This window comes from Rhinolophus hipposideros (assembly GCF_964194185.1).
Source record: "Rhinolophus hipposideros genome assembly, chromosome: 6".
In the NCBI taxonomy this organism is placed as follows: domain Eukaryota; kingdom Metazoa; phylum Chordata; class Mammalia; order Chiroptera; family Rhinolophidae; genus Rhinolophus; species Rhinolophus hipposideros.
The window spans coordinates 96,717,921-96,860,990 of NC_138052.1; the positions used below are offsets into that span (position 1 = coordinate 96,717,921).

General features: G+C 49.6%; 1 protein-coding gene across 2 annotated transcripts; it reads left to right on the forward strand.

Moving 5' to 3' along the window:
* Window positions 1–7,679: 7,679 nt before the first annotated feature.
* SH3BP4 (SH3 domain binding protein 4) lies at window positions 7,680–87,895 on the forward strand. 2 transcript variants are annotated; one of them, XM_081051868.1, is made up of 6 exons: window positions 7,680–7,862; window positions 45,105–45,183; window positions 68,734–68,980; window positions 74,489–76,851; window positions 84,886–85,074; window positions 85,850–87,895. In XM_081051868.1, exons 3-6 carry the CDS (start codon window positions 68,863–68,865, stop codon window positions 86,072–86,074), a joined length of 2,895 nt encoding a protein of 964 aa, XP_080907994.1. In that variant the 5' UTR covers window positions 7,680–7,862; window positions 45,105–45,183; window positions 68,734–68,862; the 3' UTR covers window positions 86,075–87,895. The 2 variants fall into 2 exon arrangements, with proteins under 2 accessions (XP_080907994.1, XP_080907995.1); XM_081051869.1 differs by lacking the exons at window positions 7,680–7,862; window positions 45,105–45,183 and adding an exon at window positions 63,380–63,490.
* Window positions 87,896–143,070: the final 55,175 nt, after the last annotated feature.

The window sequence follows — 143,070 nt, forward strand, 5'->3', positions numbered from 1 at the left end:
TCACTGTGTCCCCACCTGGCCTTTCCTCTGTGAGCTGAAAGAGAGAAAGCTCTCTGGTATCTCTTCCTCATCTTATAAGGACGCCAATCCCACTGGAGGAGGGTCCCACCCTTATGACCTTGTTTAACCTTAATCACACCCCAAAAAGCATCCTCTCCAAATGCAGTCACATTAGAGGTTAGGGCTGCAACATAGGAACTGGGGGGAGGGGCACCATGCAGTCCATAACAGCTCTTACGTGTTTGTTAAATGAATAAATGAGTCTGGAATCGTGGGGCTTGAGGGGACTTCGGAGACGTGCATCTGCTTGTTTGACCCAGACTTGGAGAGGAAATGTGACCTGTCCAGGGCCACACGGGCAGAGGCGGACACACCTAGGACTGCACAAGCTTACTTGTTAGGAAGCAGCGACAGGGGGGAGATTGGCTGGGGAACAACACCTACTGTTGACGAGAGCCGGGTTCAAGGCTGATGTGTCCCTTTCAAGCTATGCATGACTTTCAGCAAATCCGTTTAATCAATGAGAATCCTTTTTTGTAGAAATGGAAATACAATGAGGTAAACGGCATAGCATAACGTCTGGGATTCCAGAAGCACTGAAGAGCTGTTAGTTAAACTGGACTCAATGTTTCTTCAGGAAGGTGCTGCCCTGGAAAGTCTGTGTGGGACCCAAAGATGACAGAGGTAGCCTGTGCCTTTGACTGACTCCTTCTAGACCCCAAGGCAAGGGGATCAGAGTCCCCCAGCTCATGCTGGGTGGGTCACCTGCAAGGTGCAGAGCAGAATAAATGTCAGGAAGGCTCCCAGTGGAAACAGCTGAGAAAGGCTTGGAATTCAGGCTGCATTTTGAGCAGAAGTGCCGACAGAGCACCAATCACCTGGGCCCGAGAGGTGCGGGTGACAAGGAGCTAGTCACCAGTCCTTGTGCCAACGAAACAAGTCAGGTTCACAAAGGACTAGAAAGCAGCCCAGAAACCAGCGTCCCACTGCTTACGTTTTGCACCACGGCCGCTAGGAGGAGGAAAGAACTGGAAAGTGGTATCAGATACCCCGATGTCTTTCAGTGTGCAGCATATTGTGATACACTTTTAACATAGCACAGTTCTTGATCAGTACTTCCAGGACAAGTGCTTTTGTTACTGTCTAAAAGAGGTTGTCACATACGAGACCACCGACAGATGATGCTTCGTACCCCTGTCTATGAAAGTTTAGCATCTGATGGTCAGAGGGGAAAACAAAGAAGCCCCCTCAACTCTCTTTCCAAGAATGTCTGGACAGAATCTACCTGCTTACCGCCCCATGGCCGCCCTCTCTGAACATGTCATTATCTGGCTAACTGCCACCTGGCCTCTGCCCTACCCGACTCTAATGTGACCTTGTCTGGGGAGAGTGGCTGCAGCACCTCAGGCTGGTACACTGACCAGCAGCTCAAGGGGAGCCACTGGAGCGGGATAGCCCCAAAGCTAAGCCATTGCAGCCACCTCTCAACACCGCCCCCTCCTCCCGTGTCATGGTTCCAGCGATGCTTTGCTGTCTGCTGACCAGAGCAGGTCTGCCTAACAGCTTCAGGATTCCTCCCCAGGACTGAGCTGTCCGCTTTTAGACAACCAATGAGGTCTGCTGGCAGCTGGGGAAGAATGAATGATGAGGTCGAGACTGAGACTGTCTCAGAGTCCCGACAACCACGACCTCTCCTTGACACCCAGTGTCAAGGACAAATGGGTCGCCATGCACCAATGGTGGCTGGAAGCTCCGATTTTGGAGTGGGGCAGACCTAGAGTCAGTCTCAGCTGAGTCGTTCACATTCTCTGGGCCTTGGTGTCTGTATTAACCATGTCTTTTATTTTCTGTGTTCTGAGGCTTTGGTATCCGGGATCATTTCCTAGAGATAGTAAACAAGCTGCCTGCAGGCATGAGAGCATGTGCTGTGCAGGACGCCCAGGATTGGAGCTCACCTGCCTGGTCTTCCTCGGCCCGCAGCACCTCATACAGCAAGCCACTCACTGCCTCCCCACAGCCCAATCAAGCTCCATGCACTTGTGGATTCCGCCTGGGACACCCCCCCCACCCCAAGCCAATGCAAATCATACTTTCACTTGATCCTCAGCCGGGAGGATACCTACTCTCACCTGATGGGTCTGGGTCAGGTGTGTACCCTGACACTTGTTTGACTACTTCTCACTCTCCAGAGTAATCGTTTGTCCCCATGACCACTATGCTTCTCAGATAGAAGGATCTAGAATGTACTTATCTTCCTATCCCCAGCTCCCAGCACACTGCCTGGCATACCATAAGCATCCTAGACATATTTGTTGAATGGATAACTGATTAAATGCGCAAGGACATGAATATTTATTTAGAAGTATTTCTAGAAGTTTCCTGAAAGCCACAGAACTCCTTTTAGCTGACTATTTTCTCTGCATCCCTTCTGGTTTCCACACTAGTGAATCCTGTGCTCCTGTGATACTCTAGCTACGCCCCTGTGTGTATGAATTAATTAAGGACAGCCAGCAGGACGGATGGCTCAGTGTCACAGCATTTTAGGGTTGGAAGGATAGAAGCTTCCCAGAATGGCAAACAGGTCACCCAATGTTGTCTGACAAAAACAGACTCTATTTCTGACAGCTGGTGTCTTACTGAATTCTTGGCCAAGCTGCTTGGGCAGCGGCAGAGGATGGAGCAACACCTCATGACCTGGCAATACTTCACACCCCTGCACAGTCACCGGGCTTGGGCGCCTGGCACCTGTGAATCTCCTCATTCTCGCCTCTCACTGTTCTCCGCCTCCCTCTTTTCACTCCAGCTGCACTGGTGTCATTGCCGTCCCATAGGGTGTGAAGCTTTATATAGCCTCCAGGTCTTCACACATGCTGTTCCCTCTGCCTGGCATATCCCACCCCACCTCCTTTCCCTTTGGGTCTGATGTCACCTCCCCTGAGGGCCGTGTCTAGCAGTCCTACCAGTGTTTCTTGATATCTCCTTTCTCAGCCAATGGCGGTCTCCTTTAGAGCACTTGACCCCTGCAGGCGTGTCCCTCTCTTTCGGTCTCATACCATCCCTGGAATCTCAGCACCAGGAGAGCCAGCTGACTCTGTCTTGCCCAGTCTCATATTCTCAGGGCTACGCCCAGGGCCTGGCACACCGTACATGTCCAAGAAATATTTCTCGAGTGTACCAATATCATTCTTCGGGCTTGTGAATCATGCAAGAAGCACCTTCTCCCTCAACTTCACCCACAGATCATGTTTATCCAAGTCAGGGTTTCCCAACAGCCCCCTCTTCACATTGAGTCAGAGACAATAAATTTGAAATTCCACTTGGCCATAATGATGATTTAATTTCTGTTGGTACAGATTCCATGGAAAATGACCGTATGCTTTCTGCTCTTTCTTTTCTCCCTTAGCTGTGTCTTGTATCTTTTCATTCTAATTTCCCCTTGACATGGCCATTTTGGCCATTCCTGTTTCACTTCACCAAAGGAACATTCTTCTTTTATTTCTGTGTCGAGCATGTCCTTGTGTGTGGAGAGATACTTTTATGAGGAGCGCACATGAGATTTCCGAGTAGTTACTTCCTAATGTGAAGTATATCTTATAGGCGAGTAGAATGCTATCACATATTAGCAGCTTTGGTAGAGTTCAGGATAATATATGTCCCTGGAGAGTTATTCCTGTTTGAGCTGCTATTTCTGGGAGTGTTATATCTATTTTTAAGAAGCCTCTAGAATGAATCGTTGGTGGTGGTGGCTGGTGTGGATTCATTTTAAACTATTGCCAATTTTTATAAGAGTTGCCATGTTAGCAGTCCAAACACATCCCACACCCATCCTCTGACTTCCCGTGCATTTTACTTTTCCATGCACAGGAGACTTCCCAAAATGTCCTTTTCCCTATGCAGTGAATAGAGGCCATTAGAGAGGAGCTCATGCTCATGGTGAAACTTGACAAGTGAAATCCTTTCGTGAAGTCTGAAGTTCACGTTCTTAGACTGTCTTGTCAACCCTTTTCCCTCAAGGCAATATGGTGAACCTCTTGATAACTACCGTGACTTAAAAAAAAGGACATTTCTATGTCTAACTGATACAAAAAATGGGGAGTATACTGTTGGTTTTTATGTGAACCAAAGAATAACTTATCAGTGTGTATACGTGTAAATAATAATGACAGTAGCTTATATTTGTAAATGACGTATGTCCTGTGTGCCCAGCACTACACTTCATCAACCTACATACATTACCTCATTTAATCCTTGCAAATAATACACCCATTTTAAGATGAGAAAACACCCAGCCGTTAAGTAGTGGAGCTGACAGTGAAACCCAGGCAGTCTGATTTCAGACCCCACCACACTCAGTCTTTATTTATTTGTGCATGTGTATGTATATGTGTGTGTGTGTGTGTGTGTGTGTGTTTATAGAGAGACACATTCACATCACACACATACATCATACATACATGCACACACATTTTAAGATGAGAAATGTATATCACATGTACATAAATGCCAAGAAAAAGTTTCTGGATGGACATGTAACCCACCACTAACCATGGAATCTTGCGAGAGGGTATGAAATTGGGGATCGATGCCTGTTTGTTATTCTACACACCTCTGTCATCATTTGAATCCTTTAAAACAAACATGTATTATTTTTGTACCAAAAAACCCAAGTTATTGATTTTGCTGTACATGTTCCCATTAGACATGCTTACCGAGTAATTGAATGTTATGAATAGCTCATGGTTTTTCCTTTTCTTTTGTCTTTGGAAAGGTAAGTAATAAAAACTGGTGCAACGAGAAAGCAGAAATTCAACAAGGGAGCAGCATCTTGAGGCCTCCTTGCCTTTCCCTGCATGAAAAACAAAACAGTCCACAAACAACATCCACCTCAATATGCAACACCATTTTCCCAGCTCTCAACAGCCTCAAGTGCGATTCAAGCTATCGGGTAAAAGCATAGGATAAGTGTTCATGCCTTGTTTTTGCTACTCTCTTTAAACATTCCGACCTCCATAAACTCCTCTTCTAGAATGTGGGCTGGTTTGAAGATGCTCATGGCACCAAGATAGCTAGTATTATTCACAACTATGCACACCATGAGTCACGCTGTCTGCCCCTACCCTCAGCCCCAGGGGAAATGAGCAAGTGCTTTGTTTATTCACACTGTATCCTGCATTTCCACAGCACTTTGTCCTTTGTGATTTTAAAGGCAGGTCTCCAAGACAGCTTTTCCCAGACTGGACTCTGGCTTTATTTGACTATTTTTTGTGTTTGGCCCTTACTCCCTGCAGCAATGTGGCTGCAGAGCTTTTCATGCTTTGGGCCATTCTGGGACTTCTGGGAAGTGCTTTTGCATACCTTTGTCCATTTTCTACCAGCTTGTCTTTTGCAATGCTTTGTAGGCATTTTTTACGCAGTGAGGATGTTAGTCATTTGCAAGAGCAGTAAGAATAGTAACTACAACTTATTGAATATTACTCTGTGCCAGGCACTCTGCTAAGTACTTTACAGGCCGCATTAATTTTTCATACCCATTTAGGAAACTGAGTCACAGGGAGGCAAAATAACTTGCCAGAGATTCCAGCCCAGGAGGCAAGTCTCCAGTGAATTTCCCTGTACCACTGAGGATGACCTGGGTCTCCAAGCGCCCTATACCCCCTCCTTCTCTCTGAGGCTTCTCTACCTGACCCTTCTGGGTGACTGCCTCCTTTTAAAATCTACAGCATACATTTTAGGGCTGTCAAAATAATATAAACAGAGCCATTTTAAAATGGAGCCGGACCTACCATCCCAGAGCAACTGCCTTGCGTGTTCTCATGCCTCAAATCTTTGGAATGTTAAAATAGGGTAAAATAACTTTTGGACTGGGCCTAAACCAGCACTGTATTTCAAATAACTGATTGCAAAGATAACAAGAAGCAGTTATTATGACTACCAGTCTGAAAATTAAAAACTTTTTTTAGAATTAACACCACTCTGTTACTTTATCTGTACCAATAGAAATGCCTGTCTTCTACTGATGGACTTGTTCCTCTTCCCTTTCTCATAAATACCCGCTGCCTTTGTCTCCTAATCAGAACACTATTTGGGCTTCTGCCTGAATCAGTGCTTCCTGAATAGCTACTCTTAATTGATCTCAAATAAATGCTTGTGGGTTCTCACTTTGAAAGGCCCCTTTTTTTGTAACAGGGCTAATTATATCCATTTTCAGGAATTCAATGGTCCACACATAGATGACACCAAAATCAGAACACCAGTTTCCACCCTTCTAGATCCATGTCTCTGTCTTCCTGTGTGTCCTTCTGAAAATTACTTGGACATCAATTTGAGAGGTTGGAAACCAGATTCCTTAGCTAAAGGGACGTCTCCAAGACTGAGGGAGCTTAAAAATATCCTAGGTTTTAATTTAGACTCACACACCTATGTGATCATGATGCAATACGTAGGGTCTAAAGTCATCTATAAATGTGAATAATCTTACCTGTCTCACGAGGTAACTGTGAGGAATGATGTCAAGGGTATCTAGCTCTGGACCTTCTCCCCGTGAACACCTTCCTCCTAGTTTCTGCATTATAGGGTGCCCCCAGCCCTGCAGGGGGTCCAGCATCAGAACCCAGCCTCTGGAATGGCCTCTGGTCAAATTCTGGTTGTACCATTTTCTTGCTGTCAAGTCAACTCTCCAAGCTTCAGTCTACTCGTGTGTGAAATGGACTAATGAGAGTAGCCAAGTGTGAGATTTTCTGAGGATTGAGTGTGTCAATCTACGGAAAGTGCTCACCACACAGTAAGTGGTGCGTTCATGTACCGGGCATTTCTTGAGCGCCTACTACGTGCCAGGAATGTTCCAGGCGCTGGGGACCCCGCGGTGTATTGGCCATACCACGTGTAAATGGTTGTGATGTTACATATTCCTTTTACATCCTGCTCAGCAGGAAAGTCTCCGTTTTTGTAATTTTCAATGTGGCTGCCTTTTTTCTTCTTACTTTTTCACTTTGCGCTTTTCCCTACATCTTCCCACCTGCCTTCCTCCCACGGCCCTCGATCAGCGTGTTGTAAGGGATCTTAGCACTGGGCGCTATCTTCCGCAGCCTGGACGACGCCCGCCCGCGGATTGGGACTTCACCCAGGACACCCCGCTAGGAGTCGCCCGAGAAGAGGTGAGAAGATGGGGACGCCGAGGGCGCAGGACGCGGCCAAAAGGTCGCGATGAAACAGCCGCGTCTCGATGCGCTCGGTACCAGGGACCACGACCCCGGGTTGCCCGGCGGCCAAGAGCCTGCTCCCAGGCCCGTGCCGGTAGGGAGCACGGCGAGCAGGAGGCACCTAGGTGGGATCCCCCAGCCCCCACCGCCCCCGCGGTGCGACCGTCTCGCCACCTGGTGACAAGCCCCGCCCCCGGCCTCCTAGCGGCGGCAGCCCAACCCCGCCCCCTAATAACCCCCTCCCGCCCCCGGCCTCCCGGCGGCCTCGGCTCGGCCCCGCCCTCTCCGCCCTCGCCCGCCCCACGCTGGGCTGTGCCCGCCCCCCGCCCCAGCCTCTGGGATGCCCCCGCTGGGTCCCGCCCTCCCCCCACCCCGTCCTCCCGAGTGGCCTCGGCTCAGGCTCCGCCCCCGCCCGAGGCCCCGCCCCGAGACCCCGCCCCCGCGCGGAGACCTCCCCCTGCCGCCGGCCCCGCGGGCCCCGCCCCGACGCGGGGACCACCCTCCACCGGCGGAGGCGGGCGGCGCGCTCCGGGCAGTCTGGGCGGTCTCGGCCCCTCGCCGCAGCCGCCGCGCGGTGGTTCCCGTGGAGCCGCGCGCCCCGGCCGTGCCAGCTCCCAGGCCGCGAGGGGAGCCGCGGGAGCCGCGGGACGCGGTGCGAGCCAGGTAGGCAGGCGGGGCGCCGGCCGTCCCCTGCGGGGCTCCAGCCCCACGATGGTCCCCCGCCGCCTGAGTGCGGGTCGCGGTGCCGGGCGGCGTTGGGAAGCCCCGTGCGCTCCTGGCCGCTCGTCCGGCGCCCTGGTCACCGCGTGCAGCGGGCGGGCCGGGATGCCGGGCTCCACGCCGCGCTCGAGCCCCCGCGTGGCCCTCTCTCCCGGCTCTGGCGCTTCCCGGGGCGTCCCCGCGGGGAGGTCCTCCTAGGCTACCCCGCAGGAATGTGCGGAGGGGAGCACTCGGCTCGCGCGGCCGTGGGCGCCCCGACGACTGGAGGGCCCGCGGCGCCCCCTCGCGCGAGTAGGGAAGGGCGCGCGGTCCCGGGTTAAACTTGGTGACAATGCATATTTCAACTTCGGAGATCCCTCTTACTAAGATGGAAATGAAAACCCGGGTTTCTGGCTTGGCCGTCCGGTGACCCAGCAGCCGCGAGGTGACAGCGCCGGCGGGCGGCGGGGGGGGACAGCTGGGAGAGGCGCGTTGCGCTCTAAGCGGTTTCCCGGGGAAGCCCGCTCCGCTCAGCGGACTGCTGGTCTGTGGGGTCCCAGTCTTGGAGTCCTGGCCCCGGGCACCCAGGCCTGCGCTGCCCCTTCCCACGGGTGCTGAGAGGCCGGGGAGGAGCTGCGGGAGGGCGGCCGGGCGCTCTACGTGCGGAGAGGGCTGGGGAGCCTCATGGATCGATGAAATTTTAAAAAGGGACGCTGAGCTGTAGTGTATTCGTACTTGTTCTTTTCAAGTTAGTGCAGCCGCTTGGTACTGTGTGCTTATCAGTAGTAATAAGTTAGCATAACTTTTGTCCTGCTCTCAGAAACTGTATGCTCTGGGTAGAAAACATGGAAATGAAGAGAAATATAAACAGTAAAACAGAAACCATCCCTGATCCCACAGTTCCTACTGGCCTTTAATAGTTATTAGTCTTACTTGGGATCACATCTTGCATCTTTAATCAATAAGTTACACTGGAGCTTCTCTAGCTTAAATCAGAAGTAATCCCTTCATGCACTTTCCCTCCCCACCCTTCAAAATGTGATTGTCTCTGAGCACCACCAAAGTTTGGGTTTATGGGCCTGGCTCCCTTCTCAGCAGGCCGACAGCCCCCTTCCCTGTGGGTGGTGTTCGCCATGCCTTCTGTATGTAGGCCTGAGATAGAGAGAGAGAAGAGTGGTCAGCTTGGAACACTGGCTCAGATAGGATTGGCCCTGTGCCTGTCCACCCTCCCCTGTGGTTTTGCTTCCTTGCCTTGTAAAAATGAAGGTAATGATTCTCAATCTGCTTCTCAGGCCACCATAAAAATTAATGGGTGGTTTGCAAAGTGTTTTGCCATCCTTGGATGGACAGCGGCTGTACTTTACCGGGCTTGGGAGTATTCTGCTGTTCTACGTTTCTGTGGCCATCAAATAAACTAGTCTAGCTCCTACCTGGCTATCCAGGTAGACAAACCTGGACCAGGAGACAAACTCCAGGAATGCCTGGTGTAGCCTGGGGAACCATCCTGGTCCCCTCTCAGGGCAGTTTCCAGGCCAAGCCCCTCTAAATGGGGCTTAGGAAGGAGACAACATGCCCAAATCCACCTCCCCCTCTGCTTGCTGCGTGTGGACGGATGGGGAGAGGGTCAGGGGGCACTGATATGAAGATGGGCCCCAAGTTGCACAGGCTGATGCTTGTCCATCTGTGGACTGCCAAGGCCACACTGATCCTAGAGGGAACAGTTAGTTCTGGGAGAATGACTCAGAAAGTGCACAAACCTGGCTTCCTAGGGGTTTGTTTTATGGCTCACTTGTTTATTAAATGAACAATGACCAGCTCAGATCTGCTGGGCCTGAGAAGCTTCTGTGAGCTTTAATTTTTTTTCCCCCCTAGTGGACCAAGACTCAGGCACCACACTTCAGTGTCCTTTTAAAAACAATTAGGAGGGACTCATACCATTAGTGAATTTCAGGTATGAAAAGCCTGGGTGGGGAGAGGTGTCGCACAGGTTGCCTTTTGTTCCCCTGGCACAGAAACCGTGATGGAAGATCCTCTTTCTGTAAACGGTCTCACGGGTTCCAGTTTGTCATTTGATAGTTTCATTTTTTTATTGTCGCTCCCACCAACGCTTTGATCTGCCCAAGGTCTAGTAGCTGATTGCAGCCGAGACTCGGGGGTTTCCGGAAGCACCCAGAAAGTGGACTGGACAGGTTGCTGATAAATTTCCTTAGCTAGGCCCATTGTCTGGTAATGTGCTTCCCCCTTATCTCGGGATAGGGAGGTAGGGGGAGTATGGCTGGATTTTCTGCTTTGTTGTTGTTTGTGAACTTGTGGCCCGGAATGGTTTTCCTGCAGGATGCTTGAACAGACTTCTTTCTTATTCTAATGCTGGTTTCTAGATAATAAGATATGCTAATGGAAGTGGGGTTTAAATCCTAGGATCCTGGCCAGGAAAGTGTGAGAGGAGTGTGTGCTCCCTCTTCTTCCTGGGGAGGAGACTACCTGGCTTTCACCAGCTTCTCAAGGGAGCCGCGGACCCAAACAAGGTTAGGAGCCATGGGGTTCAGCCCCTGCTGACCACCTCCTGGGCGCCGGGCAAGCCTCCCTGGCTCCTGGCTTGACGTTCCAACCTTGTTTTGACTGAGTAGCAGCTGCTATTGAGCCAGTGGGCCTCTGGCCAGCCATGTGGGTTCCTCTTAGCTTTGTTGTTTTCCAATTTGACACCCGAAATGGGTTGTGTTGCGATGTTTCTTCTGAGAATTGGAGTCAGGCCCCTGGGATATTTTATTTCCTAAGGCCCTGGAGATGGGTACTAGAACTTCTTTGTCCCAGGTCACTGCCTGACAACCAGGATTGGGAAAGGTCACCGAGCAGCTAAAGAGACTCCACAGAGAGCACACAGGCTAGCTTTGCTCCCTGTGTTTGCACTGGGATTCCAGAGCTGGGTCTTGGCTCCCCAGCTCTTTGCACAGTAGAAGCCCCACATCCTGCCATTACCCTCTGGAGGGAGTGACAGAAAAATAATTCACCAAGCCCCCACACAGCCAGGAAACCTGCCCCTGCTGCTCCATGGGCCCCAAGGGTGTCCCTGTGTTACATAAGAGCACCTGATACGGCAGGACCAGCGGCTGCTGGAGAGGGTGGCAGTGTTGAGCCTTTAGAAGAAGGCAGAGGCTGCAGAAGGTGTTTTGGAAATAAAAGGCAGGTGTGGTGTGTGTCAGGGAGGGAAGGGTGAAATCCCTACAGTGCACACAGCCTCCCTTCCATCGGCCAGGTGAACAAATACCCTCCCAAACCACCAGTCAGCGCCTGTGGAATTGAGGGAAAGGATGGCAAACCGAGTTTACCTAATTTAAATTGACATTTGGGGGCTTCAAGATGTACGAGGCCCCATGTGCACGCTTTAAAGGCTCACAAACACTGTGAGACTTTAAGTCACTCCTTCAATATTCATTCATTCAGTAAATGCTTGAGCTAGGACTCAAACCTGAATCTGCCTGGGCCCAGAGCTCTCTCATCTCCCATCTCCCAGTGTGCTGAAATTAAAGAAACAAATGGCTGTCAGTCATGCACTTTGGTAGCATTAAGACACAGGCATGAAAATAGCAGACTGCCTGCGTCCCTTACACAATGATAAAAAAAGCTCTTCCTCTGAAGGTAAGGCAATCTTTAAAACCTATGAAAGCTTTTCAGCCAGAAGGGAAGGTAGCCAGTTTGCACTTTTGTCCCCCAGGGTCACTGCCTTCCCCGTCTGCAGCTTAAAGGTTGATTTATTTGGAAGATTGCAGATTTTGAAGTTGGGATAACTCATCATCCGCTATGGAGTTTGTCCTTGCACCATGAAAAGAGGGTATTCTGGGCAGATGAGGTCACTAGAATAAGATTCAGATTATGGGGAGGCTGTTAAGTAAATGGAAGATAAGGGTTCCACCTTCCACTTTACCGCCTAAGAAATTACATACTAACGAGATTATTCTTATCTGCTCAATGAAAGCAAGTCTCTGGAGACTCGGCTGAAGCCTGTTAGCCCAACTCTTCTGAACAGATTGAAAAGAATACTTTGGTGAAAGGATTTTGTGGTTCCAAATTCTTACAAACCATCCTCTGCCCTCTCTCCGTGCAGGCAACTGAGGAAAACTCGACTCCATTCTTGATTTCAGGCCTTTAAAGTCTGCAGGCCTGAAAGGAAAACAAAGGTTTCCCGAGCCGGTAGTGTGCTGATAAACCTGCTTTCTGAGAGAAACACAACAAAGAGCTGAGGTTGTAGCGTCTGCCAATACCAAGGTGTAAATGCTCCCGCCATAACTGACTGCCAGCTACCAGGGTTGCGGCTGCAACATTATTATTACCGTGTTTCCCCGAAAATAAGACCTAGCCGGACCATCAGCTCTAATGTGTCTTTTGAAGCAAAAATTAATATAAGACCCGGTCTTATATTATATTACATAAGACCTGGTATTGTATTGTATATATTATATTATATTATATTATATTATATTATATTATATTATATTATATTATATTATATTATATTACATAAGACCCGGTCTTATATAAAATTAACACTACATCTTATATTAATTTTTGCTCAAAAAGATGCATTAGAGCTGATGGTCTGGCTAGGTCTTATTTTTGGGGAAACAGTAACAATCTGTGAGCCAATCAGAGCCAGCTCCAGCTCACCTTTCTTGCACTGAGCCCACCTGCCCAGACCCCTCATATGATGGATGAAATGGCTGTCTGGCTTCTGCTTGAACCATGTCTGCCTAGCTGTGCCGAGAGAATTTGGGTGTCATGGAGGAACCTAATTAGGGCAGCAAGAGGAGAGTGCTGCAAAACTCAGACCGCATCTTAAAATCATCTGGGAACTTTAAAAAACAATTTTTTTTTTCCTTTTTAATCCTTTGCAGAATGCTTCCCCAGTTGAATTACAATTTCTGAGGGTGGGGCCTAGACATGAATAGTTTTTAAAAGCTCCCAGAAGAGCCCCCTTTATAATGTCTATCCAGGGTTGAACCCCATTGATGCAGGGAATTTGTGGGGGAAAAAGTTAGTGAGTGTCGATGTTTCTAAGTTTCTTTGAGTCAAACTGATGGACATGCTGGGAAGCAAGATATCAAATGCTCCAGAGAATGACAGTTTTGCAGTTTCTTTTATACACTGGGAATTAGGAGGGAACGTAAAGAAGATGGCTTGAAGGTGGGAGACAGCAAGGTGGGGTGATCTCTATCATTGGATTACAGGATAGTAACGATTTTGTGCCTTCTTGAGAGTGGTTACACCTCAAGGGATCTGAAAAAGAGGTGTTTCACAGGAGAGTTAATCTACATGCACAGAAAACGGTGGACAGGGCTGGCTTACGGCAAAGATAACCTTTTCATAGGCCTGGGGTGTGACTACCCACCCTGACCTGTCCAGTTAGGAATGTGCGATCAGATCGCATTGGGGGGTTACTTTTGGGCGGATTTATTACAGAGCACTTTTTCATACACAAGAGGTAGTTTGGGGCCACGCATGGCAGACCCTGTATTTGAGGCCAATGAGGTGAAACTTTGCCTTGTGGGGCCAGCAAAAGTTTTCTAGCAGGAAGCTCTGAGTGTGAGGAAGAGGCCGGCAGAGGCCCACATCTTCCAGTTGCCCTCTGTTGGTCTTACTCCAGTGGCCCTTTCCCCCCGCCATGTGGTCCACATCCTCATTTTGCCTTGGTTGTGTCTGCTGGTTTAGAACAGAGGAGGGTCTTGGTGGAAGAAGGGGTCCAGATGAAGCGAGGAGATGGCTTCTTGGCTGGGCGTGGCAAGCTGACCTCGGATGTCAAAGCAGAGAGACGGAGTCTCCAGGAGCTTTCTGGGAACCCCACGTGAAGAAAAGAGACACTCGACAGCCCAGGACTTTGTAAGAGTCCCTGAGTTTGGTTGCACACATGATCTCATTATATTTTCACTATCATAATTAGCAGTAAGATTATTTTAAAACATGAGAACTTTTTTGGAGGCAGCAAGCACATGAGAAGTGAGTGTCACTGAACTTCTGAGCTAGTCTTGTTAGCAGATCTGGGGCTAGGAAGGGCAAACGATGGCCTTGAGGTGTGGAATTTAAGAAGGCATTCCTTGGTGTGGTACACACATCGGGGTCGCCCTGCTGATCGACCGATGGTGGAGAGAAGGCAGACTCAGGCCTCATTCCCTTGGACTGGAACCCATGAGCGTGGAGGAGCTCAGCGGGGCCTGGGAGCACGTCTTGGTCAGTCCGTGAAGGTGGGGCAGGAAGGCCAAGGGGCAGGACTGAAGCAGCTGGCCCTGGGAGAGCATGTCTTGCGTGTGTCCCTGAGGCCAAAGAGGAGAAGGCTGGGGATGTGGAGGAAGGGGGTTGGGAGCCCGACGCGACCGGACAGTTCTGGGTAAGGAATGGTCAGAGAAGTAGCAACTGGAAGTGGGGCTGCACTGGATTTGGCTTCTTTGAACCGTGTGATTGTGGTGTGGGAAGCTTCTAGAAAAAATAGAGAACACGGAGGATAGGCCACAGAGAAGAATGTTAGTGATGAAATCAATAAGATTGTCATTGGAGAGTGTCAAGACCGGAGGGACCCAGGGTTGGGTCACAGCAGCCGGGGTGATGGCAGCCGGGGAGGTCTGGTGGGCATGACATGGAGGGGTCCAGCAGGGAGCCATGGAGGGTCCAATGAGTGGGTGAGTGGCCAGAGATGGGCATGGATGGTTGTCATCAGGGGGAACTGGTTTAAAAGCCTTTTCAGGTTGTACCTCTGCTACTGGTTTTCACCAGCCTTTGTGACAGGCTAGCTGAGGGCCTCATTCGTCCCTAGCACCGAGGTGCCTCAGACTCTCTTCTCTGGGAAACCTACGCTGTCTCCCCAAGTCAGAAGCTGACCCCTGCTTGCTGACATGTCTGGTGGCCCCCTAGGCGCGGCACTGCTGGGTGTTGGGTTGCATTTTATTTATGTCCATGACCTCATTGCACAGACAGTGTGTCCCGTGAAGGAAGAGATTGACAGGTGAAGAGGGGCGGCCAGGCTGAAAACTTAGGGTGGAGACTTCCCATAGAACCATGTAGAACAACGCTAATATTTTCTTCTTAACGGTTTAAACAGACTCTTCTTACAGTATCTGACAGAGGTAATTTCTGGCCTATGAATAATAATCAGCTTGCTTAGTTAGATCTGCTGTGGCCATCCCATGGTTCTGTGCAATTTAATTTTTCATTCAATGAGGCTTACTACCCGCCTCTGTTTACCCATTTTACACTATTGCCCCTTTTGAAAGGATTGGAATTTTTAATAGCTTCAGGATACAAAGAAGTACATGGAATATTCTAAAAATGCACGTACTTTTAAACATTTAAATTACCCTTAGAATTGTAGCTTTGACCAGTGATATCAGGTATTTGTATGTGTCCAGTGCGTACACGGAAAGTAAAGGTACTGTGTTCAAATTGAACTGGAAGTAATTGCAGCTGATGTGATACATTATAGACAATTCAGGTAACGTGCTGGGCCCAGGGCCTGTGAGCAGAGCTTCTCTGAAGATGGTGTGGACGTGGTGGTGGGAGCAAAACACCGGGTCATTTCCTCCTACTCCACATGCCCCCTGGCAGAAATGGTGAGGTGTTTCTTCCCCTTGTGACTTCAGAAATCAGTGTTTGGGGTGTTTGCAGGAGGAGGGCTCTGTTCTGGTTACATACCGGTCAGCTGGCCACTGGCTAGCTCGCCTTCGTGGTGCTGTAGGACCATCACACCGACATTTCGAATTCTGGTCACATTTCAGGCCCATGTTGGAAGGTGCCAACTCTGGGTGACATCACAGCCCATCGGTCGCTGCCGGACATCCAAAATGAGTTCCCTGGAGTCTGCTTACTGCACATTTTTGGCTTATATTTTAGTAGAAGCACCTCTGCGTTCAGTGCTGTTCATTTAGAGGGACGTTCGTGTTCAGAGACAGATTGGGGATGTGTTGAGTGTGGAGCTTTCTCAGCTCCAGTCAGGGCTGTGTCATTCAGCCCTGGGGAGGGAAGGAGGAGGGCGGCTGCCAGGAACTCATTTTCTTCAGGTGGGGACCAGGGGCCTGTCAGTCTCCTTACTTCCATGTTATAGTCTCAAATATTTTAAGCATCTGAGTACTTCAGGTTTCAGGTAATTTGACGTTTAGATGCTAATCTCTCAAATATAGTTACTAGTTGGTCACACACACACACACACACACACACACACACACACACACGAAATACTCACATTCACCTTTGAACAGGGAATTTTCTGTGATTTCATGTGTTTACTGGGCTTTTCCTCTGTCAGGCACTGTGCCCAAATCTTCTGTAAATGGCTCTTTCTTTTCGGTCAATCAAATCTGAAACAGCCCGGTTTGCACAACTGAAAGCCATCCTATTTGAGTCAAGGAAAATCCTTATTAAGAATTAAGTGACTAACCATCCATCGTGTTCTTCTAACTTAAGTGTTTCGCATCCAAGCCCTTGTCGGGGAACAGAAATAGCTGAGATGAAGTTTTCGGGCCGGACTGCGGGAAGTTCCTTTTTTTGCAGTGGGCTCTCCAATGGCTCTTCTCTGGGACCTGTTTTATTTGTGGTGACATCCAAGGCTTCTCAGTGGCACACACCCATCTGTATTTGAATCTTTGGCTTCTGTGTACTTGCAGTTTTGACCTCGGGCATGTTTTTGGACTTCTTTGAGTCTCAGCTTTCTCCTCTGTAAAAAGGCGGTGGTGCTACTTACCTCCCGGGGCTGAGAGATGGGAATGTGGAGATGGTGGACCTCACTGCCTCACCTGAGGCTTCAGCCCCACACCTGTCAGGAGCCCTTGGTCACTGGTCTCTTCTGAGTCCCGTGTGCTCTGGAGCCCGTTCTTCAGTGTTGAGTAAATCGAGGTTTTGTTCTGTGATGTTTCAGCACCCGAGTTAAACAGGAACGCAGGACTGGGATATTTTTAGGGGTTCAGTCTGATCTTTACAAAGTGCACAGGTGTGGACTGGCTCCACGGTGCCGTGGTGCCTATCTAAGGATTAGGACCCCCAGTCCTTGCCCCATTCCTCGAATTCCTGGGAGCCAGAGGAAATGTGTGGGGTGGAGTCAGCAAGTTGCACCCACCGCACACCCAGGCTGGGATGGAGTGTGGCTCTGGCTGGTGGCATGGGCGACAGGCAGCTGCATGCTGAAGGGTTTGTAAGGAGGCCTGACCTACCCTGGGGGGCGGGAGAGGGTGGGGTGAAGAAGCACCTTGTGTTCAGTGTAAGTACTTCCTAGATGTATGAGTATGAATTGTTTGGGCATGAGTTTCTTATGATTTTCCCTTCTTTTCTTTAAAAATCCTTCTGCACTTTAAGGTTTGTTTTTTAATCACTCGAGTAATTACTTATTCGTATAGAAACATTAGAAAATGCAAAAGGAGAGAAAAGTTCACAACCGTGGAAGTCTGCCACCCACCCATAACCTCACTCTGGACCATTTCCTGTGAGTCTTTCACAGGTTTTCACATGTAAAGCTTCCAAACAAAATGGATGGTAGAGTGAGCGCTTGTTTTGTCTGCTTGGACCGGGCACATAGTAATTCTTCAATAAGCATTTGTGCATTGAATACTATGCTTTTTAAAAAGTGCTTTCTATCTAAAATTGTTGCTGACATTTTCAGGTGACTAAGGACAGTTTTGGGTCCTCAACTTTACTGTCAGGTTTGTACAGGGATGTACCTTACTTATTTAGCAAGTTTTTATTCATTATAAACAGCATAGCAGTGACTATCTGGACACACACGTCTTTCCGTGGTGCATGTTTCTCCTTTGGATGATTTTGTTTTCTCTTCCAGGGTGCTGAAAATCCATAAAGAACTCGTAGTTGTATTCATTGTGGGGTGAGTGTATACCCGCTACTCAGAAAGGCACCTCCAGAGGGAGTGACATGGGGGCAACCCCTGCATCTGTGGAATAAAACGCGGTGCACTTTAAGACCATCTTAGATTGTTTGCAGCCCTTTGGGAGACTTCATTGCCGGTTGTCCACGTCCTGCCGTGCTGCCCGATGCACTTTTGGGGTGGCGATGGGAAGTGCACCCCTCAGTTTTAGGAGGCACACATCCATGCCAGTTTCAGGAACATTAGCATGTGGGGGGAACCGTGTGTTTCAGGACAGAGGAGACATTTCTGTTGGGAGGTCTTCAGGGCCCACCCCCTCCTAGAAAGGGGTGAGTGATGACTTCCAAGTGTTCAGCTTCGGGAATGGTTATTGTAAGCTCCTCCAGGGTCCTGTCGTTGTAGCCATGCCAGGCATGATTTGGGGGGCCGTGTCCCTTGATTGGCTGCGCCAGGTGGATGGCATATTGACCTGGCACACAATAATGGCACAGGTGTGATTTTCAGAACCTCCAGGTTCATTAAGAGGAGAACGTGCGTGATACCTTCCACTGAGGATGAGGCCGTAATTCTTATTTCTAACTGCTGTCTGGTGTCACAGGACTTGTTCATTCTGGCAAGAGAAGCACTAAGTGATGGGCAGAATGTTTGTTCAATGTGCTGTGTCCTGAGCGTGGCTGCCTCCTCGGGTCTTGGCATCACGCAGTCTGTCTGAGGCATCAGGCATCTGCTGGGACATGACACGGCACTTTGGGTGCTGCTGGGAAGGCGGGAGGATGGCTCGCTCGCTCTGGTTATTTGTTCTGGTGCCAGGTCCACCTCAGGTGTTTGGGGGTCCGGAGGCCCTAGACCGGGCGTGAGAGCTGAGCCCTTCTGTAACCCTCTGGGACACTGCCCTGGCTCTTTCCACCTCCTTCTGGTTGGCTCTTGTGTGACTTGAACTTCAATCCCTCACCTGTGAGCCAGGTGGGTGATGGAGAGACCACCAGAGACGGCCTCTGTTTCGGGAGAACAGGTCAGGGTGCACGAGATGTGCCGGCAGATCAGGACAGGCTCCCCAAAGAAGCCCACTAAGTGGGGGTACTGGAAGGAATCTCACAGGTGCACGCAGGGGGCTTGGGGACGGTGGGTGGTTGGGTGAATGCAAGTCAAAAAGAGGTGACAGCTTTCTGGGAGCACCACAGAGGACGTGAGAGGCAGGTGGCTGGATGAGCAGGGCCTTCTGGGCTTCAGTCGGCTTTGAACTTTTGTCTCGGGGCACTGGGGAGACTTGGATAAATGTGCGAGCATGATTTGAAAGGGGACAGGGAAGGGACCTGACACAGCACACCCCTCATCCTGGATCCCTCCTCACAATCCCAACACCCCCTGCAGCCTGTGGGGCGCCCGGCACCCCACTGTGTGACCCACAGTAGTGCTTCTCCCTCACAGATTATTGTGAGAGGCTCCTGAAATCATCTGATTAAATGACCCCTCTGTACAGTTTTAATGAAGAGTTATCTTTATTTAAAAATGACACTTTGGAAACGAAGTTGACGGTCGGATTATCAAGAGCGCCGCAGCATTTTATATTTTAGAAAGTAAAGGTGTTGATGAAGGTGTGAAGATTTCCAGTTTAAACGACATCGGAGGTACTGTGAGATGGATCGGAGTACCTCCTGGTCACCCGAGCCCCTGACCAGCTTTAAATGTGGCTGTCCCCCCAGGCCACGGCACATGGGGCACCAGGCTGGATGGACGAGCCCTGGCGTGCCGTGTCAGCTTCTGAAACCCACCAGGATAGGCAGTGGTCCCCTCCTGACAGTCCCCTTCTCGGCCCCGTGAGCTGCTGGGAGGTTGTGGCTGGGCCGGCCAGCCAGCAGATTTCGTGTTTCACCCACGTGATCCTGGCCCATCCCGTTTCTGCTTCTGGGGAAACTGCGGTGGAGCCTTGTGCTCCAGTAGGACAACCTGCTGTCCTTGAGGTGCTCAGAATAGAAACCATTACTTCTTCCAGGTGAAAAGGATATGGCTAAGAGCTAGAAAATGATGTCATCAACACTGCTTTTTTGTCATCAGTGAAACTGACAAGTAATTGGCTGTTTGCTAAGTTGGGAGTACGATTATTCCGGAGAGAAGCGGGGTTATTTTGATGAGCACGAAAATGGAGAGAAGAGTAGTGATTCCCTGGGGATCAGGTGGGGGGCTGGTGCATGTGACAGGCGAGTAAGGCATTCAGGACGAAATGCCGATTTACGGCTTAGCCGATGATTGTAAATTAGGCGTTCTGGGGAAACTTGAGCGCGTGACTTTGAATCTGTTAGGTTGTTCGAGGTTGTCCTTTGTCCTTTGCTGGGAATTGCAGATAGGCCCCTCAGTGGAGCCTGTGAATAGGGCTGGAAGGGAGTACGCAGGCATAATGCTGTGGTTTGGGTGCGAGGGTACCTGGGCGAGTTTGGGGCAGTGGTCTCCTGTCATCTGTAACAAAATGAAGTCCACTGTACATTTAAAATGTTTGGGGAGAAATGAGAAGTGGTAGCTGATGTTCGTAAAGCGCCTACAGGCAGTCACTGTGCCAGAGCCTTTGACTTCTCCGACCCTGATGAAAACCCAGTGGGGTAAGTGGCATTGTTCACACCCTGCCGACGACAAAGCCGAGGCCAAGTGTCCATGGAAATGGCGACTTTTGAAAACACCGGGCAGCAAACGGTCTTACGTGCTGCTTGTGCCTGGATGCTATCTGAAGGCATGTTGACCCCAAACCGTGAGTGCCAGGCTTCCATGGGCAGCGGCCATTGCAGGCCCACGGACTGTGAGCATGGGAGGATTGGGGTCCCTGAAAAAGACACGCAACCAGACGTTTCACTGGTGGCCACCGTTCATTCTCAGATGGGCACTGCCCTGGAGTGACTTCCACTCCCCTGTCCGCGGTGTGTGTTTTACACGCCGGCATCTTGGATTCAGTTTCACACTGACTTCACCTCCTGCACTGGCGGCTGTCTGTGCCTTTGACTCCCTTATCTTCCTTGGAATTGTAAGGATGCTCAGAAACTCCGAAATAAAGTCGTGTTCATGGATGGCAGATGGTATTGGTGACAAACTAATGTGTGCTCCGCATGTCTGGCAGAGAAAGTGTAGCTCTCTGCTTAAGTGAGCTAACTGTGCGCTTGGTAACACAGGTACGAGAGAACACGGATTCCCCCTTTGCTAACAGGTCACATCCATGTCTTCTCTCTTTGTTGGGCGTTCTTGCACAGCACGGGTATATGGGGCTCATGACCATCACAGATGGGACGTCAGTAGTATTTGCTGTGTGCCAACCGATGTCTTCACACTTTGCCTATAACGTCCTCATTCTCACATCTCATGTGAGGCCAGGCATTCTTGGCGATGCCTCTGTAACAGATAGGGAAACTGAGGCACCAGTGCGGGGGCACTTGTCAGAGCTGTGAGTGCAGCAGTCAGGATTTGAGTCCAGACTGTCACTGGTAAGTCCCTCACCGGGTGCCTGTTCTCCCCAAGGGTAGGCAAGTCCCGGGGCAAACAGGGTGCTTTCCACCAGACCAGGGAGCAGCGTGGGGGAGGCAGGCAAGGTGAGGTCTCAGGTGAGATGAGCATGGGCAGGTGATAGCCAGGTGGGTAGTCCGAGGGGCTGATTGCCGTCCACCAGCAGCAGCCAAGGCTTGAGCACAGGGAGAGACCCTAATGCTGGGAGAGTGGGGAGTTGGGCAGGAGGGGGCTCCATCTTCTCGCCCACTTCACCTTCACGCTTGGCAAGCGCACACGGGCCCTGCTGTGGTGAGGTGTGGCGCTGTGTCCACATCCCCCCTTCATCCCCATCGAAGCTGTCATTTGTCAAGGTCTACACCTCGCAAGGCGCCCTGTGGGACACTTGGTGGAGAAAATCTAGACTCACTCAGGAGCCTCACCACCGAGTGGTAGATGTTTTAGAGATAAACCTTTATACCTGGGAAGCCTGCCCTCAAATATCTCTGTTTTCTGGTGCTTTTCTGATTAGCCATTGCCTGCAGGAATTAGTGCTGCATGGGAAGCCCAGGGTTGAGCCATCTCTGGTTGTCCTGCTGCCACCAGTGGGGAAGCCCCACAGGACTTTACCTTCACCAGGTGACAGTGGCCACACCCAGGGCCATCAGGTCCTCTCACCTGTCCATCAAAGCTGATGGAGTGGATGGTGAGCAGAACTGTCTGTGCCCTAGTCCCCAAGAGGTGTGGGACTCAGGATAGCTTGGTGATAATGGTGATGGACTGATGGAAAGTTCCAGAATTGCCTCTTTGGATGTGTGAACTCGGAGGGAGTATTTGGAAGTAGCAACATCGCTAGAACCATGGTGTGGGGGGTGAGGGGTGGTTTCATCTGTTTCCCTAACCAGGTGCTCCCGGGAGAGTCACCTGGTCAGTGCTTACAGCCAGGTGGACCCCAGGGGGTCCTTGTTCTTTTTAAGGGGTCTAGTTTTTATTTTAATATTTTCTTTTAACCGAAGAGTTGTTTTTTTAAGTACTTAATTTTTCTCTTCTCTATTTTTCCCTCTTTCTTCCATCTTATTTCTAGTTAACTCTGGCATCATTGCGTTGGGGCCAGGGAAGGTCCGTACAGATTTCTACTTTGGGGACCCTTACAGAGGTTCAAGAATGTTTCCAGTGTTGGCGAATGTCCTTGGGTGCGTACACGTCATTTTCTCTGTCACAGGTTTCGATATGGATCGATTAGACCAAGTTCATTGATTCCAATATGGTCTGTGTTGCGTCCCATCTGTTCAGTCTGTCGAGCTCTCAGATTTCGAGAGCTGGGCGCATGATTCCCGGCTGCGGTTTTGTCATTTTCTCCGGGTCAACACTCACGGTTTTTCTTCATGTATGTTCTTTCAGAATGGTAGTTGGATCTTTTTGTCACTTTACGTTTTGTCGGTGTGAAAATCCTCTCTTGTGTGGGTGTATTCCGCGTTCCTGGTCCTAAATTTTGCCTTTTCTGACACTCCTTTATTGCTGGGTCAGCTTGTCGTAGATTTATTTCACGCAGTGTATAAGCGGTTCTTTTCACGAGGTTCAAGTCCTCTTTCTAGATATTTCCTGTAACACACAGGATTGGTTTTATGATTTGGTGACCTAAGTACCCGGGCTCTCGTCTACCCAGCTGGTACCTTTAACACACGGAGAACATTTCGGCCAAAATGATTTGATGAGTGTCAAGAACGGGTGTGGTGGTGGAACTCCGGGAGGCTGTTCCCTGTGCAAAGTGAGTGCCTCACAGGGATGACCTCATCTCTCTCTTCCTAGTGTCCGTGGGCGTAGTTTTCACAAGAAATTTCAATTGTGTGTTGTTAAATCTGCCAATGCTATTACGAATTTCTTGTTGCGCAGTGTTTAATGAGTTGGAGTTTTTTGCAGTACTGTGTGATTTTGATTCTGTGTGTTTAATGCCTTGATCAGGGGGTGACCCAGGTCCGGGGGTGACCCAGGTCCATCCCCCCACCCAGGGCTCAGGGTCCCCCTCTCTGTGTTTGGGAGATTGTGTGTTATTATGTGTACTAGTGGGGTTCTGTGGGACTCCACAGTCACATGACGTCCCGTGTGTGCCGACTTCTGCTGCGAGTGACATGGCTTGTGACCCGGGCCTCTGCCTGAGTGGCAGACCTCTTTCCCCTTGTTCCTGCTTGTTCATTCATCGGTCCCGTCGCAAACACGCACAGATGCCATCAGCGTGCTGGGCACACTGCAGCTATGGTCTCCACCCTTCCCCGAGAACAGAAAACACCATCTGATTGTGTTTCTTCCCGGCCCGCAGACGCCGGCCCCTCGTGGTTTCACAGAGTCAGCCTAAGTTTTCAGCGTGGCCTGTGGGGTCTGGCAGGCTGGCCTGGAGCATTTTGTCTGTGGCCTGCCCCTCCCTGTAGCCTCCAGTCCTGTCCCTCAGATGCCATAGTGGTCTCCCATGACGTGTTTGCTTTCCTGGGCCATCCCCCTGTCACTTCCTGTCACCTCCTGCCTGTGAGACTTGCCTCCTCAGGCCTTAAGGCTCCATGTCAGACACACACACTCTCCGACCGCCACTCGCTCCCCCTCCTTCCTCACTTCTTGTTTAGTTCCAGCTACACGGGTCAGCACTCAGCAGTTGCAAGCATTGATCCTGGGGGCTGGCCCAGGTGGCCTTACCTTGCTCCTGAACTTAAGGGGGTCTCCTCAGGGCTCCTCATGCTTACAGATATTGCTCACCAAACCGCCCCCCCTTGGAGAGTCAGTTGGCCTGGGCCTGGGGCCCCGCCTCCCTAATTTTAAAAGCATCCCAGGTGACTATACTCAGCCAGACTGAAAATCACCCACTTACAGTGACGCCATTGGAATACGTGTGTTGCACGGTATCATTCCTGAGAGAATGGTTTTTGTGAACTTTTGGTGTGCTTAAATTTGTTTGCTATAAGCATAGTACGTGCTTTTGTAACAATTCCAAACATGACAGGCACCTGGCAAGTGAGAAGTGAGTCTCTCTTCCCCCCCTGGAACAGGCTGTGTCTCTGGGCTCTCCTGGGACTCCGGCCTTGACTTCTCAGCCTTGACTTTTGGGGCTAATTCTGCTGGGCTGTGGGGGAGTCTTCTGCTGACTGTCCTGTCACGCAGGTTTCCACGTCTGTGTTCCCAAGTGGCTGAGGCGTCGTTTGGGAATCAGGGTCACTCTGCCTCGAACAGCAATTGCCCAGGCCCGCGTTTGTGGTTCTAAACTGCCTTAGAGCTAACCTGTGCGGCACCAGGCCTGAAGTGAAGGGAGTTAGGCTGCAGGGTGTTGCCAGACACAAAACATTTCAGAAACTACATGAGGAAAATGAATCGACTCCTGTTTAGGACCTCCCTTTCTTTTTAAACATTTTTATTTATTGATTTTTAATTTTATTTGTTGGTTTTTAAACCCACATAATAGAAGATTTGCCATCTTAACAGTTTTTAAGTGGGCAGTGCGATAGTGAAAAGTGTATTCACGTTGCTGTGCAACAGATCTGCAGAACTTTTTCGTCTTGCAAAACTGAGTCGCCCATTAACTAGCATCTCCCCAGGCCCCGCAGCCCCCAGCGCCTGGCAACCACCAGTCTGCTTTCTGTGTCCATGAATTTGACTGTTAGGCAGCTGGTATCAGTGGACGCGTACAGTGTTTGTCTGTGACTGGTTTCTTTCTCTTAGCATAATGTCACCAGGGTTCATCTTTGTTGTAGCAGGTGTTAGAATGTCCCTCCTTAAAAGGCTGAATACTATTCCTTTGCATGGATGGACCACATTGTCCTTATCCATTCGTTCGTCCATGGACGTGTGGCTTGTGCCTTTTGGCTGTCGTGAATCCTGCTGCTGTGAACATTGCTGTGCAAATATCTCTTGGAGACCCTGCTTTCCGTTCTTTGGGGTTTATACCCCGAGGTGGGATTGCTTTGTCATATGAGAGTTCCGTGTTTAATTTTTGTTTGCCACCTCCGTACTGTTTTCCGCAGAGGCTGATCCTTTTACATTCCCACCAGCACTGGACATGGTTCCAGTTTCTCCGTCCTCACCCGCACTGGTGATTTTCTGGGTTTTATGGGCGTGTGGTGATAGCACCTGTGGTTTTGGCTTGCGTTCCCTGAGGACTAGTGACGTGGAGCGTCTTTCCATGTGCTTGTTGGCCGGCCTGCCCCTTTTAAACATCATTTATTTACTTAGATTTTCTGTCAAGTGTTTTTGACCAGCCGTTTTCTTTATAGGTACAGGAACTGCTTGTGGCAAGAATGAAAACTGAAGTGAGTTGTTCTAGATATTGTGGGTCTCTCATTTCACACGTGCTTGGGGACCTTGTTTCTAAACAGACCACTTAGAGGGAGGATTTCCTTCCATGAAATCGGGAACAAGCCTCCCCTGGCATTACTCCCAGAAAGCCGCCTTTCCCCCTGCAAATTGTTGAAAGAGTCGATAGGGTTAAAGTCCGTTGTGATGAGTAGCACATATAAAACGCGCTGGTCCCCCTGTAGACTTGAAACCTGAGGAGCCACCCGGTGACTCTGAAGTTTGGCCGTTGACTGTGTCTTGTGTTTGTCTCTGAGTAAACCACACTTACCCGAGATTTGGGAAATACGGCCTGTGGGCGGAATCAGCAGTTGTCTGACTACCTGTAACTATACTGCTGTGCGGCCAACATCCAAGCATCTTTTCACAAACGGCGCCATTCGCGTTTGCTCCCGCAACCTGCTGTTTCCCTCAGCAGTCATGGGGGACAGCACTTGCTGGCCACACTGATGTCACCTGTGTGCCATCCAGCTGCTTAGCCCTCCCTCCAAGGTGAGTGCCATCTTCCGGGCAGCGGTTTGTATCCCTTCTTCATGGCCCACGCAGGGATGGACACGGTCGTTCGCCCACTCCAGTGCACGCACCAACATTTCCCTCCCAGCTGCTCTCTGAGATGGGGTTTCAGCAAGCACCCCAGCACGGCAAGCAGCTTCCCTGGTAGGAGCGGTCCCAGTGCGCTGTCCTGAAGTCAAGCTGGCAAACATCACTGGCAGCCCTGTATGTGGCGGGCACCGGTCTTAAAGCCACTCTGACTTCTAGGGGACACAGGCATGTTACAGACCCCCCCCCGGAACAGACAGTAGATGCTTTCTCTCGCTTCCCTCAGCCACAGGCTGCCCAGAGGCCCTTCTCCCCTTTCTGAAGCCTGGCTTTTGGGGGAGCTGTGGGTGGCAGTGCCCACATGGGCTGCCCACCACCGACTGTTTTTCTGGGTCTAGTTTGATAGGTGTGGTTTGGAAAGTTCGCTTGAACTGTGGAGAAGGAATATGTTCACTTTCAGCTCCTCCCTTGCTGTGGGAAAACTGTCATTCAGGGATTTGGGAGAGTTGTGAACTTGGCCCCCTTTGCTACGTTGGGTGGAGTGGGGTGTGTCGCCCTCTGGACACTCAGTCCTCAGCTAAGAACGATGCCCTGAATCACAGCTCAGGGTGGCCTGGGCTCACCTGCAGCCCAGCAGCTTCTTGGTACTGGGCTGGCCCTGTGTGTCCCCAGTGACCCCTCAGCTGCAGGAAGCCTGAGGGCTCATTCTGCGCTGCGTGGACCAGGGACGAGCTGTCTCTCTCAGTGACAACAAGGGGTTCGCTGCTGGGCACAGCTCCTACTCGCCCCTCCCCGGGCACCACAGGCTGGTGTGGGGGTGCTCTTTAGCCAAAAGGTAGAAGGAGAGGAAGGAATCAGGTAACTCTGAGCCAGTCGCCGTGCCCACACTGCGGGGAGAGGGGTTGTGGCTCATCTTTAACCACAGCTGGGTTTCCGGGCCGCAGCACGTGGCGATTTGTGATGGAGATAATCATAAAACACGCTGGTGACAGATGGGGCGTGTGCCATCCACCCGGCACACGTCTGGGCCCTGCCCCTGGAGTAGGCTGAGCCAGGCCCAGCAGGCGTCTCTCTTCCTCGCACTCTGTGCAAAGGTAAGGGGTGAGGTGAACTGCTGTGGCGCAGGACTGGCCGCCGCTGCTGGAGTCCGCCATTTTGCACTGGACAGCTCCTCAGCAGGCAGCGAGCTCGGTTTCAGTTGAGTAGTTAGTTATCCCAAGACTGAATCCTTCCGGCCTCCGAAGGATGGGGGCAGTGGCAGCAGCTCCACAGCGGCTGCTCCGTGCTCAGTGGGCGTGAGGCAGTGCTGAGCGCTGCCCAGAGCTGCTGCCCTTGTCCAGGTGGAAAAACAGACCTCCCCAGGGAAGTTCTGTCACCTGCCGAGGTCACAGCGGTAGGACTCAAACCTGGACACACCCAGCACCTGAATTCCATCGTGTAACAGTTTTCCTCTGCCCTTCCTGGGGAACTCGTGTCATTCTGGCATCCTGCCTGTGAGGCGGGTCCTGTGACCATCTTCATTTAGCCTGTGGGTGAACTGAGGCACCAAACAGTTCCCCTAAGCTTTGAAGGTCAAAGATCAAACAAAAGTAGTGTGACCTAGAGCATTCCATGCTAACCCCCACTCCTGCCAGCTGCCTCCCTGCTTCTCTTCCCAAAAGGCACTTAAAAGAGGATGCGTTTCTTTTCCCATCTCATCCTCATCCTCAGGTGTCCTCCAGCCCAGTGTTTGCAAGTCCCACACAGACACTGATCTCTCCAAATTGAGCGATGGGCCCAGCTACGTTCAGTGACTGGGACGTTGTGTGTCCTCTATATGTGCCTGTGTCCCCGACGCTTAGAGGCTGTCATCCAATGACCCCTGGGCAGGACACCCACAGACCTGAGGGACCTCATCAGGTAACCCATCCATCCGTGCAGGGTGGCCACCTTCACCTCAGCACCAGCTCACCTGACCAGGTGTGCGTCAAAAGCCTGAGCAGGGCAAGCGGTATCGGGGCTCTTCTAGAAATTGCCTTTTTATAAACAGGCCAGGTTATCACCTTTGTTTATCCAGCTGCTCAGGTTTTAAACTCCTGTTGATCTTATAGACAGCTGACAGTTCTGTGTCACTAACTTAAATCCTTAGGAGGGAACAGGGAGTGTGTGTATGTGGTGAGGAGGTCGCTTTTTTTATGCAGAGCTGCCTGCACCTAAGCCAGGGCTCTGTCTTCTCGGCCTCGTGCTGGGTACTGTTCTTGGCTTGTTTTGTTATAAATAGAGGAACTTGTGTTTACACCCTCTGGCTGGCAGTGGATGTGGGGAAGTCTTTATGCAGAGAAGAACTGGGGGCCTGGAGAAGGGAGTTAATGCCAGGTGACCAAGGTCAACGTCAGCAGTGGTGAGTGGTGTTGACAGTACGCGCCCTTGATATGAAGAGATGATATGAAGGCCACCAGATCACCTCTATGGTCTTCCTCCCCAAAAATCCATCACCCCAGAGTAACCAGGAGAGAAACATCAGACACCTCCCAACCGATGGGCACTTACCAAATTCCTGGCTGGTCCTGCTCAAAACTGTGAAGGTCATCAAAAATAACGAGTGCCTGAGGAACTGTCACAGCCAAGACGAGCCTCAGGAGACCTGACTAAACGTCATGTGGTGTCCTGGATGGCATCCTGGGATGGAAAAAGGACACTGGGGAAAAACTAAGGCCAACTGAATGAAAGTGGCCTTTAGTGAATCCTAACGTATCCACCTTCGTGCCACCCTAATGTCAGGTGTTACTTGTAAGAGGAAACTGGTATTGGGAGGTACATGGGAACTCCCTGTGTTAGCTTCCCAACTTCTCTGATTTTTCTCCGTTTCCTCTGTTTTTGGTTTTGTGTCTCAGCTCTGGATTTTTGTCCTGCGGTTACCATGAGGTTTGTGTAAAATGTCTCATACATACCCTAGCCCTTTTTCACCACAACTGTTCTCTACATCTAAATCTATTCTAAAAGAAAGAGTTTGTTTAAAAGGAATGGCAGTGAGGCCAGTGGTGGCGGGGTTTTCAGGGCCTGGCTCTCGGGCCAGCGTGGCCCTCTGCACCTGTGTCTGCTTCATGCAGTGACCACAGCTGGTGTCTCCATCTGGGTGCCCTGCCAGTACGGCCAGCAGGAGCGGTGCCCCCTGCCAGGGAGAAGCCTGGGCCCCCACACCCTGCCAGTACCCGCTCAGTTCTAAAAGCCACGCGTGGTGGGCCCAGCCCCCTCTGGGTCAGGCCGGGGCCCTGTTTCCCCACAGTGCATGCTTTGTTCTCTCCTGGACCAGACATTTAGAGGTGAGCTGCTCTCCTGGCCAGCGAGGGAGCTGGTCTGCAAACACAAACACGCTCATCTCTCTGCCAGGTGAACTTGAGAAAGGGAGCCGAGCGGTGGGGACAATGGGCCTGTTTATAAACTGCTCTGAAATTCAGAGTCTGGAGCGTTAGGCTTTGGGGGGCGGTCAGGTGCTCAGGGCAGGGTCCCAGGGCCCCCACTAATCCTGCTGTGGGCTATATGTTGGGGGTAGACGCTCAGAAAACAGGATGAGGTTGTCTCCTCCAAAGATGGCTGAATGAAGTATGTACAGAGTGTACATGGCCGCATCGAGCCATCTGCTGCTTTAGCTGTTTTCTGCTCGTGCCGTGAGTTGGCACTGGGAATGAGCACTGTTGCACACCCAGTCCTGGGAAAGTCACTGAGTGCACACGCTCACACGCAGACACCTGGGCCCTGCACATGAGCTTGTACTCTTAGGTGAGAAGGCTTTCTTACAGGACCCATCTCCAGGAGAGCAGGGGCACAAATGCTGGTCTCCACTGGACCTGCCATGGTCCGGCTCAGCCCATCTCAGATCGCCTGGGGTCTTGTTAAAATGCAGACTCTGACCCAGCAGGTGGAGGATGGGGAGAGGCTGCTGGTCCAGGACCGCACGGAGTAGCCAGGGGCTCTGTGCTCAGCAGAGGTGTGGTCTGGGCGGGTGGTGGGGTGGCCTCTGGGAGGAGTGGGGCTTGTGCTTCACTCCTTGGAAGCTGGGACTGAAAGTTTGTCAGGTGGAGAAACTGGGAGATTTAAAATAAATAAAAAACGCCTGAATGTGAGTAAAGGGATGAGATTCAGCTGTAAAGAGACCAGGGGGTTGCAGGTGGGGGGAGCAGTAGAGTTGGGAGTGGTCCTAGGTGGCCCGTGGGTGACATGCGAGGTTCCACGCTCAGAGAAAACCAGCGGTGATCACGTTTGTTAGCGCCAGCGGTGGACCAGCAGCCGTTGTAAGTGCCTCACCCGTGTCCTTCACTCCCCACAGCAGCCCTGTGTGGAGACGAGGGCAGGTCTGCTGTGTGCTCAGGGCTCCGCTGGTAGGCGAGGGTGGGAGCGGGGCAGTCCAGACGCTGCTCATGGCACCGGCAGCTACTCAGTGGGACAGCTGGCATGTCCCAGGTGACGGGTTCACACCTCAGGCCAGAGTCCCCGTGCTGAGTGCACACCAGGGGCCTGTGAACTTCCCGTGTCGCCCTTTCACATGATGCGACAGAGCCAGAGGGCTGCTTCGGTGTCCCGACTGCGCCAGGGGCTACTCATTAGCCCCTTCCTGCTGTCTGGGGTTTCTAGCAGGTTCTTCTCCTCGCCACTCTTTGCTTCTCAAACCCGGGCAAGCAGATCTCGTCCCCCACTGAGACTGTCAGCCTGCTTCAGTTAAAAACCACACCATTCCCCATCCAGGTTTAACGCATGTTAGAGAAAACACACCTCTGGTCCCGCCCTCAGCCCTTCAGTAGGAGCAGGCTGTGCAGATTGTGGGGGAGTTTTCTAGAGGAGCCCTGGTTTTTTGGTGCTGGACTTCCAGGGCAGGCCTCACAAGAGGTGGCTTTCCTCCGCGAAGAGCAATTCCATGTCACTCACGATCCGTTTATGGTTTGCATTTCCTCACTCCATCCTGGGAGTGCTTTGTCAGTCATTTGTTCCGCAGTATTTGGGAGTCTGAGACGTTGGAGTGTAGAGGGGTGGGCAAAATGCAGGGCCCTGGGCACCGTCCCCGCTTTCATCCGTGGGCTGTAGGGACCAGACACTCTTTCCTTGCGCCCCACAAACCCTGAGGCTGAGCAGGCGTGTGCTTGGGCCGTCTGTGCCCCTGACCCACCCGTGGGCCCTGGTTGGACGCCTTCCCGCCACAGGCGTCCTGCCTCCTGTGAGCCTGTGTAGAAGGTTCTTTTGTCCAGCGGTCCTGGCATGATTGAGTCAGTGCCGAAGCCAAACAGGATGTGGTCTGGGTGGCTCCCAACATGCAGCCATCAGAGGCTCTTGTTCTCAGATGCCTCCAGAAGGACAAACCCTCCAGCCACAGGGTGTTTTCAGGCCTTGGAGGGGAGCCCTGGACTAATGAGGAGAAGAGGAGAGGCTGAGAGCTATAGAGTCCACAACCCGCCTTTAATTACAGGAACGGGAGGAACGGGAGTGGGCAAGGGGTGTGGCACATTCCAGGAGTCATCACCCAGCCTGGGAGGAGAAGGCTGCCAGGTAAAGCTGGAGGCCTTTGCATTTGGTTTGGCGTGGAGGAAGAGAAGTGTTTCCGGGGTGGAGGGCCTGCCTGCAGGTTGGAGCTGGTCTGTTCCTTTGCAGGGCTGGGCGCACGAGGAGACGGTGGGTTTCCACGGTCCTGCAGTGTGCAGGGCGCCTGTCCGGACTGTTCCATGGGGCCCCGGGGCCAAATCCTGTGGCCTCTAAATCTTGAGGTAGTAGTAGTGCTTGAAAATATTTGGGGTGAATAGAAAATCGCGAAACCAGTCACACTCCTGTGGATTGTACAGCCGCTCCCCAGGCCAAGCAGTGGAGTTTCACCCTTCACTTTGAGGTTACATCACCCATACACATTGTGTCCCCATGCAATGTCACTTGTGTTTCATGGTTTTAACTTCTGTGTAAACGGCCCCGTGCCCTGTTTGTGGCTGCCCTTCTCCACGGTGGCCCCCGGTGGTCCCCACCTCCCTGTAGTCACTCCCCTGACCTGGCTGGCCTGGCACCCTGCTTCTGACTGATAGAATTCATCAAAAGTGATGGATGGCACTTCCACGGTGAGGTTAGATAAGGTGATAGCTTCCTTCTGGATAACAGACCTTCTGTCTTGCTGGTTTTGGTGCAGCCAGCGGCCATAGAGAGGCCCACGTGGCAGGGAGCTGAGCCCTCAGCTGATCCTTCACGCTGGGGGGGTGGAGGGGGCCTGGTGGATATAAGAGGGCATCCGACCTTGTTTTAATTTATGCTTTCCGCATTATTAACTATAGACTGATGTTTATTGGCTATTCTGGTTCCTTCTGATGCAAAGATCCTTTTCATGGTTTTTGCTCATTTTTCTTATTGACTGGCAGGAGTTCTTTGAATTTTCTGGAAAGCGAGCCCTTCTTGGCTATGAGCATTGCAAATGTTGCCTCCCAGTTTGTCGCTTGCCCACGTGGGCTGTAAAAACCCAATGAATCCTGGCGGGGGCGGGGGGTAATCTGCAGGCTTGTTATTGAGGTGTTCCCAGTTCTGGCATCATGCCTGGGAAACGGCTCCTGCTTATTGTAATCTTCGGCGCTGCCTTTCTGAGGTGGAGTCAGCGCTCTGTCCCCCTCCAGTCTGGGCGTGCTTTCCTGTTCAAATAGCACGTTTTGGTCTCCCGGACATTTGGGAGAAAATCACTGAGTCCGCACTGCACCTTGGGCTCCATCCTTCCCCGCCAGCCGCTTTGAATCTGCGTTTTGTTGTGGACTCTGGAGGTGGCTGGTTTTACTGAAGGAATGTGGGGCCTGGGGAGACCGCCCCCGCCACTTAGAGGGAATGCATTCCTGGAGAAAGTTAAAATTAGAAAGAGCTGCTACATTTCCTGCCATTCAGTCGTTTGTGTTTGTTTTCACAAGGATTCTTCTGGTCAGTCTGCAGTCGGTTTCTGGTGGAATGGGAGGTGAGGTCCTGATTGTCAGCATGGAGGTGATCTGTTTCCATGGCAGTCTTTGTTGTTGAGCGCTGTTGCTTTGTTTAAATTCTTGCAGAACTATGCTGGAATGGAAAAATATTATTGAAACAACTCTTTTTTATAGCTAGCAAGAAATACTTTATTTTTTTCAAAAGTCCTTTAACGGGAAGTGAGCATCATGGAGAGGACATCTGTGTTACTGAGCTCTGGAAGGAGTAGGCCTTAGCCCCACCTGGACTTGGCTCCTGACCACCCCTCTCCCCCCGCCCCCAGGCCACTGCCCACCTCTCCCCTTGAGGCCGGAAATCTTGGGAAACCCTTCTGACTGGCACAGTCTGGGGGTCCCCCGTGCTTCCCCTCTGGGGTGCCAGGTTTAGCAAATAAAACTGCAGGACAGCCAGGTACATTTGACTGTTGGGGACACACTTACACTAGTAAAGTTGCTGTGTGTCTGAACTGAATCCCCCTTTTACTTCTGACCGTACTTTACCATCTGTGATCTTGTTTTCTTGGGGTGCCTGGACCTCTCCCAAGAGCTGGCTGGTGGCAGTTGTGTGCAGACCTGCAGCTTCCCTAGGTTTGCCCACTTCCGTGTTTGGACGTCTCCCGGCGCTGGCACTGGGCTGGCTGCTGTCCCTGCCGTGGTAAAGCCTGCAATCCCGGGTCAGGGAATGTACTGTGCCCGCCTGATGGAGAATGGAGTGTGTGCTCCAGGGCTCACAGCCTGTCCAGCTTCACGTAGCTCTCAGACTGCAGTCAGGGCTCGCAAGCCCTCCTGGTCTGTCGGGCGCAAAGCCCAGGAGCTAGAGGGCACTGGAAAAATGTACCCATCACCTTCCCCAGAGAGCATGAGTGCTCGTCAGGGACTCCTCCCTCGTGAGCTCACCTGCGCCGAGGCCGGAAGTGCTGTCCTTCAGTGGGAGAGGGAGAGTTGTTGCTGACACCTGGAGTCAGGCGGGTGGGAGCTGGGCCTTGGGAGGGTCCTGAGGTGGGATGTGTGTAGGGGTTTCGGGTGGGGCTGCTGAGCAGGCCAGATGGAAGGGAATTGGCAGTGGGTGCTAAGGAGGCTGGAGGTGGGATAGGCTTCCAGGTGGGCAGGTGGCAAGAGGAAGCAGGCACTTTGCATCTGTGAGCAGGGGCAGGCATGCACTGAAGGTGAGCCAGCGGGAAGGTGGAGAGATGCAGGTGGGACACAGTAAGTCAGTGGCTCGAAAACCAAGCTGCAGGTCACAGGTACCCGGGGGACTTCATGTTCAGGAACCAGGTCCTCCTAACGGAGCATCTTACTGGGTGCTGGGTGCAGGCCTGCAGACCGAGAGATAGCAGTGCGTGCGTGAGACACGTTGTGTCCTGCCCCCGGCCCGTACAGGTACGTTTGTTACTGAAACGGAGGCTGACTGCTTGAGGGGATTCCGTAGCAATTTCCTGAGTGCCTGCTGTATTCCAGCTGGTTCTGGGTGAACAGAACGACGTCCTTGCCTTCATGAGGCATTTATTCTGGTGGAAGAGAAAGGAAATGAACATGTGATAGACAAAGAATATCAGGAGTGACAGCTGAAGCCAGGTGAGGGAGTGGGCAGTGAAAGCGCGGCTGTTTTCCACAGGGGTGTGATAGATTGAACAATAGCCCCCCAAAGATATGCAGACCCTAATCTTCAGCACCTGTCACTGTTACTTTCTATGGCCAAAGGGATTTGGCAGAGGTTTTTAATTTAAGGAGCTTGAGATGGAGAGATTACCCTGCATTATCCCGAGGGGCCCTAAATATAATGTAACCAGAAGTGTCATTTCAAGAAGGAGACAAAAGGAGATCTGACTTACAGAGGAGAAGGCCATGTGATTAGAGAGCTGTGCTTTGAGGATGGAGGAAGGGCTGCAAGCCAGGAATCCGGGTGCCACCAGAACCTGAAAACGCCGCGGAAGTGGGTTCTCTCCTTAGACCCCCAGAAGGGACCACACCTGCCAGTGAGACCGTTTCAGATTTCTGGCCTCCAGGTTATAGGAGAATGAATTTGTGTTTTAAGCCATCAGGTCTGTGGCAATTTGTGACAGCAGGCCCAGGAAAAGAACACAGGGGCCTGGTGACATTTGAGCAGAGCCCCAAACGTCAGTGGCTCGAGGTCATAACTCGCGGCACTCTCTGAGGGTGGAGTGTGCTTCCTGCTGACGTGTGTGCTGGGACCCTGGGCCCTGAACCAGGATCCAGCCCAGCTGGGAGTCAGAATTCCTTGGGAACCGTGAGCGCGAGTGTCCTCTAGCCTGCATGGGAGCCACAGAATTTATATATTTTGAATGTAAAAATGTCAGTTGCAGTATAAATACCCTTTGCTTTTCTCCAGATTTAGCCAAGTATAAATGTATCTTATTGATGGAACAGAGTATTTCCTTGGCTTTCTAAATTGGGAATTTCTAACATTGTCCAATAGCCCATGGCTTTGCCCAGAGCTGACCCAAAGTACCCGTTGGTATCACCCAGTCGTGTGTGTGTCTTGTCCAAGGAGCCCAGTGTCTAGTGCCCATTTCACATTTGCCATCTGTTTGGGACCCCCAATGCCAAGCCTGGGGCCAGGACTCGGGGGGAGGGGGTGATATATTGGGAGCGGTGAGCTCCCGAAGCAGGAGGAGGGAACTGCGACTGGGAGAGTGAGCTGAGAAAGGGCGAAAGTAGCCGCGGGTGAGGTACTGAGCTCGTGGCACCAGGGCTGGGAGGCCCTCTGGGGACCTTCGTGAGGAACAATGAGCATGTTCCTTAGAATCGTCCCTCTGCAGGGCTGGAGGCTGGGGCACTGACGCCAGGGCTGCCATGGGGAGTGTGGTGTGTTCCTGCAGGCAGAGCGAGGGCTGGGGGCTGGGATGTGGGGGGCGGGGGCCAGCAGATTGCACCCACCCATATAGAGAGGCTCTTGACAGGAGTAGCTGGTTGTACGTGGATTCCATACGGCGTCTTTGTGAAGTCCAGGCTTGACTCTTCCCTGGGGGGCATGAGAAAGGCACGTATTTCAGCCCCATCCCACAAGAACGGAGGCATCTGGCATGGTCTGTGGTAATAACTGTCAGCCACCAGGGAGGCAGAAGGCACTCAGAACATCGGAGAAAGCTCAGATGTTTGGGGGTGGGCACGGGGGGGGGCACAGAGACCACGTGCCTCTCACCGCAGTGGGGCTTTGGACTCCTGTGTGGCATGCTCTCCTGGGACCTGTTTAGAGCCCCGTCAGCTGAGGGGGTCCCTTCGCCTTGTCCCAGGAGCCCCTTCTCCATCTTGTTCTGTTCTCCTCCGAGCAGCTTTATGTCTCGCTGTCTTCTGTTTTCAGCCTTGTGTAATATTAGGTACCTGTTTCCCCTTGCTTTCTAGAGTGCAGGACCCACGTGTTTTAGTTATCTTGTCAGCCCCTCTGTAGCTTAGAAGGAACAAAGCCCGAGTGAAGATTTGTGAGATGACAGTGATGGGTTGAATGAAGCCCTTGTCCCTCGAAGGCAGCTGAGCAGCAGCCCAGAAAGCTTGCATTGCACTTACCGTGGTGTGGGCCTTTCTTGCCAGCTGACGGTGGCTTGTGATGAAGGTAAGAATAAGTCCGCGTCTAGAGCAGAGAGACTAATCACATAGGTCTACAAGGCTCAGTGGGAAGCGAGTAGTGGCGGACAGACCTGCCTCTCATGTCCCTTCGTCACTACCTGGACTGCTGTGTTCTGGCCAGGACCCGATTTCACGCGCATTTCAACCTGCAGTTAGGAGCTTACTCATGAGGGAAATGACCCCCTTTGCAGCTGTGCCCTTTCGTGGTCACCCAGCCCATTCGTGTGACCACCAGTGGAAGGAAGTGTCTCCCCAAACGCATACCACTCCAGCGGACAGCGTCCACGGGGTTGGCTTCTTCAAGTTTGCATTTAAAAACACAAACAAAAACCTTTTTTTTTTTTTTTTTGAGATTGCGTTTTTAAAAATATCTCCTTTACAAAGTAGGATAGTCCCTGAGGTTGGAGAATGCTTTACATCTCTGGATAACACTGTGCTTATCTCGATGAAGAGATTAGAAACTGAGGATTCATTTGGGGGAAATATTTTAAAATACAGAATGGTCGTCTCACAACTTTCTTCAGGTCTTGGCTTCAGAAAAATGTTTGTTCCAGTGATTCTGTTTCTGACCCAGTTTCTTTGACAGTGTGGCTTGTTGTCTGAAGAGGGGGTGGGTAGTCTAATACATAGATTAATGAATTAGGAATCATTTGATGCTCTTATAAAATCAGCATACTGCCCTTTGCGCCGCTGCTTTGGCCAGGATTTCTGAACTGTGGGTGTTTTCACAGTCCGGACAGAAGGCAGGGGGAAGCCCCGCGCCCCTTTTGCGAAGCTGAATAGGGAAGGGGGCTCCTTCGGGCCTCAGTCTGGGACCAGTCAGGCGTGGAAGGGAGGTCGGATCCGTTGGCAGGAGGGCTGTCTTGGGTGGCTCCAGCCTGCGATTTTCCCACTCTCCTCTTTCCCTGCTGCTAGGGTGAGAGGTGGCTGGGGTGAAGATTTAACCTCCAGGAAAGAGATCCAAGAGGTTAGATGGGGACAGCTCTCCATTCGAGGACACACTCCGAGGAAGGGTGAGCTGTGGGGCTTCTGGAAGAAAGGAACCAGCACTTGAACCCCACGTGTACCATGGCGGCAGCGTTGTTTCACTATTACTCACGTGCCAAGCGGGGTAATTCCCCACCCCACCCAGCGCTGAGCACACGAGTGGCCAAGCATCAGGCACAGCCAGGATTCGAGTCCATGTTCAGATAGGGTCTGAGCCTTCACACACGAACTTGTCCTAAATGTTTCCAGCCTCCTCTACCTTTGTTGGGAGGCTGTTTATTCTGTGCCCTCTCCCGAGACTCACACAGAAACTCCCTTTATCTGGTGCAGGCAGGAGATTTCACTTCTTCCTTCTTTAAGAGCCCTGGGAGGTTTCATAACTTCTGTCATGGAAGAAGGAAGGAAGTGCGACATTGGGACCTCTTCCAGCATTTGTGCCCTCACTTGGAGATATCCTGTCTGACTGCGTGCAGCCTGCTTAGTCTTCCTCTGTTTTCTTTGTATCTGACCATGATTGTGTGTATCAAAGCGACTTTGCCACCACATTGGGTGTGATCCCAGCTTCCCACCTGATCTCCGTCAGTCCCTGAAACCGGCGAGCCTTAACGCTCTCCTCTGCGCAAAAGGGCACGATGAGACCTGTCTTGCCCTCACTGTTGTGAAAACCAGCGACAAATGGAAAAAAGCACATTATCGATTATCCTGCATTATGCCAGTGGTTTTCAAAGTGTGGTCTGGGGACCAGCAGCCTCAACCTCACCTGGGAGCCAGTTAGAAATGCCCATTGTCAGGCTGGCCCCCCAGGCCTCTGGGGTGGACACCTGCAGCCTGTGTTTTAGTCAGCTTTTCGGGGGCAAGTCTGATCGTGCTAATGTGGAGAACCACGGCCACATTCAAATGGAAGGAGCTAGGTTCTCAACCATTTACTCCACAAGCGTTTTTTCAGGTTTCTACTGTGTATTTGGCACCAAGTATCGGGTCCTTTCTGTTTCAAAGAAGAAAAGGGCACAGTCCCTGCCCCCAACGTGACCCACAGGCCAGGAGAAAGGACAGAACAAGAAAAAGCCACATTCGGTGGGGATACTCCCGCATGGTCTGGAGAGCACAGTATTATTATACCTGAGGAAACCGAGGCCCAGAGTCAAGTTGGGTGATTTAGCAAAGGTTATGGAGCTAGTAAAGGGAGGAGCTGAGATGGGACCCTACTGTGTGACTCGGGTCATCTCAGAAGTCCTCTGTTCACAGGCTGCCCCCCACCACCTGGACAGCACACAGGCAGGCGCCATCTCCCCATTTATTCACGGGAGAAGGTTACAGGGCCAGAACCAAAAGCCTCAGAACTTGCCTGGGCAGGTCTCCTTCGTCAGCCCATAAGCAGTGATTGTCATGATATTGGACTTGAACCTCCAGCCCCACTGAGCCCAGAATGGGACACGAGGGCAGACAGTGAACGTCCCGCAGTAACTGGCCAGTGAGCTGGAAAAGTTAGTCAAAGCCTAGAAGAAGAAATATAAAAAATAAAAATGAAAAAAGGCGGAGGGAGCCAAATGTGTGTTTATCTTCCAGTCCTTCTAACGTTGGGTGAAGGTCTACTCTGAGCGAGGTTTGTTTGACAGCAGAGCCTTGCACGAAACACCAGCGGGATCCGTCCTCCTGATTTCCAGTTTAAAATCAAGCAGTGACATAAAGACGCGGGTCAAGCAGTCCAATCCAGAGTTCTTCTAGAGTTCTTTTTTTTTTTATTAAAGTTATTGGGGTGACAATTGTTCGTAAAGTTACATAGATTTCAGGTGTACAATTTTGTATTACATCATCTATAAATCCCATTGTGCGTTCACCACCCAGAGTCAGTTCTCCTTCCATCACCATATATTTGATCCCCTTTATTAGAGTTTTATTACTTTTTCCTCCGGTGTTTAATGTGGTCTGGTTTGCCAGCCTGCTTTTAAGCGATGCACCTTTGTGGAGTCCTTCCGAATTACCCCACTTGGGTTGCTGTGGAAGCTGTTCTGGTGTCACGCATGGTCCTTCATTTATGTCATGATTAAATACATAAATGTTTTGTAATGGCCTACCAGCTCCAACCAGAGAGAGCAGGAGCCCAAAGCGGGGGAAGCGGCCTTCTGGCCACAGGTGTGTGAGTCCACGTACCCCAGAGAGAGAGTGGGCACAGTGGGCCGGGGCCTCCTGTCTTCACACACACAGACAAACAGGAGCCTCCACCCAGGGAGGAAGGACAGCCAGAAATGCTCCACACACAGTGAATTAAACCACCAACTTGATACCCTGTCAGGTACCAGGTAGGAACCACAGATGCGTACAGTGAATGGATGGACGTGTCACGAAGCCATTATGGGTGTCTGGCTGTTTCTCTCAATGAGCCCCTCCCTTTTGTGCATAATATTCAATCTAGCGGATTTAATACAGGAGAGAGGAAGGAATGTTCCTTACCACATACTCTATAGAGTTCGACGTGCTACGTAATTATAGGAAAGGTAAGTAAACCCGTTCTCTCTTCTGTGTAAGAAAATTCCACCACGTCAGTCAGGTGAGGTGTCCCCTACGCTGAGTTGGCCGTATCGTCCACCACATGCCAGAATGTTTTTTCTGGTTAACAGTTGTCATAGTGTTGATTTTCATAGTGTGAAATATAAAGGCCGTTGCCAGACTACCCAAGTGTTATTTTCTCAGTTTTGTAAATTGGTTGTCTTAGAATCTCCCATAAACAAGGAAAACCTTAGGGTGAGGTCCACGGCCAGGCCATGCGCTCCTGACTGTCCTGAGTGTCACTCGCACAAGAACTGATCCGTATCACATGGGGGTGGGGGGTCCCTGTGTTGCCAAAGGAGACCAGGAGCACCTCCCCTCTCAAGTTGGAGCCAGCTCCAGGTGACAGTTTTGAATGGATGAAGTTTCCCTTTTGGGCCGTGTCTGTCTCCATTTCTAGCCCCACCTTGCTGTTGTTTTTCTTTCTTTCCCTGTTGCCATCTCCTGTCCCACCTTCTACCTTGGCCAGTGCTTCTGGCGTCCAGCCCCACGCCTGTGGGTGATGCCCACTGTCCTGTGCTTCTTTCTGCCCACCGCAGCCTGACCTTTGCCCCACTGCATAAGTAGGTCTGGTAAAGAACTGGGGTCGGCAGATGTTTTCTGCAAAAGGCCAGACAGTAAATACTTTCAGCCTTGTGGGCCAAAAGGTCTCTGTCCTCCGCGCACAGAAGGAAGAACTGGACTAATACGTGAACAAACGTGTAGGGCTCAGTTCAGTACAGCTACTTACGGACACTGCGGTTTGCATTTCATATGATTTTCACATCACAAAATCGTATTCTTATTTTGATCTCCGCGCCTCCCCCGCAACTATTTAAAAATTTAAAAACATTCTTTGTTCATGGGCCATACCAAAACAGGTGACACACTGGATTTGGCACACGGGCCACAGTTTTGCCTTCGGTTTATGACAAGAATGTATTGGGTTCTACTTTGTCCTCTTGTCCTCCTACTTCGGCACTTTCAGGCATGGTAGGGGCCAGAAGGGGAGAGCCCATTCCTGTTACAGAGACCTCCAGTCTAGACATTCGCAGGCACAAGCGGTGAAGGATCCTTTGGCTGATGTGTCCACACACATCCAGCATGGTGGCCTGGAAACCTAAGGAATAGGCTTTGGAGTTTTCCAGTTTCCCCAGAGCCGCCCTGCGATTGCGTCATCTCCACCTTAAAGAACTGTGTGCTGGGCACGTGAGTGGGTCAAGCCATTTAGCCCAGACTGAGGCTGTTGGAACAAAGTGTGAGGTTGCAGGTGTCTGCCAGCATCAGGAAAACACGCAGGTCCTGCCCCGAGAGGCGTACCTGCAGCAAGGACCAGCCTTTGGTGGCTCGATGCTGGCTGGCTAGCCTATTGGTTGAAGTGGCTGAAGAGTTTGCAGAGCATTTTCAAATCTGCTGCTGGCACAGCAGCCCCTGGGGTGGGCGGTCATGGGCCTTCGTTTGCCCATTTTGTAGATACAGTGTGTTCGTGTGCTAGGGCTGCCATGGCAACGGACCTGTTGGGTGGGTGAAACAGCAGACACTGACGGTCTCACAGGTGTGGAGGCTGGAAGTCTAAGATCGAGTAACGGCAGGGTTGGTTCCTTCTGAAGCTGTGAGGTTGATTGTGCCAGGCCTCTCCTGCTGGTTTGCTTGGGACCCTTAGTGTCCCTTGGTTTAGAGATCCCGCCTTCCTATCCACATGGCACGCCCCCTGTGTGTCTGCCCCAGACTTCCCCCTTTGTAAAGATGCCAGTCATACCAGGCTGAGGCCTTGTTTTAACTTGATCACCTCTGTAAGGACCCTATGTCCAAAGAAGGTCACATTCTGGGGTACCATTCTGGGGTTAGGACTCCCACATATGAAGGGGGCGGGCAGTTCCATCCAAAGCAAAGGGAAGTGGAAGGAATGGGTGTGTGTCTTGTTGGTGACTGTCCTGGAAGGAGTATTTAGGACAGAGTTCATCTCTTTGTGTGACTGTAACTTTGCCTCTTAAGTTTCATGAGCCTCTAGTTGTTTGTTTATCCGCTGAGCTTTGCAGACCTCCTTGGGGAGGATAAACTCTCTGTGGTTATAGCATCAGCTGAGATGGTACGCTGTTGTTAGAACTGCTGTTAAGAGATGCGCAGAGAACGTGAACGCCTTTCTCACAGGAGAAGACGCCTGTGTTGGAGGCTCCCGCAGACGACGCACTCTTCTCAGCGTCGCTTCTTGACAGTTCTGTGGTTCTTGGAGGTTCCCCCCAAATTTGGTCTAGTGACAGCGTTGATGTTTCTTGAAACACACACACGATCAGGGAGTGAGGCATCTTGCAGACTTCGGGACTGTATTCTAACTTGATGAACCCACACTGCATCCTGTGATTTGGGGGCAGGGGTAATGGGGCCTGATGACAGCTCCCTCAGGAGAGGAGCTTGGCCAGGAGATGGTCTCTGCAATCCTCTCAGGAAAGCTGGTGTTTGGAAGAAAAAAGAAAAAAGAAAAGAAAGAAGGCTGATGTTTGCAGAAAGCTGAGGCTTTCAGAGCGGTAGAACATGGAGCTGGGAAGGTGGACAGGACCAGTCCACCTGTTGCCTTCACCCTGCTCTTCACGGGCGTCACTGTTCACAGCCAAACCCCCTCGCCGTCCCGATGCCAACACCAGAGAGCCTCATGTGTGCCTCTGTCCCTGCCCGGAGTCCAGCAGGACGTCTCTGGGCCAGCCTGGTTGGGCGGTTCTGCTTCCTCCCATATTGGGTATGACCTGTGTTTACCAGGCCACCCCCATCCGGGGCCCTGCCAGGGGTCCCTGTAAGGAAACACAGCTCGGCTTCAGGGCCTGAGGGTGGTAGAGCGAAAGCCCCCTGCCTTAAATAGTCCTCTGGAAGGAGTGAGTGAAAAGCCCCAGACCTAGCAAGATCCTTACCCCAAAATGCTAAGCGCCTCAGTGCTCAGCAGCTGTGAGGAAGGCTGGGGTAAATGAGCTGTGAAAGTGAACATGCCAGTCGCTCTATAAGGGAGGCAGCTTTCTGCAGGTAAGACCAGACTGCAGGTCTTAGTCTGCAGCTGCTCAGCCAGCACTCACGTTGTGCCTGGGAGATGGGCTCTGGGCAGCCTGGGGTGGGGTGCACACCCAGGAGCCTGCCTCGCCAGCCCCCTGCCCGCCTCTCGCCCTCTGTAAGGGGCCCACAGGTGGGCCAGTGCAGAGGGAAGAGGCCCAGAGTTTTGGGAATGCAGGTTAGAGACCCCCATCACCCAATCCTAGATTTGAGGGACTGGGGTAGAGAGAAAAGGAGACAGCCAAGTTCTTAGGCTGGTGTAGGAGCCACTTTGGAGGAGTGACTTTTAAAAATCAGGAAAAAAAAAACAAACAAATGCATACACACATAGAACAAATTGGAAAAGCCAGAGAAGTCTGAGGAAACAGAAAAACACCCATAAATCCACTTCTGAGAGGCCACTTCTGGTAATATTTTCACTTCCTCAGGTCCTTTTTCAGTTCCTTTCCCCCCTTTTACCTTGATGAGGTTCTCAGCGGCTCTGTCCCTACCAATCTGAATTCGCAAGCATTTTGGAGTTCTCAGAACAATCCGAGTCATCTCGGCCCTGGAGACGCGTCCAAGGTAAAGGGATGGATGGACAACGGCCTCTTGTTTCCTGTCCCCAGCCCCCGTTTTTCTGTCTCCTTCGGGGGTCTAACTTGGGTCGTGTTTGACCGTTTTCTCATGTCGCTGCCATCTTCAAGAGTTCATTGACTGTAATGGAGCCTAAGACCCGGTATAAGACCGGGTGTAATATAATATAATGTATATAATATAATTAATATAATGCAATTAGTATAATGTAGTACTGGGTCTTATATTAATTTTTGTTCCAAAAGATGCGTTAAAGCTGATTGTCCAGTTAGGTCTTATTTTCGGGGAAACAGGGTGGCTTGGCTCTCCTTCTGGTTGATCCCCTTCCCTTCCTCCCACCTTTCTGTACTTTTGGAATTCATTTTCCCTGTTGAAGCCCCGGGGACACAGTGTCCCCAAGACTAGCCAGCTGCCCCATCATCACAGGGAATAGTCCGTGTCCTCTTGCGATACTCATTTTAATTGTACGTGAAATATTTACATGGAAGAGGGTCAGTTCTGGGCTGTCAGTTCCAGCAGGGGAAACCAACGCAGTCCGAGTGTCGGGACGGTGTCTAGAATGGGATTCCCGCCTCCCCTTTACAGCCTGACCCTGTCCAGGGCTCCTCTAAAGTGCCAGAGCCCCTCTGTGACCCTGTCCAGAATGCCCGTCTGGCTGCAGGTGCCTAAGAGGGGAGTCAGGGTGACCCTTAGTCCCGCTTCTCGTCATTGTCAAGTTCAAGCTCCTTTGAGGCGTCCATCTGGCTCTGTACTTTTCATGTTAGTGCTGTGGGACTCAAACGCCCTCCTAGGGACCCGGCGGGGGGGGGGTGGGAGAAGCCCCACTTCTGGCAAGGTGACTGGAGTGCGTCTTCAGGGTTCAGCTGATAAAATTATTCTGTTGTAACAGCGGGTGAGGGAAGACACAGCATTGGGGGAAAAAATAACAAAAAAGCCCTTGTTGCAGGCTGGGCTCCCTGGGAAGCCAACTCTGACACACGTCGCCGTGAAAGATGTCTGTTGGGGAGCACTCTTGGGGTCAGCCCCCGTGGGAGGAGGGGCGGGCAGAGGGAAAGTGGGGCTGCAGTGCTGTCTGGGCAGAGCTCGGACCCTGGGAGGGAGCAGGGTGAGGGGCCGCTTCTCCCCTGCATGGCTGCCCAGGAAAGGCACTTCAGGAAAGGGTCCTGCAGGCCACTCTCCCAGCAGTTGGGTTGGAAGGGGCATCTGAGTGCCACATGGCACGTCCACCACTGTCCTCACCTTACCACGGAAACTCAGTGCAGAACACAGTCGACTCTAGATGTGGACGAGCCTTGGAAGGAAAGCGTAGAGATGAGTTTTTCAGCTGAACAAGACTGAATCTTAGTCATGTTTCCCGTTTTTGTCTTGCAGCACCTCCTTACTTTTCTGGATGGAAGGCTGTGTCCTGGGACCCTGCCTCTGACGTCAGGGAGCTGGTGGCCTGCTGTAGGTAAGCGATGCGGCCAGGGAGTTTGACGGAGTTGCCGTACCTGGGCTGTGTCACAGCCGAGAAGCACAGACCCGTGTAGGGAGATGGGTTCCATATGTGTGCACAGCAGCTCAGGAGGGCGAAGTAGCTTCCAGAAGCTGCCAATGGCCTACTTGGTCTTTTAGGGCGCTGCAAACATCTCCCTCATGGCTCTGTCTTCACATCCTGGTCAGCTCTCCATGACCTCCACACGAGCAGGTCAGATGTCACCGTCATGCCTGGCACAGGAGTGTTCCCAGAAGAGTCTCTCGTTTCTGTTTACTTTCTGTGACTTCCCCTTCTGTTGCTACCAATGGAACCTTCTCGCTCTACCCAGAAACCAGATGGGCAGCTCGTTCTCCACCCTGACTGACAACCACGGGACAGAGCCCAGACTGGCGGTCCTGTCGTGCCTGCACAAAGCAGTTACTCTTGTAACGTAAGAGGTTCTGAGTTCCCAGACAATGGGCAGCAATGCCAAGATGGGAGTTGGGGAGCTCCATTTGGCCCCCTGGTTCCGGGTCAGCCCCGCTGGGGCTCTGGGAAAGCGTTTGTCCTTGGAATACAATAGCAGAAAATGTTAAAAGGAAACACTAGGTGGTTCATGAGACATAACTGGAGGCTTTTGGAAATCCCAGCAGAAAGGAAAGAGTAAAGCGTATCCTGCTAGAATGTTCTTGGGTATTTTCTTGGCTGTTCTTTGCAATAGAAGGAAACCATCTTTTGTAAAGTCAGTTGGGTTAAGAGCTTCTCAGTCACATGGTGCTGCCTTCTTCTGTATAAAAACAACAGAGCCTTTCCTCCTCAGGTGAAAGGCCTGGACTGCCATGAAAATGGACATTTGCATAACCCTGGGTCATTGGGGGGACTTCAGAGGAAACAGCTCAGAGGCTGCGGTCTTTTCAGGGTCATGTTTGAATAATAAAAGCCATTCCAAATTGGGCAGCCACTGGAATGTTTTCAGATTTTTCTTTTATAAAAATCGTGTGTGTCTTCTGTCCTCATGGGGGGAAGGTGATTGGTTTTTGTCCCAACAGTTTCCTCTCCGCACTTTTCATATCTTGCAAGCAGGACCCGCCTGTGCTTTAGAGTGAAAGAATGCTTGGGACTCTTTGGGTTATGACCTGGGGGCTTTTAATAGTGAAGTGAGGAATTCGGGAATGTTTGGGTCCCAGGTCAATCCTCACCCACTGAGGTCTCAGAGACTTAAAATACCTCTGTCCAGGAAGCAGCCTCAGGCCGGCCTTGCCTTCTGAGAGCAACCCCCTCCCCTGGAGGCTGTGGTCTGTTTGGGTCGCCTCCAGATTCCTAAGATTCTTCTGGCTGGGCATTGGCTGGAATGCTGAGGTTCTCGGAATGAAACACAAGTATTCGGCTTGGTTCTTCTCTCTAGGTCAACTTGATACCAGCGGGTTGCTCATGGCTTCCTTTCTCCCACATGGTCACACCTTTGGATCTGCGGGGCACAGATTGCCCAGTGCAGGCCCCATCCTGAGCAGGGCAGGAGGAGGTTAATGCAGGGGCCCTGCCTGTGGCCCCTCCTTGGCTCAGGCAGTTCCCTGGGTGTCGTTTATGTGGTTTGCTTTTTCTGGCACTGAGTCAGAGTTGCCAGAACTGCTAAATGTCTGGGAAGAGGAAACAGGAGGGTGGGATGGGGCCTGGCCATCTGGAGATGAGCCAAAGCGGTGCCCTCTGTCTCCATCTCAGCATACAGGGCTCCTGGGAACATCGCGAGGGAGATTCACTTTTACCTGCCTTGGCAGAGTGGACGTGTGTCTCACAGCATTTAAAGAGACCATCCATTGGCTATGGAAAAAAAAAGGGGGTGGGGGGAATCTTGACACATTTGAGCAATTTTTATGTCTTTCCACCCTCCCCACCCCCAAAACATACATGCAGTGTTTTCTGTGTTTCTTAATATTCAAGGTCTGATTTGTCTCAACTTCATTGTGAGATGGAGCTCCCGGGGTTTCCATAGCTTGGTGCCTGGATTTGCATGTAATCCCTGCAACTCCGGGTAATGATCTTAACCTTTTCCTGACTCCGCTGTGAATCACCATCAGTAACAGTTTATTAGGCGCCCGTGGCTGCTGCTGTCAGGACGATGGACCGAGTGAGGGAGCAGGAATGGTGTTGACCCCAGTTCCCGTCGCTGTAAGACCAATGTGAAGACAGGTGTGCCCAGAGAGAACGGAACGTGGCCCGCCAGATCCTTGGGGAGCATGCCAGCCCAGGATGGCGCTCGGTGGGGAGACCCGGGCTGGGTGCCTCTGCAGGTGCCGGTCAAGGTGGGAGCACCAGCTCAGGACACTTCCACTAAGCATCTCCTCCATCCCCGGGGCACTGCGTCTTGTCCTTTTATAGTTGAGGCTCCGAGGACACCATCAGGGGAGTATCATTAACAAGTAGCAAAGCCCAGGCCTGGAGTCCGCGTCTGTGTGCCCCAGGCCACTCCGTCCTTGCTACCTCCCTTACCTGGCGCCCGGGAAGGTGCAGGAGCTAGGTGGGCAAGGGTCCCCGTGGCCAGCACCTGCCAACAGAAATGAATTTCCAGCCACAAGCGAGGGTAGTTTTGCTTCTGAGGGGTATGAAAAAGAGGCGTTGCAAAGGTGTGTGCACAGAAACAGTGGACAGGGCTTGCTTGAGGCAAAGAAACTTTTTTCTTGAAGGTATATGCCAGGCGTGTGACTACCCACCATGATCCACCCAGTTAGGAATTAATTTGTGGTCAGATCACCCTGTAGATAGAACCCCTTCTTGTCCACAGGTCTGACCTCACAGTTGTCAGCGCGTGACCCAGGAGCACAGAGAGGGGAACCCCGTAGCTATGTGTCAACCTGAGACATCTCTCAGCCTCTGTCAAGACCACTGCAGTACAGTACTTCATATGCTGCTGCTACTTAAGTAAAGGGCTGCCACTGAATACGCAAGAGGTCGTGAGCGCCGAAATGACAGAAACCTGAAGCTGCACCCTAGCCACACGTTAGACTAAAAATGGCATTTACGTGTTCTAAAAAGCCTTGTGTTTTGGCCTCCTAACTAGCCTGCCTTTTCACCCTCCTTAAAGCAGATATGTCATGAGGACAATGAGAAATTTTTGACATACTTGAGGCATTGGAGACTAAAGGTGTGAGTGAAGAAGGATTCCACCAGGGTTTGTTTCAAGAGCCTACCGATCTCTTGCTACAATCTGCTTAGACTTAGGTAGAAATTTCCAGTCTAATCACAAATCCCACCCCACATCTTCCTATCTCTCTGGCTGGACTTTCCCCTGCTTTGTTAGTTCGCGATTTAAAATTGACTGGGCGGGCTGCAAGTTAGGAAGGGCAGAGAGAATGAATGTATTTCACTCTTGAGTTAGAAACATGTCTCTGCAAAGAGCTTATAGCTTTGGTCTTGTTTTGTAAGTATAACCGAATTTCAGTTCTGAGCATATAAGCACTTTACATGAATTAATTTCCTTGGCCCTCAGTTTCCCCCTCTGTACAAATGGAGCCAGTGTCTCAGGAGGCTCTCAAAGATAAAAAAGAGTCAAATACACACTCAGACTTGCTCGACAAGAAAACGGGAGGATTGTCACAAAGATTCAGAGACGAAGCACAGATCTGGAAGGACGCAGGAATCGGAATTTGAGAAATAAGGCTGCTCTTCAAGAACTGCATGTTTTCCCCACCCGTGCTTCTCCCTTCAGCCTCTGCTGCTCGCCCAGCGCACACCTGGCCCAGGAATGGCCGCCAGCCAAGGCACAACTGTCCAGTGCAGGACCTGCCCTTGGACCACGTGTGCATTTCCTAGCTCGCAGATCTCAGAAGAAGAGGGGTGGGCTGCCTCGCTCTTTTGAGCCGGCAGACTGTGGATCGATGTCCACTGCTGATCCATTGGGAGGAGGCAGGGCCATGGGGGTGGCCAGGCTAGGGGCGTCCCTGGGCCAGGGAATGATGGCCATTGGTGCTCGCAGGAAAGTGAGGAGGTGGCATGCTTCATTCCCACCTGGGCTTATGTGCAAGCTCCCCACCCCTACTCCTTTCTTTCTTCCTCCCTCCCTCTCCTTCCATCTTCCCTCCCTCGTCCTCCCGCCCCGCTCCTCCCTCTGATTTTGCCACAACCCCATCACTTTGAGCAAGTCATTTAGCCTCTCTGGGCCTCCCTTTTCTCGTGTCTTTATTGAGGGGCCCTGAACATCAACCCTCTGCCTCCTCTGTGGACATGTAGTTGAGTGGCCGAGGGGCAGTCCTGCGCTGACGTTTCAGTTCGTGCCATTTCTCAGGCACACTGCCCTGACCGCAGGCCATCCCAGGGGTCCCAGAGGTCCACGCGGGATTAGCGTGACCTGCTGGCTAGTGAATTACTCAGGGCCCCTCCTTCCCAGCGGTGAGCAGGCGGCCTCAAGGAAGGCTGAGTAGAACTAACCGGGGTCTCCCTGGTGGACATGCTCCGATGGAGTTTGGAGGATGGCAAGCCGAGGTACTCCTGTCCCCATTCGATGGACACAGGTCCTGGCGTCCCACGTGTGATGCAGGAAGGGATCTAAAAGGCCAGTAGGCCAAGTTTTGGTTTGTCAGGGAAAGCAGACTTAAAAAGCCAGTGGCTGGCCAAGGTCACACAGTGTCTTCCCATTACAACGCGCCATCCGCTCCCCACCCGATGGGGCTCAGCCCCTGGTAGGGTCTGCCTCGCCGTGCCTGTCTGTGTTGGGTGGCTGCTGTCCTGGCTTCTTGTGGACAGGGGCGCTGTCCCTCTCCCACCCCCACCCATCCCCGTGCAGCCCTGGACTTCATGCTCAGTAAACACAGCGTGGTTCTTTTTCCTTGTTTGTCAGCGCCCACAAATCCTGTTGATACTTGCTGTGTCTACGTATGAGCTGGAATGTGTGGTTGCACCTCTGCCTTCAGGTTTTGATGATGAATTATAAAAAGCATTGATCGATGCTCTGGTTAGCCTGGGGTAGCCTCTGATAGAGAACAGTCGTCTGGGCCCAGTCCATTGAACCTAATTTTTATCAATAACAGAAGAGGTGTGTGCTTACCCTGATGGACTCCCTTCAGAGAGTCTGGGCAAAACCTTACAGGCCTGGGTGGTTTTCTCAAGACAGAGCCCATAGCCCTTATCGGATTCCTCAAAGGATTTGCTCAGGAAGGCCTGAGACCTGCTTGGAGATCAGGAGAACTGGAGATAAGCTGACCTGGGGCGGCTCCCACTGAGGGCCTGTCTCCCCTGCGCTGGGCTGCTCAGCGTAAACCAAGCCTAAGCTTGATGGAAACCCGTGAGCTCTGCATTCCCTTCATCTATTTGTTACTTCTTTTGCTTTTTTGTTAAGTCCAGATATTATTTGCTCATTTACAGAATGGGAAAGAGACCTGACTTACGAAAATTATCTTTGGATTTTTGTTGAACTTGGACTAACTCTGAACGAAACCTGAAAATCAAAAGTGCTCACCAGGTGGTTAATGGAAACCCAGGGTCCAGGTGAACAGGCAGCATCCACCAGGTGACTCGCGGGCTGTCCGTGCATAGGTGACTGGAAAAGGGGGTGTTCAGGCTACATGGTGTGCAGGTCTCACCATGGCATTTGAAGAGGAATTAATGAGCTGCCCCCTAGAGAGGAGGTGGGGGTTTTCAGTGAATGGCGCATGAGGTGCTGGGGCAGTGCATTTGGCAAAGAGGAAGCTTCCGGGAGAGAGATGTCACGTACAGCGTTGGCCAACCTCTTCTGTGGCTTTTCTTGTATTTACATTTCGCCCAGTGGTTTACAGTTTGCAGCGCTCTCGTAGGCTTGTTCCTGTTTTCTCAAGGAGATGTGGGTCGAGCCGGCTATTTGAGCCTCTTTTCAGATGAGAGCTTGTGCCTCAGAGAAGCCGAACATTGATTGACTGAGGTCAGACGGGACCTTCTGATACCCTCACACAGAGTCCCCAGAGCCCAAAGCCTGGGGTCGGATGATGGAGGGCTCAGCAGGGTTCTAGAACTGTCCTTTAGCGGAAGGAGTGGCCTGACAGTAGCAGAGGCCAAGAGGGGCCTGGGTGGACCTCTGACAGGAATGCTGCACGCCGGGTTCCGTCTGGCTTCGATCTCTTGATTTCAAAAGGACTTAATGTAACTTGAGAGTTGGTCTCCATGTGCCTGGGCATAAATATTTGTCAGGAGGCAGTTTGCCTGTAAGTCAGCAGGAAAGGGTGGCCACACTGGGACACTGTGTTTCTATGGAAAGTCTTCAGGGTCCCACGCGTGAGCGGGCCTCGGAGGGAACCTCAGTAGGTACGGTATGCCTGCGTGCGTCACCCATTGACAGGGTCTGGAGGACAGGGTGTGGCCTGGTGGCAGGGGCGTGGAGCCCTCCCCTTGCTGTCCTTCCCTGAGGCTGGTCCAGGAAGCACACGTCGGAGATGAACTCCCTCCTGGGCAGGGCCGGGGGCCCTAAAACCCTGGACTCGGGTGGCCTAGATCCGACAGACTCAGCCCATGGAGTTATCAATTTGACAGGAGGAAAGCAGATCCTCTGGTGATACAAATAGAGTAAGCTGGCTGGCAGATGGGCGGGTGGGCTGAGAGCAGAGCGAGGGTCCTCAGTTAGAGGGAGCAGCTGCGTGTGGTTTCCTGAGCTGAGAAGAAGACCCCCTTTTCTTGGGGACCCTTTTCCTCTCACTTCACTTGTGTGGTGCTGGCAGGGTGAGCCTGTCTGGGGGGGACTCTTAGTGACGAACAGCTCTGTGGCTTCGCTGACTGACCCTTGTGGTGCCTCAGTTTGCTCATCTGTGAAACGGGAAGGAGAAGCTTCACAGCTGTGCCACCATGCGATGGAGTGAATCTGGGCTGCAGGACGGCGACCAGGGCCTGGAGTGGACCTCTGGGCCGCGTTGACTCTGCATGCAGGTGGCTCTAGGGCCTGTCCCACCCCCGTCCTTTCTTCAGCGTGATTTTGGTGCCCAAATCAGTTCCATTTTTCCTTAGCAAGTTTGAGTTGGGTTTTTAGAGTCCTGAAAATCACCCAAGATGGCCCCACTGCTGTCCTTATGCGGGGTGCATTGCTCCAGTGGGACCGCAGGGTCTGAGGTCTCGTCCGCGCCTCTGACCAATCACTGCCTCCCTCCATTGCTGGGGTGCAGTCTGCTCACCTCTCCTGTTTACAGCTTCTTCCTAGCCTGACCAGGCCCCCTCCTGTCTACACATGGCTTTCTTTTTCGGTCCTTTAGTAGTTTATTCCTGATGGTAACAAAAATATGTCTCAGGGTATATAATCCTTTTTAACAAAGGTACCTTTTCAGACTGGCGTACAGGACATTTTAGCTCCAGGTGGGTTCTGCTAGACCCATTCCTAAGAGACACAGGCGTGTCACCATCGTCCTGTTCAGAGTGACCTGGCTTCTTTACAAGGATTCTTTTCTTAAACATTTTCCCTTGGACAGGTTTTGAAGTGTCACAATTCAGTAGTATGTAGCATGTTCACAGAGTTGTGCGACCACCCCCCTGCCGCGTTCCGAAACATTTCACCAACCCACAGGGGGGCCTGTGAGCAGTCCTTGGACGTTCCTCCCTGCCCCCAGCTGCTGGCTGCCGCTCGTCTGCTTTCTGTCTCTACGGATCTGCCTATTCTGGGCTTCCCTATACGTGGAATCAGACGGTATGTGGTGTTCTGGACCTGTCTTCTTCCGCTGTGCCGTTTCCAGGATTCCTCCAGGCTGCTGCATGTGTCATAATTCCCTTCCTTTTAGAGTGATATTCCAGTGTACGATAGACCGCGGTGCGATGGCCTGTTTATCCGTCAGTGGACACTGGGTGGTTTCTTCCTTTCGGCTCTTATGAATGGCGCAGCTAAGAGTCATGTTTTGCCATCCTAATTTGACTCTAAGAGCTTTCTTCTCTTCCAAGTTCTGGGAGCGAACCCTAGCTTTCATTCCTGCGCCCTCCACCTCCGATCTCCAGGAATTTATAAACCTCCAAGAGGCAGGGCTTGACCTGGTGTTGAGTTGGTGGACAAGCTGGGGCCATTGTCACACAGAGACCAGTTGGGGGCTGTCCCTGTGGATTCATTCACCTGTGTGTTGCCACAGCAATGCCAGGAAGGGTGTGTCACCGGCAGGAAGTGTCACTTACTGGGAAGGGGAGGCGGGGGCGTCAGCACAGACCCAGGCCAGGTGTTTCTCCAGGTGTGGTTCTTAGTCACCTGCATCAGGTTCAAAGGGGAGACCTGTCGGGAAGCAGCTTTCCAGTCCTCTGTGCCCCCCTGCCCCCAGCCTTTCCACACCTGCTGTGAGGCAGGTCTGAAGTAACTGCAGCAAAGGGGGCTCCTTGCTTCCTGATCTGATCGGCCAGCTGAAGGGACAGGCTGGAGAGAGCAGGGTGGCCTCCCCCTGCAGCACAGCTGGGAAGCTCTCTGGTTCCCCTGACCCAGGGTCCCCGTCTGCCCAGCTCCCTGGGTCACAGTCACCTAACTGCTCCCCCCACCCGCCCCTGCAGTCACAACCCCCAGGGCATTCCTCTACCCCACCTGCACCTCTGTAAGTGGTCCCTTCACTGAACTCACCCAAAATGATGCTAATCCCTGGTGCTTTCCTGTGGGGAGTCTGAGTGACAGCTCCGCCTGTCCCTACCCAGCGAAAATGGCCAGGCAGGGCCAGGAACCTGCGTTTCACAGACCCTGAGCTCCTTGGAGCTGGGGAACCACTGGCCCCGTAGGTCGCTGGCGTTGTCGGCTTCCTTGTGTCCAGACCCTGGGCTGACTGCCCGTGTTGTGCCTTTCAGAGCACCTCCCAGAGAAAGCAGACATTTACCGACCCTTCCTGACCTGCAGCTTTTGCAGGTTTAACACACGCCTTACAGACAAAACGTAGTACGGCCAGGAAAGGAGAAGCTGGGCAGAGCCTGTTGGCTTTGGGAAGAATGACTCCCCCACCCCCACCCCGCCCCACCCCCGAGGTCCCCTGTGCAGACTCTTAGCTTCCTTTCAGCGGCTCACTGCAGTGCCTTGGCTGTGCCCCTGGAGGTGGGGGTTCCCCCCACAGCCCGGAGGGTGAGGCCCTGACTGAGTCACTGCAGCTGTTCACACCCAGCCCTCCGGCTCCAGCCACTAATCCTGACCTGGACTGGCGCGCAGTGGCGGAAACCCGAGAAAGCCGCCCTCTCCAGTAGGGGCGGCTGGACAGCGGGACGGGTGGGGGGCAGCCTGGCCTCCTGTGTCTCTTCCCGCTTTGTTCTAACAGTTTTTCCTTCCTTCCTCCTTCCCTCTTTCTTTCCTTCCTTCCTTCCTTCCTTCCTCTGGGGAAGAGCTTGGTCAGAAAATCTCAAAAGGTCCACGTTGCTGCCTCGGGAGTATCGTACCCAAATTCATGGGTTTTGGTAAAAATGGATTAGTCAGAAAGCTGTGGAGTCGCCTGTATGTATAAGAAACATACTCCCTTTATTTGTAATATATTGTTAACTGTTGTTACAAAAACATTCCAGTAAGACGAGGGCAGCCAGGACGGCAGCACGCCCAGAGCTGCTGGTCTCTGGACTCGGGGCCCACTTGACTCTACCTTGTCACCTGGGCTGTTTGGCCTCCAGGTCCAGGCAGGGTGTGAACCTGCCACGGATGGGAAGGTGGGTCTGTGCTGTGTGGGCCTCAGGGTCACCCCTCCAGCCTGTGGCTCAAAGAGGACTGAGAAGGTCGTGGAGAAGGGACCCGGCGGGCCGCAGTGACGGCAGCGCCTGGCCCCTGTGGTATGGAGGTTGAGATGAAGGCTGGGTTACCACACAGCATCTGTAGGTCCTGGGGCAAGTTGGTTCTCCAAATCCGCTTCGTATGTCTGCTCATCGAACATGCTTTGGAGATTTCGGTTAGTGGGTAAAGCACTCAGCATGGCCTGGCCCATGGGACAGGGCGCTGGCCTCCTGGTGAGAATTGAAAGGACGGCTGTTCATCCAGGTTCAGGTGGACCCATACCTGGGAAATAGAGTAGGGAGGCAGTTTGGGAGGGGGAGTATCTGAAAGAAGGCAGTTGGGGGTGGAGGGTGACCTGGCCAGAGAGCAGGTAGAGTCTGGAATCTGGGTTGGGCCACGTCCTGCGTGCCGCCTGGTTTTGTAAATAAGGTTTATTGGAAGCCATGAGAGCTTTTTAAAAGTGAAATTATTGCTTAAAAGCTACCCCAGGAGTTTGTCCTCAGCACCCAGGGTTGAGAAACTGTTAAACCGGGCGCCCTTTGGGGAACAAGCATGTGGACATGGCTGGGAGGCCTGGCGGTCGCGGGAAATGGAAGGGAAAAGGGTGAGAGAGGCAGGGGCCTCCCAGCCAGTGGCTCAGGCTTACAGGGTAAGTGACAGCCACGTTGATAACAGCCCTCAGGGAGGACGGGGGTTCTCAGGAGGGGCGGTTTTGCCCCCCAGGAGACACTTGGCAATGGCCAGACAATCTGGGTTGCTGGGAGCAGAGATGCCTCTGGCTTCTAGTGGGCAGAGGCCAGGGATGCTGTTAAACTTCCTACTATGCTCAGGGCGGCCGCCCAACCCAAAGTGACCCCGTCTAAGCAGTTAATGTGCCAAGACTGGGAACCCCTGACCTGGGAGAGACAGATGAGGGTTGGGGATTCACCAAGCACGTGGCACGCGTTAGCAGATTGAAACCAACCCCCTGGGAAGAGACCGATGGTATGATTGTCCTCGTTTTATAGATGAAGACGTGCAGACACCAAGAAGTCAAGGAACTTGGCCATCGGAGGGGTTTCAAACTTGGAACAAAGTGACTCTGTTGATGAAAGGGGAGCTCACCGAAGGTGAGAAGGTGGTGACTGTGGTGTTGAGTAAATGGGGACGCCTCCAAGTAGAGATGCAGAGAATGTGTGGTTTGTAGGAGACTGAGTTTGTTTGAGTCCCTGGCACATGGCTCTTTGGGGACACCAGTGCTGTGCCCACACGTCCTCAGTCTCCAAGGAAGACAGTGAAGGGAAATGATCGTCACTGAGTACTCTGTGCTCTTCTAGCTGGGCAGATTTTACTGTCCTCCTGCTGCAGGTGATATAAACAGGCTCAGAGAGGTTAAGTAATTTGTCTGAGATCACACAGCAGGCCTTTGCGCTCAGATCTAACTCCAGAAACCCTGTGCTTCCTTCTTTGTGCCATGTCACCACCCACATTTAGTCCCCACTGCAGTCCCAGGAGGAAGAGGAAGACATTCATGGTATTGTAATAATTTATTAAAGGTCAGGTGAGGAAAGCAGGGACTAAGCCAGAACACCACACGAGAACTCGGGGAACAGATCTGGGCCCCGACTCCAGCTGTGGGGCTGGAGGCAGGGTGCTGAGCGTGCAGACAGACCCGCAGTGTCTTATCTGTAAGCGCAGGGACGAAACGACCCGCCTTTCGCAGGAGGAAGAAAGTCAGCCTACTGGGGAGAAGACAAGTACGTATGTACTCACAATTACAACACACGTTCCCCAAACAGCCTTTCCTTGCCTGGTCTTCTTCCAGAATTCTTATCTCTTGATGAATCAGGAAAGGTGAGATTCAGTTTGTGCCAAAAGACACATTAAAAGTCTAACTGCCGATTGACAGGGCTGTCTGGCCTCCGCCCTCTGACCTCCAGGCCTCAGCACTCTACCTGCGTGTCTGTGCTGCTGCCAGCCCTTTCTCCTTCCCTGGCAGAAGGTCCCATTGCACCTTCGCAGCCATCAGGCGGAAACCTTGTACCTGGAGCTGTGTTCTGTCTCCCTGCCTTTCTGGAGCCCCAGTGCGTCCCACAGCCTTCTCTCGCGCACTCAGCTTCTGCCAGCTGCTGGAAATTTCTATTCTGGGTTTTGCCTCTGTGTTCGTTTTCAGTGCTGTGACTACACAGGGTATCTATTTGAATGACTAACTATTTGTCTTAGTTGGGACATGTACTGCTGCAGACTGGCGGGACCCCAGTGCAAGGAACGTGACGTTGTGGCCAGGTCATTGTTCCTCAGAGCTCCTGAGGTGGAGCCCTGTGGGGGACGAGACGTTGCCCCCATTCTGCCCGCACTGAGGGCGCACCGCTCTGCTCTGTCCTCCCCTCCCATTTTCAGGCGGTTGGAGTGTGTTCTTAGGTAATCGCAGTGTTCCAACAGCTCCAGGATTTTAGTGAAAGTGGCTGTTTCAAAGCCTCAGTTATTTGGTTGCCACTGAGAAATGCCTTTGGGAGTCTCTTGGGGTGACTTGGCAAGAGTTTTACAGTGCGGTGGCTATAGAGGTGTAATTACCCATGGCCTGCCGACATCCCACTCATCCTTCAGGAATGTGTAGTGAGCAGCCGTCGGGCCACGGCCTGCCACTTTGGGATTTTAGAAAAGAATGTTCCGGAAACGTGGAGGCAAGACCACATTTTGCGATAGAGGCCGTGACCCTCTGTTTTCTTCCCCTTTTTATTATATAAGAGCACCAGTCCTATTGGACGAGGGCCCATCCTATCACTTCGTCTCACCTTGATCCTCTGCAAAGACCCTATTTCCGAGCAAGGTCATATTTGCAGCTATTAGAGGTTAGGACTTCAACACCTTTTGTTGGGGAGGAAGGACACGATTCAACTCACAACAAGATATTAGAAAAATGTGAGCATACATGACTTCTCAGTGTCATCCCTTCCCGGCATGGTGGCTTTTAGGTTTTAACCAAAGGTACTTAACTTGCTTGTGTGTGTGGCTTGCTGTGTGACCCTAAAACCCGAACCCCTTGGTCAGGCCTTAAGCTGAAACAAATGGAAAGAAGGTGCAGTGAATATTGTTAAACCTTCATTACACACAACCCACAGCTGTAATAATTAGCAGTGGAGCTAGGATTTATGAACTGATTAGTGGTTTATAAAGGAATGATACTAGCTCCTTTAATAAAGCACCTAGAAACCCAACTGGGTTTCACTCTTTGCCGCAACAAAAATCATAGCCTTCCTAACCACGGTGGTGCTGTTGGGAAGCAGCAAAGCCGTGTGAAAAACATGGGGTGTCTCACAGAGACTTAGCACGTGTGTGGATAAAAAGCACAGGGCTTGCGCGTGAACGAGGTCCTGTGTGATGAGCTGTGTGACTTCTGACCTCTCTGGAGCATTAACCATGCTCTGTGTGTGTGCACAGTGTCCCATCTGAACCTGTGTGCTGTTGTCCCGTCCTCTTGCACATGGGGACAGTGAGGCACAGAGGTCAGGGGAGCGTTGCTGCGTTGGTGAGGGGTCGCATGGGGCCTTTCTGAAGCAGTGACATTGACCTGAGACCTGTGACACAAGTCAGAAGGTGACGTTGGGGGCTGGGCGGGGGAGAAACAAAGCTTACCTGCCAGAGGGAACAGCCAGTGCAAGGGCTCTGGGGCAGAAATGAGTTAAACTCAGGAAACGAGTGCACTGAGGAGGAAACAAGAGGAGGAAACAAGGTCGTGGAGAAGCAGGCGGGGCCAGGGCAGGCAGTCCCAGTAAAGAGGTTAGACTTATCACAAGTACAGGGAGATGCCAGTGGAGAGTTCATTTGTTAACTAAGGAGAATGGCTTCCTTGTGTGTGTTTGGGTTGTGTGTGAAGGGTGTGGGGCCACGGAGACAGGTGGCAGGCTGCTGTGGTGAGCCCAGGTGAGAGATGAGGTGCTTAGGTAGGACCAGGCAGGAGAGGGGAGGATCAGGCCGACATACTGTGGAGGTGGAATTGATTGGACCTGCAGAATCAACTGATTGCGAGGGCGGAGGTGAAGCTTTGGGGCAGAAAACATGCCCCCACTTCTTCCCCCACCCCTCCAAAAAAGCCTAATTTGCTTTGTCCCTTTACAGAAAGGGCTTTCCAGTCCCTGCTCTACCCTACCCTGGAACTCGCTTTTAAGTAAAGGGAGACCCACCATTTTTCTGGAAGAAAAGAGAATAGTATGAAGATGTCAGTTCTTACTAATGCCATGCCAACAATATCCTACTGGGGTTACTTTGTAAAGGAAGGAAGAGGCGGGAAAGCATTTTATTAAATTATTCTAAAAAATCACTTGCAAGAGAAAAGTAGGAAAAAGTAACTGATAGGAGATTTTGAAATGGAATGGTTCGTGGAAACTAGTCCTTCCAGACAGCCAAGCGTGGTAAAGCTACTAGTGTAGTTAAATGAGGACTGATGTTACAAACATAGTCTGACAATAACACAGCATAGGCCAGATTCAAACCCCAGTGTCCACACACATTTAAAATGCATTAAGATGACATCACATCAGTCAGGAGGGGACACATTGTTCAGGAACCCATGCAGGAGTAATTGCTCAGCTGTTTGCCAGTTAATTTTCTAAGTTCCTCACTGAGCAGCAAAATAAATTCTTTGTGCATTAATGTCAGTACACAAAACATTTTTTTAAAATAAAGGAGACTAGTTGTGAGTGTTTATCAAATTTTTATTAGGGGAGGCCTTTCTGGGCTTCAAGACGAAATAAAGGAAAGATGGGTGCAGTTGCATGATTGAGACTTTATCAAGTTAGCAAATGGATATAGTTCATCTAGGAGCAACGGAGTGGGGAAGATGTTTGCAACCGATATGTTCAATTTAAGACTGTCATTGAGCAAAGAATCCAAAATGAGAGTCACAAAGTAGGAAATAAGATGTAGAAGATGTTTGAAAACACTGCTGGCTGGTGGTGAAAGGAACGTGCGTTTGAGCTTCGATGATCCCCATGTGTCCCCCACGTGTCGGACTAGCAGAGCTCTCTGCCCGGCATGCTGGCGAGCGCTGGGAAATGGACATCGGCTGCTGTTGAGAATAGAAATTGCTACAACATTCCAGGCACGTGTTTGGCAGTGCTGCCCGCTGTGCTAGACGGTGGTCCTAATAATCCAAAATGCTCGGGAAGCTTAGGTATAGAGACGGTCACAGCTCTCCCATGTACAGCAGCAGACATTCGGAAGCTGCTGGGAGAGTCGGGTCGAGCGCGCTCCCTCTGCAGAGCTGAAAATAAGGCTCAGACAGTCTGGTCAGACCGAGCGTGTTTCTGAAACTTGTTTGATGTTGACTTTGTCCCTTCTCGAATCTCCTTCCTACCTGTAACAATCCTATACCCAAATCCAATTCGTGGGGGGTTTTCCCCACATCACCAATTCTCCAACACCAACTGGGTATCTTCGAATTCGGCTCAATTCTGACACGAGCTACCGGTCACCACAGGTGACGGGCTCAGTCCCACAGGACTGCCCTCCCCCCACCCACGTCAGTCAATCTCGAGTCCAGGTTGTCACCTGTGCTTCTGACCGACTGGTTATAGACGGGAGGTTCCAACGACCCTCTCCTTGGGGTCAACTGATTTGCTAGAGTGGCTCACAGAACTGAAACATTTACCTGCTAGATTACGGGTTGGTTACAAAAGGACATAACTCAGGAACAGCAGGTGAAGGAGATCATAGGGCACGGTATGTAGAGGGGACTTGGAGCGTCCACGCTCTCTCCGGGCCCACCAGTCTCACCAGTCTCCACGTTCACCAACCCAGGGTGTCTGCGAACCCCTTCCTTTTGGGGTTTTAGGGAGGACTCATGACACAGACGTGATTGATTAGAGCATGGGGTTAGCAGTGGATCCAGCCCCCAGCCCCTCTCCCCCTGCAGAGGTCAGGCACTGAAAGTCCCACCCCTCTAATCACGGGGTTGGTTCTCCTGAACCAGCCCCACCCTGAGGTGCCCTGGGGAAGTCCAAAGCTCACCTCAGCGGCCTAGCAGAAGATAATAATACTTTCATAATTCTCTTTGCTTAGGACATTCCAAGGGTTTTAGGATCTCGGTGCCAGAAAGGGGACAACAAGCACCAAATATGTTTTTCTTGATAAAAATCACAGTGTCACAGTCAGGTAGCCTGTATTTCCTAGTTAGTAGAGTCCTAGGACCAGGCGTCCCTTTTGTTTTCATTTAATGGCAAATGAGTCCCCAATCACGGAGCTGAAACTGAGACGCCTGGATTTCGATGCGTGGGGGTGAACACAGCATTCAAGTGTTTGACAGGCTTCAGAGGCAACCCCTCACGTGGCATACATCTATATCTGCTCAGAAAATGGCCTTGAAAGGTTGGAAAGACCCCACTGGAACCCCGGCCCGGCTGTTTGGGAATAAGAATGGAAGTTTATTTTATGAAACGCATTTTTAATTACAGCAAGTAGAAGGCTTAAGAAAATTAAGATGAAGAACAAAACTATCCATACCCTTGCCCCCCAGACATAATTAAGCATTTTGTGTGAAATGTCATCTTTTTTTCTAGCAAATATACAATTTTTAATACAAAGTGGAATAGGACTTGATTGTAAAATTTGTGGGTTTAATTTTTCTTGGTATTATGTTGTGTGGATTTTCCATCCTATTAAATATCAGCGAGTGAATTTTAATGGCTGTGTTACCCTCCGAGGAGACGGAATACCCTTGGCCTGTGTGTTGGGCAGTTAGGGGTGAGCAGTGCTGTGAATAAGGCACTTCATCTACATCTTTGATTTCCTAAGGACACGACATTTGTGGGGCAGTGGGATGGGAGAAGGAGTAAGGGTCCCGTCTCTCTCGTTTCCTTAAGGAACGTTGATGAAGTTTGCAGGTTTGTAGTCGGTGTATTGTTCTACACATCTTGGTTAGTAATGGCTGGTCACAGTAGGTCTTAGGAAAGCAGTTCCTTCCCTCCCTCCATGAAGTGCATTGGTGGCTGACTATGCCAGATGCTGGGTCCTCAGGAAACTGGTGCGTGGGACTGAACTGATTCCCTCCCATGGCTGACAGGCAGCGTCACCCGAGTCAAGTGTGGAAAGTCACCTCGGGAGCCGAGTCCGTACGTATAGGCTTCTCTCCTGGGCAGTGCCAGGGCGCGCCGATGGTGTCCCTGGGATCAGTATACCAGGCCCCCGCTCGTCTCTTTTCGTTATTTGTCGGCTCTACCAGTTCACCGGTTCAACCAACGGTGGAGTTTGCAAGGGCTGTCGCTCATCCGCATGTCCCTTTTGGTGGCAGTGGCTCCTGCGGTGTCTTCGCGGTATTAAATTCCTATCTCGAACTTGAGCTTCAGCCAGGGTGTGTGTGTATCGGTGTCGAGAACTGTCAGTGGAACCAGGGGCAGCTTTAGGCCTCAGAAGCTGCCTCCCTCCCCTGGCTGGTTTGAGTCCAGCGTTTTCATCTCACAAACGGGCCTCAGAGAAAACCCTTTTGATAAAAAACAAGCCTCAGTTTCTTCATCTGTATAGTGGGTGACTCCGGCGTTTCGCAGAGTGGTATCTAAGCTGAACCTGAAAAAATTAAGTCGTAAGTTACTGTATACTAGAAAAGATATGTCAATATATCTTGGGGGTAAACTAATAGCTTCCTCTTTAAAGCGACAGAAAGCTGCCTTTAACATAACTGCCTTGAATAAACTTAAGTTGACAAAGGAGAATAAACAATATTTGACTTTTTTTTTCTTAAGGAAGACACGAACGAAATCAATGACTAATGTTTGGAAACCACAAATCCTTCCAGGGCTGATGTTTTGCAGTCCTGATGAATGTGTCAGGCGGGTCAGCCCCAGTTAAGCGAATGGGATCCCATCCATCGCTGTCAGAACTTCTGCAGAGATGATCACGCTTTCTCTTTCTAGTCACTGGCTGGGGACCAGAAGTATTTCTGGCCTGGGCTGATCACAAGATCCTATTTCACAGCCTGTCTGCTGCCAGCTCGCTCTCACGGGTGGGCTGGCCTTCCCATGTGACTCAGGGAGGCAGACCACAGCCGCCATCGTGATTAACCCCCCCCCCACACACCACCATATCCCATGCTAGATGAGCACTGGGCAGGCCAGCCATTGGTTAGTCTTTGAACTCTTTCCCATTTTCAGTAGCAGGGTGATGGAAGAGATGAAAAGCGTCCACACGGGCTGTGATCGGCCATCGAGATGTCTGGGCGTCCAGTCTCCTGCGAGCCCAGGAGACATAGTGGAATCCCCCCTTCTCTCTTCTTGGTGTCAGTCTCATGTATGTTGTTGTCCCAGCTAAATGATGAGTGATAGAGGGAAAAGACCGAGTCCTGCATTGCCTTGTATCTTTGGTGGTCGCCCCAAGTGCACTGGTTCTGAATAAGTGTTTGAACAAAACATTTGTCTGTTCAACAGATGGCACCAAACACCAACTTGGGCCAGACAGTGTGTTTGCTACTGGGGGATTATAAAGATAGAGAAGCCATGGAAACGAGTGTCGTTGTTAGGGAACTAAGAAATCACGTGCAGAATCTCAGCTGTGATGCTCAGGATTCCTATTCTCAAAGCAGTGAATGCGCAGTGAAGATGACGGGTGCGTTCCAGGAGAGCTCCGAGAGGAGATGGAGTCCACAGGCCACGGTGCTGTTTGACGGGGGTTCCTCTCACATGGGTAGGTTTCAATGCAGCAGAAGTTGGGAGGCCCTGTTGGGTCTTCAGGAGGGTGGGGTGGGGAGAAAGATGACAAAAGATTGGGAGGTGCCTGAGATGTTTTGGAGCCAGGTCAAAGAAATGGTAGCTGTTCGACAAGAGTGTCGGGCATACGAAGGAAAGCGTAATGCAGACATGGAAAGTAGGCTAGTGCGTGAGGGTCTGGAAAGACAGAGCAGGAGCTTTGCACTGTCCTCTGCAGGCTGGGGAGCCTCTGGTGAAGAGCCTGAGATGGTCGGCTTTGCCTGAGGAAATGACAGGATTGGTCCAGCAGGCCACAAGGAACAATCCTCAGCTGGGCGTCCAGTCGGCTGTAGGGAGAGGGCCAGGTAGTAGAAAGCTCAGGCTGCAGAGACCCTCCCCAACTCTCCCGGCCCCCACCCACAACCCTCTGATTCTCCAGACCCAGATTTTCTGACTTTGTCATTGACCCCTGCAAACATCCCAAGTGGTTGGTTGCACCAGGTGGTTGCACCAAGCGGTTGCACCTGCAGCCATCACACCTTGCACAGTAAAAACAGCGAGTGAGTGAGAAGTGCCCCACACAGGTCCTTCGCCCACTCCCTGTAGAGCCTGTGGGCAGTTTGGGGTCATCAGCTTTGGGTGAACAGAGAAGGACTTGAATGTGTGTGCATGGCACACAGAGCCTTCCTTCTCCTCCGAGTTTTACACTCTTGTGTTTGTCTCCGACATGGTTCCTGAACACGACTGCTGTTAACGTTTATTTCTGTCCCCTGGACGATGTTCAGCATGGAGCCTTATTCCTAGAGGCGGGTGTTCGCTGAGGTGATGTCATGCCCACCTGCCCAGGTGATACCCACCTGTGTGCTCACTTTTCTCAGACTCGGGGCTGGGGGCACGGTTCTGCCTACAAACCGCGTCACTCTACCCAGACGGCCTGCTCAGGGGCTCCAAACCACGGTTGCCCCCCCTTAAACTGAGCTCAGTTGTGGAACCAAAGTGAAAAACACAGCAGACGACACTGGTAAATGAGGCCAGTGCGCCCTGGGGACACTCCCATGGGGCTGTGCTCTTTTCACCCCAAAAGGAGGCAGCCCGCCTTGAGACCACGGGGCAGCACTTTTGTCCTGTGCTCTAGGTGGACACAGAGAGGTTCTGGAGATGAGACTTCTGTCGCTGGGAGGAAAAGGCCCCCACGGTCGGGGGAAGGGTCGAGTTTCACCGTGCAGTGCAGGGCCTGTCTCGTAACCGGAGCCTGTGCCTTCCCTTCCACGGAGGGAGAGCCTGGAAAGGGGACACCAGTCACGTGCTGGCTTTCCACTTGAGCTGTTGCCCAGACTGGTCGGGTCAAGGGTCAAGAGGCAGAGAGATGGGGGTGCTGGTTTAGAGGCTGTGGATGGGCCTCCCTCCAGGGCTGTTGGTGTCGGAGGGAAAGTGGTAGTTAGACATTTATAGGTGCGTAGTTGCGCACCCTCTGCCTCGCTGGGTCACTGCCAACTCACCTTCCTTCCGGCCTCAATGTGACTCTGTGAAAGGCGGGTATCCCCTACGGGCCCCCCGCATTGCCAGTCAGGAGCCCAGGGTGTTGGGTTGCAGACAGTTGCTTTCAGGAGGACAGGTCAGCCGGGGAGGGGTGTCTTTGGGTGATTTTGCTCCTCTGGGACACACTGTGTGGGGCGTGAGTGAGGTAGGCAGACGTGATGGAGTTTCTGTGACAGAGCCTGGTGTCGGCAACCACCGAGGGTGGCTCGAAACTCGTGCTTTCTTTTAACCTGGAGGAAATCTGATGAAATCACCGTGACACTCCTACTCCAGAATTAAAATCCAACGAGAAGCATGAGTCATCGTGAACAAGGCAGGAGCACAGTTCGCCATAGGGGGTCCCGGAGCCCTCTTTATGCCCGGGTCCTCCTGCAGACAGCCTTCCCACGGCGCCATCAGAGGTCATGGCCACTAGGGCACCTGGCAGGTCGCCTACGCAGTCTGGGCTCATGGACCTGCTCGTGATCTATTGTTTTTCCTGGTTCGTTTGTTTTTTAATTGTTCCTCGGACAGGACGTTGGCAGATACGACCCCACAAGAATATTCTGTGGTTCAGGAAGTCGGCAAGGGGAGCTGAGGGTTTTTGAGTTTGCCACCAGAATCTGTAAATAATCCTGCCTGTGCACATTGCCATCTGTTCAGCAGCCAACCTCCCAGTTTCTGGGGAGGAGCTAGAAGCAGGCCCTTTTCTCTAAATGAATTGGCCTTTGGACAAGAAAAGGAAAACTCATTAGTTATGAGTCAGATACAAGTAAGCTTTAATGCCCCTTCCTGACTTCCACCAAAGCAGCGAGCGGTGGCCGCTTCACCGAGTCCAGGCGGGGTCAGCAGTGGGTGTGGGGTGGCTGTGACAGCCTGTTCTTCTCCGGTGTCCTGAGGTCCAGTGCTGGCCACCTTGGCCAAGGGCGCATGCAGCTGCAGGTTGCCCTGGAGAGGGGACCGACCCCTGGGGCCGGCGGGTGAAGTCCAGCCCCTCTTGGGGGGTGGCCAGTCTTATAGGCCATGCCATCCAGGTCTGTCCAAGGTGCCCACCCAAGTAACCCATCGGTGTTTTAGGACGTATATAACTTGAGGTTTCCAGGATGGGATGGGATTCCTAAGTTCAGCCTGCTGTATATAATCAAGTCACATCAGCCATTTAGGGGACACTTGGCACTTGTGATTTTTGGCTCCTTCAAGGAGCTTATCTCAGGGATAGCAAAGGATTATCTCTGAAGCCTTCATCTTTATTTAATTACACAGCCCACCTGGCCTGGGCTCAGCTTCCTCCTGGCAAGAAGAGAAACGTACTCCTGATGGGGTGAGTATGCAGGTGACAAGAGATGGTCAGTGTTTTGTCCACTACACGCTGCGTGCTGTGAGACCAAATCTGCACTGTGCAGAATACCTCCCCCAAAGGGGAAGACAGGCAAGCATTCATCGTCATTTGGCAAATATTTGGACTCATGGAAATAGGTGGATGTTTAGACCTGATTAACTAACTGGACAGTGAGGATTGTTATCTTTCTGACATCAGAGTTCTAAATCCCATTTGATCCCTTCAAACCAAAGTCCACCCACCAGTCTTGAGTTTTCTTCTCCACGAACAGTTGGCCCTCAGATTGTTCACACTGCACCTTCTTGTTCATTCACTAAGTGCAGACACATAAGAACTGCTGGGACATCACTGGACCATTACCTGTTCCTTGAATGGCAACCTCTGTGAGGGTATCTTTGTGTTTTTGAAAGGACTGCGGTTCTCTTTACATAAACTGTTAGCACTTTTTGGCTCTCCACTGACTCAGGATCATAACTATGTCCCCCCATCAATAATAAAGAAATATGACCAGTCTCCCAGAATTCCAGGCTTTCTGTGATTCGTCATGCCCACACCCCCAGGGCCTGCTCTGACCCGGCTGCCTGCCTTCCTGGCAGGGACAGGGAAAGCAAGAACCTAATCACTCTGGAATGTTTGCCTCTTATCTGCCAACCTCCAGATTCTTCCAGGTGCCCTCTGCAAAGCCTTCCTGGCGTCCTGTAGGTGTGTGAGCGAGCGCTTGGCCACCACTCTCCCAACCGGGTAGAGTCAGCCCCACCCAGACTTCACCCACATCATCAATTGGGAGCGTGGCTGTCTGTGCGGGGCTGTGAGGACAGGGGTCTCGTCCCGATGTCTCCTGTCCTCGCCGTGTCCACCTGCATCTCACTGCCAGCACCGGCGCTCTCAGTCGCCTGCCTAACCTGTGCCGGTAGTTTTCAAAGATAAACGGCATTGCTGCTTCCATCTTTCTCATCTGCAGCCAAAGTTCTCTTTCTCAGGAACCTTCTGTGGCTTCCCAGAGTCTCCAGGGCAACGGCTGAACCCTTCACCAGGCCCAGGGCTGCTGAGCCCCAGCTATGGGCCAACAGCCACCAAGCCCCTGCTGCTCTGTCCAGGCACCTCACGTGGGTTACCTTGTTCTGCACACAACTCAAATCGGGACAGTGGTCCTAGTACCCCCACGCTACCATAGGAAAACAGGCTTCACGGAGCTGAATATTAAACATAAGACCATCCCCGGAATGGCAGGGTGGAGGCGGACCTGGGGCTGCTCACTGCACAGCCAGCTCTCCATCACAACGCTGCCCAAGAGCCTGAGGGAGGGTGGCACTGGAAAAGCTAGTCACCCCGACAGCGCAGGGGCCGCAGAGGGCAGTGTTGGGGTCCTCAGGTCCCTCAGTAGGGGTGAAACACTGGCTCAGAAGCTGCATTTCCACCTGTCTTTGGATAGCAAAGCAAAGGACCTCAAACCAGGTCACATGAACCCAGTTATTTTGGGGTGAAATTCTGCCGTCAGGTTCCCGGCCAGCTGTGGCCAGCTGTGGTGTGTGTGCCCGGTTCTGTGGGAGAGCAGGTGAAATTCGCAGCTTTGATACTGGCTGGTCCTTTTCCTGTCCGTGGACCCTGGTGAAGGTTTGCTCACAGCCAGTCACCGCATCCATCCCGGAGCCCGCTAACTGGCTGTGTGCGCCTTCCCAGAAAGAAAAAAATGGAGGCCTTGGGAGTGATTCTTGTATTCTTTCCCACAGAAACTTCCTGTACTGGCTTAGTAAGGACACATGGCTCCGTAAATACAGGGTCACACCTGCCTAAGTTACACGAAAACACCTCCCATATACAGATGGCCACTTGGGTATTTTACTTACGATTGCTTATTTGGGGTCTACGGAGGGTTTAAGAAGAGTGAACAGAGTGTGAGAGGTGTGTGTTAAGTGCCCCCCGCTCGGCTGCTCTGGCACAGCCGTGGCTGCTCCTACAATGGAACCAGCCACTCTCTGGGCAGGCGGAGATTTATTTCTCCTTTCCTGAACCTGGAACTAGCAGTGTAGAGTGTACAGATCCTATGTCCTCCTCTTTGGCTGGAATGCATGGCTGGCCAGGTGCTAGAACAAATGTCACAAACCCCACTGTGCCCCAGGAAGACAGGGTGCCCACAGCAGACCAGGCAGCACCACTGGGCTGTGTGTACCAAGAGCACTGAGGACATGATCGTGAGGTGGGCACAGAGCCCAGCGACGGAGCCCTGCTCTGCTTCCCTGGGCCAGGAAAAGGACATGGGTTTGTCTTTATTGGAATGGCCTCTGGAAGAAAGAGGAGCCCCATTTCCCATCAAATTACTGTTTCACCCATGTTACACTTGCTCAAGGGAAATTCTGTTTTTTCCCTCCTTTCTCTACTTTCAGGAAGAAGCACATTGCACAGTCGACACCACCGTGCAGCATGATTGCTTGACACAGAAGCTTCGCAATTGCTGGAAAAACTGGGGAAGAAATATGAAACTGGAGTAGTTCACCCAGGAAGAGACTTTGAAGATGGCGGCTCAGCGGATCCGAGCTGCCAACTCCAGCGGCCTTCCTCGGTGCAAGTCCGAAGGGACCTTGATTGACCTGAGCGAGGGGTTTCCAGAAACAAGCTTCAATGACGTCAGAGGTGAGCTCCTGGGGACAGAACTGTGGCTGAGGGAGGGGGTCGCGGTTGCAAGTGCTCGAACACCCAAGGACGTCCTACTGAAAGGCTGCCACGTTCACTTTCAGATCAGTAAAGGTTAGCTCTCTAAACTTCATCACGTTATAGAGTCAGCCCTGAAACGATAACCACTTGTGTTTGTTTTGGGATTTTGTTGTTTTGTTTTTTGTTTTTGATGTGTTGGGAGGTTTTGAATTTTCCCTTTAGTAATGAAATATCTTCGTACAGAATAATGTTCGTTTTCTTTTTTTTTTTTTTTTTTAATTGGGGAACCGCGTGTTTCTCCAGGGCCCATCAGCTCCAAGTCATTGTCCTTCCATCTAGTTGTGGAGGGCGCAGCTCAGCTCCAAGTCCAGTCGTCGTTTTCAATCTTTAGTTGCAGGGGGCGCAGTCCACCACCCCACATGGGAATTGAACCAGCAACCTTGGTGTTGAGAGCTCGCGCTCTAACCAACGGAGCCATCCGGCCACCCTTCCCGGGGGCTCAGCAGCAGCTCATTGTCTTCAATCTAGTTGTGGAGGCTGCAGCTCACTGGCCCAGGTGGGAATTAAACTGGCAACCCTGTTAAGAGCTCGCGTTCTAACCAACTGAACCATCCGGCCGCCCTTTGTTTTCTCTTTTGATACGGTTTGGTGACATTGAGGTAGGGAGCTTGGGGGAATAGAAAACGAGGGGAAAGGAGACTGGATGAATTATTGAGAAACACCAGAAAAGTAAAAGGGTGGTCTGGGACAGCGGTCAGCAGGCTTTTTCTGCAAAGGGTCATAGAGGAACTATTTTAAGCCTTCCGAGACATTTGATGTCTGTACAGCTATCCCACTCTGCCGTTGTGGCTTGAAAGCAGTCATGGCAGAGTGTAAACAAATGGACATGGCTGTGTTCCGATAAAAGTGAGCTGGCATCTTAAGATGACTAACCGTGGAACTGGGGGGTCTGTGGGCGGAGCTGGGCTCCCTGTTACTGTCTAGTCCTGACTTCCTGTTAAAACTTTATGGTTCCAACTTCCAGGAGAGGCATTTATTTTATAGGGGCCACCCTTGGAAGAGGTCACTTTTTGCACGTGGGTGGCTGGCCAACAGGTACACGGCTGGAGGCGTGCGTCCTCACACTGCTGTGGTGGTTTTGTTTCTTTTTCTTTCCCAAATAAACCCTCTTGTGGTGGACTACCTGGAGAATGATTGTGTCCAGTCAACAGTTCCAATACAACTTTATTTACAAAGCGAATACCTGCTTTACAGGGGGCTCCAGGTTTTTAAGCGCCCTGTGCCTCTGGGTTTCCCTGATATCCACAAGGATGAGGAGAAAACCCACCTTTTGGTTGCTACTGGTGGGTCATCCATCTTCTTCCTAGAAGCCTGCCCTGACCTCACTCGGCCATGGTCAGTGTCTGCTTTGAGCTCTCCTGGTGCCGTGTGCCTCCCTGCCCCCCACCCACCATCATCATCATGAATGACTTTTCCACAGGTTAACCAGACTCTGGAAATCACTGTGGTGCTGTAGGACCTTCCCCTTCGCTCTTATGTCTGTAGCCCCGGCACAAAGTCAGCTAGACAAGCAATTCTTGAACTAAACTGCTATCTCCCAGATATAATTGTGACCTCTCCCCTGCGGTCCTGACAATCACATGTCCACGCTCTGCCTCCCGCTTTATTCTCTTCCTCTCTGTACCTCTGCGTGTGGCCCAGAGCATCGCGTTCAATGTTCTTCAAAAGAAGACTGACACCGGGAGCTGGGAGACTATTGATAAGGGCAGCAGATTTATTGGGTGTTGCCCTAAATAATTGAACCATTTATTTTTCATAGACTGATAATGAGCATTATTTTATGACCTTAGCCCAGCTCATCACACTTAGTGCTGGAGAGTGTGAGTATAAATTGTGGGCTTGAGGTCAGAGTCTTGAAACAAGGGGCAGAGAGTTGAATTTTAACAAACAATGACAATGATCTGGAGGAGCTACTATTCCTAAAAAGAATACCACAACTTGGGGTGGTGGGGAGACAGAGGACAGCCTGGGGTGTGAGGAGGGGCAGGTCAGTTCCTGGGCAGGGAGTGCCCACAGACCCTCTGGACTCCACTGTCCAGGGCAGCGTTCCAGCCCAGCCGCTCCACACAAATCCACATAGTGAACAGGCTTCAAGGTGGGAATTTATTCTAGCCGAAATATCAGCTGTGCAACCTTCTTCCTCTGCTGCATGTTTTACCTGCATAAGAACTGAGGCACGAGGGTAGGAAATGTACTGTTCAGTGCACTGAACTTCCTGACACCCAGGGAGTGAGCTGTTCCATATTAAAATCAAGGTAGCTGGGAATCTGGGCAGGACTCCCCAGAATTCAAGATGGAACGTGGTGGAGATTTTCCTGCATTTGATTGGATGGAAGTCCCTGTCGCCTGGGGTCCCCAGGCGCTCTGCGGCGGTTGACAGGTGGGGGCCCCTTCTAGAAGGGAGTTCACACCTCTGTCCACCACTCTGGGGGGGCCCTGATCGGAAGGAGCACCTTCCTAGCCTAGTCCTTGAGTGGAACCATTGACCTGCTAAGGTGAGTGCTTGGAATTTTAAGTGAAACTGTTTTTATTTTTCAGTCTGGTGAGACTAAAGTGATAATTTGCATTGATACGTTTTCTTAGGCTATCTACAAAGCCAGCTTAATCGCTTTGGAGTTGTTGTTTTTTTTTAATTAAAAAAAAGAAAGCACTACTGTAAGGGAATTATTCTGGGGGAACATAATAGCGATGTAACTTTTAAGGGACTGTAACAAGATTTTAATAGCTTGCAGGCTTTCTTTAATTTTCATTTGGTTTTAATTTTCATGTGACATTTTCATTAGCTACGTCAAGGAAACAAACGTGGTTTATATGACTGGAGCCCGTGACTAGACAACGAAGTGGGGGCGAAGGTCTTCTCTTACCCCCTAACCACAGCCTGACCCTTCTCCCTTCTTCCCACCTCCTCTTCGAAGCCATTTCCTTTTACTTGGCTGTTTTGTATTTAGCCCTCTCCCTTCCTGGGTAAGTGATTTCTCTTTGGTGTGATTTTGTGGCAGGGGGAGGGGAATTCTCACTTTGCCTGTCTCTGGACACAGCCTTGACTCAATAGCACGGGTGTGACCTTCACGGGTTACAAGCAGCAAGATGAGCCTTCATTCCATGAATCTTCATTGAACATCTGCCATGTGCCAGGCCCTATTCCTAGGATACTGTGGGGAAACATAACACACCCTAATAGAGCTTACACTCTAGGGTGATGGAGTTTTCCCAAAAAAATCCAAGACAGATAAGTAAGGTGCCTGATATATTGGTTGATGATAAGTGCTATGGGGAAAAATAAAATTTGGAGTGGAGATGTCTACCGTAACCTCACCTTCTGTGAGTCCTTATCTTGGGCTAAACATCACTATGCTAAGCACTTTATCAGCATGATTTCATTTAATCCTCATCAGAGCCCATTGAAGGAACCTTTAATCCATCGTGAAGACTTCAGGTTCCAGAGGTAACACAGCTTCTGAGGTCCTGGATTAAAAACCCAGGTCGAGTGATCCCAGAGCCAGATTCTCCCAACACCCAGTCAGAGGACAGTAGGTAACAACCTTCAAGGCCCAGGTGTGCTTTCTACCAAGCATATCTCTGTTACCTAGTTCATGTAAATAAATAGAAACGTCCTGCTCTATTTCCTAAGACTTGGCCAAGGAAATACAATTTAATTTTCATTATTTCCTTTCACAGGAAAGGGAAACTGGCAGGTGGGGATTTTTTCGGAGGGCGAATTTGATAGAATAGAATGTTGACTTAATCATATATTAGAGAAGATGTGGTTGTAGTTCAACTGAAAATGTGGTCCTTTCTCTGCTTGGTACATAGGCAGCTTTAAAAGAAAAGCTTCCTTTCAATTAGTTTGTTACAGGAAGCCAGATTACCAGCAAACTGTAAACGAAAGGCACAGTTTGGGTGGGGGAAGGGAAGAAGTATAAGGGGTTATTTCCATCAGAAAGAACGTCATCCTCTGTATATACTTTGTCAACTATGGGAGGGAGATAAAACACTTAGGTCTGGAATGATCCATTATTTTTCAAAACACACACCACTTGTTTTCCAGGACTTATGTTTGACTATTCCAATTTCTGTCTACACTGGAAACATTCGTTGTTAGACGCCAAGAACCATAAATTAGCTTGTGTCACTTTCTAAAGTGTTGAGATTTTTCAGACTATTTAAACAGTTCAAAACTAATGTGAACTCCAAGCAGACATAAACCTTTGATTTTTAAGGTATGTGGGAGAGGCCGTTGCCACATTGTTGTTTTGAATGATCATTTCAAGGAGGTTGAAAGAGACCTCAGAAATTTTACTTCATATAAACAGTTTGATGAAGAGTGGGTACAACTTGGAAATGAGAGAAAAGGGCCTGAGAGTGGAGGGAACTGTCCCCTCCACTTACGTATTTCGTGTTGATGGCAGAAAACAGGGTCTGCTCCTAAACACGAGGGATGCTTTAGAGGCTCTTTTCCAGTACCTGGTTACATGCCACGTGTCACTTAACTCTGAACATCACTGTGTTTTCCAAGTAAATCACATTCAGCTTTTCTACTACTGTCGGGGAGGGCAGTTTGTCCTCTAACCTTACAGGTTCTTTCGGCTGGTCTAATTAAATTGACGTAAGACAAAGTAACAGAAGAAACACAAACTTAATCACATATGTACATTGGGGCCCCACAAGAATATAAGACCACGGGGCAGTCAGGCCAAAAAAAGCTTCTATGCCAACCTGAGCTGAGGAGAAGGAGGTTGGAGGGCTGGAAGTTCAAAGGGGAGGAAGACAGTTCCCAGGAAGAGCAAATGTTTAATAAACAAATGTTTGCCCTGCCACGCAGACACAATGGGACGCAGAGAGGAGCGGCCCAGCCCACCATGCCTGGCTCACACTCTCTGTAGTTCTCTCCGGTGATAGTTCTCTTCCTGGACAGGCCGCTATCTAAATTCTTTTAGGTCGTTCAGGGGAAGGTAAAAAGGTTTTCCTGAGTCTTTTGGGCGTTGATTGTCTTCAGCTCAGTATAGGCACATTTTGGGGGGGCCTGTTCTGCTCTCCTTCACTACCTAGCAGCATTTCCTGTCGGTTAGTTAGATAAAGAAAATTTGGGTCAAAATGAGATGTTTGAAACACAGGGACATGGTAACCGTTCCGCTGAGCTGACTTGCTTTTCTGAGGATGGTGGAGACACTTCCTGCGTGGCCTCCCCTGACTCGAGTGTCACACGGAGACGTGATGGCATGTGCTCAAGCACCCGTGGGCTCATCAGTTTGTCGGCCAGAGAATTACACAGCAGATTTCACTTTGGTTGGTTTCTGTGAGTTACTTGCCCGGCTCCCTGCCCGCGTCTGCTGGGGTTTGTTTCTTAGGCCACCTGGTTTTGGACAGTGTCCTGCAACCCCGCCGGCCATGTCCTCACCTTCTGTTCTTTGTTTGTGTTTCGCGCAGTGCCTTCTCCCAGTGCCTTGCTAGGAGACAATCCCACACCTTTTGGAAATGCAAAGGAAGTGATCGCAATCAAGGACTACTGCCCCAACAACTTCACCACCCTGAAGTTCTCCAAGGGTGACCATCTCTACGTCTTGGACACGTCAGGTGGGGAGTGGTGGTATGCGCACAACACTACAGAGATGGGCTACATCCCGTCCTCCTATGTGCAGCCCTTAAACTACCGGAACTCCACCTTAAGTGACAGTGGGATGATTGACAATCTTCCCGACAGCCCAGACGAACTAGCCAAGGAGTTAGATTTGCTCGGAGGGTGGATGGATGACAAGAAGGGACCCGGCAAAACCTACAGTAACAACCCTTTCTGGAATGGGGTCCAAACAAACCCATTTCTGAATGGGAACGTGCCGGCAATGCCCGGCGTGGATGAGCTGGGGCCCAGAAGTACTGTGGATTTACTGCTCTTTGATACCGGCCCATCTTCCTTCACTGAGTCCAGTCTGGCCACTACGAGCAGCAGCACCGGTAACATTTTAGATGAGCTGCCGGCCACAAATCAACTCCACGCCGAGCCGCCCAGCAAGCGGGACAACCCGTTCTTCAGAAGCAAACGTTCCTACAGTCTGTCGGAGCTCTCTGTGCTCCAAGCCAAGTCTGATGCGCCCACGTCCTCGGGGTTTTTCACGGGCTTGAAGTCACCGGCCCCCGAGCAATTCCAGAGCCGGGAGGACTTCCGAGCTGCCTGGCTGAGCCACCGGAAGCTGGCCCGGTCTTGCCACGACTTGGACTTGCTGGGCCAAAGCCCCGGGTGGGGCCAGACACAAGCCGTGGAAACAAACATTGTGTGCAAGCTGGATAGTTCCGGGGGCTCTGTGCAGCTACCTGATACTAGCATCAGTATCCATGTGCCCGAGGGCCACGTGGCTCCAGGGGACACGCAGCAGATCGCCATGAAAGCGCTGCTGGACCCCCCCTTGGAACTCAACAGTGACAAGTGCAGCAGCGTCAGCCCAGTGCTGGAGGTGAAGCTGAGCACCCTGGAGGTGAAAACCTTTATCATCTTGGAGATGAAAGTTTCAGCCGAGGTGAAAAATGACATTTTTAGCAAAAGCACAGTGGGCCTCCAGTGCCTGAGGAGCGACTTAAAGGAAGGGCCGTATGTCCCCATCCCACTCACCTACAGCTATGGGGACACGGTCCAGGTGCATCTGGACAACCTGGAGCCCTGTATGTACCTGGCCATTGTGGCCCACGGCCCGAACATTCTCTACCCTTCCACCGTGTGGGACTTCATCAATAAAAAAGTCACAGTGGGTCTCTACGGCCCCAAACACATTCACCCATCCTTCAAGACCGTGGTGACCATTTTTGGGCACGATTGTGCCCCAAAGACTCTCCTGGTCAGTGAGGTCACCCGTCAGGCCCCCAGCCCTGCCCCAGTGGCCCTGCAGCTCTGGGGCAAGCACCAGTTCGTCTTGTCCCGGCCCCAGGACCTCCAAGTCTGCATGTTTTCCAATATGACCAATTATGAGGTCAAAGCCGGTGAACAGGCCAAAGTCGTGAGGGGCTTCCAGGTGAAGCTGGGCAAGGTGAGCCGTCTCATCTTCCCCATCACCTGCCAGAACCCCAGCGAGCTCTCCGACTTCACCTTGAGGGTCCAGGTGAAAGACGACCAAGAGGCCATCCTGACCCAGTTCTGCGTCCAGACTCCTCAGCCACCCCCCAAAAGTGCCGTCAAGCCGTCCGGGCAGAGACGGTTTCTCAAGAAGAACGAGGTCGGGAAAATCATTCTGTCCCCATTCGCTGTCAGTACCAAGTACCCGACTTTTCAGGACCGCCCGGTATCCAGCCTCAAGTTCGGCAAGCTGCTCAAGACCGTGGTCCGGCAGAGCAAGAACCACTACCTGCTGGAGTACAAGAAGGGCGACGCCATCGCCCTGCTCAGCGAAGAGAAGATCCGGCTGAAGGGGCAGCTATGGACCAAGGAGTGGTACATCGGCTACCACCAGGGGAAGGTGGGCCTGGTGCATGCCAAGAACGTGCTCGTGGTGGGCAAGGCCAGGCCCAGCCTGCTGTCCGGGCCCGAGCTGAGCACAACGCTGCTGCTGGAGCAAATCCTGCGGCCGTGCAAGTTCCTCACCTACATTTACGCCTCCGTCCGGACGCTGCTCATGGAGAACATCAGCAGCTGGCGCTCCTTCGCCGACGCCTTGGGCTATGGGAACCTCCCGCTCACCTTTTTCTGCCGAGCGGAGCTGGACAGTGAGCCTGAGCGGGTGGCATCTGTGCTGGAGAAGCTGAAGGAGGACTGTAACAACACGGAGAACAAAGACCGCAAGTCCTTCCAGAAGGAGCTCATGATGGTAAGTGCCCCGCGGGATTTGCATCCGGGGCGGAGGGGTCGAAATCCAGCGTTTTCCTAACCCACGTGGGCACAGCTGTGGTTTAGTGAACCCGGACCACTGTCTGGGCTCATCTTTGCTTCTGAAATACATGGGCGGGTTTTAAGCATGCAACTGGGGGCCTGTGAGGGTCATTCCAGTCTCTTTTCCCACTGCATTTGTGAGCCCCTCACAGGTGTCAGAATGGGTCTCCTCATTCCCAGTAGGATGGGGACATCAGGGGGCCCAGTGCTCCAATTGGCTCTGTTTAAGGTTTATACTTTCATCAAATTCCCAACAGGATCTATGACTCAGAAATTTTAAGAACCACTGCCCCAAAGTCTGTCTTTATTTCGATGTGAGTTTTCCTCTGTGTGTCGCACCGAAGGCTTCCACATGTCTCTGCGTTACTGTTTCCTCTTCCTCCTCTTGTGTGTGTTCACGTCGGGGGTGACGACAGCCTCTGTGTTGCCAGCGCAACCGGGAACTGGAATCCTAAGAAGTAAAAGGGGGAAGTTGGTGTCACATTACGTAGGCACCCTGGTCCACCGGCCCACTGGGAAGCACGCGCTGGACCCTTCACTGCTCCAGCAGGCCTGGCTCTGCCCCAGTCCCACACCCCACAGGCAACCCCACTCTCACAAGTTGGTTATGCTCTGGTAGTGACCTTGGAGAAGCTTCAAAAGGTCCTCTTGGCATCTGTCATTGAGTCTGCTGGACATTCTCTACCGACTTCTTTCTAGGCTAGAAGCCATCTCAGCTCCCTCCCCATCCTCCTGATAAGGACACATCTCTAGTTTTTGTTCCTGTGGGAAAACCTGTGGGACTTGGTTCGATGCTTTTCTTCCTTGTTCCACCGACTACAGACCGCCTTTTTTGCCTCCTCACTTTTGTAACTTTTGGTGCCGTTTCTGCCACGTCTACTCCCCTCAGTACCTGCCATTTGGTGTGAGTGCCTCTTGGAACGGGTCAGCCTGGTGTTGACCTACTGCACACACGTTTCTCTGCCGCCCCCTGGATCCAGGGGACAGGCGGGTACTGTGCCCTGTGGCATGGCCACTGCTGCAGGGAGTGTGTGCAGCAGCCTGGGAGGGAGCGGAGCGTGAAGGAAGACCCCTTGGCAGTGGCCCACAGCAATCTAACGTGCCAGGCGCGTGGAGCGGAGTGAGAACCTGACGTTGCCCAGAGGAAGGAGCTGGAAACTTTCAGTGGCGGCGGGTAGAGAAGTGACCCTGGCAACCAGGAGGTTTTTGTGGCATCTGTGATGGCAGCTGTACTGGAGAGGACACGGGGTTGCCATGGCTTGGGGTGAGCAGAGGCAGCAGGGAATCCCCTAGACAAGGTGTGGGCCCCCCACAGTGAGGACTCCCTTCATGGCACACCTCGCTGGCCCGCCTATAAAATCGTTCCTGAAAGCTCGTGTCAGGCCTGAGCTCCATGGATGGACCTGGCACAGAGGGTGGGGAATGCGCTTCCCTCTCTCCAGCCTCAGGCTGGGATTCTCCATCAATAGTGGAATCGTGCTTTCAATGGAGCGTCAACAGTATCCATTGTGCCTTCGTTACAGCTAAAAAAACGCTTGCCCATTCTGGGCGCAGGTGAAAATGAACCAACCTGAGCAGCGCCTTCCCAGCTATGGAAAAATGTCTGAGGAGGTGGCTTTTCCTTCCATTTCCTCATTTCTTTTCAGAAGACTTACATGATTGCTCTTTTTGTTCAACTTGGGGGTCTTTCTCTGAGAGCAGATTCTTTGGTTGGCCTCCCTAGGTTAGTGTGTGTGTGGCTGGGCCCTCCCTCCACCCCTGCCAGCCCCACACCCTCCTCCTCTGCCAGCCCCACACCCTCCACCCCTGCCAGCCCCACACCCTCCTCCGCTGCCAGCCCCACACCCTCCACCCCTGCCAGCCCCACACCCCCAGTGGCTCCCAGACTCCCAGAGAGGAGGAAATGAAACTTGATCTTGGCAGGAGCATGGCCTGAGGCAAGGTTAGACTTGTGGTGCTGAAGTGAAACCGGTTTTGCAAGGTTACTATCTCCTCATCATCTCTTAGCAGCAGATTTGAATGGTTGGCCAAACTTCTAGAAACCACAGACTGACGTATCCCAGCGTGTCTGAGGAGTCCCTGGAAACCAGGTGTTTTATTTCCAGGGACTTAGAAATCAGGGAGCATGGATCTAACCTGCCCCCCTCCACCCTGTCACAACCAGACCCCCTCTTCCCTAAATCTGGTCATGAAGACAGTCTTCTGTTTAATAATGATTCCTTGGTTTGGAAACCGTGATTAAATGAATTAGACGGGGTGAAGACTTTGGACCGCAAATGTGCAGGGAGGTGGGAAGGAAAGGAATCAAATAAGAGTGGCCCGTCTGCCCACTGCCATCAGAATGGGTCAGGCCCCTTCCTGTGCCCCCAGGCTGTGAGGCCCGTTCCTCCACCTCCCTCTCGTGGACCATACGCGCTCCCTGCACACCAGCCACCCCGGCCTTTTCGCTGCCCCTGCCTCAGGCCTCTGCGCATGCTATTCCCTCTGTCTGGAATTCTCTTCCCCACCTCTGATTTCACGTGGCTGGCTTTTCATCTCCTTCCGGTAGGACAGCTCAAGCCTCATCTTTTCAGACCTTTCCCACAACTCTCGACAAAGCTACCTTGTGCCTCTGGGTGCCTGCATCTCATCATTCCTATGACTGTCGTCTCGCGGCACTTTCTGAAATGCGAAATGGCCTTGTGTACTCATGTGTCTTACTGTTACACCAATTGAATGCAGAATCCACGAGAGAAAGGACCCTGGCATGTAGGAAACACTCAGGCATTTGGTGAGGGAGGGAGGGAGGGAAGGAGGGAGGGAGGGAGGGAGAGAGGGAGGGCGGGCGCAGGCTGAGACTCTGACCTGGACGCAGCGTCCCGTGGTCAGATGGCGCTTCTGTTCTTCGGTTCCATTCCCTCTCTGTGGTTTTAGTGCGTAGTTTCCGTATCAGAGCTTGTCCTGCAGGCTTCCTGTGTGACACGTGGGCTCCTGGGGTGGTCTGCACATTCTCACCCACATGGTTTGTGACCCCTATGGGAGGATGACCCTTCTGTTCCCGGCCCGCCGAGCTCTCCAATAGAAGCTGTGCCTGTCAGTGACAGACGAGGGCCATCCAATGCCAAGGATACCCCAGACCATTGAAAGTGGAGGGAGGGGTGATGTTGGGCTGAGTCCAAGGACAGGAGCAGGGCGGGGGGAGCCCTGGGGGTCAGAGGACATTGAATGGACCCCTGGGGAGACACTGGAGTGGGCACCACACGTCTGATGAGCTTTTGAAGTCAGTCTGTTGTCAAAGGCAGGACAGGGACAGCTGAGCAGCAGGTGTGTGGCTGCTGCTTCTAACAGCCAGGAAGGGCTGGCGCAGACAGCAGGAGTGGGTATTGGCTCGGCGCTTGCTGGACATCTCTGGTGCCTGCGCGGTGCTGGGGGTGCTGGCACTGGGCTTTCGAAGGATGCGGACCATTCACTCGAGGAAGACTTGGAATGAAGGGTCAGCGAGTGCCAGGCCGACTTGGAATGGGCCCCGAAGAAAAGGAACTCCTTGGGGTGGGTGGACCAGGGAAAGGCACATTGGGGGTGATGCCGGAGGGCCGTGCAGGTACCCACTCCATGGGGAGGGGCTGTCAGCTCAGAGCACCGTGTGGGCAAGGGCAGGGGTGCAGAGGAGCACGGGCAGGGCAAGAATAACGGTTCGTGGGGCGATGGGGTGGTGGCCTGGAGCCGCATAGGCCAGTGGTGCTGCTCCTCGTCCCACAGGCACTGAGGGGTTCAGTGTCTTGGGGGAAGTGAACGGGAGTCCCAGTGGGTCCCGCATCCCTGCTTCTGTGAGTCCAGTTGTGTCCCTACTCCTGGCCGCGACCCAGGGTCGGAGCCACTCAGGAGGCAGTCAGCGAGTGCTCAGCCCTGCGAGTCTTCCCTTCAGAGGAGCACGACGCCCGAGGGTAGGGACCTAATTTTAATAGTCATCCTGGATTTACTCTTGTTAAGACAACAAGTGGGCAGTTCATTTTTAGCAGACGTGGCAGGTGACAGGTGACAGATGCGGGCCAAGTTAAAGGGCTGCCAGGTTGGGGACACCCTCACAAACTTGTGTATAGATTCCTTGGCCATTTACCTCCCCCATCTGATTCCAAACCTGGCAGCCCGTAGTGAGAGGGGCTCGGTCTGCAGCCAGCCCTTCGCTTCTTCCCTCCTCACCCGGCAGGTAGGGTTTGGATGGCTGGTTGGCCCGGGGTCTGCGGTCTGACCTGCATCGTGGACCTGCCCTGCAGTGCTGGTGACAGGCTGTTTGTTTTCATGCCCTTTGTTCTCATCAGTGACCTTCGGGGCTGCAGGGGTCATTGGGTTTGCACAGCTGGCTTGGCTCCGTCTGGGTTTTGTTTTTTTCGGAATGAAAATAGTCCTCATTGATTTTTCTATTTGTAAAGACAGCACATGCTTCTTTGGCGTTGATATTTTGCAGTGCTGAAGAGCAAAAGCAGAAGCAGAGGTCTTCCCAGAGGTGACCCAGAGGCGTATGCCGTGGTGATTGCTCCGCCCCCGGGGGTGTGGCCACACGTGCCGTCCCACATTCTGCCTCTCCTAGTCGCGCGTGTACATGGGTAGCTTTCTGTGCCTGCCGTGCAGGCCAGGGGCACTCGGTGTGGGCAGGTGCTGTTGGTCCTCGGTCTGGGAGGGGCGTACGGCTTCCGTCTGCCCTTTACAGATGCCCTCGCCCGTGTGTGCCTGCATGCTCATCGCGCTTGTTCCATGACGATATTCTGGAAGCTGCAGGCCCACTGCAGGGAGTTGAGAACACGTGTTGACTCCATGGCAAGTGTCACTTTGGGGCGAGCAAGGCCTGGGAACGACAGAAGAGTGTTTTAAAGGCCCTGCAAGTGTCAGGTGCTGCTGCTGAAGCACGTGGACTGAATGATGCCTGTGTGTGAGTACGTACACCCTTCCTGCTCCAGGAAAGTGGCACCTGGGCTGCCCTAGGCGGGGTCCACGCGCGCGTTTCCAACGGTCGACAGGTGGACAGAGAGAACAGCTTGCATTTCTCAGAATCTGTGTGTCCTGCGCCCAGAGCCCCTGGGGAGAGAGCGGTTTGGACCGTTTCTTCCAGGAATGACCTGAGCCGGAAGCAGGTGACTGGCGTGTTGTATAAGAAAGCGAGGCCGCCTCTGAGGCAGGCAGCTGAGCACACACGCGTTTGCCTTGTGAGTCCTGTGCTCCACCAGCACGCCCTCTCAGGACAGCCAGCGTGGCTGGAGGGAGGCCTGCCTGGCTCGTGGGTCTGGGCTTAAACCACTCCACACCAAAAGAATCTAAATCAGAAATTTCACCAATTTATCACATATCCCTCCCCCGTGCACACAAACACATATGTAGGCACTCTTTATATCTCCTGAAATTCAAAGCTAGTAAACCCTGAAGTTTTTTAAACAACTTCACTTGAATATATCAAAATTCAAAATGGAAACATCATGTGTTAAAATATCAGAAGTTGCAATGAAACGTAACCCAGGCCAGTTTTTGATGTCACGTGGTGCCTACAGAGCTGGAAAGGCCATTGGCCTGAGGACCAAGAGGTCTGGATCTCCCTCCACCCCTGTCACCTCAAGCTGGGAGGGCCCTGGGCAGCCACGTGGAGTCTGCAGGTGTCTAACACAGACAGCGTGCGGCCCACACAGTGGTAAGAGCTGGGGCCGGGCTGCCTGGAGGGTCTGGCTCTGATTCTCAGCGGGTGTGGGAGCCCCTCACGTCCCCTTCTCAGCTTAACCTGCAAAACGAGGTGAGTTAGGCACCTGCCTCCTGTTGGGTTCTGAGCTGTGGGTGAGCCCAGTGTCCCGCTCACTGGAAGTACTCAGTAATAGTAACTTATTAAAAAAACAGACCCAGTAAAGGACCATGTGGTCCCCCAGCTCCCTTCCGGCCTGCCCCATGTAGAGCTAGTTGCCAACCGGTCTGATCCAGGGCGGCATCAGAGTAATCTGTCACCGTCACTCGTGTTTTAAATCGCAGGCATTGAGGGGCCAGCTGGGGTGTCTAGCTGAAAGGTTTTTGAGTCACCCAGCCCAGCTAATGCTCTTACCAGAGAAGTCATTGCTCCTTCGTGTTGTTAGGCTCCCCCAAGAAAACATAAAATATGGATTAGGGAGCTTAGTCTAAAATAGCGGTTCTCTTGGAAAGAAAGCAGTCCGGCACATTGTAACACTGACTCGGGCTGCCGCCTCTTCCCAGAACCAGTAGCAGAGAACCTGCGGGAGCTGTGTGTTTGGCTCAGTGGGGGTGGGGCTGTTGGCTTGTTGCTTGTAACACCTTATCTGTGGGGTCCTGAAGTGACTGACATGAGGTGCTGGGGCAGAGGGTTGAGGGACGGCGAGAACGCCAGGCCAGGTGACCGCTTCTGCTCCTACATCTCCTTGGTCTCATCCTTACCTATCCAAAGTCCCAAGGGAGTGTCAGGGACCATCTCCAGGGGCGCCTCGGAGGCCCGCTGCCCAGGAAGCCACGTCTTTTCCCATCGTCGGGGTGTGCTGGGTGTTAGAGGCTCCGTGGACGAGAGTGGGGGTGGGACGAGCCTTCCATGGTACAGGACAGTGACTTCCAGCACGCGCTCTCCTGCCCTCCTGGGGTCCTGTTGGTGATGACTTCCTGGCCACCTCAAAGCCGCATGCTAACCGTGCTGGCCTCATCCATAATTAGGGTCACTCCAGACCCACTTACGTGACACCCAGCAGCTACATGTAAGTGGGGTGACAACCCATATACATCTCGCGTGTGCAGACCAACGGAGCTGCTGGTTTGTGCAGCTGCTTTGGTTGCGTTTCTTTATGCCGGAAATGATGAAGCTGCACTGAATACATCAGGCGGTGGGGCCTTGTGTGTGGAAGCCTGCCCTTTCCTAGAAAGGAGTCAAGTCCCAAGACGGCCGCGTGCTTGGCAGGGCGGAGCAGGGCCTTGAGCAGGGCTGTGCCGTTCCCTCCTTCCCGGGGTGATTGGCAGTCCTACCCCCCCCTGTTCCCTCCATAGTTAATGACCCCTGTCCTTAGAGGGCACTGGAAAGTTCCTGCGACCTTGACAGACAGCCTCTTGGTGGTATGCCCTGTTGCAGCCTTAGACCTCTTCTGCTTTCTTTATTCTCCCCTCCATGGGGGCCTGCACTGTGTCCCGCAGACCTGAGCCCCTGGTCTCAGTCAGAGCTGCAGACCCTGATGTGAGTCTGGCACCCGCCGCTCCGTGCCCGTGGAGCGCTCCCTCTGGCCGAGTCAGCGGTCACACTCGGCAGGTCCAGCTCACCCCCTGGGGCCCAGGCCAGGCCGTCTCTCTTAGCCAAGAGCATCATTTGCTCTCAGTTGCCCCATTGGGGGTGGGAGCAGAATGAACACCGGTCATCCACACTCAGCCTGTGTTTTTGTGTCCTGGGGTTGCCTGTGTTTTTGTGTCCTGGGGTTGCCGTCGCAAAGCAGCACCAACAGGGAGGCTCGAAACAACAGCAGTTTATCCTCCCACGGTTCTGGAGGTGCCGGCAGGGTCAGTTCCTTTCTGGAGGCTGTGGGTGAGGGGGGTCCGGCCTGTGCCTCTGTCCCGGCTCCTGGCTGCTGCAGTGTCGTGGCCGCCTCAGCCCATCTCCGCCTCTGTCCTTACCTGCACTTCTTCCCTCGGTCTCTCTCTGTTTCTCTTTTTGTAAGCACACCAGTCATTGGAGGAGGGGCCCATTCCAATCCAGTACGACCTAATTTTAACTAATCACGTCTGCGAAGACCCTACTTCCATATACGGTCACATCCTGAGGTTCCAGGTGGACACAGGTTTTGAAGGAGGACACTGGTAAACCCTGTCCACCCTGCAAATCATGGCTTACCCCGCATCCCGGGAGTCGCGGTGGAGCTGGGGTCCGGGGGCATTTCCTGGGCCTCCCAGCACTTGCCTCTGCCCGGAAAGGGAACTCCGCGGGCAGCCAGGGCCACCCTCGCTGCTGCCTCTCACCCTGCTCGTTCCTCCGCAGGCCTTACTGAAGTTGGACTGCCAGGGCCTGGTGGTCAGACTCATCCAGGACTTCGTGCTCCTAACCACGGCCGTCGAGGTGGCGCAGCGCTGGAGGGAGCTGGCCGAGAAGCTGGCCAAGGTGTCCAAGCAGCAGATGGACGCGTACGAGTCTCCCCACCGGGACAGGAACGGGGTGGTGGACAGCGAGGTGAGCAGGGGCCGTGTCCCTCCGCCTGGGAGATGCAATCGCAGCAGTGTCTACTTGAGAGCGTTTTTACGAGGACAGAATGAGCTGAGTGGGAGCGCGTATGCCCAGCACACAGCCGGCTCTCCCTGAGCAGGGCCTGGTCTCACCCTTCTTGGGGTGGACAATTGTGAGTCCCACTCTGACTCTGCCAGGAAATGGCAAGTTGGAACCGCATGGGCAGAACCGCCCATCCCTGGCTAATCCCCATCTTCATTCCGATTGAATAACGCACGAGCGGAACCCTGTGAGATCAGCTCTGCTCTGGGTCTCTACCCAGGACCCTGCTGGATACCTGGGGTGTACGGGCCAGGGCTGGCCGGGTTCTTACTCAGAGACTCTTCTCTCACTTGTGTGTGGAGGTCGCTTTACGCTCCCAGAGACCTAGGAAGCAGGAAGTCCCAAGTGTAAGGGTGTCCTTTATTAACATGGTGAACTTCTAAATAAATGACACAGATTAAAAGGGCCGCAGGGATTGTCAGGAGAGAAGTCTTTTGTTTGTTCGGACGCCATGTGCTACATAGCTGCTAGTATCGCGCATGTGGCATTGTCCTAGGAATGTGCTGGCCTGGGACAGACGGTTCCACCTGTTTCTTTGTATCTGTTTTCCTCTTTTTTAAAAGAGTAGCATAAAATAATGAGCCGAGGAACTGGAGCAGGTAATGGGATTGAATCTCTTACTGTCCTCTAACCTTTTTCCTCTCCCCTTCCCTTTGTTTTGGACGACTCCACCATCCAGGCCATGTGGAAACCCGCGTATGACTTTTTACTAACCTGGAGCCACCAGGTCGGGGACAGCTACCGGGATGTCATCCAGGAGCTGCACACAGGCCTGGACAGAATGAAGAACCCCATCACCAAGCGCTGGAAACACCTCACGGGCACCCTGATTCTGGTGAACTCCCTGGACATTCTGAGAGCGGCCGCCTTCAGTCCTGCGGACCAGGACGACTTTGTGATTTGAACAGGTCCCCCCACCTGCTGCTGCTCTGGGGCGCGCGTCCTCTGACGGTCCTGGATGCCCGTGCAGTCACGTGGAGTGGGGGGGGAGGGAGGGAGGGCCGGCTGCTCAGACACATCCAGGGTCGCTCCGGGCCAGAGCCGCCCCCCAGGGCCAACCACATGCCACGCTCCACCCGCCGCTACCAGGGCGGGGAGGCCTGGAGGGAATTTCTACTGCAGGTCATTGCCAATCAGATAGCTTTCTATTTGTTAAGTATACGTTTAAATTTAAAGTCACTTTTTTTAAAGTATGGTGGGGAGGGGACAAATGCGAAAGGTGGTATCTAACTTTTTTAATGGACCGTAAAGATTAAAAACAAAAAAAACTTTAGGGGAAGATGCTGTTGAGGTTTTTATGTTCTATAAAGACCTTTTTAAATTATGTGACAGATGTATATATGTATTTAAAAGTCACTGGGGGCATTTCTTATTCCCAGGCACACTTGGCATTTCAACACCTAGCACTGGAAGATGCTCGTTGGAGTGTTGGACCTTTTCCACTCCATCCTCGTAAAAGAGTAAATCGGATAGGAACCATGGTTTTTCAGTCAGTACAGCTCAAGCTCATTCTCCCTGAGAACGTCCTGGGTCCTGCTGTCCCCTCTTGTTGTTATTGTTTTCCATCCCTTTGCCTCATGGTGCAGTAAATGACCAGCCACGGTGCACGTGGACCTTTTTGTGGGCAACACTAAGTCCCCCACGAGTAATTGGTGCCCTTGAGATGAGGACTCAGCTGGGAAGTTCTTCATGGCCCCTTCCTGTATGCAGTTAGTCATTCAAAAGAAACGGTGCCAGCTGTGAGTGAGGAGGTCCCTGCGGGCTAACATGCCATCGTCTAGTTTCTCCCTGGGGGCAGGGGAGCGCGTCCTGCAGAGCTCCGCCCTCCGGTGGGTATGAAGGAAACTTCACCACAAAGGACACCCTGTGCTGGTGTGCAAGGGTGCCTGCTGTCACTTGCCAAACCCCACTTCATTTCATCTAAAATTCAACCCCTCTGCCTTCCTGCTGAGTCCCATGTCTCCTTGGAAATGGATGGTATCAGGAAGCCATTTTTATTTATAATATAGAGTATCTGAGCAGGAGGAACATTCTGAAAATGAAAACATCTCCCACGTAAAATCTAGGACTTGGCAAAAGTGTCGTATCGATGACTTTTCTGGTTGTAGATCAACTTGCCTTGTTGAGTTCTATGCTTGCACTGTAGCCGTGACATCTTACAAGGAATAAGGAGCAGAACTGAAGAAATATCTGGTGGATCCACAGAGCTGGTCCCCAGGAGTGTGCCAGGACACGCACTGTGCTCGTATGACGTGATGTTGGGCCACTTGGGGCCCCAAATCTCATTCTCCTCGTCTGCTTTCTCGAAACATGTTAACTACTTAGTCTAATCAATGCATAACCCCTTGTTGGGCTGAGACATTCTTTTATCTCTCTTGATTCATTTACTGAAGATCAACAGGCTAGAAAAACAATACACACACACACACACACACACACACACACAAAGAAAACCACTATGTATATTATGCTGCAAGGACCAAGATACACAATTCCCCAGTCATCACGAAACAACCTTAAACCCTGCTTTTCGACTGTCCGCCTTCGTTCTTTCCAGAGATCATCTCTCACCTTTTCCCCAAAGAAGAAACAAAACCAGTTGCACCTTAAACCATGGATATTTTTCCTCAGGGGCTTAAAATAGTTTCCTATGCAACATGCCTTGTAGCACAAATTAAATCCTACAAAAGTTGCAGTAAATTTTATTTGGATATTTTGACCTATTAAGTGTGTGTGTGTTTTTTCCATACCCAACCAAACTTGAAATACGACCTATAGTGTAAGTGTCTGTGCACAGGACAATGGCTCCTCCCCTAACAGTCACCCCTGGATGACAGTGTGACGGCTGGGTTAGCTAATAATTTAATTGCTCGTGGAACAGGGGTCTCCGTCTTCGCTGACCAGTGGGTATCAGTGTGGCCCAGAGCACCCAAAGGGTGCAATGGGTGACTTGCCTTTTTCTTGGCCCAGTGTCCCTGGTGCTCCCAATCCCACAATACGCAGTTTAGGACTGAGCCGTTTCTGCGTGTCAGGCATCGTCCCTAGGGACTAGCTGCAGCACGCGGGACTCCCACGGGCCGGCCCTCCCCTCTTTGTGCCCTAGGAATACTGTGTTGTCCGGGGAGAAAATGAGGTGGGGGAGTGACTTATGGAGACCAGCCCCACCTAGAGGTGGTGGGAGGCTTGGGGCTCAGGAAAGCCTCCTTGAAAAGTGACTGTAACCCAAGATCTGAAGGCCGAGTAGGAACGAGCTAGCCCAAAGCCAGACCAGACCAGCAGAGCAGGGTGTGTGCAGCACAGCACTGAGAGAGGGTACAGGCGACCACAAGAGGCTGACCCCTCCCGTGGTGTGGGGCATGTCCGATGAGCGAGGGTGGCCTCTGAGAGCCCCTCTGTCTCCACGTTCATTCCAGTCCTGCCAGCTGAGGCCTCACACCCATTTTGCAATTGAGGAAAACATTAGTGTGATCCTATCATACAGCTAAGAGCAGAGGTGGGGATTTTAAACCCGCGGCTGCCATAACAAAGTGCCACAAACTGGGTGGCTCAAAACAACAGAAGTTTATTCTTTCACAGTTATGGAGGCCAGAAGTCCAAAATCAAGGTGTCACACGGCTGCCTTCCCTCTGTGTGTGTCTCCACACCTCCCTTTCTTTATAAGGATACCAGTCATGGATGACGTCCCACCTGAATTGAGGATGACCTCATCTGTACCTCGTTATGTCTGTAAAGACCTTATTTCCAAATAAGGTCGCAGGTAGCTGGGGGTTGGGACGTCAACATATCTTTTCAAGGGACACAGTTGAACCCCTAACTGCCTGCTGCACACGGCCTTTGGATGTGGCTTGCTTGGGAGAAAGGGGAAGGAATCCAGTTTGATCTATCTCGGTGCCCTCCACCCAAGGTAATGCAAAAGCCAGAGGGGCAGAGGAAGGTTGTTCTTAAAAGGGCAAACCACTTCGACAGGCTCTGCAGTATTCACCAAAACCCACTTTCTTCCTGAGCAAACAGCTGCAGTTTTGCCTTCCTTGGTTTCAGTTACCCTCTGGGTAGGTCAACCACTGGCTGAAAATATTAAATGGAAAATTCCAGAAATCATTCATAAGTTTTGAATTGCGAGCCATTCTGAGTAGTGTGATGAAAATTCGCTCCAGTGTGACCAGGATGTAAATCATCCATCCTTTTGTCCAGCGTCTCCAGGCTGTATATGCTCCCTGCCCGTTAGTCACTTAGTAGCCGTCTCGGTGATTAGATGGACAGTCTCACAGTGCTTGTGTGCAGGTAACCCTCAATGCCACATTCACATAACTTATTACAATATATTGTTATAATTGTTCTATTTTTCAGTTACTGTCAATCTGTTACTGTGCCTAATATGTAAACTAAACTTGATCATAACTGTATGTGTAGGAAAAAACAGTATAGGGTTTGATACCATCCGTGGTTTCAGGCTTCCACCGGGGGTTTTGGAACATATTCCTAGCAGATAGGGAGAGAACCACGGTAGACTGTATTTTCCAATCTCCCTTGCTAGTGGAATGTGAGCAAAAATGATACGCTGCCATCAAGCCTGGCCCATGGAAGCTTTCGGGCAGTTCTCCACTCTCCCGATGGAACAGAAACAACTCCAAGGGCCTACAAGATGAGGAGGACTCAGCAGAGTCCCGGGTTCCTGACCGCTTCCTGGTCAGTGACATCTCTATTGGATTGTGACTAGTTTATCCCCAGGTTACTGAGGCTGTGAGGGTTATTTGTTATAGCAGTAGGCTGTTGACTTTAATCTCAGGTAGAGCGTAGCCAGATTATTACTATAATATAAAAGCTGGAGGGGAGAGGGGTTTGCTCTTGAAAGGGAAACGTCCCTACCACATCTGAATTATATCAGGTAAAGATAAGAAGAATCTAGTCACACTCTTTTTCTTGGCCTGTGCAAATCCAGAATGGGTAGGTACCAGTCTGAATATGAACAACTGTTGTACTGAATGTTCTCTAGGCCAGTCCAAGAAGCTCCGTTGAGATCCCCAGTCCTTTATCGAAGTTGATTTTGACATTGATAATAACAATTTGCATATAAAGCTATGGTCTTGGTAGGTGTTCTTGAGGACCAAACATTCAGGGAAAAGATTTAGTTGGAAAAAACTGTGCTTTGATTTCCCAAGAAGAGCAGTTTTGCCCGTGATTAATTCCCGCCTTGGTCTTCACCGGATCATTGTTGTGCAGTCTTATCAAATGGGGCGTGCGAGAAATTGTTTACTTTGTGATCAGCCCCTTCCCCTCTGAGTAGTCTCATGTCACCTGGCCACAGCAGCGAAGGCCAGGCGTGGTCCTGGGATCTTCCCCACCGGTGGTCACCAGATCCAGCAGCCTGTAGGTATCCCAACTACTCCTCCTGCCATGACCAGTACTGCCATGTCTTACAACTTACACCTTCTCCCTTTGCTCTCACTCCTTTTTTCTACCAAGCTATTGTCACACGCTCCCCCCACCCAGGACACCTGCTCGCTATCTCTCTGCTCCCCTATCCATGGGGTACAAGAGAGACCCAGAGACCCTCTTGCTTCCCTCTGTGTGGTCTGACAACCGGAACCACCTGACCGTCTTCCCTTCTCAACCTCCCTTTTTCTGAGCTGTCTCCCAAGCTGTAACACCTTTCTTCCATCAGCTGGCACGCTGAGCCCTTTGAGAGCAGCAATCATGTCTAAAGTCATTGCTGAATCCCCAAAGCCTGATGGAGTAAGTGTTGCGTGAGGGAATTGACCATATATCTCTGCAATGGAAATGCATTTCAGAGTGCCGATGGCTCTGGCTATCAGGAGAGAATAAACTTCACGCTGTGTTTACAGCCAATGTAAAAAATAAGTGAAAACCTGCCCAGCAATGAGTGCATCAAAACCCACTGCCATTTTACGGAGGGTCCAAAGAGGAACACATGGTAGGGGTGAGACTCAGTGAAGTGTACACCAAAAGCAATTCCATTTCTTAATGATTCATTTCCTGATGAGGGAAATGCTGTCAATCTGATCCATGCTTTATGCTGTGATAAATTTGCTTTTACATAAAATAGATTGGAATGGACTCACATCCAAAACAGTCAGAAATAACCTGATTTTGGGGGGGGGGGAGTGTCACCAAGTGCCCCGGGGTTGCTCTGCACCTGCAGTCTACGAAAGCAAAGATGGGTGTCATGCGGGGGACCCTGCTCGCTGCGCCATTTGTCGTGCAGGGCGTCCGGTGGGGTCTCTGCTCCCGCTCCCCCCATAAGAACGCAGGACACGGTAAGACCAAAAAGGAACACCCACGGAGCCATAGATAGGGGAGTCAAACCAATATATTCTTGCTGGCGGCTGGACTGGAGACACAGGAAGCAGGATCTGCATAATCTGCCTAACAGCAGTCTGCACTTGCCAGCCACCATCTTCTTGCTAGCCCCCATTCTTCTGCTAGCTTAGCCACAGCAGTTATGTTAGTGGCCAATGGCTTACGGGTTACAGCTGACGGCCAACTAGACACAGCTGCTGGCCATCTGATCACAGTTGATGGCCATTTACTACCCGAGCCAGCACCTTTCTATGTGAGGCCGAGAGCCTGGAAATTGCTTTTTGGGGCTTTGTCCCCACAATGGGTCAATGGAGGCTCAGGGAGAGCAAACAAGCCCAGCTGGCACCGAGGCCAGTCCCCAGTTCTGTCCACCCCCAGGTGTGCCCGCATGCCACTTCAGAAATAGCATTAAAAGCAGAAAACAGCATGCTAGCCATTGCATGAGGAGCAAATGCCCGAAGCCAAAGCAGGGCAGTACCACAGACAGCTGTGCTCTGGGATGGGGTGAGATGGGCTGTCCCTCCACTCCCGCCTTCACAGATGGCTTCTGAAATGTATGTGCAAGATAGGCATTACTGTTTTGTGCCCATTTCCCTAAAATCCTAAGTATTTAAAATAGTTGCACTTAGCTAAAATTTCCCTTTATTAAACAAATTTCAGCATGACTGACTGAGGTGTAATTGACATATAAACAATGTTTTCCTTTTTAAGACCCAGTCATTTCCATCCAAAGAGCTCAGCCTGGATTCCTGTACAATATGGATGTGCCTGGCACTACTAAACTGAAGTGAACCACTGAAAAATGGTTCAGACGGCAAACTTCCGCCATGTATATTTCATCACAATTTTTTTCATGTGAAAAAAAAATTTATAGTCCCAGTTCCCTGCACTCCCAGTGTCTGGTTATGACAAATAGGGATTAGAGTTAGGGGTGGAGTGAGATTCAGGGTTCTTCACTCTTTTCATGCCATGGACGCCCTTTCGGTATCTTGGTAAAGCCCGTAGGCGCCTCAGAATGATGTACACACATAAAATAAGCCTGGGGTCACAAACCAAAGCAATGATATTGACATGCAGTCACCAAAAGATAGTTTTAAATTGTGGTGTAGTGGGCCGGCCCGGTGCGATTGGAGCTCCATGCTCCTAATGCCGAAGGCTGCCTGTTCGATTCCCACGTGGGCCAGTGGGCTCTCAACCACAAGGTTGCTGATTCGATTCCTCGACTCCCGCAAGGGATGGTGGGCTGTGCCCCCTGCAACTAGCAACGGCAACTGGACCTGGAGCTGAGCTGCGCCCTCCACAACTAAGACTGAAAGGACAACAACTTGACTTGGAAAAAGTCCTGAAAGTACACACTGTTGCCCAATAAAGTCCTGTTCCCCTTCCCCAATAAAATCCTTAGAAAAAGAAATTGTGGTGTAGTGATATATGTGCTCTCTATGCATTAAAGAACGCAATATAGTAGTAGATTTCATATCCATCATAGTCTCTGTAGGGAAAACACTGTCGCAAAAAATGTTAATGGATATAAAAATCATCTGAGATCTAGAGATTATTGTGAAAATCAAGGCATTTGTAATATCACAGAGGATCCTTGGCTACATGCATACTTGAAGGAAATGCTAATGTTTAGTTAGAGATTAATAAAAATAATGATGCAATTTCTGTCCCTTATTAAAAACAATTAAAAACTCACCCTAAGGAAATTGAATCACCCAGATTTCCTGTATCCCTGGTTTTTAATTGCTTGTATTATTATTTTCTGCTCCAGGTTGGCAAGAATGTTATTTTAAAGCTTTGCTGCTCTGATATTCGACCTAATGGGGGAGAAAGGGAACTTGAAGAAATCAATTGGTTGTGTCTATGACTGTTTAAATATCATTTCTTAATTTTCTTAATTTCCCATTTCCATAGGTTTACTTAAAAAAATACCTGTATACTCATGTTGTATGTATTATATACTACAACTTTCAATGTAATTTTCCCTTTGTGGTGGGGGGGCAGCAAAAGAACCACCAGACTGGGGGTGCAGCATGAACGGCGGTGAGAGGCAGGCAGCCAGGTGGCAGGGCCAGTGGCTGGTCTGTGTTGACTGGATGCCCGTCATGGGCACACAGAGGGTGAAGGGAGACCCATGAAGGAGGAGAGAACTAGTTCCTGGCCCCACAGAAGTTTGTGTTCCAATAAGGAAAGTCCAGACCCAGGAGCTCAGAGGTACCTGAAACTCAAGAGAGGCTGAAGGGCTCCCTTCAGAGTGGATCAGGAAAGAATCAGAAAGGGGGAAGCCTGCTGGGTGAAGGGGCTTCGAATGAGGGTAGGTAGAGTATTCGGAGAAGAGATGCCCAAGGCAGAGGGGAAATCCTGAGAAGATACTGAAAGGGGATGGGGAGGGATTAACTAACAGATTGAGCAGCTTCTAGGCATATGTGCCTGGCACTGCTCTGGGCCCTGGGGTGTGATCCCTGTCCCCATGGAGCCCACACTAGAGGGGAAACAGATGACAAACCAGATCAATAGTCAGTGTAAAGTCAAGTGGAGATAGATGCTATGAGGACACATTAGGTGACACACTGTGACCTGGAAGGAGGTGGGAGCTGTAGTGCAGGGCAGCCTGGAAAGGTCTCTCTGATGAGATGAAGTTTGGGGACTAGTGGGTAGTTTAGAGAAGATGGGGGAGGGCCAGGGTGAGGAGAGGGATGGGAAGATGGGCCAGGGGTGAGCAACCTGGAATGCCAGACGTAGGTTCTGGATTGTGCTCAGCGAGTGGGGGGCTTTGTGGATGGAGTGGGGAAGGCGACCCACCCACCCTGGTCGTGTTAGGTAGGATTAGCTGAGGAGAAGCCTGGAGTCCCAAAGCTGCTGGACTCACCTGGATGTCAGAGGACCCCAGTGGGTGGGAGGCAGGAGAGGGACAAGCAACTCAGTGTGACATTTGACGGGCAGAAGCAGGGAGGCCAAGGGGACTGGTGGCCTCTGAGGATACTGCTGGGTCAGGACTGGAGGCCCCAAGCATCCATGAGTGGCTTTACTGGAAAGTGGGGAGAGGATGGCAAACAGTTGTGGTTGGGGAGGGCAGCTGAGTAGGACAGAGATGTGGGGGAGGGGAGAGGACTTCTGGGACCCTGCTTCTAACAAGAAGGCTTTAAGGGGCAGCTGAAAGATCATAGACCAAGAGAACCAGTGAGAAGAGGTAGGAAATACTGTGGACACCTGACATCATCCATGGTGCTTTTCCCCTCCAATGCCCACTCCCATCATACTAACCGTTAAGGCTTCTGACTCAACTACCTTTCATTTCTCCTCTCTCTCTGGGGCTACGGTTTTTGTCCTGGTCACTGTCACCTCCCCCACACCTGCAACTCCAGCCTTGTCCCCTCCTCTTCCACCAGAATGGTTCTAAAATAGAAACGCATGCCCCTCTCTATCTAAACCCCACCTCCTGTGGTCCCCATGTTTAGAGCAGATGCCAGCTGACAGGTTCCCATTGGTCCTGATGAAACTGCCACCTCCACGGGCAAAATGAGAGAAGTAAGCACAGTGCACTGAGGATTTTCATTAAGCCAAATTTGTGCAAATGAAATAACTGTTCCCGATCCTGAGATTAAGCCCTCCATTCTTTTTTGGTGTTAAAATGTTCTTTATTTTGGTAATTGATAATGATAGTAACTCGTAGTAGTTGTTGCTTTAATGCCTTTTCTGACAAAGTAAAATGTAGGCCGATGACAAACATCCATGCATCTTTCAAGACTTGGGTTTTTGGACAAATAAGGCGCATACGAGATGAAATGTCTATGTCCAGGGCTCTCGGCACTTGTGGCTGTTTCTGCCTAGACCACTCTCCTGACCGTGCCAGAGGCTCTGTCGTGTTTTCTGGGTGTTCAGCATCTTGAGGACGCTCTGTTTGGAACCCAGAAAACATAAACTCGCAGCTTCCCTGGCAGTTCAATGCAGGTGTGTGTCTAGCACCCATCCCTCGGATCTCTGATTCGGATTTCAGCAGCTTGCAGGAGGCGAGGGCGGTGGCAGAAGCATGGGTTTGCAGGGTGGCAGCGGTCACAGGGAGAGGTCCTGGCCGACCGTTGGCATTTGCCCTGATAGTTGATGCCACATTCCTCATCAAGCCAGTCCTGGGAGCTCAGCGTTGAGCGTGATTTTTAGCTCTCCCAACACTCTGCTGAATTGCCCTGTCACCCTTTAATAAGTCCCTTTTGGAAGAACTTGCCATTGCCAATTTCTGTTGCATTTATGTACCTGACTCCCTCCAGGATTCTGCTCTGATCATCAGACTCCTCTGGGGAGTCGTTTGGGACGTGCCATAACGGCCCTTCCTGTGCTCTCCTGCAGCCCTCTGCCCTTACCACTGACAGAATCCGAATCTTTCTATGAGCGCTGTGCATTTGCTTGTGCCAAAGACTGATGCCACCGTACCCAACTGACACCAGTAAATTCAAAGTCACACTCAATAAATTCTCAGATGAATGACTGATTGAATGAACAACTTCCCAGTAGCACTGTAGACCAATTCATTTAGGGGGATGAAGGCTAAGGACTAGTGCCTGAATAGCTTCATGTGTGATGGCAGCTACGGTTTTTTTAATCAAAGAAGTTTTGTGGGGAGTCCAATCTAGATTTTTTTCTAGAAAGTTCGATCTCTACTCGTTTTAGTTCACTGGTCTTCCCACTCTAATATTACATATGTTTAGCTCAGCTGAAGCTCACACTTTGGAATAACAAATGTGCTTTGTTTTTCACACATCCACACATTTTTCTACACTCCACTCCAAATGCAAAATCAGATCACGCCCCAGGTGTGGATGCTTGCACCTAAGTGAGAATAGCAGAGACTGGGTAAACATCTATAGCCTCAAGAGAGCGGTCTTGGTGTCACAGGCCTCCCTAAATAGTCACCCTGACACCTGAGCAAAGCAGGAAGCAGGGGGATGGGCAGACAGGGCAGTTGCCTGGCAACTCGGGCAATCACAGGGCCTGGTCTTCCTTATCTAGAAGAGAAAGGATCTGAAGAGTTGAGCCCCTTTCAGTTTTCCCTCTGAGCCTGGTCAGAATCAACATCTCCAGAATGAAGACAATATAGTAAAAATCCACACTGACGACTCAGCTTAAGGATTTGTGTTAATAACACTGAAACCTACAAATGCAACCCTGTGTGTGCAAACGGAAGTGCTGCAAGGTATATTTTTTGTGTTAACTGGTGAATTCTGAAGAATACAATTGTGCGTGAAAAATCTCTTCGAATTATCAGAGTTCAGTTCTCCATGGCATTTTGAAAAACACCTTTCCGTATTCCTAATTATCACATTTTCCCTGTGATAGATGAGAAAATGAAAGCCAGAAAAGGTGATGAGTGCGTATTGAGGAACTCAGGGCACTTGACCTACTTAGAAATAACATACACAGACCTTGGAGATTTATGTATTTTTCCCAGGCTCTGGGAGATAGGTATCATTCTTCAAACATTAGGTTTGTGCAAAATACACATAGACGTACTGCGGCTGGTATCACATGCCATGCATAGGAGAGCTCCAGCCGTCGAAACAACAATAAATTTGTTTTGCATGCGGAAATTCATACCTAAGGACAAGCACCTCTGTTTAACTCCATTTTCTGTTGTGACATGTAACATACTCCAAAATTCTGCTTAAAACAGTATTGGATAGCTTTCCTGGAGTCGGGCAGCTTTCTCTCCCTACATGAAAGAGCGTTGAGTAGTATTTCACTTCAAACAAGGTGGTTAATTAGTATTATTATTTTCAAAATATAATACTTTATTTTATATTTAAATGGGTATTACATTCACTCTTACCGGTGTTTTGCAAGTCAATCAGACCACAACAGGGCTCTGGTGGAAACATCATTATTATTTTGGATTCCCCTATATTTTCTCCTACCCATAGTTCTGGGAGGAGGTGAAGTGGGTACCAGCCTAGTAATCTTGAGAAAATGAAAGAATTCAGCTATTTAAGATCATTTTTCAAACGTAATCTCTGCAACCACTCGCCTGTTTTTTCAAGCGCAGTCCACCCCAGATTAGGCGAGTGAGACTCACCAGCAGGAAGCTTATTAAAATGCAGATTCCAGGCCTTCCAGGGCCTTTATAATCAGATGCTGTGGGGGGCCAGGAACCTGCACTTTATCAGGCTTTCCATCTGATTCTTAGGTGCCCTAAGGTGTGAGGACGAGCTCAATTTCTTAAATTTTATGGTAAAACACTAGACGGGAAAGTAACGTAAATGATTTCTGTTTCCGGGTAGGAGGTTATGCGCGTGGATTGTTTTGTGATTTCTAAATAGTTCAGCAGCCACAGCTCCGCTCCTGTGCTTCCTGGCTTCCATGCATTGTCCCACTTTCAGTCACCTCCTGCGGAACTTTAATTAAAACCCAGGCAATTGTTTTCAGGAGTCTTCTCTGACACAAGCTACGTCACTGGGACTTGTTGGACTGTCCCTGCTGAGAGGGATAAATGGGCTGGTTGGAGCTTGGCAACAGGTAAGACTCTCCCTGCCCTGTGCCTCCTCGGACTTCCTATTGGTCAGAGGCAGTGATTTCTATCGCCTGCTGGAGACTGCGCTCCACAGGCAGGCCTAGGCTTGGGCCTGACCCAGTGCTGGCTTCAGGGGCTGATAATGACCAGGGCTGTGGGGATTTACAGCTGCCTCCTGTCTCCGTGGGACGCACGGTGTGGGCAGATACCCGTTCCTCTGGTTCAGGCAATGCTGATCCTCAGGCAGGACTTGGCAGAAGTGCCTCCTGCACACCAGTGTGGACCTGATAGTCTCGGATACACCTGGGAGGTTTGTGTGGAGTGGTGTGTGTGTGCACAGGTGCCTGAGTGTGTCTGCACCAGCCATCAAGGAGTGTTCAGAGACAGGCCTCCTGGTGTTCCTTGCCTTGGACAACAGCACCACTGCAGAAGCATGGGGCTCCTCAGTTTCATTCCAATGCCACCCAGACTAAAAACAGCCAACACTTACCTAGTGCTTTCTCTGAGCTTGTCACAGTCCTAAGAACTTTGGAGATGTTTTAAACTCATTTGATCCTCGAGACATCTCTGTGAGAGAGGTATAATTATTATCCACGTTTTCCAGGTGAGAAAGTAAGGCACAGAGAGGTTAAGTAACTTCACTGAGATCACACAGCTATGAAGTGTGGCGCTGAGATTCAAACCCCGGCAGCCTGGCTCCAAGGTCCTTGCTGTACCTCATTAAGGTCATATCCAGGTGACATTTTGCTGTGGATCAAAAACCCCAGCAAGAGAAGGAGACGGTGACCTTCATAACTGAAAGTGGTAAATAGCAAAACTTGTATTTTTCACATGGGAATGTGTAATGTGGAGATAATGAAAAGTGAAGAAGGCTTTTTGTTTTTAATTTCCATTGGTTAAACGGATCTAATGAGTTCATACTTTCTCTGTATATGTCAGTGGCTGGCAAGCAGACAGCACAGAGGCTGAACCAAGAGCGTTGTTTAAATTTGCCGCAACATAAATGTGCGTAGTAATGGGGCAGTTAAATAGATTGCAGTGCGTTACACAATGGAATACTGTTCGATCATTAAAAGGAATAAGCAAATCTATAATTATTGGTGTGAGAGGAGCTCCAAGATATAGTAAGTGGAAAAAAATAGAACAGTGAGTATAATATCACCCATTTTGTTAAAAAAAAAAAAATAGGGCCACGCACAAAGCATTCCTAGAACGACACCCAAGACATGGGCTTATTGAGGTCTGGAGATCTGTATGTGGAAAGGACTTGGTTTCTGTCATGTGTCTTTTTGTGCCGTTTGATTTCTTGCTCTGGACTGGTGACATTTTCATAATTCTACACATATTGTTTGCTACAGATAATAATTTATGAAATGAGAGTAATTTAGAATTAGCTGTAAGTATGGAAGGAATAGAACGAACACCCCATTTGCAAAATTAAAAATCAAACAAGCACCCAATTTCCATATTAGTACCCAGCCAAGTGGGCCTCCGTATACAGGCAGATAATCACCATTCATTTGTGTGCCTAGAACAGGGCGTTTTCACCAGGGCCCCCAGATGGGTGCTGGGGGGTCTATGAAACCCTCAAAGGGTACCCTAAGTGTTTGTTTATTATGGTCTGTGTATCTTCTGAGGAGAATATCCGGAGTTTTTAATAGATTCTCGTACAGGTTTATGATCCACAGAAGTTTAACGACCACTAGCCTAGAGGCTATGAAAAAAGATGGTGTTCGCATGAAAGACTATACTGCTCAGAGTTTTAATGAGTATTAGAGAGGGACGCTGCTGCAAAAGCTAAACAATGCGTGTGGGAGGGGCCCACACTGGCGGCGATGACCGCTGGCCTGCCTGCTCCCAGGGCACACCTGCCCAGATCCGGCCGCGTGTTGTGTCCCATGGGTGACATACATCCCCCCACCCATCTGCCAGCACCGCACGGGGCTGAACTCAGCAGAAAGCTGGCCCAGAACAGGTGTGTCAAGGAAGAGTTTGTTTTTCTCCCCTGACAGACTGTCCAGGGTGGGTGAGGGTCCAGGCTGACCACTCGCTCAGGGAACCAGCCTCCTTTGTGTCTTGCCCTGCCCTGCGTAGGACATGGCTTTGTCCCACAGGTGGGATGGCTGCTGCACGCTTCGCTGAGTGCCGGGTCCATGATCCAGGCAGCAAGAAGGGGAGAAAACAAAGGGGTGGGGGCCTGCCTGCTAAGTCTGCTTCTTTTTCAAAGGGAAACAAGAGCTTTCCTGGAAGCTGCCTTCAGTAGAATTCCATCACGTTCCATTAGCCACAATATTGTCACACAGTCACCTCCTGGCTATAAGGGAGCCTGTGGGTGGGGAGCACTGTGTTCCCTAGTTCGTTGCAATATAACCGTGGACCAAGTCGAGTTCCTGTTAGAATGGAGGCATAGGGGCCAGGGGAGATCGTGTGGACGCCAAGTGAAGCCCCACATGAGCGTGGGAGCATGTGTATATGGGCCAGTTTTTCCGCCGTGAGCTGGCATGCACAGATTAGTTGGTCAATTGGGCCTGAAAACTGGTCTAATACCCTCTTTGTGAAAATGCAGCCAGGGGTTATAACTTACAGACCTGCATTCGTTAGTGCCACTGGAATCAAAATGAATACAATTACTAACGTTTACTCACGTGTAATTCTGATAAAAGTGCATTGTGCAGCTGGGCGGTCGCAATGGATTCCTGATGAAAGCACAAGGCATTTTTCTGTTTGTTCATTGACACATAATTGACATGGAGGGCTGTATATATGTAAGGATCCGGAGTTTTATAAGTTTAATGCAAAGTACATTTTAATAAAACCGACATACAAGAAAAGAATACATGAAAGGAGACTCAGGCAAAGTTGTGATTCCGAGCAGCTCTCAGGGCACCTCCGCTATGGACAACTTCCAGAGCCTGGCCCTTAGGCAGATGGTGCTTCATGCTCTCCACTGTGAGAGACATGAGGAGGCCTTTTGCTCTGAGCCCTTTTCCTGGACACCAGCAGGTACGGGATCAGTAGGGATGGGGTCCTCCCCGCCGAGGACCAGAGGTCTGGGGCTGGGGCAGGGGTGCACCAGGTCACCAATGAAGCCGTTTGATGGAAGAAAGTGGAGCCAGAAGTGACGAGATGTGGAGTCTTGAACCAAATGACAAAACAAGGCTTTGAATGTGTGACTGACCATAGAAGCAATAGGTCCCCACTTACAGAGACTAATGAAGTGACACTGGCTTATTATTACCGTGATATCGTCTCAAATTCTAACTGAGAGCATGCTCCAGGTAGGGTGCTAGCCCGCCTCCTGGGACCACGCCACTCACCATTCATCTCTGTCACACGTGACCCAAACAGCCCGCAGTCCAAACTGCACCCGCCACACTGCCTTGGAGCTCCTTGGGTGAGCCGCCTTTTCCTCTGCAGAATGTCTGGGGGACGTTTTGCTAGGAAATTTTTGCATTTTTTAGCAAATGTGGCATTTCTCCAAAGGCCAAGAACCCACTAATTGACAGTAACATTTCACCAGAAACTAAGTATGAATATAAACTTAAAAGCAGTCTCTCCCTTAGAAACCTTCCATCTTCTTTACATTAACTCTGAAGTTTTAATTTGAAAACCTTGTAATTGAAAGAGATGCTGCTAGAAAAATATAGTCTGTAAATTTTCCCTCCTGGTTATTACAATATAATGGTTGTCCTACATGGTAGATTTGCCTGGATCAGAATTTAGTACACGAGGGGAAAATTATCAAGCGTGTCCTTGCAGAAGTACCCACAGATTTAGGAAAAGAGTAAGATTTTCTTTGTTTCCAAAAGAGAAAACTCAAAATACCTGGATACTTGCTCAGCCATCCAGAGAAAAACTCGAGAGTGAGTTCAGACCGTAGCTCCTTTTTTATGGTTACACGGGATGGTATTTTAAAAAGCATCCAAAATCCTTTTGATTTATGTTTTTTACACACCCAAGGGAATAATTGTAAGGTGATTCAAAAGCTGTACTGTGGGGGAAATATGAGTCCTGTCTTTAGTTTCTGAAGATAAATGTAAATCCATGATTCTTTAACATAAATAGTCTGTGTATCACAGCTCTAAAATGTTTTAAAGAGTAGGTGTCACGTAGCCTGATTCCGTAGAGAATTTTGAAGCTTTCTACGAGAGTTGTGAATCTTTAGGTTATCCCTGGGGGAGCTGCATAAAAAATCAGGGCTATCCAGTAAAAAAACGTAAGGGGCTGGAAGTGCTGGGGTTGAAGTCAGCCCACAAATACCTACCACGTGTCTGTCTGGCAGAGCCCCTCCTCCTGCACCCCAGTCATTAATGGGAGGGACGCAGTGTTCTCTTATCTGGGTAGACACGGGAGGACCAAAATACCACGTTGTCAGCGAGGTCAGGATGCAAAGAAGTTGACACCGAGACTTGAAAAGTCACATCTGGGGGCCGCTCTCCTTTCTCTGGCCCCTCCTTAGGACAAGTGGGGTCCCCCCTTTAGAGATGCCCCCTCCCTCGCACTCCGTCCTGGCCTTCCCCTGGGGAACTTCTCCAGCGCTGTCTCAGGGGGCCCTCTGCTCCCTGGCCGTGGGCAGCTTCCTTTGTTAAATACCCCTAGATCCATGACCCTTTCCTCCAGAGAATTTCTCTCACTTTGCAGCTACACCATCTTTAATATGATAATTTCCTTGACGTCTGTCTCCCCCACGAGACTCTGGGCTGGTGCCTTGTCTGATTCTGCTCACCATTGTGTCTCAGGTGGCCAGTGCAGGGCTGGCACAATAAACACTTATGGTAGGAAGGGAAGGGAAGGAGCGGCGAGGAAGGGGCCGGGGTAAAAGGGGGAAAACGGACAAGAGGGTCACACTCCCGAGTCTCCCAAATTCTCACATGAATGGTTTGGTCTGACAGCCCTACCAAGCTCCAAGTTGGAGCTGAGCACAGTGTTTATTTTACGAGGTGCTTTGATTATGCCCAAAATGCCAACAGCCAGCCATCGCCAGCCCTAAAGCGAGCATTTCCTTTCCTTGGAGAAGTCGACCAACCTCCTTGTTACTCATTCACCGTTCTTCATGTCACTTTTAAGCAGCATCCTCCATTGTGCACCGAGTCGCTTAAAGGAACCAAACTGCCATCATATTTTATAAACTATTGCGTACCCAGAGATCTGAATGTATGGTAGGCTTCTGAAAATCGCCTGCAGGCGTTTGGTTCTAATATTATTACCTGTGGTTTTTATAGCTCAACTTTGTCAAAATGAAGGGCTGCCATCGGCCAACAGGAGCTCATGGAAGTTCCTTTTCAGTCTTCTGGGAAATATTATGGCCTTTAATCACACTTACTGCCTTTTGCTCTGCAACAAATGTTTTCCGCAGCTGCCTTTTCTTCCTGAGCTATACATTCATATCCTGAGTTAAATGAAAAAAGACAAAACAATGTCTAACCTCTGCGAAGTCCACCTGAACCTCACAGAAAGGAATGTCTTTGATTCTTTGTGTTGCAAGTAGGAATCAGTGAGGAGGCGGCTCAGTGCGGCTGCCACCAGCTGGCCTCCTGCTAGCATCCCGCAGGCTAGGGCACTGCCTTCTACCCTGCAAGGTCAGATGCGATCTCCAGCAGGCCAACCACTCCTCCAGCCCACAGGGAAGCGCGCTTTGCCCTGGACCTGAGGGCTTAAGAGAAAGGAGGGAGGGCAGTTTCCTTAAGAGAAAATTCACAGGGATTTTACTGCCAGTCCTCTCTGAACCTGCCTGCACTGCTCTTGACCAGGCTCATTTGTTTTGAATTCACACTCTCAGTAAGAGTGGTTTTATACCAACACCTATCCACTCAAGTGCTCTTACTGGAAATTCAAAGCTCTCTGTACGTGGAGATCAATGTGTGTTTATAATGTGTTGAATCCAGATACTGTTACATGTGGGTGGCAGACCCAGACCATGTCCTCTGGACTTACTGATGGTGGGTGCCTGGGGGAGCAAGGATATTTCTGTTTCTTTACCAGTTAGCTTGTTCATTATTCATTCTAAGGATTGAATTTCATTTAAAAGTCTTCCTGGCCTATGGGAACTGGTTCCCTTTCCTACTCTGGTTTGTTATTGTTTTTGTTTTTCTATTTTTCCATTTTTTTTATTCTTCCTGCGAAGAAAACAAATGAAGGAAGAATATAGTGAGTCATGGTCACATCTTCCCTTAGGTGTCCCTCATACTGGCCATAAAAAACACTGATCATGTTTTTGGCTAAACTTCGCTTCTGTCTTGGTTCATTTAGTAGAAGAAGACTCTAGACTGGTTAAGTGATTTTTTTGGAAAAGTAAATGGTAAAGTTGAACTCTTGCTTCTAGCCATGAAATGTAACCAGTATTGAACTTGCTCACCTACCACAAACAACTTGAGAACTGGACCAGGTATAGGAAACAATAGGTTTCAGATATTGGACCAAAGTCAGTACCAGATTTTGAGAGAAGGAAATCAAATGAAGTGAATGCCTCAGATTTCATCACCTGGAAGTATCACCTGCCCCAGATTTCCACCCGGAGGTTCTTTCTGGACCATAGCACAAGGAGAGAGAATCAAAGCAGATTATAGAGTTCTCACTGAGTTGAGGACCAGGGATTGGAGGTCACAGAAGCCAAGGAGGCCAGAATTTGCAGAGCAGCGTACTGGAGTGACAGGAGCTACACAGAACAACTGCTCTTGAAGAGCTCTCCTCCAGGCTCCTTGAGTCTTTGGGTGAAAACCATACTGTGCACAGGACCAAATCTTCAAAGTCAGGACAAGAACAACTATTAGCATTTATACGCTTAACAATTTCCAGAGCTCACACTATTCCAACTACTCAAGTGGTTAGACTTCATTGAATAAAAGGGGTGTTCAGAAAATAGAAAGGTCACGCTTTAGTCATAGACAAAACTAGCCCAAGAGTAAAGGCTTCTCTAAACATGTCATAAGAACAAAACACATAAAAACAAGACTCAAAACGATCAATCTGATTCAAAAATAATTTAACTGCCTGTCAAAAAAAACAAACAAACCCTGCAATACTATTTAAAGGAAGACAACGAAGTCTAGACACCCCATAATGTACTAGTTACAGTGTCTAATACCCAATCAAAACTTACTAGACATGTGAAGGTGTGAGAAAATGTGATATAGAACCAGGATAAAAATCGGTCATAGAGACAGATCCAGAAAGATATAGATGATGTAGACGCCATGGACTTAGTTGGGAAGGACTTTATTTTTTAAAACAGTCTTATACGCTCAAGAAATTTAAGGGAAATACGAACTTAATGAGGAAAGAAACTGAAGATAGAACCAAAGGAAACTGCTCAACTCTGTAACACTATATCTGAAATTAAAAATTCTCCACACGTTTGCCAATCCATAGGAACTATGTTTTTGTTTTTATCTTTTACTATGAAAGAAATTTCAAACATACACAAAAATATAGGGAAAAGTATAATGAAATCCCAGTATCCATCCCCCATTTCAACAATTACCCACATTCTGTTCATTGCGTTTTGTCTGTCTTTCCCAAACCTTTCTTTTTCCTGGAGCAGTTAAAACAAACCCCAGATATCATCTCATCTCATTCATAAATACTTCAGTGTTTATCTGTAACAAATAAGTGATCAAAGCTTAAATGCACACTCTCAATACCACTGTCACACTCAGAAGATTAGCAATAATTTCTTCATATTACCTGATTACCAATCTCCAGTTTCTCCTGATTGTCTCAGAAAATTGGAATTGGCCTTTATGGTTCATTGGCTCCATTCATTGCTTTTAACTGATCTGTCTCTTAATTCTCTTGTGCTCTTAACAGTTTCACCTCTTCCTCCTCTGGCTTATCCATGTCAGGTATTTGGTGGAAACAGTCTGGTGATTTTCCAGACTGATAGAATGTCTCACTTCTGGATTTGGCTGACTAAATCATTTAGGTGTCATTTAAATTTCTTCTAAACCTCGTATTTCCTGCGATGGGTAGTTAGATCGAGAGGCTCGATTGAGTTCAGGTTCAATGTATGGACAACAATATGTCACGGGTGGCGCTGTGAACTTCCTGTTGTGGAGCTTCAGGAGGCATGTGATGTCTGGCTGTCCCACGTTTGGCGACAGTAAGATAGGTGAACGGGATCACCTGTCTGGCTGGGCCATGGGACAGCCTGATCCATCCAAGTTCCCCATCAACTTTTCACCTAATGGTTTTACCTCCCCCTTGGAATTGTCATTTTTAAATACCTTCGCCACCTCAATAGCTGAGAAATTGGACCTGTTGTAGTTGGTCAATGTTGATTCGTCGCTTGTTTTTCAAGTCAGGGGAGTCATCCACGATTCATCTCCCTACCTCCTCACGGACCTCCTCACTGGGTTTTGATCCCCTCCGGCCCACATCCTGTCTTTCCATCTCATCAAGCTCTGTGGGCAGCTTGATACAGAAATCATCCCATGCATAGCTCCCAGGAACTGTCTGTACATTCCAGGCCACAGGTAGGTATGAGACACGTGGCTTTAACACCAGCTCCCTGCAGGGACGTCTGCTGTGGTATGTCCTTGAAGCCATCAGTCTTTCAGGAAAGCAGCTGAAATCACCATGAAACCTCACGAATAGGCTACAAAGCCTCCAATTCCACATCCTTTCCGCACCATGGTCAATACTGCGGAAGGGGAGAAGGTTAGTGAAACCGTAAGTCTGCTCATTCCTAGTCACTTTTTAATTTTGGGATCCTCTTCCTAAGACACACGAGTCTGTGTGGGCTGGAACATGGGACAGTTTGTGGAACAGACACTGTCCCGAATCATAGTGGTCCCTCCCCTCCCAAGCTGGGTCATTGGCTTTGGGCCACTCTTTGCCCTTCCACCCTCCTCCATCTTAGGAGGAGTTGTTTCGCAGGAAGATCCAAAGGCTCTCAGCAAATGTCTCCTGGGTGGGGTCAGCCCAGCGTCCTCGGAGACAGGCCCAGATCTGTCTGAATCATACGATGAACACAGAATATTCTGGCCCACAGGAACCCTGCCCCTGCCCGCACAGTAACAACGCAGTGTGGTTGTTCGCTCAGAGACGTGCAGTGTGCATCAAAAGAGTCATTTTCCAGGGGCAGCCAGATGGCTCAGGTGGTTAGAGCACGAGCTCTGAACAACAGGGTTGCCAGTTCGATTCCCACATGAGTCAGTGAGCTGCGCCCTCCACAACTAGATTGAAGACAATGAGCTGCCACTGAGCCCCTGGAGGGGCGGCCGGATGGCTCAGCTGGTTAGAGCACCAGCTCTCAACAACAAGGTTGCCGGTTCAATTCCCACATAAGATGGTGGGCTGCGCCCCCTGCAACTAAGATTGAAAACAACGACTGGACTTGGAGCTGAGCTGCGCCCTCCACAACAAAGGACAATGACTTGGAGCTGATCGATCCTGGAGAAACACACTATTCCCCAATATTCCCCCAATAAAATTAAAAAAAAAAAAAAGGAATGATTTTCCAAAGGATGTGTTTTGAAGGAAAACAATCTAAAAAGTTTTTCTTTGTAATACAGTTATCTTTGTGGAAAATGTTGAAAATCTCCCCGGGAATTCTGCAGGGAAGAAAGACTTCAGAAGCATCATTTAAATGCCTGGCCAGCCTTCGGGGGTCATGCAGGACGCGTAGAAGGTCGTCGGTTCCATGTGCCTCCCAAGAGAAACTCCCTTGAGCAGCAATTCCTAATCAAGGACATGATTCGGAGTTTGGTGCGTTTATTTATTTACTTATTTTTAAACCAGTTTTTGTCATCCACTGACTTGAGGGGATTCCAAAGCAAAGTCATTGTTGGAATGGTGAGGGGCAGAGGGTGGACCCAAGCCAGAGGCCATGACCATGGTAGCAGCAAGGTTTAAACATTCATGGAGCATGGAGGAGAGGGGCAACGGGGAGATCAAAATGCTGTGAAGGCAGAATTTTGTCCCCAACACTGGACCTGGATCCCAGACACCTCTCTCAAAATGGTCCCCAAGGGGGAAATAGTGACACCTTAAAAAAACAGCAAAATGAAGAATATAAAGTTCTCACACTAAGCATTCACATCACATTTTTATTCCGTCTTCAGAACAGCATTGTAGAGCCATCCCTTCCCACTTTTGCGATGAAGAAACCATCAGTTCCGCCTGCTCCTGGCCTCACAGCTTCATCAAGGGCACTGGTCGCCTCCTGCCTCCGTCTAATGCACCCTCTGCCAGCTCCCCTGGCTCCCTCCCTCTCTCCAACTCAAAAGCCAGTGGGTCCCAAACACTATTTGACTAGAGTTAGCCAAGATTCTCTTCTTTCTCGTTAGAATGGATTTATCCCCAACTCATTTTATCGTACTCAGGGACAAGCTGCCAAACCCAAATGACAGATGGTGAGGACATTTAAAGAGTATGAGGCATGAACCGCTGAGCAGTTTTCTGTCTGGACAGTCAGCCCTTTTCCATATGCTGTGCAGGCTCCCAGCTCTCCTGTTCTGAGAGACCGTAACTGTGGGAGCCAAGTCTTCAGAGTACCCAGGTGGGGCTGCTGACACCCCACCTCCCTCCCACCGGGGCTCCCTCCTGGGATGCCCAGAATGGCAGAGCTGCCCTTTCTTTCAGGTTCAGGTTCTTCGCTTGTTATCTGTAGATTTAAAAATGGTGCCGAACCCCTCCTCCCTCCCAGGTATGCTTTCCCTTCACCCTCCCGCCGACACCAGAAGGACTGTGAGTGCTTCAACCAGGCGAGGACGGGAAAAGCGATGTCAGAAGCAAGGACAGAGGAGGCCACGTCGCTTCTGTCATGTTCACAAGAATACTTGCTCTTGAAGTCCTGACAGCCATGGAAGAGGTCCGATTACTCTGAGGCCGCCATGCCTGAGGAAGCGCAGGCCACGTGGGAGGCCATCCGGAGGTGCTCTGGTCACCTGTCCCACTGAGCCCAGCCGTTGAGCCATTCCAGCCCAGGCACCAGACATGTGAGTGACGAGGTCTCCAGAAGACTCCAGCACTCAGGTCTTTCACGTTGCAGAGCAGAGATGAGCCATCCAACTGTGCCCACCTGAATCCCCAACCCACACAATCCGGGAACATAGAAAAGTGGCTCTTGTTTTCCACCTTGATGTTTGGGGAATTTTGTTCTGTAACAACCAGGAACTAGAACTCTCCTTGATAACTCTGCTCCTGGGTCTCCACACAGGCACAGATTCTCCTTTTATCTTCTCCTTTATGCCTTCCCTCTCTTTCACTTGCCATCTGTTATGTTCTGAGCTCTTCTGGTCCTTCTAGAGAAGGGAAAGGAGCATCTTTTCATTGTGTGATTGACAACAAATAGTCAGTCCTTACAAATCTACATGAATCTGCCAAAGAGAGAACCCACAGAGGCACATGCAGATGGGGAGTGGGGTGGAAGGCCCACATTTAGCCATTTGCTTCATTTTACCCTAGTTTTCAATTCTCTGTGATGATATAGAAGAAAGGGAACTGAATCTGAATGCAAGAGAAGTTATGCCATCAGGACACTCATGGTGGGATTCTGTGTGTCATCCATGAGCCGCAATAAGGGAGCGTCAGGTAAATGGCTACGTCCCTGTGATGGAGTTTGCAGCCACTTCAAATGAGAGTGAGGACAGTGGAAGCAGGCGGAAATGCAGTGGTGTGCACTTCCTGAGGAAGATGGACATGTGCGCATTGAAAATGGCTCTGGATAAAGTCATCTACCAGGAAGAGCGACGGCCAGGAGATTGGGCTCACGTACAGCAGCAAACGTACAGCCCTGATGGCCTCAGCAAAGACCTGGAAACAACCTCACGCCGGCCAAAGGGACAGTGGACAAATGAACACTTCGTCATCACACAGCCATGTAATAAAACTCTACAGAGAGAAAAGCACAGGGATGATGGGCCAGGGTCAGGGAGAAGATTAGCCTCAGGTGGAGGACGGCAGGAGGATGTGAAGGGAAGAAAGCCGCATGGCCGCATGGAGGTCCTTGTCAAAGTGCCGGCTTTGGTTTTGGGTGGTGAGTTCTCAGGGGCTTAAAAATAACCAAAAAGTACAGAAACTCATGGGAGTCACCAAGGATCAATGGGGACTGCATGCCAGGAAGCAAGGATTGCAATTTATCCGGGTCTGTGGACGTGAACCTGAGCAGAGCGAAGAGGGAACGTGAACATGGGGGAGAGAAGGTGTGGAAGTCTGATGACAGGACAGAGGCAGATTCGGGACAGACACCCTTGAGGAGGTAAAGGGAATGTGACCCAGTGCCAGATGAGCTTACCTGTTTGGAGCAAACAAACTCTTTTCCTTCCCAGTGGATCTGCAAGGAAGCCCTACTCCCACCTGACAAGGTGTCATCTTGAGAGGAGCCGGGGCCAGGTGTTACCTAAGACTTCTGCCAGGTACCCATAAGCAGCCCAGCTTAGGAGCCACCTACTTTACACACGGGGCGTCTTGTCATCTGGAGGAATTTGAAAAGCCACAGACCCAAACTAGCTCCCTCCACCTGCCCGAAATTCCTCAGAACCCTGCCTTTGTCCCCATTCTCTTGGGAGAAGGAAAACACCCCACTTTTCCAAGGGGGCTCCTTTGGCATTGGTTAAGCCACTGCCTGGTGCGTGGGCTTCGCTGCCTGTCTGTAGAGCCCCCCCCCCAACTTCCTGTACCTGCTCAGACTCCCCTGCCACTTCCCCATTCGCAAACCCTGAGCTCACACAACTGGACACTCAGCTTTTTCCATCTTGCAGCTCCTGGAGGGTCTTTCTTGTTTCCCAACTGTAAGAAGCCACAGGTAATATTTTAGGCTTAATTCAAACGCTGCCCTCACGTGAAGTGTCGGCAGCCTCCCCTGCCTACCCCTTCCTGCCTCCCCTGCCATCTGTGTGTCCTGAGGGCTCAGTCTGGTCCCATCCATCTTGTGTGCCCCACGGCAGCCAGGCAGCCAGGCTCCCAAAGCTGTCTCTGCTCTTCCAGGCAAGGGCGGTCCCAATGCTCCCCCTCAGAGACAGGGTGGGGGAGCCGGGACCCACCCCTAATGTTGAATCAAACTGATTGTCTCAATTGAGCCCGAGTGACACACAGTTTTACTTTCCTGAAAGTCTTGGTGCTTTCTCTAAAAAGTCGACTTATTATTTGTGTGGAAGTTTTTCACCCTGTGACTGGGAACTGATACCTCCAAATCCTTCTGGAACATTCCTGGGAACACCCTCCTCAGCACCTCCTTCCTCCCTCCCCCATGGAGTCTCCTCCCCGGGCATGGGGGCCTCTACCTCAGGTCTCACCGTGCCTTGGCCCAGTGCCCATCCATGGGCCCTCCTGCATGCACACAGCCAGGCGGGTCTCCACATGTTCCCACCACTTGCCCCCTCGTCCCACCCTGGTCCCCATGGTGCACTTGCCCCCACCCCTCCCGCCCGCTGCAGCCCCATTTCTCCATCTGACCAGTCCAGGGGAAGAGGCCCCCAGAGGTGCTGGGATCCCTCTGCTCCCTGGGGAGTGGGCACAGGAGCCCGACTGCTCCCTGTCCCCCTCCCCAAACCCCTCTACACCACCAGGGGGTGGGCTGGAGCACACGGAGGGGTGGGGCCTGGTCTTGCATGCTTGGTTTCTATTAATTATCTGGACAGCAGCAAGAGAGGGAGAAGAGGAACCCACAATACCACACACTAGGCTTTCCAACGGTTTCCATCTCTGGCTGTGCCTGACGAGGTTGAGGAATGAGGGCTGTGCTGGGGAGCAGAGATCGCTCACAGACCTCTCATCCTGTGGCGTGAGGGCCCCCAACAGGAGGGCAGCAGACAGTGGGTGGAGGGATGAAAACATCTGAGGACCATCATACTCAGGGCTGATCTCAGCTTCAAGAATTTTCAGATACCGTTTAACTCCTGGCATAGGAATCTCCCCTGCTTCCACTGCCGAGCCACAATAAGAGTCGGGTTTCCTCGGCAACCGAGGAAACATCTCCTGAGAACAGTTTTTGTTTTGAAGTGTTTTGAAATCTTATCAATGGTTTCCAGGGAAAACCAGGCTGCCGATTGGAGCCTGGCGAGGTGATTTTAAGAAAAGGCACAGAAGAACAGATTGGAATTCACAGTATGCAAGTATTAGCTGTTTATCAAGGTAGAAAAGTATGTTTCACTCACATCTGACATTTTAACTTTATTACCTGTTTAGTCTTACATACAGTGACTCTTTGGGGGAGGTCTCTTTGGGTACAGTGACTCTTTGGGGGAGCATTATTTTGATCACAATTTAAAATACTACATAAAGTTTAAAAATTATGGAATTTGGAACCACATGAAAATCAAAATTTTAATTGATACTATGTATTACACTTTGGGAAAATACAGAGTTAAAGTAGCAACTCAGCCGCTAAATCTTGGTCAGAACAGTTTCTAAATCAAATGGCAGTGGTGTCCCTAGAAGAAATGGTGCAATGACAAATTAGCTCAGTGAAAGAGGACCCAAACCCTCGCTGTTTCATGCCAGACTGTCCTTGCTGTGACTCTGTCTTGCCAGTCACTCCTCCCCTATTTACCAGTCAGAAAAAGGTCCAGCAAGTCTGACTCTCCAATGGATATTGGGTTTTGATATTGATTAATTGATTGATTGATTGATGGACTGATTGATTGACTGCCTCCATTGCATTTACCAGGTGCTTCTGCATTTTTTCACGGGCAGTATGTTTCCTTAATTGGTCCATGATCCTCTCTCAGGACCCACACCTGCATCTGAAATCTGCCTTTGCCCTCATTTATTGGGTGACTATTCAGAAAGTCTCCTTAGCTTTCTGAATATTGCTCAAAAGAACGGTGGTGGAAAAGCACTGGGAGAAAATCAAGAGGGAAGTACCACCCTCTTCTAAGACCCGTCAACCTAACATCCCCACATTGCTTAGAAAGCTTCCGTTTAATTGAAATTAACATTTGAAATTGAAATTAGCATTTCTTTCATTGTCGTGGTGCTGTGTACATGTTTATAGAAGAGTAAAGTGACTCTTCTGTTTCCCTTGGCTTTTGTTATTGGGAGCAAACACAATGGACTATACGCAGAAACAGATGAATCCAACTCCATGTCAAATTGGTATCTTAACCACATAGAAAAATAATAATCCAAGTACATTTTGACAAGTTAACTCTGACTGTACACCTTCCAGTGGGATGTATCTTAAGGACAAAAGAACCACAAAGAAATGTTGAAATGTACTGAATAGGTTTTTTTCCGGTAGTGATCTTGGTGTAGTACTTATAAGACTGTTTCATGTGTGTTCTAGGATTGGGCCAATGAGTCCATATGTAAGGACTGAAAACAGGGATTCTTGCTGTGAGAGGAGATAAGCTAACAGAAGGTGGGATGTGAGGACCAACCTTCTGCAGTTGGGTTGGAGGTAAAGACACCATCAGCATGAACTCACGATGTTTTAAAAAACATATTTTGAATTTTTCTCCATTGACGAGACATAGGAACAATGACACTCAGCTGCAATGAGCACAGGGAGTATCCAGACTTTGGTTTCTAAATACCTTTCTCAACCACAGGAAAAAGTGACTGATTCCAGGCCTGGAGCAGAAAAAGTACAGGGTCCACCTGGAATATCCTACCATGAAAATAGCTGACTTGAAGGGCCTCCCACTATACAAATTTGGGATGATTTGAGTATTGAAAAAATGATTATAACACATTGAATTTTTTAGAAAAGTATTCACAAATCCAAAATGATACTTAAAACAAGTGGGGAGGGAACAGGTCTTCTTTATGGAATAATGCCCGCTAATACAGAGAGAAGAAACAATAGAATTAGGAAAATCACTACTTTGTAGCCACCGATGTAATAATTATTCATATTTGATTCAAGTTCGGATCATATTTGAGGCTTAAACCAGGTGGTAGAAGGGTTTTGAGGAACAGGATATCCACGTGCTCTCAAAAGGTCACTCCACGGATTATGTACTAAAAAATAACGTATATTTTAAAATAGTGACTTAACGTCACCCATAATGGGACAAACTCACGTTTGTCATGTGTGTCTCCTGAGGGGGGTGCCCTGATCCACACACATCATCTACGTGATATTCCTGCCAAAACTGTGTATCCTCAAACCTCTCATGAGAAAACAGCGAGACAAATACAATCCAAATTATGGGACATTGGAAAAAAGAGAGACTGGCCTGGACTCTGAAAACTTCAGCCCCGACTCAGTGAGATTTCACTAGGAGACTGGCCACACACAGACAAGCATCAGATACTCCAGGTCTGCCAAGAGCTTCATGATTATAGGTGTTTCTCATACATGCCCTCCTTTACCTTCACAACCCTGTAAGGGGGCAGAGCAGTTTCCGGTAGGAATTAGGGTTCAAATGTTGTGTTATTTGATCCAAGAAAACTAACCCTGTCCCGCTGGTCACCTCTTCCCCCACCCCATCCTCCATTCTCTCCACACATCCATACAGCAAAATACCAAAGTAACAATGACAGGATGGGGATCACTTATTAAAAGTTAGCACAGAGCAGCTGTGGATATCCACATATCAAAAAAAAAAAAAAGAAAAGAAAAGAAAAGAAAAAAAGAAAACAGTTGGTAACCACAAAATGGCCTCAGGGTTTTTGAAAAATAATTTGGAGAACGTAATCAATAATGTTGTAAAGATTTTGTAGGGTATCTGATGGACACGTGCCCCATTTGGGAGACCACCTCAGGGAAGATGTAGATGCTTGATAAATGTACTGTACACCTAAAACTGAGCAATGGTGAATGCCAACTATAATTTTATATATATAATGTGATGGCTCCGTGTGATGTCGGAGGGATAGTGGATGGGGGCATGGGGGAGGGGGGTCCACAGTGTGAGGGATATAAATAATGAACGCCTAAGTATTACCTTGTCTTGTGCACCTGAAACTAATAAAAAATAAAAAAACAACAACAACAAAACAAAAGCACACAAAGAATTAAACAAAAAAACCGCGACCTAAACCTCACACCTTATACAATGAACTCAAATGGATCACGGACTTAAATGTAAAACGTACAACTACACAATTTTTAAGGAAAGAAACACAGGAGAAAGTCTTCAGGCTCTAGAGCCAGGCAGAGTTCTCAGACGTGACACCAAAAGCACAATCCATACAAGGAAAAACAGAAAAACTGGACCTCACCAAAAGGAAAACCTTTTGCTCTGGGAAGGACCTGTTAAGAGAGTGAAATGACGAGCTGCAGATGGGCAGAAAATATGTGCAAAGCACATGCTTCACAAAAGCCTTGCAACTAGAGGAACTCTCAAAATTCCTTAGTAAAACAATAAACTATCTAATTAGTTAGAAAGTGGGCAAAAGAGATGAACAGAGGTTTCACAGCTGAGGATAACAGCTGGCAAATATGCAGACAGATGTTTAACACCATCAGCCAAGTTAAAACCACTACGAGATAGGGGTCTACACACTGTCAGAATGGCTAACAACAACAACAACGACAACAACAACGACAACACTAATAACGATGAGGATGAGAAGGACGGATCCCTGACGCAGCCGTGCGTTGCTGGGGGAATGCAAAGTGGTCCAGCTACTGTGGGAAAGCATAGGCAATCTGCACAAAACTAAGCATGTGGTTACCATATGACCCCGCAATTGCACTCCTGGGCATTTCCCAGAAAAATGAAAACTTCTTTTCACACAAAATACTACAGAGATGATCACTGTAGATTTATTTGTAATAGCCCCAAACGGAGACAACCAAAACGTCCCTCGCAGGGGAATGGCTGAAAATCCATGGTCAATTCATAGCATGGACCCCTACAACAATAAAGAGGAATAAAGCACTGGTACATGTGACAACCTGGGGGGGAGCAGAAGGGAACGGGGCTGAGTGGCAGAGTCAATCTCAAGAGGTTGCCTACCTGACATGGCAAAATTATGGAGCTGGAGAACAGACTGGTGATTTTTCTGGGACGAGGGTGGGAGAAGGAAATGAAGTAGCTGAGGATGTAAAATCACGGGCGTTCTTGTGATGGCATTTTCCTGTATCTTGACTGTGATGCTGGTCACATGAATCTACACATGTGATAAAATTGCTAACACCACAGATGAGTGCATTTCCTAGATGAAACCTGAGCACGGTTCGTTTCCCAGGACCACCGTCACCAATCACCATCAACCAGCAGACATTTATTCCCTCAGTTCGGAGGGCAAGTCTGACATGAAGGCGTGAGAATCCTTCCCGCCTCCTCCAGCGCCTGGGGGCTCCAGCCTTCCTTGGCTCATGGCCGCATCACTCCCATCTCCCCTCCATCCTCACACGGCCTTCTTCTCTGTCTCTGTGTGCATTGGGGTCGTTTTCCCGGCTGCGATATTGTACTACCGTTGTGCCAACCGGGCTTCAGAGTTAGAGCTGGGACCAGGGTGAACACACTCTCTGCCTTTCATTTATTCTCAATCTTTCCCTTAACACTCTTTCTTCTTTAGTCCACATGGTGTATAGGAAATGGCTGCCCCAGCTCCCAAGTTCACGTGGAATAATTCCAGCCACCGGGAGAGAAAAAAAGTCTTTGTCCACTTTGCTCAGGTTTTAGTTCCAGATTCCCAGGGAAGAGGTCCTGACTGGGTCTGTTAGGATCAAGTGCTCTCTCCACCCTGACCAGAGCGGGGTCATGGCACACAAGCCTGGCCAACCCTCACCAGCGTGCGACAACCTAACGGTGTCATTTTGAGCTGGGCAGACATCCTAAAATGCATCCATCACAAAAGTCCTTAAAGCACCTTATATTCAGTCCGATAAACTTATTAGGGCATTAGAATTAACCGCATTTCCTCTTTCAAGAGGGAATTCCCTAGGTTTCCAACCATCACATTTTAGAAAGATTTTCAACAACAGGAGCAGAAACCAACATTTAGACTGGCTTTTGTGAAACCAGAAAATTAAATCACCGGGGCATCAAATCCCCAAGCAGTCTGAGAATCAGAGTTTTATTTTACGATGAATCCAGATTTATGCTAGTAAAGATCACTCTCTTATGGAGCTAGAGGAGGTGCTTCCGCCCACAGTCCCTCCAACTCTCTAAAATCAGTACTTATTATTCCGATCAAATAATTTATCTGGAGATAGTTTATGATACCATAACCTTTCAGTGCAAGGCCATTTTTCTTTAAGGGAGAAATACCAGTTCTTAGAGACAAACACAAACGTAAGGAGAGTGTAGTCATTTGTAAGCTGAGTTATTCTCTGAGAGGTTTGCCGCGACAAGTTAGGTCATCAGATGAAGGCAGCGCCTTGAGGGGCACAGAGAAGGGTGGGACCCTGAGCCAACCAGTGAGCATCAAAGGGACAGGAAAGCAGCCTTTTCTTTCCTTCCCTTGTATGGCGATCTCTCGGGAAGGATCTCCCTCCCCTCTTGTTAAAGCAGTGGGAACCAAGTCACAAACACCACTCGTGCTGAATAAATAAATAGGTTGCCCATGCCTGCCTCCTAGATGGGGATTTGTTGATTTAATCCCACAGTCAGGCCTCCTGGTGACCCCTCATTAATTAAGGCTCTAGAAACAAAAGAACTTTGTATTCTTTAATCATGGAATTTCCAAAAACATCAAAGTGGACAAAGACTTTTTTTCTCAAGCTCTTTGATTCTACTCATCTTGCTCCCCCTCAGGGCAGTGGGGGGACTAAAGGCCAAACGTGCTAGGGGAGAGGGTTGAAAATAAGAGCTTTGAGCCTCCCGGAGCGTTCTGTCGCCTGGCAGTTGGGGATGTGGATGATAGGAGCCAAAATCACATTCCAAACATGCCGTTTCTGGTGGAGACAAAATACGTTCAGCAAAACCAGGTTCCAAGTGGGGTCCGTGAAACATCTGAATGAAATACGGTTACATACTGGGGATGGTCCAGGGGCCAGCCGGTTGGAGGACTTCACAAACTTGGGCGCAGGGTTTCTCGGAAATCACGTAAAAATGGAACTGAGAAGAATCCCAATGAAATGCCATTTAAAAGAGAGGTGTGCAAAGCTGTGTGGGAACGGAACCCTGAGGGGGCCCAAGGCTCCAGTCCCTGGTGTAGATGGCACGTGTGGTCCCCTCCTGGTGAAGGCGCCGGGACTGGGAACGGATGGGAAGTTCGCTCTGAGGGTCCCCTCCTGGTGAAGGTGCCGGGACTGGGAACGGATGGGAAGTTCGCTCTGAGGGTGGGGTTCCATCCTGTGCCGAGGTGACGGGACAGTCACCGCGGTGATTATGGGACCAAGACTCCACAGCTCCGTGGCAGCCCTCTGGCCTCGCAGAAGCACACAGCTGTGAAGTGAGCTGCCATGTCACGTAAGAGGGCAGCATGGCGAGGACCCGAGGGAGGTCTTCAGGCGCTGACAGTGACCCCTGGCTGACAGCCAGCAAGCAAAGAAAGCCAGGCCTCAGGGCTCCAGCCGCCTGGCACTGGGTTCACCCCGACAGCGACGCCCTGACTTCAGCCTGGTGAGACCCCCGCAGAGAACCCAGCTAACAGTCACTCACAGAAACTGCGAGATAATCAATGTGTTTGTGCCAATTCGGTATACAAGAGAAAGCTTTTACAACATCAAACTTGATGCCGATCATCTCAGAAAGTCAGCAGCAGTTTTTAGTAAGCGCTTTTAAAAAGAATTGTGCACGTCTATCAGAGTAGCGGGGTGCTGGGGTTGGATGAAAACCAGAAACCTCAGTGCATCACGGAACAAAGGGCACCGTGCTGAGAGTCAAAGCCCCCCGGATCTGGCCCTTTCTTTACTGGCAGGCTGACCTGGACCAGCCACTTCCCTGTGTTTTCGCCTTGTCAAATGAAGAAATGCAGCGAAATTGCTCCTGTTTTCTTCTACCTTTAAACACTGTGTCAATGGCTCCCCAATCTGTCTCCGTTGGTAAGAAAAGTTATTAACGACAGCATCGTCCACTTGCCTGCTCAGACCTTGCTGATTTCCCAAGTCCGAATTACACGGGCGGCCTCGTCAGTGTCTCCCTTGTCTTTCGTCCTCCTTTCTCACCTACCATCCCAGCTAAGCCACAGCCTTGGAGGGACCCCTTTCTCAGTAGGTGTGTACACCTTTACACACTTGTACACCGACCACCTGGCCCTGGCACATTAGCTGGTGGCCTTGGACAAGCTAACCTGGTCACGTCTCACTTTTCTTATCTATACAATGCAGTAATAAAACTGCCTTGTCTTGCTTCTCATTGCTCATTTATTCAGCAAACATCTATTAGACACCTACCCAGTGCACTCACTCCTTAGGTGCTGGGGCGACAGCAGTGAACAAACGACACAAAACCCCCCGCCCGCGGGAGCTTAGGTCCTGTGCAGGGTGGTCGGGGAAGGTCCGTGCAATGAGATGAAATTGCGACAAGATGTGAACGAAGTGAGGTCAGAGCCATGCAGCTACCTGAGGGTGTCCGGTCCTGGGACAGTGAGGCTGAGGCCGGGTGTGTGCGTGGCCCGAGCTGCTGGCACTTTGTGGGGAACGCGTGGGATCTGTGCCGAGCAGCACAGCAGGAAGGCCTGAGCACTTGGGGGCTGTCCTGGGGAGAGCGCCTCTCGTGGAAATGGACATCCATCTGTAAGAAGTTGTTCCCCTTCAAAGGAGGGTCAGAGAGCTTTGCCAAATCGTGGGATGTACTTCGGGTGTGACAGTCCTGACCCACTATTGAGGAGTTATACTCATTGCCACTGGCTTGTCGTGCAACGCTCACCAAGTCACTTTGCCTCTCTGAGCCTCCCTTCTCTGTTATACAAGGAAGGAGTTATTCAATCCGTGATTTCCAAACTGGGGACTTGGAACTCTAGAGGTCCACAAACAAAATAATATAAGAGATCTCTTGTCAGTGTTGTAAAGAGCTACTGTAACTCTGGGTGAAACAAACCATCCTTTCCCCGGGGCTTTGTGGCGTGGAGAGGGGTGACCAGGACAAACGGGCCATGGTCCCCATGCACAGGTGCTGCTTCCTGCTGCTCTGAGGCACGACAAAGGGAACAGGGAGATAATCCTGCTGCAAAGGAAAGCAGACCACAGCGCCAGGGTGGGAGGGAAACTGGTAGTTTATGTCGCCTTTAGAATAACATTCTCCTCCTCAAAAGGAACTTCAGACTTTGCTGCCTCTGAGCGTTACTGGCCTTCTGAGGGGGGTGTGTGTCTGTGCATGTGGGTGTATAGGTGTGTGTGAGTGCATGACTGTGAGTGGATGTGTGGTGCATGTATGTGGTTATGTGTACACGTGTGAGTGTGTGTTGTGTACGTAGGGGGCTGCATTCATGTGTGTGTACATATGGGGGTGAGTATGTGTTCCCACAGTTGCCCACCGAAGACAAGGAAATCATAGAACAATGGAGGGGGTCTTGGTAAGCCTCACAGGAGCCTGGACACGGAGGGCCACGGCCCCAGGGTGGCTCTGCAGTGGACAGATGCCATGTGGTTTCTAGATAGGTGACTCAGAGTGTGGACAGGGCATGTGGTGGTCACTCACGTCCAGTGGCACGATTGACAGGAGGGAAGCTGCGTTGGGAAGGTGCCAGCCCCAGAGGGTAAGGGTGATGGGTTACTAAAGGAGGGACAAGGGTTGACAGCCTCAGAAGGGGTCGTCTTAGAGGAGGACGTGAGGAGGGGTCCCGGAGCTCCTGTGTGCGGCTAAACCCACTCTGTCCTGGACGCTGGGAACAGCTCAGTTACAGTCCAGGAGGGAGTATCTCTCTGTGCTAGACTCAGCACGCACATTACGTCTATGCTCAAGCACAGCCTAGGCAGGGTGCCGTGGGGACAGTTAAAGGACAGGGGTCCACGGCAAGACCCTCCGCCACGCACACATTCATTCATTCCAGCCACTCCTCCCTTCAGCACGCTGCGTAGCCTTACCGTGTGCTGAGCACTATTCTCAGCATGATGTGTGGCCTCGTCGCTGTAAAGAAGGACTCCTGGGTTCCCAGGCAACGAGCAGACGTGACACGGTCAAGGTCCTAGGTGGGGCAGGGAAGGAGGCAGATTTGAGAGAAGCTGCAGGTGGTGAGGCAGGTGAAGACAGACTCTTGCCCCTCCTGACACCCCAGAAGGGGAGGTGACATGCGGCAGCTCTGGGGTACACATGACAGAGATAAGGACAGCTCAGATCAACAGGACGTGTTGTCGTTAGGGCTGGAATCATAGCACTGCTGCCCTGACACTGGTTATCTTATGACGCTCTTCAGCTGTGTAGCTGAGTAATTACAAATGGATGATTATTAATCGATTATTAATTATTAATATTATTCATTATTAATAAGAGCAGTTTCCAAGTGGAGTTCTTTTCAAATGGAGGCCCGTCACCCAAGGATCCTTGGTAAAGAGACTGGGGAATCAGAGCTGGAGAGTTTCTAAGGCCCCTCATCCAAGATCAAGGGGCGTTTTTTCTCCCACCGCCAGCACCGCAGACGTCACAGCTCTTCCTCAGCTGAGGCCATAAATGTAGTGACGGGGCAAAGGTACCATCTTGGAATCAAGGACGAACCTCCAGCACCTGAGGAATATCATCGCACCAGGAAGAGTGACACCACGGGGGAGGCAGGGGGATGGTTACCAGCAAGCAGGTGAAAGGCTCCCCAGCCTCTTAGCTCCTGATTTCTGCAGCTACGGGAGTCTGCGAAGGAAAAGGAGGAAATTGTTTCTAACACTGCTGCCCATCTGCCCTCCCACCTCTCCTGATGAGAAAAGGAGACAGAGGGTCATAGAAGACTCAGAACTCCCACTGGGGCACTGTGCTCTGCCAGGAGCCTTGTCTGAGCAGTGAGGAGTGAGCGGGAGGGACACACTTCTGTCCTCGGAGGGGCTGCCCCCGGGATTCACGTCCCCCAGCACGCTGAGGGTGGAATCTTTCTGCCCCGCTAACAAGCTGCTTCATCTGGCAGTTCTGAGGCCGCGTTTGTCTGGAATAGGAAATTGCTGTGCTAAAGAATTGCCTGAAGCCATGCTGCTCGCAGGCGCTTTTCTTTTCTCTTGATTTTGTTTTACACTGGACTGACAAACGGGAAGAAGATCCAGCCGGGGCATTTCAGGTTACTTTAAACAGTTACATAAATATGGGACCGATTTCTGCTGTTTCTTTGGCGACGGAAGATCATGTTTAAGCCACAGGTTGCTGAAGTTGTAGGCTTTGTTGATAAGCGTTGCTATTGAAGGGCGGGATGTGGAGGGGACCCACGCTTGCGGATGGAAGAATACTATATGGGAAAGCTCGCGTCAGAGGGAACAGCCTGGGTGCGGGGCTTCCAGGGCTGTGGTGTGAGTCTCGGCCACCAGCTGCAGCCCAGAGACTCGTTGCCACCTGACCAGCTTCTTCTGACCCTCCTCCTGGTCACCTAACACTACACCAGCCCCAAAGGACACTGGACAGAGGAGCAAAACCATAGCTCCTACGATTTCTGGATTTGAATTATTGCAATCGAATGTGGTTGCTGTTCTTCCTCCCTCTCTCCCTTTCTTACTCATGTCTTCCTTCAAAGAGCTCTGCTACTGAGCTTGATAGTCTTTGCCTCCTTTTTTCTTTCTTTAACTATCCTGAGAAAGAAAGGCTCTATGCTGCGGATGGCCCAGTGCCCCCCAAACAGCACACACTGGTGTAAATGAGATGTCAGGATAACAGCCGAGCTCTCCTGGGCTCGGGGCGCTGAGACCCCATGCCCTGCAGCCGGTCCTTTCCTCGTTCACAGGTGGGGACTTTATTTTAACCCCAACATTTCAGGTGAGGCTACTGGGTCCCAGAGGTGTTAAGACCGTGTCCAGTCCCACAGCTAGTTGGGGACAAGGGGTGACATCGTCTTCTAAGCAATATTTCTAAAAGTGGGCTCTATGGACCACCCACGTTAGAATCCCCATCGGTCCTACTGAAGCCTGGGAATTTGGATTTCCAGTGAATTTCCTAAGTGATTTTTTTAAAAATGTTTGCGTCAGTACCTAATGGAACAGAAGAATGATGAAACGGCACCCCCACCTTCACCAGGAGGCTGTAATTTTTATCAAAGTGAACAGCTTTCGGCTCCAGATAGCAGTCAGAGTGGGTGTGTGCGTGGTGGTGGTGGGGGCGGGGGGCATGTTGATAATGAGAAATGAATAATAGCTATGACTTAAAAAACAATTTTTAAACAGGTGATACATGCCCATGGAATAAGTCAGAAGACACAAAAGAGGAAAATGGTAAAAAGAAGTCTGTCTGCCTCTTTTCTCTCTGAGTAACCTACCTTCCCTCCTCAGAGGCAATCGCGACCACTAGGATCTGTTTAGGAGAAACGACCGGAAAACTGGGGGAAATCTCAGGCTATCTTCAACCTGGATATAATATAGTGGTCGTTTCATGTCAGTGAGGTCCATACACCCTTCCCCCAAACCCACTGCGGGCAGGATGTCACCATCACCACCATGTCCACACTAATCCTTACAACCTGTGAAGATGTTACAAAAAGCACTTTGCAGATGCGAGTAGGGTTTTGGATCTTAAAGAAGGAAGGTTGTCCTAGATTATATGGGCCAGCCCAATCTAATCGCAGGAGCCCGTTAGAGCAAAGTTTCTCCAGCTGGAGGCAGGAGCTGCCGCAGAAGCGGAAGCTGGGGAGACTTGGAGAGGGACTTCCATGACTCGTGCTGCCGGAGGGGAAGCCACATGGAAAGCACGAGAAGAACATGAGCAGCCTCTGGAAGCAAAGCCTGGCCCCCACAGACAGCCATCAGGAAACGAGGACCTCAGTCCCACAAGGAACTGAATTTGTCCAGAATCAGTCTGAAGCTCATTTATCCCCCGCCTCCAGAAACGCAGCCCTGTGGACACCCAGCGACCTGTGCTGAACTCACACTTCTGACAGTGGAACCAGGAGACCAAAAATGCTGTTGTTTCCCGCTGCTGAGTTTGTGCGACTGTGTCGGCGGTGTCCCTGGACATTTGCTGTAAGCTCGCCTGCGCATTTCGTGTGCTTGGAGGTTTATACTTACATCTGTGTGGGTGAGTGGCGAGGTTAACTTTACAATGTGAGTGGTCAGCCCGTCTGTCACTCAGTGGCAGGTCCAGCCCACCTGTTGCCAAGTGGTGACTGCAGTCTTTCCATGATGTTTTGGGGGAGGGCGGAGGTTCAAGGCCTGAGCGTTGGTTGGAAGGTTTGGGTGTATGACCTGCCTGAAGCTGGATTGGCAGCCCGAGTCCTGTTTCTAGATGTTTCTAGTTCAGACTGGAGTTGTTCTGGGAGGGGGAAACTGATGGAGACTGGATGTGATTAGCTCCCCATCAACCTTCTAAGGCCCAAACAGGTCTTGTTCGCTCATTCTTGAGGTTTGTTGTTGCTGGTGGTGTTGCCTGGGTGGAAGTTCTCTCCACCTGTGTTCAGGAGAATGGTTATGGAGAAGATGGGCTGGGGTCCCACCTGGGCCATTTAACCAAGTCCTTAAGCTTCTCGACACCTCGTGAGCTCCCATGGAAAGTGGGGTGGTGATCGCAGGATGCATTTCGTAAGGCTGTGTGAGGCCTCCAAGGAGAGGTACAGTGCCTGGCGAGCAGTGGGCACACCGTGGTCGTTATTCCGATCGTCCCCACTGCCTTTCTGTTGGGGTAGGGGCTCTGTGGACTCTGGTCTCCCACTTGGGCTGGTTCACGCAAGGGCCCATCTGGTGCACGGCTTCCTTGGATCATCCGCCCAGGAATGTGCACCCTTTGGGCTCGACCTTGGAACCCCACTGGCCCTATAGGGAACCCTGCCTTCCGATTAAAATGTTTTTGTGTGTTTTTTAAAGCCCTGTCTCCCACATATCTTTCGAGGGACCCCAGGAGAGACCTGAACTGGGCAGTGGGATCACGATGGTGCTCCCCGCCATCTGGAGTCCCCCTCTCTGGAGGGCACAGAAGTGAACCAGGGGGGTGTGGCCCCTCCTACAATAAGCTGCTGGGAGTTTCGTGGGCGCAGGGCAGCCTCTTCGCGGTGAAGTCCAGCAGGGGTTTAAACTAGTTAGTAATTTGGATGGTGCCCCCCCCCCTCCTGTCCCACCAAACGCTGCACCCACGGTCCTCATTTCTGGGCTGGGGAGTTGCCCAGGACCCCAGCAGGCCAGTTGCTGAGTGCAGCCTCTGGCTGGAGAGCGAGTGCCACCTGCCGGCCCCAGAAGCTCACTGTGTTCAGTGGGTCGTTGTGCCAAGACCCCAGCCACCTAGTTCTCGGGCAAAGCTGCTCCGTAATTGATGCTGCCTTTGATCTAGGCGAGGGGAGCCGCGCCCTTGGCCCCAAGCTTAGAGGGCCGCGATTATAAGAAACACTCCCCCCATAAGTATATTAAAGAGCACAAGGCTGCCCTTTGAGTCTGGCGCTCGGCGCTGGCCTCCAAGCTCCGTCAGTGATGAATAAAGCTGCTATGCACACCTGTGCAGGTTCTCGTGTCGACATAAGTTTTCAGCTTCTTTGGGGACATACCAAGGAGCACGAGTGCTGAGTCACATGATGAAAGGAGGTTCCGTTTGGTCAGAAACCACCAAACCGTCTTCCACCCAGGCTGTGCCATTTTGCACCCCCACCAGCAGTGAATGAGACGGGGTGCCCGTTCTTCCATATCCTTACCGCATTGGGCGTTGTCAGTGTCCAGGTTTTAACTCTTCTACTAGGTCTGGAGTGCTGGGTCTTTGTTTTCTCAGAAGGCTTTCCTTACTCCATTGTGGTCACTGCATTTGTAAGTGAAGTAGGTGTCATCCAAGGGACTGTCCAGTGACATGAGGTCCTCGGGTTTCTAGGGAAGAACTCTAGCCTGCAGGCGCGAGGCAAACTCGAAACAATAGCCCAAGTCGGGCAGACCACAAGTTTCTTGGACACAAGAGCCTCAAAATGAGCGTTCAGATGCTGAAACTCTTTATGGTGTTTACTGGGCAGCCTTGCTCCCCAAATCACATCCCCAGATTCTTAATAGAGGCGTTTCAGGGTGAAACTGGCATTTCAGCCTCGGCTGCCAGCACGGATTAGTGTTCGTGTTAAAACCAAGGCTGTCTTTTATTCCCTACCAGCAGGCCGCGGCTGGGAGCAAGCTCATCTTAAAGTGAACCGACCCTCCTGGTACTCTCCGAAATCCTGTACTCATTTCCCCCCACATTTGAACATTGTGAAAATTCAGACAGAAATTATGTGACTTGTTGAATTGAAAAGTGGCTTGCTTGGCGTGATGGTTCATTGTATGTGTCAATGGGGCCAGGCTATGGGACCCAGGGGTTTGGTCAAACACCAGTCTAGGTGTTACTAGGAAGGTATATATTTTTTGGACGGGATTAACATTTAAATCAGTAGACTATAAGTAAAGCAGATCACCCTCCATACTGTGGGTGGGCTTCGTCTAATCAGTTGAAGGCCTTAAGAGCAAAGACTGATCTCCCCTGAGCAGGACAGAATTCTGCCTCCAACTGCTTTCAGATTTGGGCTGCAACCTCAGCTCTTCACAGAATTTCCAGCCTGCCAGCCTGTCCAGAGAATTTCAGACTTGCCAACCCTCACCATTATATGAACCAACTCCTGAAAATAAGTACGTCTCGATGTCAGTGTGTCTGTTTCTCTCCTTTCACATCAACGTGTTCTGTGGTACCTCCCATCCCCAGGCCCACCCCCACTTTGATCCTACTTCCCCTTTACTCTTCTCTTCCAAAGGCACCTCCTCATGGCAGTGAAAATGCCCAGGCAAGGTGGGCTCTCCTGTTGCAAGTGACATCAGAACAAAGCAGGGTGTTCCCTCTCAGGACCCGTGACTGGTGACACTGCACATGAGTGAAGAGACCTCGCCTGGCTCGGGGTTCTTGAACTCGCCCAGTTTATTCCCACGATCCCCTCTGTTTGGACGGCAGTGGTTCTGGATGGTGTGAAATGCAGACTTCCCCCTTGGAGGTCAGCCACCGGCAAGGTGACAGCCCGTGCTGGAGCCAGCCAGGGGCCCTCTTAGTGGGCAGAGAGCTGATGGGGGGATGGGCCCAGCACCCGCCTGCTCCATCTGCTGGCCCCACTGCCGGTGTGAGATGGTGACAGGAGACAAGGGCACTCAGTGCCCCCTCCTGGCCTTCTCTCGGCCTCTCACTGCACCACCTGGGTGGAGCGCTCACCTCCACCCGGCCCCACCTGCTGTGGGTCATTGTTGGGATCTGGGTCCAGGCTAGTTTAGGCTTTATCCATCCAGCACAAGCTTTCTTGTTTCCACCACCTCTTTTCTGCTGCAAAAGAAAAGCCATCCTACACAGCGTCCTTCTAGATGTTTGAAGTATGTGAAGAAAAAATAATAGAGTCAGAAAAGATGAATAAAATCTCACTCCAAATAAATTGGATCCTCCCCAAGCTTAAAAGAAAGAACATCACTGAGAGCTGCATACTGTCATTTCAAAGCCAGTAAGCTGAGGGAATTCCAAATTGTCTTGATGTTATTGTCATAGGGTAGGGACACTTTAACTGTCAACAGAAATGCCTGTTCATCCTTTTAAAACAACGTATGTGGGCCACCTTGCTGTTCACCCGCACCTGTGAACCATCACTGCGCTGTAATTGTAACGTGGTTATTACCTCCAGTTGGAATGTCAGCTGAGCCATCGAGAAGTGGTGATACCAGTGCTGAAAAATAAATGAGAAGAGCCGTGTCCCTGAGACAGGAGGAGTGGCGACGAAGGGCTCTGAGGAAAGCCCGGCAGTGTTGTCATATGTGTGCTATTGTTTTAGCAGAGGCCTCTGCAAAACATTAGGGATGCTGCCCAGAAGGAATCGTGTGGAGACAGGCAAAGCCTGACGTGTAAAATATCCCATAATCGGGACGGACAATGAAAACTATAAACAGCGCTGGCCACACGGCAGGTGACATACTTGCCTTGACTCAGATCCAAGTTGTCCTTGGTTGTGGAGCGTCTGATAATGGTTACAGAGGAAAGAAACCCAAGAGGAAGCAGAAAGGCTAAGTTGGTTTATCGGTGAGGAGCCGAGAGATGGTGGAGGCAGCAAAAAGCAGACATGGCAAGGGGGGCCGGGGTTGGAAGTGTTTGGGGGTTTGGAGAGAGGGAGAACAAAGAACAAGAAGAAAAGGAATCTGTCAGTGATTGCTGTAGTTTGAAATATGTGTCATATTATCTTACTAATAGATAATTATTTTGTTTTGTATCACTCTGTGTGGTGAGAGGGGACCTGGGCGGTTCAGAAATATATTCCCATTTCACGAGGTGAAGAAAAGCAGCTGAATCGTCCTTCACAACGTGTGTGTTTTTGAAACTTGCTTTATCTGAGCTCTTTCTTTGACTTGACCAGACGTGAGCATCCGAAAGTGTTGACTGAGCCTGGATCTCTTGTATGGGGTTCAGAACCACTGAACAGTCCTCTCCCATCTGCATCCTGCCTCATGCCGCTGTCACCTGCTGTATCTGGCCACAGCCTTCATCTTTGGCACTCTGAGCCGTCCAGCCCCCGCCCCAGTCCTGCTCCCGACAGTGAAACCTTCTCCTCTCGGCGATGGTCCTGCCTGCTGCAGGCACCCTCCATGCCAGCTCCCTTCTGGCCCGCACCCCCCACCACACCACCCCTCGGCCTTCAGCCCATCCACTTTCTGTCTTCCTTGCTAGTGAGCACAGGCTCTGCAGCCTTGTGAGTCTGCCTCAAACACTTTACCTTCTCCCCTCTCATTTTTCGTATCTCCTATGGCACTAACCATCTCAGCCTTTAATTATTGGTGCCTTCCCAGCAGCTATCCTTGTTTACGTCTTTCCTTATGCACCAGTGATTGTTTAAATTAATGTGTAAAATCCACGGTCACTATCGGTCAAGTCACATCAGGTCAGTCAGCCTTGATCAAAGTTGTAACTGGTGTTACTTGGACATACATCCACATTGGGAAGACGTAATCCAAAGGTGAGGCTTATATCAATACCTTTGTTTTCAGAATTGTAGTAGGACTTTTCTTCTGAAGAAGCAGAACACATTTTATTGACTCTCTCCACAGAAGTTCCTCTAATCTTTATCGTGTGGTACAAGAATTAAGCATGAAAGGCCCATTCACTTAGTCATAGAATTATGCTTCGCCTACGTTCTCTTAGCAAAACCAGCAAAAGGTACATTTTGTGTCATAGTCTGTTACCCTACTTATTAAACTATTTTTGCTTTATTTGCAATCCTACACTGCTCCCTGGTGGTAATAAATAGGCTACAACAATTGTGATCTTTATTTCCCTGAATCCATTGCAACATATGTAAAAGGACTAGCCAGGAAAATCCAGTCTATTTATTTCCAGACTTTTCACGTCAAAACCAATCATGTCCTCTCTAGTGGTCCATGTTTGCAACACACTCTTTATTTTCCTCCCTGTCTTATGATGTTGTATGTGGTCTTGAAATTTTAATGTTTTCGTAGTATTATGCAAATGAAGACAACTTTTGAAAGATATTATATCTCTTCAAACTTCATATATTAACACTGTTTTTACATTTAGAAGCTAATTCTACATATCTAATCAAATAATCTGAGCTGATGAACATAAACTAAATAGCACTTTTGCTTGATGGAATTCCATCTAAACCTGAGAAATCTGTTTTAACCATATTGTGGACAAATGTTTTAATTAGTAAAACAAAACAAACAACACATCTAATAGAACATTACTTTTTATCATTATACTCCTAGTGAATGAGTTATTTTGCCTGATTGAGTTGTTTTATATGTGACAAACCAGAGACCTCAAAAAATAAAACTAAGTATCTTACCTCCAGTGACAGAGCTAGTTAATGGTGGTGTGACTATGATGGATTGATTGATTGAAAAGCAGGGGCTGTTCCCAAATTGCCACTCAAAAATGAGAAGGTAACTACAATCAGATGAAGAAATGGATTATGCACCTTACAAACCGTTTTAGATTTGCAAATGAACCGCAGTTTCCAAGAGCAGCTGGGAGAACAGAAAAGAAACAACACGGTTACTAAAAAAAAAAAGAGCATAAAACCTGACAAATACTAAAGGCTATTTTATTAAAAGACACAGGCTCTTGCTTTTAATTCAAATGAGTTTGGTCAATTCACATGAATTGCAAACTCTGTCGTTTCTTGTTTTAAATTAAGTGCTTGTTACCGTTTCGTGATATTTTGAAGGACTTTGGAAGTTGCTGAATATCTACCTCATTGTTTCTAACCCTGGCAGCTGTTCCCTAGTCTGTCTCCACACTGTCTTATCCGTCCCCTATTGATGAACGCCTGGGTTGTCTCCAACACCTAACCGCCCCCCAAATACTGTGAAGAACTTCCTTCTCCACGTTCCCACAGGACCGATGTGACAGTCACTCTGGGACGTTTACTTTCAAGTGGGATTGTGAGATAACGGTGTGTGTGCGCGTGTGCGCTCGCTTGGAGCGATTGCGACAGAGAGAAAAAGAGAGATTTGCCTCAGTCCTGGCAGGTGTTGCTTTTCTGAATGGTTGTGTGGGTCTACACTCCCATCACGAGTGACACATGTTCCTCCTTTTTGACATCCTTGCCAAATTTAGATATTATTCCACTTTGTCAACGTGAGACGATTAAAGTGGTATCTTACTGTGGTTTTTATCTTAATTTCTCTGATTAATGAGAAGATTGGGCTCTTTCCATATTCTTGCTAAACTACCATGTTTCCCCGAAAATAAGACCTAGCTGGACCATCAGCTCTAATGCGTCTTTGGGAGCAAAAATTAATGTAAGGCCTGGTCTTATATTATATTATATTTTATATTATATAAGACCCGGTCTAATACTATAGTAAAATAAGACCAGCTCTTATATTAATTTTTGCTCCCAAAGACACCTTAATGCTGATGGTCTGGCTGGGTCTAATTTTCGGGGAAACACGGTATTAGCATTTCCCCTTCTATGAATTACCCATTCATATTTAAGCCCATTTTTTCTATTGGGCTTCTTGTCTTCTTGTTATTTGCAGAACAAACAAGATTTGTAATTTCACAATATGATCCCTTATCAGTTACAAGTGTCGCAGATATCTTTAGCCAAACTGTGCCCTGGTGGCAGGCCGGCAGACCCCTGACCCAGCTGCGGACTCTGAACCGTGCCTATGACTGGGTCCCAGCTCCTCTCCGCTGCGTCCCAGGGCCAGTCCTGCCCACACAGGGACCTACCCAGTGGGAACCACAGCTGTCCAAGCACCCAGGAGGCAGCAGACCCGCCTCTGTGGACCTGAAGTGACCCCTGTCCCATCACCAGCCCTATTGACCAAGGTCCTGGAGGCTGTCCCTTCCACCCAGGGAGCAGACAGGGGTCACGGCCACCCAAGAGCCTGGGAATAGGCATGCCGACCATGGACCCCTCTGCTAACCCAGCAGCCACGTGAGGGTTTCCTGCCCCACTGGACTGAGAGGCAATCCCACCAGCCAGTTCTCCCGACACGACCTACTCAGTGGCCTATCTTTCCCCGTTGATCCCATTTCCATCCCACACCAGGTTCTCAATTTACAGGGCAAGTCTGAGATCTGTGTCCCTTTCGTCACTGTCTGGCCTTTTGCCAGCATCAGATACTGTTGCTTTACTGTCTTGTGAGTTTGGCAGGACAAGTCTGTGAGGGTTCACCTAGCTATCGTGAATCTTTATTCTTCCCTACATTGTGAAATGAATTAGAAATTAAAAGGATGGTTTAACTTTTTAAAATCCATCTGAAATTTTAATGTAATTGCTTAGAATTTATAGAAAAATTGGAGAACTGCTATCTTTACAGCGTTGTCATCTCATCCACAGCATAGTTTTACGTTTTTGTTTTCAGTCTTCTTATATATTCTTTCAAAGCATATTTTTCTTTCACAGGGTTCTCATGTATAAGGAAATAATTTGATATTTTATGGTTATGTGACTATTGTGAGTTGTATCTTGTTTTTTATTATATTTTCTACTTCTAGTATACCCATGTAGACAAATGCTTTTGAGTTTTCATAATTTGCTCTGGTGTCTAGGATTATTTCCGAACGCTCTAGTCAGTTATGTTTGTTTTCTAAAATATAGAGAGAGAAAAAGAGAAATGATTCCCCATACTGTTGTTAAAAAAAAAATAGCAAGATGGATGCTTAGATTACTGTCGTGGGGAAGAGAGTTCAGTGCAGGACTGAACTCTCCCATCTGTGCAGAGGTCACTTGTCATTTTAGAGGGAGGATGGGGGAGTCCCGAGGAGCAGTCAGTGGGGGGGGGCAGAATCTGGGGAGCGGAAAATTACACACAGTGGGCAGAGGGGCTGGTCAGTGAGATTAGGCCATCTGTGTCTGCTGACTGGCGCTTATCACAATTGGGCTGCTTGTCCCCTAGGGACTAGGAGGCAGAGATAAATCATTTGTGATGCGAGTCTGTAGTTCATATTGGCCAAGGGTCAGCCTCGTTGGCAAGAGGGCCCAGAGGTGCCTGAGTGAAGCTGGGACAAGGGGACAGTGTTTTCCTGCAGGGCCGGATCACCTGCAGAAAATGCGGTTTTATCCCATCCCTTCTAATTCTTACGTCACTTGCTTTTTATAATTAGTATCTTGCATGTCACCAGTATTTCCTTAAACAGTCATGGAAGCCCCTATTTGGATCTAAATGTTAAAGTCTGTGTCTAACATGTTTCCATTAAGCAAGGTGGTTGCTGTAGGTTATGGAGTTATCTGTATTTCCTAGTTTGCCAAGAGGATGAGTCATAAACGAGTATTGAATTTTATAAAGATTGTTTTCTGACTCTATTGGGATAATCCTAAGGGTTGTCTCATTCAACTGATAATGTGGTATATTCCGTTCTTAGATTTTTCTGGTACTGAATCATTTCTGCAGTACTCAGGTAGACCTCTCTGGATCAGAATATGATTTTTAAAATATCTGCTTAGTTTCAGTCAACTAACACATTATTGTTGACTTTTGCATGCGTGTTCAGAAGTGAAATGGAATTATGAATGTCTTTTCTTGTACTACCTTATCCAATGTTGGAATAAAAGCTACACAAGCATATTGAAATTTACTTAATAGCTTTCCATTTTCTAGAATAATATATGTAAGATAGGAATTATCTTTTCCCTGAACGTTTGGTGAACTGTCGGACTGAAACTAGGGCTTATTTTTGGAAAGGGATGGTCTTTAATTTCCATTTCAACTTTTTAAACCTTTGTTGTTCTATCCCAGTTTTCTATTTCTTCTTATGCCTGTTTTCACATTCTATAATTTTCCAGATATGTATTTATTTTGTCTAGCTTTAAAATTCTTTCAGAATACAGTAGTTTATAATATTCTTTTGTCTTAAAATCTGTGGTTTTTCATCTGTTCCTTGTATATATTTATTTGCATTTTCTATCTTTTATTTTAGTCTTTCTGGAGGTTTATCTAATTTTCCTTTTTTAAAAACCAATTATTTGATTTTCTTTATTTTTATCCCCTATTTCTGACATTATCTTTATTATCCCACTCTCTTTGATTTGTGTTTGATCTGATGTTCTTTTTAACTTTCTAGGTTGAATGCTTATCTTGTTTGTTTGCAATATTTCCTGTCTCTTAATAAGTATATTTATATGTTTTCCCATAAGTATTGATTTCTTTGTTTTTCAAAAATGTTAACCCATAGTGTTTTCATTATTATTTAGTTCTAAATATTTCATTATTTTAAGTATGCTTACTGTTAAGTCCAATCCTTATTTAGAAAAATGTTGTTTAGTTTCCAATCACATGGGAAGTTTTAGGTTTTGTTATTGATTTTGAAATGTATTCTATAATGGAATTTACTATGACTTCTTTTTGTCTGAAACATGATCAATGTTTTTGTGGTTTTTTTATGGGTACTTGAAAATAATGTGTTTTTTTTCTAGTGTTGGAGATTTCCAGCTAAATAATTGTCTTGTTCAGCTTTTCTAATTAAATTTGACTAATGGAGTTTATTTGTTCCCAAATCTGTTTTTGTTTATTGTATCTGTTATAGTAATTAAGCAATATATATGTGCTTTATTACAATAAGCAAATGAAATATCACTATGGAATAGTGTTTCAACAAAATCATTGATGAATCCTGTAGAAAGACAAACACAAGAGATTTGCTTTAAAATGTATATGGAATTCAGTGATGAGATGTCAGCCATCGTAGAGGCTGGGAAAAAAGGGTAAAATTGAGAAGGATTCTGCAATTCGATACTTCATGAGGATGTTTAAGGACTTATTTGAGTTTGCAGAAAACAAAACAATCCATCATACAGAGGGCATCACGGGTGTGTTTTATGTAAAAAAACGACTCAAAGCTCCAATCAGAGCAAGGTCACCACATTAAAATATTGTCTATTTCCTACTTTTAGTTTTTGATTGCCTAACCAATTAATCATTTCCACTGTTAGATAAGAGGGGTCTACAGCATATTATTCATGTGAATATTAGCTATTGGAAAGATCGATGGTAAATAATTCTAAAATGGTAACAGTGGCTCTAGCTCTGTGAAAGATTATAAGTAATTATAATATCTGCCTGCAGCTTTTGTCTCTTCATCACATTTTTATGGTAAATTCTTATTGTAATCTGTGGCATAATCTTATTATAATCAGAGCAGACATTTTTTCAATAGAAAAAAGAATACCCACAAAATTAAAAGTAGGAAAAGGGGAAGACATCATCAAAATGGTGGCGTGAGGTGAGCCTCTGTAAAGCTACCCTGGAATTTACAACTAATCGAACAACAATAACTCCACAAAGGACTCCATGCACAGCACACAGGCAAGACGAAGAGGCCCACTACTGAATTCACCTAAAGGTGGGCAAATCGCGCAAGCAGGGGAGAAGGGAAGGGAGAAGTACGAAGATGGAGCAGCGCGGGCACAGGACACAGACCTAGCTCAGTGCTATGAGCTTGCTGCATCCCGGAACTACCGCAGCTGCGGGAGAGGGAAGGACTCGGACTGCTAGGGCTCCACTTACGGCCCACAGGGCTGAGGGGGCAGCATATAACACGGCTGAACCCAACGCTCGCTCACGGCAGACCTCGGAGCAAAGACTGAGGGAAGAAGACTGAAAACGGTGGTTTAAGCCCTCACTGAGAAGCCTTAGGCACGGAGACTAGCCGCCCCCTCCCTACCCTCCCAGAGCTCGCCCCGCCCCCACCTGCTCGGTGCTAGAAGCGGAACAGTAGCAGTGTCAGATCAAAGGACAGAATATTTGCTGTTCTGAGAACTGTGGACCACAGACACAGATTCACAGCCTAACTAGTTCCAGCAAAGGGGAGGGAGCTGTGGAAGCGGACCTGCTGTGGTGATGGTCGCCGCCATTGCTCTGGGCCACCTCTCACAACTCACCCCGCCCCTGGCCCCACCTATCTGGGCGGATCCCTGCAGGAGTAAACAGAACTGCTAAAACATACGGGCTCTGAATCGGGTGCAGAAAGAGCTTTGGAACTTCAAAAGCTCTCCGCATACCCACAAGGACACTGCGACCTGTGACCCAGGCAAACTATTAACAGAGGACAAGCCCGTCTTCCAGGGAATCCCCCCTATTGTGTGAGAAGCTGGAATAGTGCAGAGAAAACATAGCACTACCGTGTGAGAGAGAAAAAAAGGCTTCAGTCAGAGAGAAAATAAAACATTCTACCAACAAGTACTGGAAAACAAAAGAAAGACCTCTTCCTATCAACCTGTTGCAGAAGCCACTCCTGTAGATGTCTAGGAAGAGAAATAATAAATAAGTAATTGCCATGAATAACCAAGGCAACAAGACAGCTCAGAAAGAAAGTAAAAAGTCTCCAGAAAAGGAATTTAAAGATATGGAAATATGTGACTTAAATGACAGAGAATTCAAGATTGCAGTTCTGAAAAACTTGAGATGCAAGAAAACACAGAAAGGCAGTTTAATGAACTCAGAAACACAATCAAAGAACACCATTAGCATTTTACGAAAGAGACTGAAATTTTAAAAAAGAACCAAATAGAATTTCTGGAGATTAAGAACTCAATAGAAGAAATTAAGAATGAAATAGCTAGCTTAGGTAGTAGAGTTGACCAGATGGAGGAAAGAATCAGTGACATCAAAGATAGAAACCTGGAAATTACATGGATGGAAGAAGAAAGAGACTTGAGACTTAAAAGAAATGAAAGAACTCTACAAGAACTTTCTGACAACATCAGAAAGAGCAATATAAAAGTAATGGGCATGGGCATATCAGAAGGAGAAGAAACAGAGAAGGGAACAGAGAATATATTCAAACAAATTGTCGATGAGAACTTCCCAAACTTGTGGACAGAACTGGATCCTTGAATCCAAGAAGCAAATAAAACACCTAATTACCTCAATCCCAACAGGCCTTCTCCAAGGCACATTGTATTGAAGCTTGAAGCTATCTAAAATCAACGACAAAGAAAGAATCCTCAAGGCAGCCAGGGAAAAGAAGACCCTAACCTACAAAGAAAAACCCATTAGATTATCATCAGATTTTTCAGCAGAAACTCTACAAGCCAAGAGGGAGTAGAATCAAATATTCAAACTATTGAAAGAGAGAAATTATAAGCCAAGAATAATATATCCAGCAAAGATATCCTTTAGATATGAAGAAGGAATAAAGACCTTTCCAGACATACAGAAGCTGAGGGAATTTTCTAATACATGACCTCCACTACAAGAAATACTAAAGGAGGCTATCCGACCACCATTAACAGGGACAATTTGTGGCAACCAAAACACAAAAAGGGGGAGAGTAAAGGCCTGAACCGGAACATGGGAATGGAGAAAGTAAGTGTGCTGAAGAAAATGAAATACTCTAAATATCAAACTTTCTTTTACATAAACTTAAGGGTAACCACTCAAAAAAAAATCCAGAACTAAAATATATACTGCAATAAAAGAAGAAACAGAGGGAAACATCATAGAATACCACCACACAGAAATAATAGACAACAGCAAAAAGGCAAAGAAACAATGGAGACACAGCCTTACCAGAAAACTAAAGATAGAATGACAGAAAATCCTCACATATCAATAATCACCCTAAATGTAAATGGACTGAACTCACCAATAAAAAGGCACAGAGAGGCAGATTGGATCAAAAAGCTAAACCCAACCATATGCTGTCTCCAATGACACATCTCAACTAAAAGGACAAGCATAGACTCAAAGTGAAAGGGTGGAAATCGACACTCCGAGCAAATGGTACCCAGAGAAAATCATGTGTAGCCGTAATGATATCAGATGAAACAGACTTCAGGGTGAAAAAGGTAAGAAGAGACAAAGATGGACATTTCATAATGGTAAAGGGGACTATACAACAGAAGACATAACAGTCATCAGTATTTATGCCCCAATCAGGGAGCACCAAAATATACCAAGCAACTACTAACAGAACTAAAGGGAGAAATTGACCAAAACACAATTATACTGGGGGACTTAAATACATCATTGACAGCTATGGATAGATCATCCAAACAGAAAATAAATAACGAAATAGCAGCCCTTAATGACATATTAGATGAAATGGACATAATTGACATATATAGAGCACTTCATCCTAAAACATCAGACTATACATTTTTTTCTAGTGTACATGGAGCATTCTCAAGGATAGACCATATATTGGGACATAAAATCAGCCTCAGCAAATTTAAGAAGATTGAAATCATGCCAAGCATATTCTCTGATCACAAGGCTTTGAAATTGGATATCAACTGCAAAAAGAAAGCAGGAAAAAACACAAATACATGGAGATTAAACAACATATTTTTAAAGAACGACTGGGTCAAAGAAGAAATTAGAGGAGAGATCAAAAGATACATAGAAACAAATGACAATGAAAATACATCCTACCAAAATTTTTGGGATGCAGCAAAAGCAGTTTTAAGAGGGAAATTTGTATCATTACAGGCCTATCTCAAGAAACAAGAGAAACCCCAAATAAACAACCTCATGTTACAACTTATAGAATTAGAAAAAGAAGAACAAATGAAGCCCAAGGTCAGCAGAAGAAAGGAAATTAAAAAATCAGAGCAGAACTAAATGAAATAGAGAAAAAAGACAATAGAAAAAATTAATGTGACAAAGAGCTGGTTCTTTGAAAAGATTAACAAAATCGACAAACCCTTGTCTAGACTCACTAAGATAAAAAGAGAGAAGACACTACTAAACAAAATCAGAAATGAAAAAGGGGAAGTTATCACGGACACCACAGAAATACAAAGGATCATCCAAGAATACTATGAAGGACTATATGCCACCAAATTCAATAACCTAGAAGAAATGGATAAGTTCTTAGAAACATATAGCCTTCCAAGGCTGAACCATGAAGAACTGAAAAATCTAAACAGACTGATCCCCAGTAACAAAATTGAATCAGTCATCCAAAACCTTCCCAAAAGCAAAAGTCCGGAACCAGATGGCTTCACTAGTGAATTCTACCAAACCTTCAAAGAGGATCTAATACCAATCCTGCTCAAACTCTTCCAAAAAATTGAAGAAGAGTCAGTACTCCCTAACTCATTTTATGAGGCCAACATTATCCTGATGCCAAAACCAAGTAAGGACAACACAAAAAAAGAAAACTACAGACCTATATCTCTGATGAATACATATGCAAAAATCCTAAACAAAATTCTAGCAAATCGAATACAACAATGCATTAAAAAGATTATTCATCACGACCAAGTGGGGTTCATCCACGGGGCACAAGGATGGTTCAACATCCGCAAATCCATCAATGTGATACATCACATAAACAAAATAAAGGACAAAAATCATATGATTATATCAATTGAAGCAGGAAAAGCATTTGACAAGATACAACATCCATTTGTGATTAAAACACTTAATAAAATAGATATAGAAGGAAAATACCTTAACATAATAAAGGTCATCTATGACAAGCCCTCAGCTAATCTCATAATTAATGGTGAAAAACTGAAGCCCTTTGGTCTACGTTCAGGAACACGACAGGGCTGTCCCCTATCACCTCTGCTTTTCAACATAGTGTTGGAAGTCCTTGCCAGAGCAATCAGGCAAGAGAAAGAAATAAAAGGCATCCAAATTGGGAATGAAGAAGTTATATTATCACTCTTTGCAGATGACATGATGCTATATATAGAAAACCCTAAAGACTCCACCAAAAAGCTGTTAGAAACAATCAACGAATACAGTAAAGTTTCTGGCCACAAAATCAACGTACAAAAGTCCATTGCATTCCTATACACTAACAAAGAAATCTCAGAAAAAGAAATACAAAAAACAATTCCCTTTGCAATTGCAGCAAAAAGAATAAACTACCTAGGAATAAACTTAACCAAGGATGTGAAGGACCTATATGCTGAAAATTATAAGACATTTTTAAAAGAAATTGAAGAAGACACAAAGAAATGAAAAGACATTCCGTGCTCATGGATTGGAAGAATCAACATAGTTAAAATGGCCATATTACCCAAAGCAATATACAGATTTAATGCAATCCCCATCAAAATCCCAATGGCATATTTTAAAGAAATAGAAAAAAATTCATCAGATTTGTTTGGAACCACAAAAGACCCCGAATAGCCAAAGCAATCTTAAGAAAAAAGAACAGTGCTGGAGGTATTGCACTCCCTGACTTTAGCTTGTACTATAGGGCTACAATAATCAAAACAGCTTGGTATTGGCGGAAAAACAGACACATAGACCAATGGAATAGAATTGAGAACCCAGAAATAAAACCACATAAATATGGACAGATAATTTTTGACAAAGAAGCTAAAAACATACAATGGAGGAAAGACAGCCTCTTCAATAAATGGTGCTGGCAGAATTGGATAGCTACGTGCAAAAGAATGAAACTGGACTGCTATCTGTCACCATGTACCAAAATTAATTCAAAATGGATCAAAGACTTAAGCATAAGACCTGACACAATAAACTGCATAGAAGAAAACATAGGTACTAAACTTATGGACCTTGGGTTCAAAGAGCATTTTATGAATTTGACTCCAAAGGCAATGGGAGTAAAAGCTAAAATAAATAAATGGGACTATAGGAAACTTAAAAGCTTCTGCACAGCAAAAGAAACCATTGACAAAATAAAGAGGAAACCAACTGAATGGGAGAAGATTTTTGCAAACAGTGCCTCCGATAAGGAGTTAATATCTAAAATATACAAGGAACTCATGAAACTCAACAACAAAAAACAAACAACCCAATTGAAAAATGGGCAGAGGACCTGAAGAGACATTTCTCCAAAGAGGATATACAAATGGCAAATAGACATATGAAAAAATGCTCAACATCGCTAATCATCAGAGAAATGCAAATAAAAACCACAATGAGGTATCACCTCACCCCAGTCAGAATGGCTACTATCAACAAGACAAATAGCAACAAGTGTTGGAGAGGCTGTGGAGAAAAAGGAACCCTCATACACTGTTGGTGGGAATGCAGACTGGTGCAGCCGCTATGGAAGGCAGTGTGGAGGTTCCTCAATAAATTACGAATAGAATTACCATATGACCCAGGAATTGCTCTCCTGGGTATCTACCCAAAAAATGTGAAAACATTTATATATAAAGACACGTGTGCTCCTATGTTCATTGCAGCTTTGTTTATGGTGGCCAAGACATGGAAACAACCAAAATGTCCTTCGATAGATGAATGGATAAAGAAGTTGTGGTATATATACACAATGGAATACTATTCGGCAGTAAGAAAAGATGATATAGGAACATTTGTGACAACATGGATGGATCTTGAGAGTATAATGCTAAGCAAAATAAGTCAGACAGAAAAAGCAGAGAACCATATGATTTCACTGATATGTGGTATATAAACCAAAAACAACAAAAGAACAAGACAAACAAATGAGAAACAAAAACTCATAGACACAGATAATAGTTTAGTGGTTACCAGAGGGTAAGGGGGGTGGGGGTGGGAGATGAGGGTAAGGGGGATCAAATATATGGTGATGGAAGGAGAACTGACTCTGGGTGGTGAACACACAGTGGGATTTATAGATGATGTAATACAGAATTGTACGCCTGAAATCTATGTAATTTTACTAACAATTGTCACCCCACTAAATTTTTTTAAAAAGTAGAAAAAGGAGGATGCAGTGTAGAGACAACAGCTGTAATAACTGATAGTTCTCCACAGATCATTTTATTTGATTATCACGAAAGCCTTACATATTGACCAGTTCACATTATTTTCTTTCTCTTTTTAACAGACACAAAAACAGGATCTGAAAAGTGGAGAAGCTTTCCCACAATCAGTGTTCCCACTGCCTATTACCCCGTAGCAAACCTCCCCAAAACTTGGTGGCTTAAAAAGTTATGTCCTTATTTCTCCTGGCTCTGTGGGTTGACCGAGCTCAGCTAGGTGGCTCTCATTGGGTCTCTCATGAGGTTGCAGTCAAATGTCAGCTGAGGCTTCAGCCGCCTGAAGGCACCTGGGCTGGCGGTCAAGATGGTCGTCAAGATGGTGCTCTCCTGTGTCTGGGTCCTGGCTGGGGCTCTGACCGCAGCACTCACACCGGCCCCTCTCACAGCCAGTGGAGGCTGGGTTCCTAGAAGGAGACAGACAAGAGTGAGCTTTACAAGAGCGCTGGGCAGGGGCTGGACCTGGCCTCAGAAGTTCCAGTGTCATTTCCACCACCTTCTATTGTCCAACCTGTTACTAAGACCAGCCCAGATTGAATGAGAGTCATGGTTGCAGCCATCATTGGAAAACAGAATCTGCCATGGTCACCTAGCTAAAGATCCTGAGGACATAGGAGGACACTGGTGTTCTTTGCACTGCAGAATACCCCTTCTCAATAAGACTCACCCATCTGGATTGAATCACAATGTCTGAAATGATATGGGACTGGTAACACTTTTTTTTTTTAATAAAACACTAGTTCAAGGCAGTTACGTTTTTTAATGTCACATTAGGACTGTATTTTAAAGGCTTTTGGCGTTTACTGACTTTCAAATACATTTGACTTAAGAAGGACTGAGATGGGACAATTGGTTCGCCAGTCATGTGTTTTCTCTGAGTAGAAGTCAGACAGTTTAGGTTGCTGATTGGTAATAAAGCGATTTCCTTAGGCATAAAAATAAAACTTAGTAACTGCTTTGTATATTAAAGATGTGAATTGCTCAAAGCAGCTTCCTGCCCCCCAGGAAATCTAAAACAAAGCACTGAGTGATTTGTACGGCCTCCATCGTTTCCCCCAGAGCCCACATGATTTCTCCTGCTCCGTCTATCTCTTCTCTCTTCCTCACCTCGTAATTTCCCTTGGCAGGGTTTTCTCAGGAACTCAGTACAGTGGAAGATTCTGGAGCGCTGGGATGACTGTTGGTGCCACCATGTCAGAGGTCGTCATGGGTCCTCGGGAAGTCCACGCCTGAGTGACTGAGCATTTTCTTTTTTACAGAGACATAGTCTGTTTGGTTTTGTTCCTCCTGGGTCTTAACATGATCAAAGATCACGTTTAGTGAGCAAAAGCAGAGCGTCTTTACAGATGGTGCCAGTGACAAATATCCCCAGTGATTTTTCCTGAGGACTTAAAATGATGGTCAGTGTTGGTTTCCTGCGTTCCTGGTTGTCATGGTTCCTGAACATTCATATTGCTAGTAATTTTCCTTCATTGTCGTTTTTGCTGTGGTTTAAGTTCAAACCGTGCTTGACTAACCGCCAGGTGATGGCCTCGTCTCCAAGGAAGGCTTTGGCAGGACCACTGTGAAGGTCTATCTGACCCCTTCCAAAGGCAGCCTCCTTCCTTGCCTGGACCAGCTCTGTCCCTCTGTCCTCCATGAATCCACAGAAGGGTCAGGAAGGCACAGGAAGGGTTCGGAAGCAGGTGGGCCTGACCACTAGGCGATGGGGTGAAGAGGTTAAACCGAGTAGGTTTCCTTGTATGGTGGGGAGGGTAAGAGGCTGACTATAGGAAGGTGGTGGGAGCCAAAGCAATTTTAGAGGAAGGGCAGAGCTGTTTGTTGGACACCAACGGCACCACAACAGACTGGAGTGCCTTCAGCCAGCCCTGTCCTCGCCACATGGGCCCAGCCCAGGCTGAGGGTTAGGGGTATCTGTCAGCAGCTGCTCCGTTTTCCTATTGTCCCTGAACTCTGCAACCACGTTTCTGTGTTTGCTTGTTCGCTTTTCAGCGTGCTCTTTCCCCAGTTTAGGCTTACTCTTTTTGTCTCTTCTCCTTCTCATTCCTCCTCCATTTCTGAGCTCCCAAACACCTGTCACCAGAGAG

What these genes read in the sequence shown, in the direction of transcription:
- SH3BP4 (XM_081051868.1), top strand. Translation starts at nt 68,863, where the DNA reads ATGGCGGCTCAGCGGATCCGAGCTGCCAACTCCAGCGGCCTTCCTCGG. An exon ending in TCCAGAAGGAGCTCATGATG is followed by an intron (nt 76,852 to 84,885) that starts GTAAGTGCCCCG and finishes GTTCCTCCGCAG; the next exon opens with GCCTTACTGAAGTTGGACTG. An exon ending in ACGGGGTGGTGGACAGCGAG is followed by an intron (nt 85,075 to 85,849) that starts GTGAGCAGGGGC and finishes TCCACCATCCAG; the next exon opens with GCCATGTGGAAACCCGCGTA.